Below are 144179 nucleotides of genomic sequence, written 5' to 3'. Positions count from 1 at the left end.
ACAGCCGGTGAAACTTGTACTCTCTTTATAGAGAGAGGCTTGTAAAATTTGTACTTTAAGAGGATCAGCTTCAGCCGTCTTCAGACAGAAAGAGTCTTTATTTCGTGTTAACTTGATCTTAAGGTCAATTCCGTTCAATATAAGATTCGGTTGATTAAATATCGCACCAAAAATCGGTCCTAAAAGATCAACAGGTCTAGAGTGAGCTACTGCGAGGGCTCTTTTATTGAATCCGGCATTTGTCCCATCCAGGGTTCGAACATTGTGATGGCCCGCAGTGTCTTTATAAAATAAGCCAGCAGTGAATTGGGACGATAATGTCTGCGAGTTGTAATTTAATAGTGTTTCAATGTAGGCTCTGTAGCTGTAGAGATTGTCAGACTGCGAGATGAGCCAGTCTCCCAGAGTAATATCAACCTGATTAAAAAGAGTCGCTAGAGGATAATTTATAAGCGCTACACGGGCTCCATCAGCAATCTTAGAATTATCTTGTTAGACGACACGACAATTAATGTAGAGCAGAGTGTTGTTCAAATCATAATAATATTCACCGCTCCCCAATATGAAAAATTCCAACGGTGCATTGTCCGACAGAGCTGCAATAGGTTGAACTTCTACAAAAAGAGATTTCTCGATACTTGTTTGGGTGGGGGTATGTCAAATATATCCAGTTCAGATTTTGCGCATTCTACAGAAGCATCATGTACGAAAGCCATGATTATTGCTTAGAAGATGTCTTCAACAGAGTGCCTTATTTGTTTCTGACGGGAGCGCCTTGCGGTTGTAATTTTATTCATAAGAATAGGCAGAGTACGCCTTTTTCTTTTTTCTGCTTCTTACCAATGTAAACAATGCCTTCACCTTCCTGACGAGATGTGTTTAATCTATTCATTACGGACATTGAGAGGGATGTAACGGCATCTTTAGCAATGTTTCTGACGGCCGTCTTCATGTGTGGTTTTACTAACTCTTGGCCTTTACTGAAAAGTGGTACGGCTCTTCTAAAAAGACCTCTAAAAATGCCTGCAAGGCCGGCACCATACATGTATTCATTACCGCGAAATTCCTCTAATCCATTGCCCGACTGAGCAATATAGTAACGGGCATAAATGGTTGGAATATCCTTTGAGACATCGTGTCATTCATGTCGTGGTCTAAAATGTAATCGCACAATTGTTTTCCCGTACTTGAATTTAACAGGGGTACCCTGATCTGACAAGATAGAGATGGTTACCGAATCAAAGTGTTGTTTGCATAGAGGTACATAATCTGGACTTGTGTACTGGAGGGTAACAATTTCAGAACTTTTTCCGCTGACTTGAGCCGTTCTCAGAAGTTGCACGTAGCTGTCTCCAACAAGTTGATGTTGAATTATATCTGTATACACATATAAAGTATAAAATCCTGCTTTTATATCGGCATACATCTTCTTTCTATCAAGCAGACTATTATCGTACCCCTCAATATGTATCGGTAAGACAAAAATATGCGACCATTTTTGATCTGGAGCAAACAGTATCGTGAGGGAATCCGACAGAGTAATGCTTCTCTTCACTTCATCGTAGCAAAGTTTAAAACCATTGCTGGCAACCTTCAAGGAGTCAATACACTCATTAATCGCTCTTATGAGATTCGTAATATTTGAATAATAGCCCGACTTTACAAAATCTTCCCTTCATACAACCCCTCGTTTACCAATAAAGAAATTACCTTCATTCTGTTCAAACGTATACCATGTATGGGGATATTGAATTTCTGTGAGAGCTACCTCGTATGGTCTGGTTAAATGTACGGGTTTTGCCAGCTTTGTCTTATAACAGGATATGGAATTTTCTGGAAAATATGTAGATGAAGCATTACTTGGCAAGGTAATAAAAAATGAACCGGATTCCATTCTTATATATCCGTCAGCTGGGAATCTTTTATCCAACTGTTAAATTTTTCCGGATATCCAACCCATTTAACGAGATAAAAATTTCTGCAATATTTCCTCATAGGAATTAAAAGCCATGAGATAATCAACCTTTGATATCGTTACAAGAAATTCAATTGAATAATGCTGTATTTATTCCAAATATTTCAGTCCTAGATAATATATTTCAGTCATTGATAAGTTATTTAATTTTAACCCAACAGCTGCGGCTCATTAGCGTAATCCTATACTGATTGGATGAAGTAATTGAAGAGGTGTAAATATGCAGAAATTGTGGGAGGTGTTTTCACTTTAAATACAGGACAGACATAACACTTGCTTCAGTCTTGACAAACACAATCTTAAAGACAGTTTTTTCTGGGAATCTGAACAGCTGCTCTACTCTTTCAAAAAGTAAGTGTTAACTCATTTAATTGAGACCTAATATTATCATTGTCTGTATACTAATATTTGTTATATAGTAATAAGCTGAATCTTTGCAATGCCTAGTTAGCTATATTTATCTTTTTTATTATAATTCATATATAGTATATATTTGTTATCTAGTTATAAACTGAATCTTTGCAATGCCTAGTTAGCTATATTTATCTTTTTTATTATAATTCATATATACAGTTAGGGCCAGAAATATTTGGACAGTGACACAATTTTCGCGAGTTGGGCTCTGCATGCCACCACATTGGATTTGAAATGAAACCTCTACAACAGAATTCAAGTGCAGATTGTAATGTTTAATTTGAAGGGTTGAACAAAAATATCTGATATAAAATGTAGGAATTGTACACATTTCTTTACAAACACTCCACATTTTAGGAGGTCAAAAGTAATTGGACAAATAAACATAACCCAAACAAAATATTTTTATTTTCAATATTTTGTTGCAAATCCTTTGGAGGCAATCACTGCCTTAAGTCTGGAACCCATGGACATCACCAAACGCTGGGTTTCCTCCTTCTTAATGCTTTGCCAGGCCTTTACAGCCGCAGCCTTCAGGTCTTGCTTGTTTGTGGGTCTTTCCGTCTTAAGTCTGGATTTGAGCAAGTGAAATGCATGCTCAATTGGGTTTAGATCTGGAGATTGACTTGGCCATTGCAGAATGTTCCACTTTTTGGCACTCATGAACTCCTGGGTAGCTTTGGCTGTATGCTTGGGGTCATTGTCCATCTGTACTATGAAGCGCCGTCCAATCAACTTTGCAGCATTTGGCTGAATCTGGGCTGAAAGTATATCCCGGTACACTTCAGAATTCATCCGGCTACTCTTGTCTGCTCTTATGTCATCAATAAACACAAGTGACCCAGTGCCATTGAAAGCCATGCATGCCCATGCCATCACGTTGCCTCCACCATGTTTTACAGAGGATGTGGTGTGCCTTGGATCATGTGCCGTTCCCTTTCTTCTCCAAACTTTTTTCTTCCCATCATTCTGGTACAGGTTGATCTTTGTCTCATCTGTCCATAGAATACTTTTCCAGAACTGAGCTGGCTTCTTGAGGTGTTTTTCTGCAAATTTAACTCTGGCCTGTCTATTTTTGGTATTGATGAATGGTTTGCATCTAGATGTGAACCCTTTGTATTTACTGTCATGGAGTCTTCTCTTTACTGTTGACTTAGAGACAGATACACCTACTTCACTGAGAGTGTTCTGGACTTCAGTTGATGTTGTGAACGGGTTCTTCTTCACCAAATTAAGTATGCGGCGATCATCCACCACTGTTGTCATCCGTGGACGCCCAGGCCTTTTTGAGTTCCCAAGCTCACCAGTCAATTCCTTTTTTCTCAGAATGTACCCAACTGTTGATTTTGCTACTCCAAGCATGTCTGCTATCTCTCTGATGGATTTTTTCTTTTTTTTCAGCCTCAGGATGTTCTGCTTCACCTCAATTGAGAGTTCCTTTGACCGCATGTTGTCTGCTCACAGCAACAGCTTCCAAATGCAAAACCACACACCTGGAATCCACCCCTGACCTTTTAACTACTTCATTGATTACAGGTTAACGAGGGAGACGCCTTCAGAGTTAATTGCAGCCCTTAGAGTCCATTGTCCAATTACTTTTGGTCCCTTGAAAAAGAGGACGCTATGCATTACAGAGCTATGATTCCTAAACCCTTTCTCCGATTTGGATGTGGAAACTATCATATTGCAGCTGGGAGTGTGCACTTTCAGCCCATATTATATATATAATTGTATTTCTGAACATGTTTTTGTAAACAGCTAAAATAACAAAACTTGTGTCACTGTCCAAATATTTCTGGCCCTAACTGTAGTATATATTTGTTATCAGGGGTGGATTAAGGGTAGCCAGGGCCCCGGGCTGTTCACACACTGTGGGCCCCCCCGGTCATGTGACGGGGGTCATGTGACGGGGGTCATGTGACGGGGGTCATGTGACGGGGTCATGTGACGGGGGTCATGAGACGGGGGTCATGATATACCCGAACCAGATTATTCCAGAAAAATGGCCGGGCCCTACTCTACTGTAACCTATTAAATAGTTGTTAAAATCTGCAATACAATTTAGGTATATCTTGACCAATAATATCACATACAAGGAACAAATACAACCGCACGGTGACCAGACCACAAATTACAACCACAGTGATCGAATAATATCACATACAAGGAACAAATATCACCGCACCATGACCAGACCACAAATTACAACCACAGTGATCGAATAATATCACATACAAGGAACAAATACCACTGCACCATGTCAAGACCACATATTACCACTTGGTGACCAAATAGCACATACAAGGGACAAATACCACAACACCATTTCCAGACCACATATTACCACCACATAGTGACTGAGTACCACAATACTGATCAGTAATAAAAAAAAAAAAACAAAAAAACAAACACAATACTATCACCATAAGTCTCAGTATTCACAGGAGATCTGTACTTAGTATGCAGTGTCTGTGTAGAGGTAATACAGTGATCACTGGTGACATTGTACACAGGACCGCTGTATATAGTATACAGTGTATAGTGTCAGTGTATAGGCAACACTGACTCACCAGTGACGTCTCTAGGAGAAGTCCTTCATCTTTCATCTAGCACAGACCGCCATCATTTCTTCCAGCCAGGACTCGTTTCTGCAGGAAATAACACAGTTATCTCGAGCTCCGCTTGCAGAACACATTACTTAATTTTTCACAACTTCTACATTACACCACATGAAGATAAAAAGGCGATATAGTGTCACTCTGCACAATAACAGGACCGCCCCCCCATTTAAAACAGTATACTCAAAAAATAAAATAAATACATCACTGCAGTAATAATATCCCTTAATTAGCCCCTATGATAATAATATTCCCCACCCTGGCTCCGTTTATCTCATTCCTGGCTCCAGCCATATGTTCTCCCATCCTGCACTCATGAGTATCCATTCTACACCATATGATCTCCCCATCCTGCCCCATCTGTCTCCATCGTATCCATCCTGCTCCATGATCCAATCCTGCCCCATGTCTCCAATCATGCCCCGTGTCTACATTCTGCCCATGCCTCCAGTCCTGCCCCCAGTGTGTCCAGCATATTACCCCCAGTGTGTCCAGCATATTACCCCCAGTGTGTCCAGCAATCTGCCCCAGTATGTCCAGCATATTGCCCCCAGACAGTGTGTCCAGCAATCTGCCCCAGTTTGTCTAGCATATTACCATCAGTGTGTCCAGCAATCTTGCCCAGTGTCTCCAGCATTGCCCCAGTGTGTCCAGCAATCATCTGCCCCAGTGTATCCAGCATTGCCCCAGTGTGTCCAGCAATCATCTGCCCCAGTGCCTCCAGCAATCATCTGCCCCAGTGTCTCCAGCAATCTGCCCCAGTGTCTCCAGCAATCTGCCCCAGTGTCTCCAGCAATCTGCCCCAGTGTCTCCAGCAATCTGCCCCCAGTGTCTCCAGCAATCTGCCCCCAGTGTGTCCTCCAGCAATCTGCCCCCAGTGTGTCCTCCAGCAATCTGCCCCAGTGTCTCCAGCAATCTGCCCCACTGTCTCCGGCAATCTGCCCCACTGTCTCCAGCAATCTGCCCCACTGTCTCCAGCAATCTGCCCCACTGTCTCCAGCAATCTGCCCCACTGTCTCCAGCAATCTTCCCCACTGTCTCCAGCAATCTGCCCCACTGTCTCCAGCAATCTGCCCCACTGTCTCCAGCAATCTGCCCCACTGTCTCCAGCATTGCCCCCCAGTGTGTCCTCCAGCATTGCCCCCCAGTGTGTCCTCCAGCAATCTGCTCCACTGTCTCCAGCATTGCACCACTGTCTCCAGCATTGCCCCCAGTGTGTCCTCCAATCTGCCCCACTGTCTCCAGCATTGCCCCCAGTGTGTCCTCCAATCTGCCCCAGTGTCTCCAGCATTGCCCCCCAGTGTGTCCTCCAATCTGCCCCACTGTCTCCAGCATTGCCCCCAGTGTGTCCTCCAATCTGCCCCAGTGTCTCCAGCATTGCCCCCCCAGTGTGTCCTCCAATCTGCCTCACTGTCTCCAGCATTCTGCCCCACTGTCTCCAGCAATCTGCCCCACTGTCTCCAGCAATCTGCCCCACTGTCTCCAGCAATCTGCCCCACTGTCTCCAGCAATCTGCCCCACTGTCTCCAGCATTGCCCCCAGTGTGTCCTCCAGCATTGCCCCCCAGTGTGTCCTCCAGCAATCTGCCCCACTGTCTCCAGCATTGCCCCCAGTGTGTCCTCCAATCTGCCCCAGTGTCTCCAGCATTGCCCCCCAGTGTGTCCTCCAATCTGCCCCACTGTCTCCAGCATTGCCCCAGTGTGTCCTCCAATCTGCCCCAGTGTCTCCAGCATTGCCCCCCCCAGTGTGTCCTCCAATCTGCCTTACTGTCTCCAGCATTCTGCCCACTGTCTCCAGCAATCTGCCCCACTGTCTCCAGCAATCTGCCCCACTGTCTCCAGCAATCTGCCCCACTGTCTCCAGCAATCTGCCCCACTGTCTCCAGCAATCTGCCCCACTGTCTCCAGCATTGCCCCCAGTGTGTCCTCCAGCATTGCCCCCCAGTGTGTCCTCCAGCAATCTGCCCCACTGTCTCCAGCATTGCCCCACTGTCTCCAGCATTGCCCCCAGTGTGTCCTCCAATCTGCCCCAGTGTCTCCAGCATTGCCCCCCAGTGTGTCCTCCAATCTGCCCCACTGTCTCCAGCATTGCCCCCAGTGTGTACTCCAATCTGCCCCAGTGTCTCCAGCATTGCCCCCCCCAGTGTGTCCTCCAATCTGCCTCACTGTCTCCAGCAATCTGCCCCACTGTCTCCAGCAATCTGCCCCACTGTCTCCAGCAATCTGCCCCACTGTCTCCAGCAATCTGCCCCACTGTCTCCAGCAATCTGCCCCACTGTGTCCTCCAGCATTGCCCCCCCAGTGTCCTCCAATCTGCCTCACTGTCTCCAGCATTGCCCCCAGTGTGTCCTCCAATCTGCCCCAGTGTCTCCAGTATTGCCCTTAGTGTGTCCTCCAATCTGCCCCAGTGTCTCCAGCATTGCCCCCCAGTGTGTCCTCCAATCTGCCCTACTGTCTCCAGCATCGCCCCCAGTGTGTCCTCCAATCTGCCCCAGTGTGTCCTCCAGCATTGCCCCCCAGTGTGTCCACCGATAACTGATCCAAAAAAAACAAAAAAAACAAGCAGTCTCCTCACCTGTCCGCGCTCCAGGCGGCGAGCTCCCTGCAACAGCGCACACTCACCGGCGACTGACAATGACGTCAGACGCCGGCCACGTGTGCGCTGCGGCCGACATCACCTGCCAGCCTCCAATTGGCTGGCGGCTGTTGTTGTTAACTATTGATGTGCGGGCGCGCGCCCGCACATCAATAGGAAACCGCCACAGCGCCGGAAGGGGCCCGGAGAGCAGATGAGAAGGGGCCCAATGCGGGCCCCCTCTCTCTGCCCACCGGGTCCGGGGGGCACATAAACATCGCCCGGCGGGCAGTCACAGAGGATTATTATCAGAGGGTTAATCTGCGGTAGCCCAGGGCCCCCCCAGACCACTGGGCCCTGGGCTACCGCCCATATTGACCCTCTGATAATCCGCCCCTGTTTGTTATATAGTTATAAGCTGAATCTTTGCAATGCCTAGTTATATTTATGCAAATTGCCTCTTCTGAGAAAAAGAGGACTTAAACTCTATAGTGCCACCTGTTGGAAGTAGCGATCCTACAAGTCACAATAAACCCTTTAACGAGTCATTTAATATGACTTAGGATAAAAGCCAAATCAGTATCTCAATTCACAGACACGGTGTTTTGGGCTGTGGGCCCTCGTCAGTGCGAAGCAGGAGAACTGATTTGGCTAGGTGAGAGGTTCTGGACTGGGGTTATAGTTATATATATAAATTAGTTATATTTATATTTTTTATTATAATTCATATATAGTATATATTTGTTATATAGTTATAAGCTGAATCTTTGCAATGTCTATTTATATTTATCTTTTTTATTATAATTCATATATAGTATACAGTTATATGAAAAAGTTTGGGCACCCCTATTAATCTTAAGCTTAATGTTTTATAAAAAATAGGTTTTTTTGCAACAGCTATTTCAGTTTCATATATCTAATAACTGTTGGACACAGTAATGTTTCTGCCTTGAAATGAGGTTTATTGTACTAACAGAAAATGTGCAATCTGCATTCAAACAAAATTTGACAGGTGCATAAGTATGGGCACCCCACCAGAAATGTGACATTAATATTTAGTAGATCCTCCTTTTGCAAAAATAACAGCCTCTATTTGCTTCCTGTAGCTTTTAATGAGTTCTGTTATGTTTGCTAATGACAGGTGTTATGAAGGCAATCCAGAAACACAGTGTGCTTAGCGATCAGAGCGCACACAGTGATCTGACAAATACCCAAAAATACAAGAACGAGCTCTGAGACGTGGAAACTCTGTAGACTGCACACCTGATCCTATCCTAAACACAACTAAAAGCGGCTGTGGATTGCGCCTAACAACTACCTAGGCAACTCGGCACAGCCTAAGAAACTAGCTAGCCTGAAGATAGAAAAATAGGCCTGACTTGCCCCAGAGAAATTCCCCAAAGGAAAAGGCAGCCCCCCACATATAATGACTGTGAGTAAGATGAAAAGACAAAACGTAGGGATGAAATAGATTCAGCAAAGTGGGGCCCGATATTCTAGGACAGAGCGAGGATAGTAAAGCGAACTTTGCAGTCTACAAAAAACCCTAAAGCAAAACCACGCAAAGGGGGCAAAAAAAACCCACCGTGCCGAACTAACGGCACGGCGGTACACCCTTTGCGTCTCAGAGCTTCCAGCAAAACAAAAGACAAGCTGGACAGAAAAAAAGCAACAAAAAAGCAAAAAGCACTTAGCTATACAGAGCAGCAGGTCACAGGAACAATCAGGAGAAGCTCAGATCCAACACTGAAACATTGACAAGGAGCAAGGATAGCAGCATCAGGCGGAGTTAAGTAATGAAGCAGTTAACGAGCTCACCAGAACACCTGAGGGAGGAAGCTCAGAAGCTGCAGTACCACTTGTGACCACAGGAGTGAATTCAGCCACAGAATTCACAACAGTACCCCCCCCTTGAGGAGGGGTCACCGAACCCTCACCAGAGCCCCCAGGCCGACCAGGATGAGCCGCATGAAAGGCACGAACAAGATCGGAAGCATGAACATCAGAGGCAAAAACCCAGGAATTATCTTCCTGAGCATAACCCTTCCATTTAACCAGATACTGGAGTTTCCGTCTAGAAACACGAGAATCCAAAATCTTCTCCACAATATACTCCAATTCCCCCTCCACCAAAACCGGGGCAGGAGGCTCAACAGATGGAACCATAGGTGCCACGTATCTCCGCAACAACGACCTATGGAATACATTATGTATGGAAAAGGAGTCTGGGAGGGTCAAACGAAAAGACACAGGATTGAGAACCTCAGAAATCCTATACGGACCAATAAAACGAGGTTTAAATTTAGGAGAGGAAACCTTCATAGGAATATGACGAGAAGATAACCAAACCAGATCCCCAACACGAAGTCGGGGACCCACACGGCGTCTGCGATTAGCGAAAAGTTGAGCTTTCTCCTGGGACAAGATCAAATTGTCCACTACCTGAGTCCAGATCTGCTGCAACCTATCCACCACAGAATCCACACCAGGACAGTCCGAAGACTCAACCTGTCCTGAAGAGAAACGAGGATGGAACCCAGAATTGCAAAAAAATGGAGAAACCAAGGTAGCCGAGCTGGCCCGATTATTAAGGGCGAACTCAGCCAACGGCAAAAAGGACACCCAATCATCCTGGTCTGCAGAAACAAAACATCTCAGATATGTTTCCAAGGTCTGATTGGTTCGTTCGGTCTGGCCATTAGTCTGAGCATGGAAAGCCGAGGAAAAGGATAGGTCAATGCCCATCCTACCACAAAAGGCTCGCCAGAACCTTGAAACAAACTGGGAACCTCTGTCAGAAACAATATTCTCAGGAATGCCATGCACCCGAACCACATGCTGAAAGAACAAAGGTACCAAATCAGAGGAGGAAGGCAATTTAGCCAAGGGCACCAGATGGACCATTTTAGAAAAGCGATCACAGACCACCCAAATGACTGACATCTTTTGAGAAACGGGAAGGTCAGAAATGAAATCCATCGAAATATGTGTCCAAGGCCTCTTTGGGACCGGCAAGGGCAAAAGCAACCCACTGGCACGAGAACAGCAGGGCTTAGCCCTAGCACAAATCCCACAGGACTGCACAAAAGTACGTACATCCCGTGACAGAGATGGCCACCAGAAGGATCTAGCCACTAACTCTCTGGTACCAAAGATTCCAGGATGAGCAGCCAACATCGAACAATGAAGTTCAGAGATAAGTTTATTAGTCCACCTATCAGGGACGAACAGTTTCTCTGCTGGACAACGATCAGGTTTATTCGCCTGAAATTTTTGCAGCACCCGCCGCAAATCAGGGGAGATGGCAGACACAATGACTCCTTCCTTGAGGATACCCGCTGGCTCAGATAAACCCGGAGAGTCGGGCACAAAACTCCTAGACAGAGCATCCGCCTTCACATTTTTAGAGCCCGGAAGGTACGAAATCACAAAGTCGAAGCGGGCAAAAAATAACGACCAACGGGCCTGTCTAGGATTCAAGCGCTTGGCAGACTCGAGATAAGTCAAGTTCTTATGATCAGTCAATACCACCACGCGATGCTTAGCTCCTTCAAGCCAATGACGCCGCTCCTCGAATGCCCACTTCATGGCCAGCAACTCTCGATTGCCCACATCATAATTACGCTCAGCGGGCGAAAACTTCCTGGAAAAGAAAGCACATGGTTTCATCACTGAGCAATCAGAACCTCTCTGTGACAAAACCGCCCCTGCTCCAATCTCAGAAGCATCAACCTCGACCTGGAACGGAAGAGAAACATCTGGCTGACACAACACAGGGGCAGAACAAAAACGACGCTTCAATTCCTGAAAAGCTTCCACAGCAGCAGAAGACCAATTAACCAAATCAGCACCCTTCTTGGTCAAATCGGTCAATGGTTTGGCAATGCTAGAAAAATTACAGATGAAGCGACGATAAAAATTAGCAAAGCCCAGGAACTTTTGCAGACTTTTCAGAGATGTCGGCTGAATCCAATCCTGGATGGCTTGGACCTTAACTGGATCCATCTCGATAGTAGAAGGGGTAAAGATGAACCCCAAAAATGAAACTTTCTGCACACCGAAGAGACACTTTGATCCCTTCACAAACAAAGAGTTAGCACGCAGGACCTGAAAAACCATTCTGACCTGCTTCACATGAGACTCCCAATCATCTGAGAAGATCAAAATGTCATCCAAGTAAACAATCAGGAATTTATCCAGATACTCACGGAAGATGTCATGCATTAAAGACTGAAACACAGATGGAGCATTGGCAAGTCCGAACGGTATCACTAGATACTCAAAATGACCCTCGGGCGTATTGAATGCAGTTTTCCATTCATCTCCTTGCCTGATTCTCACCAGATTATACGCACCACGAAGATCTATCTTAGTGAACCAACTAGCCCCCTTAATCCGAGCAAACAAGTCAGATAACAATGGCAAGGGATACTGAAATTTAACAGTGATCTTATTAAGAAGGCGGTAATCAATACACGGTCTCAGCGAACCATCCTTCTTGGCTACAAAGAAGAACCCTGCTCCCAGTGGTGATGACGATGGGCGAATATGTCCCTTCTCCAGGGATTCCTTCACATAACTGCGCATAGCGGCGTGTTCGGGCACGGATAAATTAAATAATCGACCTTTAGGGAATTTACTACCAGGAATCAAATTGATAGCACAATCACAATCCCTATGCGGAGGTAGAGCATCGGACTTGGGCTCTTCAAATACATCCTGATAATCAGACAAGAACTCTGGGACCTCAGAAGGGGTGGATGACGAAATCGACAAAAATGGAACATCACCATGTACCCCCTGACAACCCCAGCTGGATACCGACATGGAATTCCAATCCAATACTGGATTATGGGTTTGTAGCCATGGCAACCCCAACACGACCACATCATGCAGATTATGCAACACCAGAAAGCGAATAACTTCCTGATGTGCAGGAGCCATGCACATGGTCAGCTGGGCCCAGTATTGAGGTTTATTCTTGGCCAAAGGTGTAGCATCAATTCCTCTCAATGGAATAGGACACCGCAAAGGCTCCAAGAAAAACCCACAACGTTTAGCATAATCCAAATCCATCAGATTGAGGGCAGCGCCCGAATCCACAAACGCCATGACAGAAAACGATGACAAAGAGCATATCAAGGTAATGGACAGAAGGAATTTGGACTGTACAGTACCAATGACGGCAGACCTAGCGGACCGCTTAGTGCGCTTAGGACAATCAGAAATAGCATGAGTGGAATCAGCACAGTAGAAACACAGACCATTCAGACGTCTGTATTCCTGCCGTTCAACTCTAGTCATAGTCCTATCGCACTGCATAGGCTCAGGTTTAACCTCAGGCAGTACCGCCAAATGGTACACAGATTTACGCTCGCGCAAGCGTCGACCGATCTGAATGGCCAAAGACAAAGACTCATTCAAACCAGCAGGCATAGGAAATCCCACCATGACATCCTTAAGAGCCTCAGAGAGACCCTTTCTGAACAAAGCTGCCAGCGCAGATTCATTCCACTGAGTGAGTACTGACCATTTCCTAAATTTCTGACAATATACTTCTATATCATGCTGACCCTGGCACAAAGCCAGCAAATTTTTCTCAGCCTGATCCACTGAATTAGGCTCATCGTACAGCAATCCGAGCGCCAGGAAAAACGCATCGACACTACTCAATGCAGGGTCTCCTGGCGCAAGAGAAAATGCCCAGTCTTGAGGGTCGCCGCGCAAAAAAGAAATAATAATCAAAACCTGTTGAATAGGATTACCAGAAGAATGAGGTTTCAAGGCCAGAAATAGCTTACAATTATTTTTGAAACTTAGAAACTTAGTTCTATCTCCAAAAAACAAATCAGGAATAGGAATTCTTGGTTCTAACATAGATTTCTGATCAATAGTATCTTGAATCTTTTGTACATTTATAACGAGATTATCCATTGAAGAGCACAGACCCTGAATATCCATGTCCACACCTGTGTCCAGAATCACCCAAATGTCTAGGGGAAAAAAAAAAGTGAACACAGAGCAGAAAAAAAAAAAAAAAATATGATGTCAGAACTTTTTCTTTCCCTCTATTGAGAATCATTAGTTTGGCTCCTTGTACTGTTATGTTTGCTAATGACAGGTGTTATGAAGGCAATCCAGAAACACAGTGTGCTTAGCGATCAGAGCGCACACAGTGATCTGACAAATACCCAAAGATACAAGAACGAGCTCTGAGACGTGGAAACTCTGTAGACTGCACACCTGATCCTATCCTAAACACAACTAAAAGCGGCTGTGGATTGCGCCTAACAACTACCTAGGCAACTCGGCACAGCCTAAGAAACTAGCTAGCCTGAAGATAGAAAAATAGGCCTGACTTGCCCCAGAGAAATTCCCCAAAGGAAAAGGCAGCCCCCCACATATAATGACTGTGAGTAAGATGAAAAGACAAAACGTAGGGATGAAATAGATTCAGCAAAGTGGGGCCCGATATTCTAGGACAGAGCGAGGATAGTAAAGCGAACTTTGCAGTCTACAAAAAACCCTAAAGCAAAACCACGCAAAGGGGGCAAAAAAAACCCACCGTGCCGAACTAACGGCACGGCGGTACACCCTTTGCGTCTCAGAGCTTCCAGCAAAACAAAAGACAAGCTGGACAGAAAAAAAGCAACAAAAAAGCAAAAAGCACTTAGCTATACAGAGCAGCAGGTCACAGGAACAATCAGGAGAAGCTCAGATCCAACACTGAAACATTGACAAGGAGCAAGGATAGCAGCATCAGGCGGAGTTAAGTAATGAAGCAGTTAACGAGCTCACCAGAACACCTGAGGGAGGAAGCTCAGAAGCTGCAGTACCACTTGTGACCACAGGAGTGAATTCAGCCACAGAATTCACAACAGAGTTCCTGGATGAAGGTATTTTTGACCATTCCTCTTTACAAAACAATTCCAGTTCAGTTAAGTTTGATGGTCGCAGAGCATGGACAGCCCTCTTCAAATGATCCCACAGATGTTCAATGATATTCAGGTCTGGGGACTGGGATGGCCATTCCAGAACAGTGTTATTGTTCCTCTGCATGAATGCCTGAGTAGATTTGGAGCGGTGTTTTGGATCATTGTCTTGCTGAAAGATCCATCCCCTGCGTAACTTCAACTTTGTCACTGATTCATGAACATTATTGTCAAGAATCTGCTGATACTGAGAGGAATCCATGCGTCCCTCAACTTTAACAAGATTCCCAGTGCCGGCATTGGCCACACAGCCCCAAAGCATGATGGAACCTCCACCAAATTTTACTGTGGGTAGCAAGTGTTTTTCTTGGAATGCTGTATTTTTTATCCGCCATGCATAACGCCTTTTTGTATGACCAAACAACTCAATCTTGGTTTCATCAGTCCACAGGACCTTCTTCCAAAAAGAAATTGGCTTCTCCAAATGTACTTTTGCATATCTCAGCCGACTCTGTTTGTGGTGTGCTTGCAGAAACGGCTTCTTTCGCATCACTCTCCCATACAGCTTCTCCTTGTGCAAAGTGCGTTGTATAGTTGACCGATGCACAGTGACACCATCTGCAGCAAGTTGATGCTGCAGCTCTCTGGAGGTGGTCTGAGGATTGTCCTTGACTGATCTCACCATTCTTCTTCTCTGCCTTTCTGATGTTTTTCTTGGCCTGCCACTTCTGGCCTTAACAAGAACTGTACCTGTGTTCTTCCATTTCCTTACTATGTTCCTCACAGTGGAAATTGACAGGTTAAATCTCTGAGACAGCTTTTTGTATCCTTCCCCTGAACAACTAAGTTGAATAATCTTTGTTTTCAGATCATTAGACAGTTGTTTGGAGGAGAACATGATGACACTCTTCAGAGGAGATTCAAACAGGAGAACAACTTGCAAGTGGCCACTTTAAGTAGCTTTTCTCATGATTGCATACACCTGGCTATGAAGTTAAAAGCTCAATGAGGTTAGAAAAAAAAAGTGCCTTAGTAAGTCAGTAAAAAGTAGGTAGGAGTATTTAAAACAAGAAAATGATAAGGGTGCCCATACTTATGCACCTGTCAAATTTTGTTTGAATGCAGATTGCACATTTTCTGTTAGTACAATAAACCTCATTTCAAGGCAGAAACATTACTGTGTCCAACAGTTATTAGATATATGAAACTGAAATAGCTGTTGCAAAAAAAACAATTTTTATAAAACATTAAGCTTAAGATTAATAGTGATGCCCAAGCTTTTTCATATAACTGTATATTTGTTATATAGTTATAAACTGCATTTATCCACGGTATAGATATAGATAAAACTTTTCCCTTTTTTATTTAAGATGGAATCCCAATATTCCTGCGATCAATACAGTCCCCTTCTTCCAAGCTCACAATTAGGTATTATACCAAATATAATGTACAGAGTATTGTCTCATTCTGATTAAGTCAATGTTTTGTATATTAATTATATATTATTTCATTCTTTCTTATTTAAGATGAGTGTATGGCTCCTGAATATGGCAATAATTTCATCACTCAGAATTATGAAGGTTTTGAGTCCATAGCTGTGGAACCATTAGAGGATAAGTCTGCTCATCAGTTTATCACAGGTAAGAAACCTATATATATCAGTTGATTTAAACCTTTGTATGTAGACACGAACTAAATATAATTTCTCATACAGATGCTGAGATGCTTCAAGTGAGCGATCTGTCGGAAGACATGTATGCTCCTGAACCAAGTGAAAATCAGGATTCAGATGTCGAGATCATAGATGTCAAAAATCCTGTAATTCCTCCAGTACCCGATGCTCCTAAAAAACGTGGAAATTCGCTAAGCAGGAGTCTCAAGAATAGAAAAGGTAACGGGTCGATTGAAATACATACGATTCTCAGTTTTGTGTAGAAAATCAATTCTGGGGTAACTAATAGTTATATTTTATTTTACAGCTGCTAAACTAGTGGACAGAAAAATTCAATTTGAAAAAAGAGAATATTCCCATCCCACCGAGTTCGAACAATGAGATGCTCGCTAATCCAGGAGCTGCGGAAGTGCAATTCCCGGTTCGTACTTGTAAGTATATATTTAGTCTGTTCTATACTGGATTTATACAAACAATGTTACATGGTTTTCATGGATAACCGCCACAGATAACTTTTAAAATATTGTGCTGGATCATGGATAACTGAGGGCGTGCAGATTTTTGAATTTTACACAGGTTTCACAGATAATTGACACGTGTATCTATTCTTTTAGATACGTCGAATCTTCAGCCTCGAGTTTTGAAACAGTGTAATTACGGATCTGCACAGAATCCCCCTCAAAGAGCTAATGCGGCTGTGAGAACAATTCCTCTTTCGCCCATCTGTGGTGTGGATCGTGAGGAAAGCTACGCGACACCCAAACACCCCGGGAATCCAATCCCCAAGATTTCACAACAAAAATATGAGATTGTTTCAAGAGAGAGATTTGCATCGCAGAACAACGATAGCCCAATCATAACTCAGGAAGCCAATCGCTCAATCAGCATTCCACAAGTTACTTTTGAAATCTGAGAAATTGAACAGATCTCCGAGGGTAAGAAGAGTAATAAGCAGGGACAATATACGGGTGTGTCAAACTGTACAATCTGCAGAAATTACTCTTGCAGGATTGTCTAGCGATTTCGGCCTTGTATGACCTCTAAAGAAAAGATCAGTTGCATGTAGGGGGCAGTACTGTGGAAACATTAGAAAGTGGGGGGATGGCAGTCCTGTGGAAACATTATCCTGTGTCTGTGGGAAGCCACTATGGTGGGAACAAAATACTGTGTGTGGTGGGATGACTGTACTGTAGGAACATTATAAGGTGTGTGGGGGTATGGCGGCACTATGAGATTATACTGTGTGTGGTGAAATGGAATGGAATGTGGTGGTACAGTAGGAATATTATACTATGTGTGGGGGTATGGCGGTACTATGAGAATATTATACTGTGTGTGGGAGTATGGCGGTACTATGAGAACATTATACTGTGTGTTGGGATGATGGCACTGTAGGAACATTATACTGTGTGTGGGGGCATAGTGGTACTGTGAGAACATTGTATGGCAGTACTATGAGATTATACTGTGTGTGGTAGGATGGCGGTACTATGAGAACATTATACTGTGTGCGTGCGTGGGTATGGCGATAGTGTGAAAATACCCTTTTTTACGAGAGATGCCAGTACTGTGGAAACATACTGTGTGAGTGGCATCATATAAATTGCTTAAGGGGTGTAAAAAGGAGAGTCATAAAAAGACTCCTCAGGGCTGTGCTGCATCTGTACAAAAAGACTGCTATCTGCCGTCCAGACGGGACCATGTGACATCAATGGGAAGAGGGAGGGTTTCAGGAAGGAAGAGTCTAGATGGTGCACCTGGTTAGGAGACCTTGATGACGCAGTTTCCTGATATTATAAAGGCCATAGCCCCAAAGGCAGAACAGATTTGGCGCCAAACAAAGGAAAGGGGTGCAGGGAAGAATCTGAGGTACCAGCTCATGGTAAAGTGCCCGAGGCAGCTAGTTGTGGGGCAGAACCCTGCTTACAGGGGCATAATGGGGGCATTACACTGTGTGGGGCCAAGAAAGGGGCCCTGTACTAGGAGAACAATCCACTCCCTCACTTCCTGTCCTCCATAGTTGGGTCGTGTGACGAGGTTGAAGTTGGTTTCTTATTCGTTCAGTTTCTTATTCGGCAATTTTTTCCTTTCTGTTTCTTATAGGTTTAACAACAAAAAATAATCATCACAATAATAAAACACAATGCAGTGAGGAGCCCTGATGTGAATACGCTTAAAAAAGGCTAAAAAAACAATAAAACTGGCACAAAAATGGGCATCAAAGTGCGCTGAAGAAAGGGTTAAATGCCTTTGGGCCACTGATCTCACACTGCAGACATATAGAACAGGGTGCACCAAATCAAAACCTGTTATTTCCAGCCTGGCCCAAATGGGTTCTGGGCATCAGAACTGGCATCAAAGTGGGCAGACAGTCAATTTTGGCCATTTGAATAAGTAACTGATGTTTTTAAGGGGTTAAATGCCTTTGGGCCACTGATCTGACACTTAAAATACACAGAAAGTGATGCCCTGCATCAAACCCAGGTCCCTTCAGCCTGGCCCAAATGGGTTCTGGGCACCAGAACTGGCATGAAAGTGGGTAAACAGCCCATTTTCACAGATTTAAATAAGTAACTGATGTTTTTAAGGGGTTAAATACCTTTGGGCCACTGATACGACACTTAAAATTCACAGACAGTGACCCCCTGCATCAAACCCAGGTCCCTCCAGCCTGGCCCAAATGGGTTCTGAGCACCAGAACTGGCATCAAAGTGGGTAAACAGCCCATTTTCACAGATTTGAATAAGTAACTGATGTTTTTAAGGGGTTAAATGCCTTTGGGCCACTGATACGACACTAAAATACACAGAAAGTGATGCCCTGCATCAAACCCAGGTCCCTTCAGCCTGGCCCAAATGGGTTCTGGGCACCAGAACTGGCATCAAAGTGGGCAAACAGCCCATTTTTACAGATTTGAATAAGTAACTGATGTTTTTAAGGGGTTAAATGCCTTTGGGCCGCTGATCTGACACTTAAAATACACAGCTAGTGATGCCATGCATCAAAGCAAAGTCCCTTCAGCCTGGCCCAAATGGGTTCTGGGCACCAGAACTGACATCAAAGTGGACAAACAACCCATTTTCACAGATTTGAATAAGTAACTGATATTTTTAAGGGGTTAAATGCCTTTGGGCCACTGATACAACACTTAAAATTCACAGATATTTATGCCCTGCATCAAATCCAGGTCCCTCCAGCCTGGCCCAAATGGGTTCTGGGCACCAGAACTGGCATCAAAGTGGGCAAACAGCCCATTTTTACAGATTTGAATAAGTAACTGATATTTTTAAGGGGTCAAATGCCTGTGGGCCACTGATACGACACTTAAAAGTCACAGAAAGTGATGCCCTGCATCAAATCCAGGTCCCTCCAGCCTGGCCCAAATGGGTTCTGGGCACCAAACTGGCATCAAATTGGGCAAACAGCCCATTTTCACAGATTTGAATAAGTAACTGATATTTTTAAGGGGTTAAATGCCTTTGGGCCACTGATACGACACTTAAAATACACAGAAAGTGATGCCCTGCATCAAACCCAGGTTTATTCAGCCTGGCCCAAATCGGTTCTGGGCACCAGAACTGGCATCAAATTGGGCAAACAGCCTATTTTCGCAGATTTGTATTAGTAACTGATGTTTTTAAGGGGTTAAATGCCTTTGGGCCACTTTTAAGACACTTCAAATTCACAGACAGTGATGCCCTGCATCAAACCCATGTCCCTTCAGCCTGGCACAAATGGGTTCTGGGCACCAAAACTGGCATCAAAGTGGGCAAACAGCCCATTTTCTCAGATTTGAATAAGTAACTGATATTTTTATGGGGTTAAAAGCCTTTGGGCCACTATTACGACACTTAAAATTCACAGACAGTGATGCCCTGCATCAAACCCATGTCCCTGCAGCCTGGCCCAAATGGGTTCTGGGCACCAGAACTGGCATCAAAGTGGGCAAACAGCCCATTTTCACAGATTTGAATAAGTAACTGATGTTTTTAAGGGGTTAAATGCCTTTGGGCCACTGATACGACACTTAAAATACACATATAGTGATGCCATGCATCAAACCCAGGTCCCTCCAGCCTGGCCCAAATGGGTTCTGGGCAACAGAACTGGCATTAAAGTGGGCAAACAGCCTATTTTCGCAGATTTGAATTAGTAACTGATGTTTTTAAGGGGTTAAATGCCTTTGGGCCACTGATCTGACACATAAAATACACATATTTTGATACCCTGCATCAAATCCAGGTCTCTAAAGCCTGGCCTAAATGGGATCTGGGCACCAGAACTGGCATCAAAGTGGGCAAACAGCCCATGTTCTCAGATTTGAATTAGTAACTGATGTTTTTAAGGGGTTAAATGACTTTGGGCCACTGATGTCACTCCACGCTTACATCCCCCATAATGGTTTTGTGGTCCATCACCATTGTCATTATGTCACTTTTATTAGTGTTAAAATGTTGCAGCAATTTTTCATTATATTTAATGAAATTTGCAAAACCTTCTTTTTACAGACTTATACCATTTTTAACGGTCTTTGAAGGCTTGATATATTTTGAAACCTGTAGAATTATACCTTTTCAACTGCACCTGTCAGGAAACAGGAAGAAGTTCTGATTACTTCAATTACACATACAGTGTTCTCAGCTGCAGTTTCCTCTGCCTGCCAGCACAAGGGTGGAATTCAAAGCCTCTCTTCCTCCCTTCCCCCTGCTATATGGCTGTAATTGAAGACCAGTGTGCAAGCTCCACTGAGAAATTTTTATGGCTTTGTGCTGTGAAAGCCGTCCTCTCCCTAAACCCCTCATCCCCCCTCCCGCCTGATACTAGCTATAACTGGTACAGCCACTTTCAAACCGCATGGGACTCTTTTGTTCTTGAAAATTTATGTAGAAGGACACAGATCAGGGATTGGGATATAAGGGTTACGTATTCCGAATGTCCACCGAGAAATCTATAACTCACTGAAATCGCTAGTATCTACACCCAAAAAAATGCAAGGCAAGGATTTCTCCTTAAGCGGGTTATATATCTACGCCACGTTTATACTTAAAAGAACCCCCATGACATGGTGAGCAACATGATCATTGTGTCCTTCATCTCCGAGGTTCATACAGCGAGTTATGTATAGAAATGTCTTGTCATAACTCGAAGAAAGGGGAGTATTCAGCCTCTGAGTGAGATCACCACAGGGGCAGTGCCTTGGTTTTGGGCACGGAGATCAGTGAGTTAGACATCAGTCTTCACTAGTCTTTTGTCTAGGGTCCAACTGCGAGACCCATCTGTAATGCATCTTGATGTATGCCCATCCCCCACAGCACATGGTCTGCTAGGAGATGAAATTACATAACAAACTGTGTTTTTTCAACTTTAATCCCATTTTAGTTGTAATTGTACTGTACATACGACACTTGTCTATTTTTCGAATATCTTTTTACAATTCTGTTAACGCAGCCTACCTTTTTGTAGTAAAATATATAAAATTACTAGATTTGTTCCTCCTTGCTCTACAACGTACTGTCCTGTCCTCTGAAGAGAATTACTCTACTAATTTGGGTTGCCTCCTGACACATTATGAATTTAAAAAATCGGAGCTCGTGGCAGCAGATATGTCCTCTGCATTTGGGAGACCTTGTTACAATGGACGGCGTTGATAGTTATTGTTCCCGCCTGAGTGGGAGTAGTTATATCGCCCTCGCTGCAGCGTGCCAATTAGCCAGTACAAAGAAGGCAGACTTTCTGGCTACTAATTATCCTAGGTGCAGTACCCTTTCTGACCTGAGGGTAAGGGGGGTGCCATAGAGCTGCAAGTTCAAAACCGGAACTTTGAAGTGGGACAGAAATAATTCCCCTTCAGAAAGAAGTGAGCAACCTAACAACCCCGGTTCATGTCCTATTGGTGTTAGTGGTGGGGATCATAAAGTTATCCTCCCTGTCAGGAACATGAGGTATTTCATTGTGTATTATCGCGCACACCGAGCTCTGCTACAACCAAGAGCAGAGAAAATGGGTTAGTAACTGGCTTAGTGATAGAAAGCAGAGGGTGGTTATAAATGGTATAGTCTCTAACTGGGTCGCTGTGACCAGTGGGGTACCGCAAGGGTCAGTATTGGGACCTGTTCTCTTCAACATATTCATTAATGATCTGGTAGAAGGTTTACACAGTAAAATATCGATATTTGCAGATGATACAAAACTATGTAAAGCAGTTAATACAAGAGAAGATAGTATTCTGCTACAGATGGATCTGGATAAGTTGGAAACTTGGGCTGAAAGGTGGCAGATGAGGTTTAACAATGATAAATGTAAGGTTATACACATGGGAAGAAGGAATCAATATCACCATTACACACTGAATGGGAAACCACTGGGTAAATCTGACAGGGAGAAGGACTTGGGGATCCTAGTTAATGATAAACTTACCTGGAGCAGCCAGTGCCAGGCAGCAGCTGCCAAGGCAAACAGGATCATGGGGTGCATTAAAAGAGGTCTGGATACACATGATGAGAGCATTATACTGCCTCTGTACAAATCCCTAGTTAGACCGCACATGGAGTACTGTGTCCAGTTTTGGGCACCGGTGCTCAGGAAGGATATAATGGAACTAGAGAGAGTACAAAGGAGGGCAACAAAATTAATAAAGGGGATGGGAGAACTACAATACCCAGATAGATTAGCGAAATTAGGATTATTTAGTCTAGAAAAAAGACGACTGAGGGGCGATCTAATAACCATGTATAAGTATATAAGGGGACAATACAAATATCTCGCTGAGGATCTGTTTATACCAAGGAAGGTGACGGGCACAAGGGGGCATTCTTTGCGTCTGGAGGAGAGAAGGTTTTTCCACCAACATAGAAGAGGATTATTTACTGTTAGGGCAGTGAGAATCTGGAATTGCTTGCCTGAGGAGGTGGTGATGGCGAACTCAGTCGAGGGGTTCAAGAGAGGCCTGGATGTCTTCCTGGAGCAGAACAATATTGTATCATACAATTATTAGGTTCTGTAGAAGGACGTAGATCTGGGGATTTATTATGATGGAATATAGGCTGAACTGGATGGACAAATGTCTTTTTTCGGCCTTACTAACTATGTTACTATGTTACTATGTAACAGACGCTGTGGGCCATTCCGACCCCCCTCTTCTGCTTGCTGCTATGAGTGTAATTCAAAACCCTCACTAGAAGTTATGGCTGTAGCTGCCGTTAGCAGTCTCTGTGAAGGCTGCTCATTTCCCCCCTCCCACCAAAGACTAGTTTGAACTGGTGTAAAGCCCTGAGTTTCTTTGTTCTATTAAAGTTATAGCGCCACTGATTTCAGCTACAAAGATAAGAATTATATATTCCGGATATCCATCGATAGATCTATCACACACTGAAAGCGCTAGCAGCTAAACCCAACAAGGGCAAAGTGCAGATTTTTCCGTAAGCGGTTCAGGGAATCAATCCGTATTTACAATTAAAAGAATCGCCCCGACGTAGTGCACCGCTTGATCCTGGCGTATTTCATATACGAGGTTCATACAGTGAGATATGCAACTAAAATGGTTTTAATATTTTCAGTAAAGGGGAGGTTTCAGCCCCAGAGTGATGTCACTACAGGGGGAGTGCCTGGGTTTTTGGGCTAAGAATATTTTTGTGTTTCAGCATTCCAGCAGTCTTGGTGCAGGAAGCAAACTAACAACAGCTCGGTAAAGCTGTGCTCATGCATCTGGATATATGGAAGCCCTTTCTCCTCCTGAGCACAAGGCCGCCATGCTGATATGAAATGACCTGAACAACCTGTAATTGTTCTCTATTCAATGTTAATCTTTTTTTTTTTTTAATCTTCAATGTACATATGAGTTTCTCTTCTTTAGAACATCTTGTATAATTTGTAAACACTGCCTACCTTTTTTTATGGAGTAAAATATCTAATTTACTAGCTTGTCTCCCATGCTCTATAAACGAACTGTCGCTTCCTCTTAAAGGGCCACTGTCACCCCCCTCCAGCCGTTATAAACTAAAAGAGCCACCTTGTGCAGCAGTAATGCTGCATTCTAACAAGGTGGCTCTTTTAGTTTTTGGTTCATGTATTCCGAAAATAAAGCGTTTTGAAAGTTATCCAAAATACCTATCTTTGTCCATGGAGGCGGGTCCTCACTCCCCAGCTTGAACCGCTACTCTGCCGTCACTCAAATCTTCAGGGGCTTTCGGCGCCGCCCCCTCTGCGCTGAAGCTCTTTCGCTTCAAAACCGGAGCCTGCGCTGTCTACTACTGTGTTTGCAGGCGCAGTAAGCTCTGGCCATCTGACATCCCAGCCAGGCTTTCAGACTGCGCCTGTGCGGGCATTGCGGCCACCCACCTTGGGAATCCCTGCCCCGCACTGTGTTATGCATTATGCACAGTGCGGGGCAGGGATTCATAGGCAGGGCGGCCGCACACGCGCAGTCTGCAAGCCTGGCTGGGACGTCAGACGGCCAGAGCTTACTGCACCTGCCCTACACAGTAGTAGACAGCGCAGGCGCCGGTTTTGAAGCGAAAACAGGGTGGAGGGGGCGGCAACGAAAATGGGTTGTTTGCCCACTTTGATGCCAGTTCTGGTGCCCAGAACCGATTTTGGCCAGGCTGAAGGGACCTGGGTTTGATGCAGGGCATCACTTTCTGTGTATTTTAAGTGTCAGATCAGTGGCCCAAAGGCATTTAACCCCTTAAAAACATCAGTTACTTATTCAAATCTGTGAAAATGGGCTGTTTGCCCACTTTGATGCCAGTTTTGGTGCCCAGAACCGATTTGGGCCAGGCTGGAGGGACCTGGGTTTGATGCAGGGCATCACTGTATTTTACGTGTCAGATCAGTGGCCCAAAGGCATTTAACCCCTTAAAAACATCAGTTACTTATTCAAATCTGTGAAAATGGGCTGTTTGCCCAATTTCATGCCAGTTCTGGTGCCCAGAACCCATTTGGGCCAGGCTGCATGGACCTGCGTTGATGCTGGGCATCACTATCTGTGTATTTTAATTGTCGTATCAGTGGCTTAAAAGCATTTAACCCCTTAAAAACATCAGTTACTTATTCAAATCTGTGAAAATGGGCTGTTTGCCCACTTTGATGCCAGTTCTGGTGCCCAGAACCCATTTGGGCCAGGCTGAAGGGACCTGGATTTGATGCAGGGCATCGCTGTCTGTGTATTTTTTACATGTCAGATCAGTGGCCCAAAGGCATTTAACCCCTTAAAAACATCAGTTACTTATTAAAATGGCAAGAATTGACTGTCTGCCCACTTTGATGCCAGTTCTGGTGCCCAGAACCCATTTGGGCCAGGCTGGAAATAACTGGTTTGGATGCGGGGCACCCTGTTCTATATGTCTGCAGTGTTAGATCAGTGGCCCAAAGGCATTTAACCCTTTCTTCAGCGCTCTTTGGTGCCCACTTTGATGCCCATTTTTGTGCCAGTTTTATTATTTTTGTAGCTGTTTTTAAGCGTATTCACATTAGGGCTCCTCACTGCATTGTATGTTATCATTGTGATGCTTATTTTTAGTTGTTAAACCTATAAAAAACAGAAAAGAAAAAATTGCCGAATAAGAAACCAACTTCAGCCTCATGGTCGTGTGTATCTATTACAGGAAACAGAATAAAAACGTTATGATTCTTATAAAGTGGCAACAACACCAAAAGAGTCTCAGTGCAGAAGGGGTTAATGTCCCCCACGCTCAGTAATGGGGAATCTCCACCACCTACCTCCACCTGCAGAACCGCACTCCACATATATGGCTCTGGCTGCTCTGTGCGCACAGGACCTCTGATGAGGTCACAGGAGGGGAGGAGTCAGAGAACACATGATCAGGGACCTCAGGGAATGATATCCGCAGTGAAGACGCTACATGGAAACTTCTCCTCAGTCAGTGACATTTCCGCCATTATTCGCCCTCACTATTGGCACAATTACCCCGCGCCGCCTTTTCTACACAGTGTTATGTGTGGAATGTAACGTGTGATTTCTCTGGAGACAAAGAGACCCCACACATGAGGGAATTATCACCAGTTACCGGACGTCTACTATATGGCGGCATATGATTGTGCTATCGACTCCACACCAGGAGCTAAAATGCCGAAATCTCGCTTATTTAACCCCTTCCAGTGTCCGGCTAAGGCTCATATACGGCCATCCACCTCTCCAGTCACTGTGGGGGTTTTGGTAATAGGATGGAGGGCGGCGTCCATGCTTGGACTTCAGAGAGATTAATAAAATCACAGCTCACCTTCCCTATCCTTTACCCCTTATACCTGACCTGTTTAGCAAATTACCTGGAGATAAATGGTTTTACAAACTTAACGTGAGAGAGGCATATACCCTTATACATGTACGCCATGGTGACGAATGGAAGACCGCATTCAATACACCTGAGGGGCAGGTTGAACATTTGGTGATGCCATTCGGGTTAAGCAATGCTCCATCAGTCTTTGAAAATGTCATTAATTATATTTTTTCTCACTGATTGGTAGATTTGTGGTAATTTTCCTGGATGATATATTGAGTTCCTCATGTACTCTGGAGGAGCATGGTGAGCATGTCAGAAAGGTTCTCCAGGTTCTATGTGACAACTATTTATTTGCTAAACTGGAGAAATGGCAATTTGTGGTACAGCAGGTCCAGTTCTCAGGACATTTAGCTTCTGCATTGGGGTTTCAGATGGACCCCTTTAAGGTCCAAGCAGTCCTTGATTGCTTTTAACCAAGTAACCTGAAAGCGTTGCTGAGATTTCTTGTAGTCGAGATACTGAGGAACAAACAAGCAAAAAATAGGGTCTTATCTGATAACAACATATAATGAGAATAGAGGAGTATTACACTCACCTGATAGAGCGGCACCTCAGCAACATGTTCCATGCATAAATAAGCTGCTGCAGGACACGGGTCCAAAGACCGAGCAGAATTGCTGTTCCGGGTATAATGTGTCTGTACCTGCACTGCTGATGAAGACTATCAGATATGGAGATTTCCTTAAAAACGTTTATTCAGGCGCATGCGCGGACTTTGATGGGGCAGGACGTACTCTGCTGAGCTCCGCAGCCCGACGCCTGATTATACCCCCGCTGAGCACCGGAACCGGGAGGATTTCACTACGAGCAGACGCCCCTCTTACCTGTGAGTCCAGCGGCTTATAATGCCCAAGAAAGGGGGAGCTGGCCAGCCGGTGTGTCACCCGATATCAGAGCTCCTGGCGGGCAGCAGCGCTGGTAAAATGGCCGCCGCGTCCATTCTCACTCCCGCCCCGTCCTCACAGCTCAGTGCGGGAGCAGGAGAGGAAGATTCAGATAACGGAGGGGACGCTGTCATTTCCACCGCAGCGCTAACCAAAACCCTCCAGGAGACTTTCCGCACTGAGCTCACCACCGCTATGCAGACCATTACCACTCAGCTGCAGGACATTATCCAGCGCACGACATGTCTTGAAGAGAAGATGGATGCCACTGCAGAAGCTCTGGAGGAAGATCAGGAGACCCTCAAGCGCCATGAAGACCGCATAATGGACCTTGAGTTAAGGAGTGAGGACTTAGAGAACAGGTCACGCAGAGGAAATATCAGGGTACGTGGTCTGCCAGAGTCTTTTACAGCATTAAAAGAAACAATTTGTTAAATAACAAAAGATGCAGCACTCACCAGATTCTTGCTGAAGATAGTGTCCTTTATTCGCTTAAAGCGATGTGAGACATTATGCGGAGAGGCGGCAGGAAAGAGGATTGGGTGCGGGGGAGAGGAGAAGGACTACGGCCGTTTCACGCAAAATGCGCTTCCACGGGTCCAGGTGCACAATCAAGTGTGTCATTTCCTTTTTATAGGAGTCGACAGGTGAGTGAAGAAAGTGAGTAAGTGTAAAAACAACATATAATTACACATAACAATTAAAATCACTTTGTGCTGCGGAAATGCATAAACAATAACATTGGAATATACAATTATTACAATCACAAGATGCAATATTTGGAATGAATCATTATTGCAATCATAAAAATATTGACATGTCAAGTTTGTCATTTAGTCCTATTGGACCTTGAGCATTTGTCTTTATAATCCACCTTGCTTCATGTTGTAGGAGAATTTTATTTCGATCGCCACCTTGGGGTGGATTTTTAACCACCTCCAAGCCGGCGAAACGTAACACATTAGGATCTGCATTATGTTTTTCATGTATGTGCTTAATAAAACGTAAAGATCCCTTGCCTGTGGATATTGATCTGTAATGCTCTCTAAATCTTACTGTCATTGGGCGAATGGTTTTGCCTATATAATAAAATAAACATGGACAAAAGATGACATAGACCACATATTTGCTTTTGCATAAGATGAAATCATGCACTGTGTGTGTTATCGGACCTATTCGTATAGAGCTGCCAAGTACTCGAAGGTGACAGAAGTTACAACTACCACATCTATGATTGCCGCTCGGCAATGATTTCTCTAGCCAATTATTATTTTCTGGCAACATTCGATTGGGAACAAGTAAGTTACCCAAGTTTCTCGTGCGTTTGTAGGCAAAATGAGGCTGTTTAGGGACAATTTTAGATAAATCCCTGTCATTTTGTAAAACATGCCAATTCTTTCTTATTGCGGCATATACTTCGTTGTCCATAGGGCTATGTGTGAAGGTGAACGTAAACCTATGTGGTTCTTGTTGTTTTAATTTGTACTGTTTGTCTTTTTTACGTTTTTTTAATATGTCTTTCTGCGAGAGTTTAAGAGCTCTTGACTCAGCATTCGCTAATAATTGGGAAGAATAATTTCTGTTCAAAAAACATGTTTTAAGATCTTTTATTTGCTCCCTAAAAATATCTTCATTATTATTAATTTTTCTAAGGCGCACCATCTGGCTATATGGTATACTTCGTTTTGTATGCAACGGATGGGCACTGTTAAAATGAAGTAAATTATTAGTGGCCGTTGGCTTTTTATATACTTTTGTGACTAATTTATCTTCTAGTATTGATATTTGAACATCTAGAAATTAGAGAGTTTTGTTGTCAAAGCAGGATGTGAACCGCATTTTGTCCTCATTAACTTCATTTAAATGAGAGACAAAATTATCAAAATCACTTTTTGTGCCATCCCAGATGATAAAAATGTCATCTGCGAAACGCAAGTAAAGTCGCATATGCTTCAAATACGGATTTATTGCAGCCGTAATATATTTTTCTTCGAAGACTGCTAAAAATAAGTTGGCAAAAACACATGCAACGGGCGTACCCATTGCAGTACCAACACATTGTAGGAACCATTTATCTATGAATTTGAAGGCATTATGTGACAAAACAAATTCTAAACTCTCCACCACAAATGAAATAAAATCAGGATCTTTCTCAGTATTTAGCAAGATTTTTCGTATTGCTTCTATACCATTAGCCTGTGGGATTCTTGTGTATAAATTCACGATATCAATGGAGGCTAAAGAAAAACTAGGTTGCCAGTCAATCGATTGTAATGCAGATAAGAAGCTTCCTGTATCCTTGACAAATGAAGGGATCTTCTGCAGCAGTGGTTTAAGTAGCCAGTCGAGGAATTGGGACAGGGGTTCCGTTAAGGAATCGATCCCCGAAATTATGGGGCGTCCAGGGGGATGTGTTGCGTTCTTATGAATTTTGGGAATGCTATACCAGTGTGGAATTTTGGGGTGTTCTGGAAGAAGCTTTTCTGCTCTATTTTTTGTTAATACGCCTTTCACCACATATTTATTCAATAAAGATCTTAATTTATCTTTAAATTTAGATGTGGGATTGTTGTCCAACGGGATATATGTATCTCCATCATTTAATTGCGACAATGCTTCATTAATGTAATAATCTTTGTTGAGTATTACTAGATTCCCCCCCTTGTCCGCCTTTCTTATGACTACGTCTTTCCACTGCTGCATTTCCCTAAGGGCTCTGTCCTCATTTAACGTTAAATTTCTTAAAGGTTTTCGGTACAGCAATGCCTCTACATCTTTTAGGACCAAATCCTGAAATAAATCGATAGAATTCCCCGGGGCGATTGGTGGCATAAAGCAGGATCGCACTCCTCCCTTGAAAGGCTCCACAATCGGTTCAGTGATAGAACTGGCTCCTAAATGATCTACATTAGGAGTCTCTTCGCTTAAACTAGTTAAAAGCCACATAACTTCTATGTCTTTCTCATTATCCGGAGGAAACGCCATAAAGCCAAGATTACCTATGGAAGCCGGAACTTCCGTTGTTGGTTTTGCTGAGGTTTCATTGGTGTTTTTTTGAGATAGAAAATGTTTATGCAGATGCAATTTTCGTGTGCATTTAAACAGATCTACTTTAAACTCGGTCAGATCGAATTCTTCTGGCAAGCAGAAGTTTAAACCAAGCGACAATACTTGTCTTTGATCTGCAGATAGTATTTTATTAGACAAATTTATAATTTGAAGTTCATTATTAACTGGTGCTATTTCCTCCACGACACTTGCTTGCGTTTTTTCTGCATTCCTGTTTTTCCGGCCCCCTCGTCTGGTTTTCCTCCTAAAGGGATATTATCTCTCTGCGATGTTGTTGCCATGTTGATATTTTCCATCTGCTCCTCAACCCCACTGGAATCGGAATCGGTAATCCAACCGTCTCTCTGTGTTTTTTTCTTATTCTGAGTTCTTACTTGACGATTTCTCTGAAAAAAACTCTTTTTATTTTTGTTCCACGAGAAGACTTGCCCTGATTCGAAATCATTTTTATCTCTTAAGAATTTTTCTTTTTTCTTTTGTTTGGTGTCTAATTGAATCACTACCAATTTTTTCTCCAATTTTTTGAGGAAAAGATTATATTGCGTTTCCGTTATTCTTGACAACAGTTCTTTTTTGGCTTTCTCTAACTGCTCGCATAGAAAAATATATTACGGCTGCAATAAATCCGTATTTGAAGCATATGCGACTTTACTTGCGTTTCGCAGACGACATTTTTATCATCTGGGATGGCACAAAAAGTGATTTTGATAATTTTGTCTCCCATTTAAATGAAGTTAATGAGGACAACATGCGGTTCACATCCTGCTTTGACAACAAAACTCTCTAATTTCTAGATGTTCAAATATCAATACTAGAAGATAAATTAGTCACAAAAGTATATAAAAAGCCAACGGCCACTAATAATTTACTTCATTTTAACAGTGCCCATCCGTTGCATACAAAACGAAGTATACCATATAGCCAGATGGTGCGCCTTAGAAAAATTAATAATAATGAAGACATTTTTAGGGAGCAAATAAAAGATCTTAAAACATGTTTTTTGAACAGAAATTATCCTTCCCAATTATTAGCGAATGCTGAGTCAAGAGCTCTTAAACTCTCGCAGAAAGACATATTAAAAAACCGTAAAAAAGACAAACAGTACAAATTAAAACAACAAGAACCACATAGGTTTACGTTCACCTTCACACATAGCCCTGTGGACAACGAAGTATATGCCGCAATAAGAAAGAATTGGCATGTTTTACAAAATGACAGGGATTTATCTAAAATTGTCCCTAAACAGCCTCATTTTGCCTACAAACGCACGAGAAACTTGGGTAACTTACTTGTTCCCAATCGAATGTTGCCAGAAAATAATAATTGGCTAGAGAAATCATTGCCGAGCGGCAATCATAGATGTGGTAGTTGTAACTTCTGTCACCTTCGAGTACTTGGCAGCTCTATACGAATAGGTCCGATAACACACACAGTGCATGATTTCATCTTATGCAAAAGCAAATATGTGGTCTATGTCATCTTTTGTCCATGTTTATTTTATTATATAGGCAAAACCATTCGCCCAATGACAGTAAGATTTAGAGAGCATTACAGATCAATATCCACAGGCAAGGGATCTTTACGTTTTATTAAGCACATACATGAAAAACATAATGCAGATCCTAATGTGTTACGTTTCGCCGGCTTGGAGGTGGTTAAAAATCCACCCCAAGGTGGCGATCGAAATAAAATTCTCCTACAACATGAAGCAAGGTGGATTATAAAGACAAATGCTCAAGGTCCAATAGGACTAAATGACAAACTTGACATGTCAATATTTTTATGATTGCAATAATGATTCATTCCAAATATTGCATCTTGTGATTGTAATAATTGTATATTCCAATGTTATTGTTTATGCATTTCCGCAGCACAAAGTGATTTTAATTGTTATGTGTAATTATATGTTGTTTTTACACTTACTCACTTTCTTCACTCACCTGTCGACTCCTATAAAAAGGAAATGACACACTTGATTGTGCACCTGGACCCGTGGAAGCGCATTTTGCGTGAAACGGCCGTAGTCCTTCTCCTCTTCCCCGCACCCAATCCTCTTTCCTGCCGCCTCGCCGCATAATGTCTCACATCGCTTTAAGCTAATAAAGGACACTATCTTCAGCAAGAATCTGGTGAGTGCTGCATCTTTTGTTATTTAACAAGTTGGAAAGTCTGTCTGCTTTATATGCTAAGCACCACCCGGCATCTGCAAACACATAGACTGGTGGCTTGAAGTTTATGCCGAGACTTCTCCTACACTGTTACTGCCTGTGAAGATTAACACATCGAGTGCCGCTCAGTTCCTTTTCTGCGGGTCAGTGAAAAGAAACAATTACCACACTGTTCACGGCTCTATTACCAGCTGTGGACCCCTCTCTAATGCACATCACAAGGATCCATAGATCCTTAGGCAGGCCGAGATCCCCAGACATTCCCAGAGATGTAGTCCACAAAATGCAACACGAGGAGACCAGGGACCTCATCCTGATTGCTGCGAGGCCGCTATCCACACTACCTGGCCTACCAGAATCCACGCTGTTCCACAGGAGAGCCCTAAAGCCAGTCACTATAGCCCTGCAAACGGCACAAGTCAATACCGTTGGGGCTTTCCATTTTCTCTATCCTTCACACATGGAAATGAGCTACACATATGCCGTTCGTTGGAAGAAGGCAAAAAAGCCCTTGAACAAGCTGGATTACCATTCACTGACTCTCTGCCACCGCAACCGCAAAGAAAACCACGCCCGACCAGGGATTGGCAAACTGCTCCTATAACTAGGAGCCAATGCACACGAATTACATGACTGGTGCCTGATGGCTAACTGTGCACTTGATTTAGTTTGATGCCACACTGCAGCCTACTACTGGATTTGCCACGTGGCGTGGGTTCTACTGTTCTACATAGTAACAATATCGATTGTCCTTCCGGTTCCGTGTTTATTTAGACAGGCCTGAACATACCTAAACCCTTCCCACTTTATACCTCTCCCCCCCTTTTTTTTTTTCTTTTCTCTCTCTCCCCTCCCTATTTACACCCCCCCCCCACCTCCACCAACATAACTTAGAAGGGCCTTGTGTCACAACGGGTTAGGCCTTGGGTCTAGCACATGTTGCCTAATTTTGGTGTTTTCTGGTTTGCTTTCTATTATGGCTTTCCGGGTCACCATACATGTTGGGTCTAAAGCCCAAACTCACTCGTTCACATTGTTTTATATGTTTGTCCTCCCCTGTATTGTCTCCTTCCTATTGTTTCCCCTTAGATCTACTCATCGCTGTTGGTTATGTCACCCTCAACAGAGGCGACTTGTTATGAAAGGCAATTCAGTACTACAATGGACATAGCGGTCAGAGCACATACAGTGATCTGACAATAACCCAAAATCATAGAACGAGCTCTGAGACGTGGGAACTCTGCAGACCGCAATCCCTAATCCTCTCCAAACAACACTAGAGGCAGCCGTGGATTGCGCCTAACTCTGCCTAGGCAACTCGGCACAGCCTGAGAAACTAACTAGCCTGAAGATAGAAAATAAGCCTACCTTGCCTCAGAGAAATACCCCAAAGGAAAAGGCAGCCCCCCACATATAATGACTGTGAGTTAAGATGAAAAGACAAACGTAGAGATGAAATAGATTCAGCAAAGTGAGGCCCGACTTTCTTAACAGATCGAGGATAGAAAAGGTAACTTTGCGGTCTACACAAAACCCTAAAGAAAACCACGCAAAGGGGGCAAAAAGACCCTCCGTACCGAACTAACGGCACGGAGGTACACCCTTTGCGTCCCAGAGCTTCCAGCAAAAAATTAGACAAGCTGGACAGAAAAAATAGCAAACAAATAGCAAAGAAGAACTTAGCTATGCAGAGCAGCAGGCCACAGGAATGATCCAGGGAAAAGCAAGTCCAACACTGGAACATTGACAGGAAGCCAGGATCAAAGCAATAGGTGGAGTTAAGTAGAGAAGCACCTAACGACCTCACCAGATCACCTGAGGGAGGAAACTCAGAAGCCGCAGTACCACTTCCCTCCACCAACAGAAGCTCACAGAGAGAATCAGCCGAAGTACCACTTGTGACCACAGGAGGGAGCTCTGCCACAGAATTCACAACAGTACCCCCCCCTTGAGGAGGGGTCACCGAACCCTCACCAGAGCCCCCAGGCCGACCAGGATGAGCCACATGAAAGGCACGAACAAGATCGGGAGCATGGACATCAGAGGCAAAAACCCAGGAATTATCTTCCTGAGCATAACCCTTCCATTTAACCAGATACTGGAGTTTCCGTCTAGAAACACGAGAATCCAAAATCTTCTCCACAATATACTCCAATTCCCCCTCCACCAAAACCGGGGCAGGAGGATCAACAGATGGAACCATAGGTGCCACGTATCTCCGCAACAATGACCTATGGAATACGTTATGTATGGAAAAAGAATCTGGAAGGGTCAGACGAAAAGACACAGGATTAAGAACCTCAGAAATCCTATACGGACCAATGAAACGAGGTTTAAACTTAGGAGAGGAAACCTTCACAGGAATATGACGAGAAGATAACCAAACCAGATCCCCAACACGAAGTCGGGGACCCACACGGCGTCTGCGATTAGCGAAACGTTGAGCCTTCTCCTGGGACAAGGTCAAATTGTCCACTACATGAGTCCAAATCTGCTGCAACCTGTCCACCACAGTATCCACACCAGGACAGTCCGAAGACTCAACCTGTCCTGAAGAGAAACGAGGATGGAACCCAGAATTGCAGAAAAATGGCGAAACCAAGGTAGCCGAGCTGGCCCGATTATTAAGGGCGAACTCAGCCAAAGGCAAAAAGGACACCCAGTCATCCTGATCGGCAGAAACAAAGCATCTCAGATATGTTTCCAAGGTCTGATTGGTTCGTTCGGTCTGGCCATTAGTCTGAGGATGGAAAGCCGAGGAAAAAGACAAGTCAATGCCCATCCTACCACAAAAGACTCGCCAAAACCTTGAAACAAACTGGGAACCTCTGTCGGAAACGATATTCTCTGGAATGCCATGTAAACGAACCACATGCTGGAAGAACAATGGCACCAAATCAGAGGAGGAAGGCAATTTAGACAAGGGTACCAGATGGACCATCTTAGAATAGCGATCACAGACCACCCAAATGACTGACATCTTTTGAGAAACGGGAAGATCAGAAATAAAATCCATAGAGATATGTGTCCAAGGCCTCTTCGGAACCGGCAAGGGCAAAAGCAACCCACTGGCACGAGAACAGCAGGGCTTAGCCCGAGCACAAATTCCACAGGACTGCACAAAAACACGCACATCCCGCGACAGAGACGGCCACCAAAAGGATCTAGCCACCAACTCTCTGGTACCAAAGATTCCAGGATGACCAGCCAACACCGAACAATGAACCTCAGAGATAACTTTATTGGTCCACCTATCAAGGACAAACAGTCTCTCCGCTGGACAACGATCAGGTTTATTAGCCTGAAATTTTTGCAGCACCCGCCGCAAATCAGGGGAGATGGCAGACACAATTACTCCTTCCTTGAGGATACCCGCCGGCTCAGACAAACCCGGAGAGTCGGGCACAAAACTCCTAGACAGAGCATCCGCCTTCACATTTTTAGAGCCCGGAAGGTACGAAATCACAAAGTCAAAATGGGCAAAAAACAGCGACCAACGAGCCTGTCTAGGATTCAACCGCTTAGCAGACTCAAGATAAGTCAAGTTCTTATGATCAGTCAATACCACCACGCGATGCTTAGCTCCTTCAAGCCAATGACGCCACTCCTCGAATGCCCACTTCATGGCCAGCAACTCTCGGTTGCCCACATCATAATTTCGCTCAGCAGGCGAAAACTTCCTGGAAAAAAAGTGCATGGTTTCATCACTGAGCAATCAGAACCTCTCTGCGACAAAACAGCCCCTGCTCCAATCTCAGAAGCATCAACCTCGACCTGGAACGGAAGAGAAACATGTGGTTGACACAACACAGGGGCAGAAGAAAAACGACGCTTCAACTCTTGAAAAGCTTCCACAGCAGCAGAAGACCAATTGACCAAATCAGCACCCTTCTTGGTCAAATCGGTCAATGGTTTGGCAATACTAGAAAAATTGCAGATGAAGCGACGATAAAAATTAGCAAAGCCCAGGAACTTTTGCAGACTTTTCAGAGATGTCGGCTGAGTCCAATCATGGATGGCTTGGACCTTAACAGGATCCATCTCGATAGTAGAAGGGGAAAAGATGAAACCCAAAAATGAAACCTTCTGTACACCAAAGAGACACTTTGATACCTTCACAAACAAAGAATTAGCACGCAGGACCTGAAAAACTGTTCTGACCTGCTTCACATGAGACTCCCAATCATCCAAGAAGATCAAAATGTCATCCAAGTACACAATCAGGAATTTATCCAGGTACTCTCGGAAGATGTCATGCATAAAGGACTGAAACACTGATGGAGCATTGGCAAGTCCGAATGGCATCACTAGATACTCAAAATGACCCTCGGGCGTATTAAATGCAGTTTTCCATTCATCTCCTCGCCTGATTCGCACCAGATTATACGCACCACGAAGATCTACCTTGGTGAACCAACTAGCCCCCTTAATCCGAGCAAACAAATCAGATAACAATGGCAAGGGGTACTGAAATTTAACCGTGATCTTATTTAGAAGGCGGTAATCTATACAAGGTCTCAGCGAACCATCCTTCTTGGCTACAAAAAAGAACCCTGCTCCTAATGGTGACGATGACAGGCGAATATGCCCCTTCTCCAGGGATTCCTTCACATAACTGCGCATAGCGGTGTGCTCAGGCACGGATAAATTAAACAGTCGACCTTTTGGGAATTTACTACCAGGAATCAAATTGATAGCACAATCGCAATCCCTATGCGGAGGTAGGGCATCGGACTTGGGCTCATCAAATACATCCCGGTAATCAGACAAGAACTCTGGAACCTCAGAAGGGGTGGATGACGAAATTGACAGAAATGGAACATCACCATGTGCCCCCTGACAACCCCAGCTGGACACCGACATGGATTTCCAATCTAATACTGGATTATGGGCTTGTAGCCATGGCAACCCCAACACGACCACATCATGCAGATTATACAACACCAGAAAGCGAATAACCTCCTGATGTGCAGGAGCCATGCACATGGTCAGCTGGGTCCAGTATTGAGGCTTATTCTTGGCCAAAGGCGTGGCATCAATTCCTCTCAATGGAATAGGACACTGCAAGGGCTCTAAGAGAAACCCACAACGCTTAGCATACTCCAAGTCCATCAAATTCAGGGCAGCGCCTGAATCCACAAATGCCATGACAGAATACGATGACAAAGAGCAGATCAAGGTAACGGACAGAAGAAATTTTGACTGTACCGTACCAATGGTGGCAGACCTAGCGAACCGCTTAGTGCGCTTAGGACAATCAGAGATAGCATGAGTGGAATCACCACAGTAGAAACACAGCCCAATCAGACGTCTGTGTTCTTGCCGTTTAACTCTGGTCAAAGTCCTATCGCACTGCATAGGCTCAGGTTTAAGCTCAGGTAATACCGCCAAATGGTGCACAGATTTACGCTCACGCAAGCGTCGACCGATCTGAATGGCCAAAGACATAGATTCATTCAAACCAGCAGGCATAGGAAATCCCACCATGACATCCTTAAGGGCTTCAGAGAGACCCTTTCTGAACATAGCTGCCAGCGCAGATTCATTCCATTGAGTGAGCACGGACCACTTTCTAAATTTCTGACAATATACAGTGGGGCAAAAAAGTATTTAGTCAGTCAGCAATAGTGCAAGTTCCACCACTTAAAAAGATGAGAGGCGTCTGTAATTTACATCATAGGTAGACCTCAACTATGGGAGACAAACTGAGAAAAAAAAATCCAGAAAATCACATTGTCTGTTTTTTTAACAATTTATTTGCATATTATGGTGGAAAATAAGTATTTGGTCAGAAACAAACAATCAAGATTTCTGGCTCTCACAGACCTGTAACTTCTTCTTTAAGAGTCTCCTTTTTCCTCCACTCATTACCTGTAGTAATGGCACCTGTTTAAACTTGTTATCAGTATAAAAAGACACCTGTGCACACCCTCAAACAGTCTGACTCCAAACTCCACTATGGTAAAGACCAAAGAGCTGTCAAAGGACACCAGAAACAAAATTGTAGCCCTGCACCAGGCTGGGAAGACTGAATCTGCAATAGCCAACCAGCTTGGAGTGAAGAAATCAACAGTGGGAGCAATAATTAGAAAATGGAAGACATACAAGACCACTGATAATCTCCCTCGATCTGGGGCTCCACGCAAAATCCCACCCCGTGGGGTCAGAATGATCACAAGAACGGTGAGCAAAAATCCCAGAACCACGCGGGGGGACCTAGTGAATGAACTGCAGAGAGCTGGGACCAATGTAACAAGGCCTACCATAAGTAACACACTACGCCACCATGGACTCAGATCCTGCAGTGCCAGACGTGTCCCACTGCTTAAGCCAGTACATGTCCGGGCCCGTCTGAAGTTTGCTAGAGAGCATTTGGATGATCCAGAGGAGTTTTGGGAGAATGTCCTATGGTCTGATGAAACCAAACTGGAACTGTTTGGTAGAAACACAACTTGTCGTGTTTGGAGGAAAAAGAATACTGAGTTGCATCCATCAAACACCATACCTACTGTAAAGCATGGTGGTGGAAACATCATGCTTTGGGGCTGTTTCTCTGCAAAGGGGCCAGGACGACTGATCCGGGTACATGAAAGAATGAATGGGGCCATGTATTGTGAGATTTTGAGTGCAAACCTCCTTCCATCAGCAAGGGCATTGAAGATGAAACGTGGCTGGGCCTTTCAACATGACAATGATCCAAAGCACACCACCGGGGCAACGAAGGAGTGGCTTCGTAAGAAGCATTTCAAGGTCCTGGAGTGGCCTAGCCAGTCTCCAGATCTCAACCCTATAGAAAACCTTTGGAGGGAGTTGAAAGTCCGTGTTGCCAAGCGAAAAGCCAAAAACATCACTGCTCTAGAGGAGATCTGCATGGAGGAATGGGCCAACATACCAACAACAGTGTGTGGCAACCTTGTGAAGACTTACAGAAAACGTTTGACCTCTGTCATTGCCAACAAAGGATATATTACAAAGTATTGAGATGAAATTTTGTTTCTGACCAAATACTTATTTTCCACCATAATATGCAAATAAAATGTTAAAAAAACAGACAATGTGATTTTCTGGATTTTTTTTTCTCAGTTTGTCTCCCATAGTTGAGGTCTACCTATGATGTAAATTACAGACGCCTCTCATCTTTTTAAGTGGTGGAACTTGCACTATTGCTGACTGACTAAATACTTTTTTGCCCCACTGTACCTCTATCTCATCCCGACCCTGACAAAAAACCAGCAAATTTTTCTCTGCCTGATCCACTGAATTAGGTTCATCGTACAGCAATCCGAGCGCCAGGAAAAAACACATCGATATTACTCAATGCAGGATCTCCTGGCGCAAGAGAAAATGCCCAGTCCTGAGGGTCGCCGCGCAAAAAAGAAATAACAATCAAAACCTGTTGAACTGGATCACCAGAGGAGCGAGGTTTCAAGGCTAGAAATAATTTACAATTATTTTTGAAACTCAGAAACTTAGTTCTATCTCCAAAAAACAAATCAGGAATAGGAATTCTTGGTTCCAACATAGCTTTCTGATCAATAGTGTCTTGAATCTTTTGTACTCTTGCCGAGAGCTGATCCACAAATGAAGACAGACTTCTAATGTCCATCGCTACACCTGTGTACTGAACCACCCAAATGTCTAGGGGAAAAAAAAGGCAAAACACAGTGCAAAGAAAAAAAAATGGTCTCAGAACTTCTTTTTTCCCTCTATTGAGAATCATTAGTACTTTTGGCTTCCTGTACTGTTATGAAAGGCAATTCAGTACTACAATGGACATAGTGGTCAGAGCACATACAGTGATCTGACAATAACCCAAAATCATAGAATGAGCTCTGAGACGTGGGAACTCTGCAGACCGCAATCCCTAATCCTCTCCAAACAACACTAGAGGCAGCCGTGGATTGCGCCTAACTCTGCCTAAGCAACTCGGCACAGCCTGAGAAACTAACTAGCCTGAAGATAGAAAATAAGCCTACCTTGCCTCAGAGAAATACCCCAAAGGAAAAGGCAGCCCCCCACATATTATGACTGTGAGTTAAGATGAAAAGACAAACGTAGAGATGAAATAGATTCAGCAAAGTGAGGCCCGACTTTCTTAACAGATCGAGGATAGAAAAGGTAACTTTGCGGTCTACACAAACCCTAAAGAAAACCACGCAAAGGGGGCAAAAAGACCCTCCGTACCGAACTAACGGCACGGAGGTACACCCTTTGCGTCCCAGAGCTTCCAGCAAAAAATTAGACAAGCTGGACAGAAAAAATAGCAAACAAATAGCAAAGAAGAACTTAGCTATGCAAAGCAGCAGGCCACAGGAATGATCCAGGGAAAAGCAAGTCCAACACTGGAACATTGACAGGAAGCCAGGATCAAAGCATTAGGTGGAGTTAAGTAGAGAAGCACCTAACGACCTCACCAGATCACCTGAGGGAGGAAACTCAGAAGCCGCAGTACCACTTCCCTCCACCAACAGAAGCTCACAGAGAGAATCAGCCGAAGTACCACTTGTGACCACAGGAGGGAGCTTTGCCACAGAATTCACAACAGCGACTTCTCTGGCCGAGTTGATCCGGCGCCCGGCTCTACGGGTCTATAAATATATGTTTAACTATGTGTAGAGTTATCTCCCATAATGTGAGAGGGCTGAACTCACCTATTAAATGGAAAAAAAGCCTTTTTGGACTACCATAAACATAAACCTGATATTCTGTGCTTACAAGAAACCCATTTCTCCACTACTTCCTCACCCAAGTATTTTGATTCTAAATACTCTCGCTACTATTTAGCCTCCTGGGACCGTAAAACTAGGGGTGTAGCTATGTTCCTCAAAAACTCTTTTCCCTTTCATTTAACCGACTCATATTCAGACCCAGAGGGCAGGTTCATAATACTACAAGGGACTCTGCAAGGTAAAAACTTCTGTATTGTAAATAGTTATCTCCCCGCTACTACCCAACTGTCGGTATTTAAAATGATATTATCAAAACTATCCCTAATCTCATACCACTACTTAGTTTGGTGCGGAGACTTCAATTTGACCTTGAACCCGAGCATGGACAGCAGTTCGATACGCAGATCTGACATCTCCAAGACTGACAGGAAAAAAATTTTGCATATGATGAGTGAGAACAGATTGGTAGACATATGGAGGGAGGTAAATGGGCCTACGAGGGGTTACACGTTTTTCTCTCCAGTCCATAAATCATATTCACGAATCGATCTACAAATAACGACAGCTAATTCACTCACAACGGTCCTTTACTCGCGCCATGTCCCGTCGACCTGGTCGGATCATGACCTCGTCCTATCTGTTTTTAAATTTGACATCACTACCTCCAACCTTTTTAAATGGAGATTAAATGAATCCCTGATTATAGATCCCACAATATCTTCTCAGATAACTGAGGAATTAAAGCTATTTTTCCAAACTAATTCAAACAATGACTCCACACCCGGGAACATTTGGATGGCCTATAAAAAGTTCATCACTGGCTCTCTAATCAAAATAGCCTCCCACCGTAAAAAAAGCAGAACTGACCTCCAAAATAATCTAGAAACCAAACTATTTAAGCTGGAACAGGCAAACCAACTGTCTACCTCCCGTTACCTAATAAAGCAAATTCACGACGTTAAAAGGCAGTTGGATGCTATCCTCACTAATAGAACGGAAAAAGCCCTGTCATGGACCAGAGCCACCTTTTATAAGCAGGCAAACAAGCCCTCCAGAATGATGGCACGTCAACTGCGAGCGAGAGAATTTATAAATACCATTCCCTCCATCAAAGATAATTCAGGACATATCTCAGCACACCCCGAGACCATTTATAAAGTCTTTCAAGAATACTATCAGAAACTATACTCCTCCCCTCCAGCACCTCCCACAAACCTTTTAAACTCTTTCTTACATGACGTAAACCTCCCCAAAATTACAGAATCGGTGGCGCAGTAGCTTCAGTCAGAAATATTATCAGAAGAGATCAAATTGATAATTAAAAAACTAAAAGCAGGTAAAGCCCCTGGACCAGACTGCCTTTCAGCCCTATACTATAAAAAATTTGGAAACCTCCTCGCGCCCCACATCAAAAGTTTTTGTAATGCTCTCCTCACAGGTTCCCAAATGCCTCCCGAGTTCTATGTTGCGCATGTAACAGTTATACCCAAGCCAAAACGAGACCACTTATTAGTTAAAAACTACCGGCCCATTTCTTTATTAAACGTCGATCTAAAAATATTTACATCACTCATCACTGATAGACTCAATAAAATTCTCCCTTCACTAATTCATCAAGACCAAGTAGGCTTTATCCCCATGAGGCAGGGTCCTGATAATATACAAAGAAATCTTAACGTCATTCATTCAGCAAATAGTACCCATAAACCGCTTCTGGTCTTAGCTTTAGATATTGAAAAAGCGTTTGATACAGTCACATGGCCCTACCTCTTTACAGTACTGGCCAAATTCGGCTTCTCCCAAAAAATAATTTCTTGTCTCCAGCTAATATATGACAAGCCAACTGTTTACCTTAAACTCCCTACAACCAAACCTATCCCTATAGACATACAGCGAGGTACAAGGCAGGGATGCCCGTTATCTCCTGCTCTGTTCGCATTAGCCATGGCTGGCCGCGGCTATAAGAAATAATCCTAACATTTTAGGCCCCACAGGTCTGGGAGAACAATATAAGGTTAGTCTTTTCATGGACGACCTTCTCCTGACTCTAACTAACCCATATTCCACCCTACCGAACTTGTTCTCTCTCCTCCGCACATTTGAAAAAATATCGGGCCTAAAAATTAATGTGGATAAATCGGAGGTTTTATTTATCAATACTCCTAGAGGAGACCAGGATAATTTAGTTTCGCAATTTGGCTTCACAAAGAAGGAACACTTCCTGACTTACCTGGGAGTTAATCTAACATCCCATAAATCCTCTCTTTTTTAAATGGAACTACTCTCCCTTAATTAGAAATTTCCAAGCGGATATAACCAGGTGGTCACGTATGACACTATCTTGGTTAGGCCGGCTACATACAATAAAGATGATTTCCCTCCCAAGATTCTTATATTTGTTTAGATCACTTCCTGTTTCCATACCATCAAAAAGCCTCCGAGATATCCAGTCAACCATTTCCAGGTTCATCTGGAATGGTAAGAGACCCCGCATCAAGCAAAATGTATCTTCATAGAAAAATGGGTGGACTATCGCTACCCAATTTTGCACTTTACTTTAAGTCCGCCTAAATAGCCCAAATGGCCAAACTTAACTCTAATTACCATAGTCCCAGGTGGGTACAGCTAGAATCTCACTTCTTACGACCACATTCACTTTGCGGCCTTTTATGGTCTACTGAAAAACTCCCGCAAAATATCACAACTATAGCTCCTTTCTCAGCCCTCTCTCTGATCCTATGGAGGAAGGAGAGGTTTAAGTACGGATTGCAGTCCAGGTTTTCCCCCCTCATTTCCCTGTTCTACAACCCCATGTTTATGCTGGGACTTGAAACGGCACACTATTCCTGGTGGATTTTTGTAACAACTCTGCTGGCATCACGGCATGGCCTCACATCTCTCACACAATCTTAACCACTGCTCCAGGCCATGATGTGATTTCTGTTTCATGCCAGCTCCATGTTCTGTGTCTCTGCTCTGTGCATGCTTCATGGCTATGTGTATAGGGGGCCGGCGCCTGAACTCTCTGGTTCTTATAGGAATCAGGTGCATCTGTCTAATCAGTTCCTGACCAATTACCAAGAGGCCTCCTGTATATAGTGCAGCTCCACCCTGTGGTCTGGGCCTGTGCAATGTGTTTGCTCAGTTAGTGTTTAGCTTCTGAGTTTGCCAGGTCTTGCTCTGAGTTACTCCCTCCCTGGAGGCTTTTCTCTGTGCTATTGCCTTGATCTTGTTGTCCGCCCTCCAGGAGGCAGAATATCCTGGTCCCTGTGTCTTTGTCCCTGTGTCTTTGTCCTTGTGTCTTGTTCCTTTGCCTTGTCTGTACTTAGTCTTATCTCGGTCTCCTTGTCTGTGGCTTCCTTCCCTGCTGTGTCTTTCCTTGTGTTCTCAGTCTGCTTACACTCCGCGCTCTTGCAGCTCTGCCTGCTCTGTATCTTGGTGACTTTACCGCTGCTCCGCACTCCTGCGGTTCTGCTCCGTTCTACTCTGCTACGCTCCCGTTGCTGCAGAAACCTCTTTCTGCAGTTCCTCTCTGCAATTCTTGCGGTTCCACTCTGCTTAGCTTCTGCAGTATCTCTTGCTGCAGCTTCTCTCCACATTCTTTGTGGCTCTGCTCAGCTTTTGTTGCTACGCTATCTCTTGCTGCTTTTCCACTCCTATCTGCAGTCTTGCACTCCTCTCCTGTGTGAACAGGTCCCTACCTGTTTCTTCATACCTCATTCCTTTCTGCTTGTTTCCTTTCCTGCACCTCCTGTGTGAACAGGTCCCTACCTGTTCCTTCATATTTCATATCTGTTCCTGCACCTCCAGCGTGAACAGGTCCCTACCTGTTCCTCCAAACTATATATCTCTACCTGCACCTCCAGTGTGAACAGGTCCCTACCTGTTCCTCCAAACTACATATCTGTACCTGCACCTCCAGTGTGAACAGGTACCTACCTGTTCCTCCAAACTACATATCTGTTCCTGCACCTCCAGTGTGAACAGGTCCCTACCTGTTCCTCCAAACTACATATCTGTTCCTGCACCTCCAGTGTGAACAGGTCCCTACCTGTTCCTCCAAACTACATATCTGTACCTGCACCTCCAGTGTGAACAGGTCCCTACCTGTTCCTCCAAACTACATATCTGTACCTGCACCTCCAGTGTGAACAGGCCCCTACCTGTTCCTCCAAACTACATATCAGTACCTGCACCTCCAGTGTGAACAGGCCCCTACCTGTTCCTTCATATACCACATCAACCAATCCTGTGTTCCTGCCAGTCCTGCCGTTCCTGCCCTGCCTTCCAGTCCTGTGTTCTCTGCAGTGCCTCCCAATCCTGTGTTCCTGCCAGTCCTGCCATTCCTGCCCTGCCTTCCAGTCCTGTGTGTTGTGAGTTCTGTTTTTGGGCTCCCTCTGGTGGTTACTGATGGTACTGGGTGACTTGTCTTTCCTGGGTTTCTGGGTTCCACCTGTTCCATCAGCATATGGGAGTTTCCTATTTAACCTGGCTTTGCTGGCATTTCCTCGCCGGTTATCAATGTATCCAGTGTGTCTTGTTACCTCTGCTCCCTGCTCCTAGAACCTTCTGGACAAGCTAAGTTTGGATTTTCCTGTTTGGTGTTTTGCTTAATTTGGTTTTTAGTCCAGCCTGCAGATATGTGATTCTCTGCTGCTGGTTGCTCTAGTGGGCTGAAATTGCTTTTCATGTGCCATGAGTTGGCACATGAGTTCAAGTAATTTCAGGATGGTTTTTTGAAGGGTTTTTCGCTGACCGCGCAGTTCACTTTTGTATCCTCTGCTATCTAGCTTTAGCGGGCCTCATTTTGCTGAAACTGTTTTCATACTACGTATGTGCTTTCCTCTCATTTCACCGTCATTATATGTGGGGGGCTGCTATTTGCTGTGGGGTATTTCTCTGGAGGCAAGAGAGGTCTGTGTTTCTTCTGATAGGGGAAGTTAGATCTTCGGCTGGAGCGAGACGTCTAGGATCATCGTAGGCACGTTCCCCGGCTACTTTTATTTGTGTGTTAGGCTCAGGGTCTCGGTCAGCTCAGGTTCCATCGCCCTAGAGCTTGTTTGTATCTGTGCTTGTCCTTTTTGTGATCCCCTGCCATTGGGATCATGACAGTATAACCGGACCACAAAGTGTTAATTGTATTGGCTGAAGTAGGAGGATAAGTAGTCTGAGGAAGTTTTTTTTTTTTTTTTTTTTTCCTCTCAGAGTTTGCTGCCTAGCTTTATTGCAGTCTGGCTACTTCCTCCTCCTCTTAATCTTTGAATGGCTCTGATCTCAGCTGTTTATCATGGACATCCAGAGTTTGGCTTCCAGCCTGAATAATCTTGCCACTAAGGTTCAAAATATACAGGATTTTGTTGTACATGCTCCTATGTCTGAACCTAGAATTCCTGTCCCAGAGTTTTTTTCTGGAGATAGATCTCGTTTTCTGAATTTTAGGAACAATTGCAAGTTGTTTCTTTCTTTGAAATCTCGCTCCTCTGGAGACCCTGCTCAGCAAGTCAAGATAATTATATCTTTCCTGCGGGGTGACCCTCAGGATTGGGCATTTGCATTGGCACCAGGGGACCCTGCGTTGCTTAATGCAGATGCGTTTTTTCTGGCATTGGGTTTGCTCTATGAGGAACCTAACCAAGAGATTCAGGCTGAAAAAGCTTTGTTGGCCCTCTCTCAGGGGCAAGATGAAGCAGAAATTTATTGTCAAAAATTTTGGAAGTGGTCGGTACTTACTCAGTGGAATGAGTGCGCTCTGGCTGCAAAGTTTAGAGATGGCCTTTCTGAGGCCATTAAAGATGTTATGGTGGGGTTCCCTGCGCCTGCTGGTCTGAATGAGTCTATGACTATGGCTGTTCAGATTGATCGGCGTTTACGGGAGCGCAAACCTGTGCATCATTTGGCGGTGTCGTCTGAACCGTCACCTGAGATAATGCAATGTGATAGAATTCAGTCCAGAAGTGAACGGCAAAAGTATAGGCGGAAAAAAGGGTTGTGCTTTTATTGTGGTGATTCAGCTCATGCTATATCAGCATGCTCTAAACGCACAAAAAAGGTTGATAAGTCTGTTGCCATTAGTACTTTACAGTCTAAGTTCATTCTGTCTGTGACTCTGATTTGTTCATTATCATCCATTTCCGTCGATGCCTATGTGGATTCAGGCGCTGTCCTGAGTCTTATGGATTGGTCATTTGCCAATCGCTGTGGGTTTAGTCTGGAGCCTCTGGAAGTCCCTATTCCTTTGAAGGGAATTGACTCTACACCTTTGGCTATGAATAAACCTCAGTACTGGACACAAGTGACCATGCGTATGACTCCCGTTCATCAGGAGGTGATTCGCTTCCTGGTACTGTATAATTTGCATGATGTTCTAGTACTTGGTCTGCCATGGTTACAAACTCATAATCCAGTCCTTGACTGGAAATCAGTGTCTGTGTTAAGCTGGGGTTGTCAGGGGGTTCATGATGATGCACCTCCGATTTCTATCGCTTCATCTACTCCTTCTGAGATTCCTGTGTTTTTGTCTGACTATCGGGATGTTTTTGAGGAGCCTAAGCTCAGTTCGCTTCTTCCTCACAGGGATTGCGATTGTGCTATAAATTTAATTCCGGGCAGTAAATTTCCTAAAGGTCGTTTGTTCAATCTGTCAGTGCCAGAGCATACTGCTATGCGGGATTATGTTAAGGAGTCCTTGGAAAAGGGACATATCCGTCCATCTTTGTCCCCTTTGGGAGCAGGTTTTTTTTTCGTGGCCAAGAAAGATGGTTCCTTGAGGCCTTGTATAGATTATCGTCTTTTGAATAAGATTACCGTAAAATATCAGTATCCTTTGCCATTGTTGACTGATTTGTTTGCTCACATTAAGGGGGCTAAATGGTTCACTAAGATTGATCTTCGGGGTGCGTATAATCTTATACGAATAAAGCAAGGTGATGAGTGGAAAACCGCATTTAATACGCCTGAGGGCCATTTTGAGTATTTGGTAATGCCTTTTGGACTTTCTAATGCTCCTTCAGTCTTCCAGTCCTTTATGCACGATATTTTCCGTGAATATCTGGATAAATTTATGATTGTGTATTTGGATGATATTTTGGTTTTTTCTGATGACTGGGAGTCTCATGTTCAGCAGGTCAGGAAGGTGTTTCAGGTCCTGCGGGCCAATTCCTTGTTTGTAAAAGGCTCAAAGTGTTTCTTTGGAGTCCAGAAGATTTCTTTCTTGGGGTATATTTTTTCCCCTTCTACTATTGAGATGGATCCCGTCAAGGTTCAGGCTATTTGTGACTGGACGCAGCCTACATCTCTTAAGAGTCTACAGAAGTTCTTGGGCTTTGCTAATTTCTATCGTCGTTTTATAACTCATTTTTATAGTGTTGTTAAGCCTTTGACGGATTTGACTAAGAAGGGTGCTGATGTTGCTAATTGGTCTCCTGCGGCTGTGGAGGCCTTTCAGGAACTTAAGCACCGGTTTTCTTCTGCTCCTGTGTTGCGTCAGCCAGATGTTTCGCTCCCTTTTCAGGTTGAGGTTGATGCTTCCGAGATTGGAGCGGGGGCGGTTTTGTCACAGAGAAGCTCCGATGGCTCAGTGATGAAGCCATGCGCGTTTTTTTCTAGAAAGTTTTCGCCGGCTGAGCGGAATTATGATGTTGGTAATCGGGAACTTTTGGCCATGAAGTGGGCATTTGAGGAGTGGCGTCATTGGCTAGAGGGTGCTAGACATCGTGTGGTGGTCTTGACTGATCACAAAAATTTGATTTACCTTGAGTCTGCCAGGCGTCTGAATCCTAGACAGGCTCGTTGGTCACTGTTTTTCTCTCGTTTCAATTTTGTGGTTTCATACCTGCCAGGTTCAAAGAATGTGAAGGCGGATGCTCTTTCTAGGAGTTTTGTGCCTGACTCCCTTGGAAATTCTGAGCCCTCTGGTATCCTTAGGGATGGGGTGATTTTGTCTGCTGTCTCCCCAGACTTGCGACGTGCTTTGCAGGAGTTTCAGGTGGCTAAACCTGATCGTTGTCCGCCTGAGAGACTGTTTGTTCCGGATAATTGGACCAGTAGAGTCATCTCCGAGGTCCATTCTTCTGCGTTGGCAGGTCATCCTGGAATATTTGGTACTAGAGACTTGGTGGCCAGGTCTTTTTGGTGGCCTTCCTTGTCGAGGGATGTGCGTTCTTTTGTGCAGTCTTGTGAGGTTTGTGCTCGGGCTAAGCCTTGCTGTTCTCGGGCCAGTGGATTGTTGTCACCTTTGCCTATCCCGAAGAGGCCTTGGACGCACATTTCCATGGACTTTATTTCGGATCTCCCTGTCTCTCAAAAAATGTCCGTCATCTGGGTTGTGTGTGATCGCTTTTCTAAAATGGTTCATCTGGTACCCTTGCCTAAGTTGCCTTCCTCCTCTGAGTTGGTCCCTCTGTTTTTTCAGAATGTGGTTCGTTTGCATGGGATTCCTGAGAACATCGTTTCTGACAGGGGATCCCAGTTTGTGTCTAGATTTTGGCGGACTTTCTGTGCTAAGATGGGCATTGATTTGTCCTTTTCGTCTGCATTCCATCCTCAGACGAATGGCCAGACTGAACGAACTAATCAGACCTTGGAAACTTATTTAAGGTGTTTTGTTTCTGCTGATCAGGATGACTGGGTTACCTTTTTGCCGCTGGCCGAGTTTGCGCTTAATAATCGGGCTAGTTCTGCTACCTTGGTTTCTCCTTTCTTTTGTAATTCGGGGTTTCATCCTCGTTTTTCCTCTGGTCAGGTGGAACCTTCTGATTGTCCTGGAGTGGACATGGTGGTGGATAGGTTGCATCGGATTTGGAGTCATGTGGTGGACAATTTGAAGTTGTCCCAGGAGAAGGCTCAGCAGTTTGCTAATCGCCGTCGCCGCGTGGGTCCTCGACTTCTTGTTGGTGACTTGGTGTGGTTGTCTTCTCGTTTTGTTCCTATGAAGGTCTCTTCTCCTAAGTTCAAGCCTCGGTTCATCGGTCCCTATAGGATCTTGGAAATTCTTAACCCTGTGTCGTTTCGTTTGGATCTCCCGGCATCGTTTGCTATTCATAATGTGTTTCATCGGTCGTTGTTGCGGAAGTATGAGGTACCTGTTGTTCCTTCTCTTGAGCCTCCTGCTCCAGTGCTGGTGGAGGGAGAATTGGAGTATGTTGTGGAGAAGATCTTGGATTCTCGTGTTTCCAGACGGAAACTCCAGTATTTGGTCAAGTGGAAGGGTTATGGTCAGGAGGATAATTCTTGGGTGGTTGCCTCGGATGTTCATGCTGAGGATTTGGTTCGCGCTTTTCATAGGGCTCATCCTGGTCGCCCTGGTGGTTCTCGTGAGGGTTCGGTGACCCCTCCTCAAGGGGGGGGTACTGTTGTGAGTTCTGTTTTTGGGCTCCCTCTGGTGGTTACTGATGGTACTGGGTGACTTGTCTTTCCTGGGTTTCTGGGTTCCACCTGTTCCATCAGCATATGGGAGTTTCCTATTTAACCTGGCTTTGCTGGCATTTCCTCGCCGGTTATCAATGTATCCAGTGTGTCTTGTTACCTCTGCTCCCTGCTCCTAGAACCTTCTGGACAAGCTAAGTTTGGATTTTCCTGTTTGGTGTTTTGCTTAATTTGGTTTTTAGTCCAGCCTGCAGATATGTGATTCTCTGCTGCTGGTTGCTCTAGTGGGCTGAAATTGCTTTTCATGTGCCATGAGTTGGCACATGAGTTCAAGTAATTTCAGGATGGTTTTTTGAAGGGTTTTTCGCTGACCGCGCAGTTCACTTTTGTATCCTCTGCTATCTAGCTTTAGCGGGCCTCATTTTGCTGAAACTGTTTTCATACTACGTATGTGCTTTCCTCTCATTTCACCGTCATTATATGTGGGGGGCTGCTATTTGCTGTGGGGTATTTCTCTGGAGGCAAGAGAGGTCTGTGTTTCTTCTGATAGGGGAAGTTAGATCTTCGGCTGGAGCGAGACGTCTAGGATCATCGTAGGCACGTTCCCCGGCTACTTTTATTTGTGTGTTAGGTTCAGGGTCTCGGTCAGCTCAGGTTCCATCGCCCTAGAGCTTGTTTGTATCTGTGCTTGTCCTTTTTGTGATCCCCTGCCATTGGGATCATGACACCTGTGTTCCTGCTGTCCTAGCCAGTCCTGTGTTCTCTGCCGTGTCTCTGCCAGCCTACTCGTCTGAGTTCCAGCCGTGCTCTTCTGCCAGTCCTGCCTGATGCCCGCACCAATCCTGGTGTTCCTGTCTCCAAAGTGGGATCAGCAGCCACAGCCAGACACCACCCTGGAGTAGCACCTGGCAGCTGCCTGCTGCACAAGCCTGACCTCACCATCAGAGGCTCCAGTGAAAACCCAGGCAGCTGTCATAGTCACACCCCTTCCAGGGCAGTCTGGTTTGTGACCCAGTGGGGCCACAAACCCCCCGAGCTCACGCCCACCAGTCAGCGCGTGAGCATGACAATTTTAAAGGGGATCACCACACTGAGACATCTTTGTTCACCGTTTAATTTATTACTCACCAGACAAGAATTTGTACAATGATATGAGCCACCCCCCTAGAGAACTCCTACGCATAAATCAGGTCTTCCACTTCGCTAGGCAGAACTCACCCCACGGAACCCCGTTTTACCCAACAAGCTTTGAACAGAGGTGCATAAATAACCCAATGGGGAACGGGATGATATCCCTGCTATACTCCATGTTCAATACACCGCACACTACAGGGAAATTAAAATATATGTTACAGTGGGAGGAGGACCTGGGTCTTACCATGCCTGTGGAGACATGGCTTGCCTGCTGCGATACGCTATTAAAAGGCAGTCATCAGACATCGCTAACTGAAACATCACTTAAAGTACTACATAGAGCATATTATGTTCCTACAAAACTCCATGCCATGTTTCCTCATGTTTCAGAGAACTGCTTTAGAGGCTGTAATATACCAGGTGATATGCTACATATTTGGTGGAAGTGCCCAGTCGTTGAGGCTCTATGGCGTGAGGCCAAGTCGATTATTGAACAGATTTTTGGTAAATCGATCCCAATGGATCCCACAGTATTCTTGCTGGGTAAGAAATTTCCCGGGTTCTCAAAGAGTCTACATAAATTAGTAAACACTATATGTATGGCGACCAAGATTCACATAGCTACCAAATGGAGAACACCATCGTTATCCATCTCACTGGTTAAAGATAGGGTAAATGTTATCCTACTGTATGAACGAATTCAAGCCACCAGGAATGATAAATGGAATGCTTTTTTTAAGATCTGGAATCCCTGGCTGGACCTTGATTTTGGTGCTCATTTGGCTCAAGCCATTACACTATCTCCGTAAATAATTATAAGTGTTTGCGTCGTATGTCGGTCTTGGTTACATATGCAGTGAAATGAACTGTCAAAAGAACTGGGGGAACTTCCCTATTTGTTGAAAACCATTTGGCCATGTGTGCTTCTTCCCAATTAGAGTCTTGGTATCACATTATATCATTTCATTACCTCAGGTGTTATAGCTATAATTATGCTGACAGCAATGATGTTCCCAACCCTGTTGTTTCTTCCCTTTGTCCATGTCTATGATGTTTATACTGTGTCTTTTTGTTTGATTCAATTTGAGTTAATTTGACTCCACAGGTCAACATGTATTGTACGTACTAATAATCTGCATATTTCTCCTGCATGTAACAACATCTGTACACTGTTATGTTATGTTTTATGTTCATAAATTTGAATAAACACATTGAAACTAAAAATGTTTATTCAAATAGGTTTTCAAAGTCAACACGTTTCAAAGTCACGCAGGACCTCTTCCTCAGGACAAAACCTGATAGCGGATGAACATGTCAAGCTTCAAACAAAGCGCAATATGGCAAAGTTCATGAGAAAGTGCGTCACACAAAGATAAATTATGGTTCATGAAAAAAACAAAAAACATTTGCATACATTAATTATATTAAAAAGTACTTATGAATTAAGTGAGGTCACCTAAAAGAATGAATAAACATGTATGTGATATGAATGAGAAAGTTCTTGCCATTAAAAAAATCTACTATATAGTTGTCTAAGAGTCACTTCCGTCTGTCTGTCTGTCACGGATATTCATTGGTCGTGGCCTCTGTCTGTCATGGAAATCCAAGTCGCTGATTGGTCGTGGCAAAACAGCCACGACCAATCAGCGATGGGCACAGTCAGGAAGAAAATGGCGGCTCCTTACTCCCCGCAGTCAGTGCCCGGTGCCTGCATACTCCCCTCCAGTCACCGCTTACAGAGGGTTAATGCAGGCATGACCGCTAAGTCATCTGGGTAATTTTGCAATGCATCCTGGGAACGGAAGATGGTGGCAGCCGCACGCGTATCGCTGGAGCTTCGCTGGATCTACGCTGGATCACATAGTATATAGCACAGGCCATGTAGTATTTGTCTGCTATATACTACATGGCTCCTATGTACTACGTGGCCTGTGCTATATACTATGTGGCTGCTATATACATACATAAATACATATTCTAGAATACCCGATGCGTTAGAATCGGGCCACCATCTAGTCATTTATAAATGGTGTTATTTAGTTGTGTCAGTAGTTTCCTATATGAGATGTGAACTGGTGTTCTGTAAGTCTCTGAAGTCACAGGTATAGTGGTGTAAAGGTGTGTACCACTAGTGAACTTGATGGATCAGCATTTGACTGAAAAAATAGGATTATGGTAAAAGAATCCATTGAACCCGAAGACTAATACGTAACCCAATGGTTAATAAATAATAAGAATGACTGTCAGCCTGGGGTGTTACATAGTGAGAAATGTAACTGCTGACAAAACAAGAATGTGATTGAATCTTGTATGTGACGCTGTCTATTCGAAGAGTGCGTGTTGGTTCCCGATCGCGTCTGTTCTGGTAACAGGAGACATAATCCTAGAGAGCATGTATCGGGGTCAAGCTACTATGGAGGAAACTGATAGAACGTGTAGTGAATAGGAGTGAGGGAAAATGATGGAGGTGTTGATGAGGTGAATAATGCGATACAAGGAGCGTCGGCTGATCACTCAGGCTACAGAACGGAGGATCCATCGAAGGAGCGCTCTGGATGCCAGAGACAAAAAAAAAAAACACAGGGGGAACAAACTACATTAATGATGAGCGAGCATACTCGGTAGTGCTCGTTACTGGCCCCAGCATCGCTGTACTTGGCGAGCACCAAGCATTTCCGAGTTTGCTTAGCTGGAGTTTGGGTCCCCACCCTGCATATTCGGCGCTCTTTAGAGAGCCAATAAACATGCACGGATTGTCTACCACGCACTGTAATGCCATAGCTATGTTGGTTGTGGCATGATATTGATTGGCTGGCCGCACAGCATTATCAGGTGTATAAGAGACCTGGCGCCGCCCTGCTCATCGCATTCAGCTCTGGATTCAGACGGTGTAGGGAGAGCTTCTGCCGAGATAGGGTCAGATGTGGGGAGAATGTGTGGCAGAATGTGATTGTTTATGACACGATTTTTAAATCCCCCTCATTTAAGTCCAGTGTTATTTAATAATTATGGTAACATACAACACCATCTAATACAATGCTTTTTTATATATATCATTTACATGCTGGGAAGAAATTTAGTTTGATGACATACATGTAGTTGGTGCGTTGAGATTCCTATAATATGTTGCAGTCTCACTAGTTAATTGATCCCTTACTGCTTTGTGGTTCACGCAAGCGCACTGCGTGATAAGCGTACAGGAAACACGTGATCTATGCATCCTTTTATGCGTTCCACTGCCTTGCGTCTCATGGACCGGACGCGACCATACTCCTCAGGTGCGCTCTTTTTAACAGTCATGGCGCACGGCCCACGCTGAATGATGTGCCGTTCATGGACTCAATCCTCTGAGCTACCAATGAGGTTAGTTTGACTACTGGGCACCTGTTTGACGTGCAGATATGATTGGTTGCAGACAAACAGAAAGTTGATGTGCGGGCATTTTCTTTGATATGAGTTTTTTATTTAAGAGACGTTTTTGTGGAATCGTTCTTGTAAGAGGCTCCATATAGAGGCCAGCGATGGCGGAGCGCTCAATCATTTAGACTACCACTTGTCTGCTCTATCCCCTGATGAGACCCCCCGGGATGAAACGTGTAGGGAGGTGGTCTTATATAGAAATGGTTTGAGAAATCCTGTATCAAACTTACAGATTCCTGTTCAACTGTAATAGGAGGGTTCATTCTTTATGAGGCATCCCCATCGTTTGGTGAGATTGTTCCAATTATTCATGTACCCCCTATCTTTTCTTTGTTAACAGTATCTATATGATTATCAGTGGCACTGATTTTCCTAATGTGTAAAAATCTGGTTATGTTGACCAATGTTACTGGCAGTGGTACTATTACTCTTTTGGATCTATGTACAGTACCTTGTTTCTTTCCTCTGCTAAATGTCTTATCGGTTTTGTGACTGTTTCAAGTTAAGGGAGCAGGGAAGTCTGCCTATATTAACTAGTGGTCTCTAGACTTATAATCAGCTTCCTATCTGGTTAGCTTTTGCTAAATATATGTTTGATTTTTGTTGTGTCATGTCATTTTAATAGTCTTATTAAAGGGAACCTGTCACCCCGAAAATCGCGGGTGAGGTAAGCCCACCGGCATCAGGGGCTTATCTACAGCATTCCGTAATGCTGTAGATAAGCCCCCGATGTTACCTGAAAGAGGAGAAAAAGACGTTATATTATACTCACCCAGGGGCGGTCCCGTTGCTGGTCCGGTCAAACGGGTGTCTCTGGTCCGCTCCAGCGCCTCCCATCTTCATTACAAGACGTCCTCTTCTGATCTTCAGCCACGGCTCCGGCACAGGCGTACTTTGCTCTGCCCTGTTGAGGGCAGAGGATAGTACTGCAGTGCGCAGGCGCCGGAAAGTTCAGAGAGGCCCGGCGCCTGCGCACTACAGTACTTTACTCTGGGATGTGTGGTGATATATCCTTCAATTCATTAAGAAATGTCTCAGTGGGATTTGATGGAAGTACACGATAGCAATTCTTGTCACATAAAATACGCAAATACATTTGTTTACAATCAGAGGTGTCCATGACCACAACGTTACTGCCTTTATCTGAAGGCTTTATTATAACGCTGTGGTCCTTTTCAAGACAACACAGTGCAGAGATCTCCGGTCATGTTAAATTATAACGAACCTCAGAGGATGTTTTATCAAGATTTTCAATGTCCTTCGAAACTAAATTGAGGAAAATATAGTTAAATCCGCTTGAGGAGGAGGCATCTTTTTACTCTTTGATCTAAGGTCCTTAAAAGGACCTTTACCCTTGGTGTTAGGGTTTACATCAGACAGGTCATAGAGTAATCTAATGTCCTCCAACATTGAGTCAGGAACCCCCAGACTCTCACTCTTTTTTTATCCTCTTGGATGTAAAATTTCTTCCATTTAAGCTTACGGATAAAAAGGTGAAGATCCTTAATAGCTTCAAATGTGTTGAAATCGCTCGAAGGCACAAATGACAAACCTTTACTTAAATCACACATCTCATCAGCAGTTAAGGTTTTGATGATAGATTTAACACCTGGGGTTTTCCACTTGATTCGGTACACCCCCAGGTTCAGTCTGTTTTGTAAGGGGTAAATTTGATCTAAAAAAGGAGTCGGAGGATTGTGTCTGCGATCAGTACCTCTCCTGCGGCTACCCCCGCATCCCCTATATCTCCCTCTTTGCGTCTTTTGATGACCCTCAATATCTGAAACCTCAGAATCCGTGGATGTATAATCCACCTCAGGGCCTCTAGAATCTCTGTTGGGATAGAGATAGACTTTATTTTCCTTGAAGTTCTGCAGATCACGGATAAACTGTTTGTGTTTCCTGTCTTGTAAGTGAAATTGAAAACGTTCAATGTTGTTCTGTAAATTTAGCTCTTTAGCAGCAAATTCTGATTCAGATGAAAACTTTTTAGTTACCTCAATTTGTTCCCTCAAGACCTCATTTGATTTATTGAGGGTTGTACGCTCTTCTTGTAACAGGATCTGCATATACTTCAAAGAACTATTGGCCTCTCTCCCACTACTTTTGTGAGACTGGGATTGAAGGCAATGACAGGGCCCTATTATGGTTAAGATTCATTGATGACCTGTTCATTATCTGGAGAGGCACAGGTGACTCCTTCTCGGAATTTGTTGCTAAACTTCATTCTAATGATCTGGGACTTACCTTCAGATTTGAGTGGAACTCATTGAAACTCCCCTTCCTGGATGTACTGATTGAGAGGATGTCTGATGGCTCTTTGGGCAACTGTATTCAAAGGAAATCCACCGCCACAAACTCCCTGCTTAGATGGGAGAGTGGGCACCCTTTAGCATTGAAAAAAGGCATTCCTAAAGGGCAGTACATGAGTGTGCATAGGAACTGTTTGGATAACAGTAATTTTGTGAGACAGGCACATGACCTGCGGAATTGATTCAGTGAAAGGGGGTACCCTGATCTGGTTTTGAGGGGGCCTTTAACGAGGATAAAAAGAAGGAGAGAGCTGATTTATTGACTCCAGTTCCGGTGAAAAAAGATGAATATTCTGGCCTTCGTTACATAACCACGTTTAACAATGGTGCAAATGATTTGAGGCAAATTTTGAAGAAGCATTGGTCAATTTTAAAAATGGATCGTGATATTGGGGACCTTTTGCCAAGATTTCCCCAGATGACGTTTCAAAAAGGGAAGTCCATTAAAGATCGGTTGGTACGTAGTCACTTTTCCTGTTATGGTCTGGTGATTAAGGAGCGACATGTGACTAGCTCTGAGCAGGTGGTATCTATACTGACCGCAGTCCCTAAGCTCAACACAACACTAGAAATAGCTGTGGAATGCTCCTAACTCTGCCTAGGCATCTCGTCACAGCCTAAGAGCTAACTACCCCTAAAGATAGAAGCAGGAAAACTATCTTGCCTCAGAGAAAATCCCCAAAGGATAGATAGCCCCCCACATGTAATGACTGTGAGAGGAGAAGGAAATGACATACGTAGTAAGAAACAAGATTTAGCACAGGAGGCCACTTCTAGCTAGAAAGGAAAGTACAGGAAAGAGCACTGTGCGGTCAGTAATAAAACCTAGAAAAAGTCCACCGCAGAGAAATGCAAAAAACTCCACACCTAACTAAAGGTGTGGAGGGCAAACTCTGCTGCCCAGAGCTTCCAGCAAGCTGAATAGATCAATACTGATAAACTGGACAAGAGCAAAAACAAAGACAGTAAAGAACAACAAAGTCCACAATAAGTGAACTGCAAAGGACAAGCAAGGACTTAGCTTTGCAGAACTGGTCAGAGTGTCAGGAAAATCCAAAGAGCAATGACTCCAGGCTGGAACAAATGACAACTGGCATTGAATGAGGGCTAAGGCCAGACTAATATAGCCGAGCCCAAAAGACGATCAGTGAAAACAGCTGCAGAGGCTAAATCCAAGAAGCAGCCATACCACTCAAAACCACAGGAGGGAGCCCAAGAGCAGAACTCACAAAAATACTACTTACAACCACCGGAGGGAGCCCAAGAGCGGAATTCACAACAGTACCCCCCCCATGAGGAGGGGTCACCGAACCCTCACCAGAGCCCCCAGGCCGATCAGGACGAGCCAAATGAAAAGCACGAACCAAATCGGCGGCATGAACATCGGAGGCAACAACCCAAGAATTATCCTCCTGGCCATAACCCTTCCACTTGACAAGATACTGAAGCTTCCGCCTAGAAAAACGAGAATCCAAAATTTTCTCAACCACATATTCCAACTCCCCCTCAACCAACAACGGGGCAGGAGGATCAACAGATGGAACAACGGGCACCACATATCTCCGCAACAAAGATCTATGGAAAACATTGTGGATGGCAAAAGAAGCTGGAAGGGCCAAACAAAAAGACACAGGATTGATAATCTCAGAAATCTTATAAGGACCAATAAACCGAGGCTTGAACTTAGGGGAAGAAACCTTCATAGGGACATGACGAGAGGACAACCAGACCAAATCCCCCACACGAAGCCGAGGACAAACACACCGACGGCGGTTAGCAAAACGCTGAGCCCTCTCCTGGGACAACGTCAAATTGTCCACCACATGAGCCCAAATCCGCTGCAACCTGTCCACCACAGAATCCACACCAGGACAATCAGAAGGCTCAACCTGCCCTGAAGAAAAACGAGGATGGAAACCAAAATTACAAAAGAAAGGCGAAAACAAAGTAGCCGAACTGGCCCGATTATTAAGGGCAAACTCGGCCAACGGCAAAAAAGTCACCCAATCATCCTGATCAGCAGACACAAAGCATCTCAAATAGGTTTCCAAGGTTTGATTAGTTCGCTCAGTTTGGCCATTTGTCTGAGGATGGAACGCTGAAGAAAAAGACAAATCAATACCCATCCTAGCACAAAAGGCCCGCCAAAACCTGGAAACAAACTGGGAACCTCTATCAGACACAATATTCTCCGGAATGCCATGCAAACTAACCACATGTTAAAAAAACAATGGAACCAAATCAGAGGAGGAAGGCAATTTAGGCAAAGGTACCAAATGGACCATTTTAGAGAACCGGTCACAAACCACCCAGATAACAGACATCCTCTGGGACACAGGAAGATCCGAAATAAAATCCATGGAAATATGCGTCCAAGGCCTCTCCGGAATGGGCAAAGGCAAAAGCAACCCACTAGCACGGGAACAGCAAGGCTTAGCCCGGGCACAGGTCCCACAGGACTGCACAAAAGAACGCACATCCCGCGACAAGGAAGGCCACCAAAAGGACCTAGCAACCAAATCTCTGGTACCAAAAATCCCAGGATGACCGGCCAACACAGAACAATGGGCCTCAGAAATTATCTTACTCGTCCATCTATCAGGAACAAACAGCTTCCCTACAGGACAGCGGTCAGGCATATCAGCCTGAAATTCCTGAAGCGCCCGCCGCAAATCAGGGGAGATGGCAGATAGAATCACCCCTTCCCTAAGAATGCCAACCGGCTCAAGGACTCCAGGGGAATCAGGCAAAAAACTCCTAGAGAGGGCATCCGCCTTAACATTCTTAGATCCCGGAAGATATGAGACCACAAAATCAAAACGGGAGAAAAACAGGGACCACCGAGCCTGTCTAGGGTTCAGCCGCTTGGCTGACTCAAGGTAAATCAGATTCTTATGATCAGTCAAGACCACAATGCGGTGCTTGGCTCCCTCAAGCCAATGTCGCCACTCCTCAAATGCCCACTTCATAGCCAACAAATCCCAATTGCCGACATCATAATTGCGTTCCGCAGGCGAAAACTTTCGGGAAAAGAAGGCAAATGGCTTCATCAAGGAACCATCAGAATTCCTCTGTGACAAAGCGGCCACTGCCCCAATCTCAGAAGCGTCAACCTCAACCTGAAAAGGAAGAGACACATCCGGCTGACGCAAGACAGGGGCAGAAGTAAATCGGCGTTTAAGTTCCCGAAAGGCCTCAACAGCCTCAGAGGACCAATTTGTCACATCAGCGCCTTTCTTCATCAAATCGGTCAGGGGTTTAACCACACTAGAGAAGTTGGCAATGAAACGGCGATAAAAATTAGCAAAGCTCAAAAATTTCTGAAGGCTCTTCACAGATGTAGGTTGAATCCAGTCATGAATGGCTTGGACCTTAACAGGATCCATTTCTATAGACGAAGGAGAAAAAATAAACCCCAAAAAAGAGACCTTCTGAACTCCGAATAGGCACTTAGACCGCTTCACAAATAGAGCATTATCACGAAGGATCTGGAATACCATCCTGACCTGCTTCACATGAGACTCCCAATCATTGGAAAAAATCAAAATATCATCCAAATACACAAACAAGAATTTGTCAAGATAATTGCGGAAAATATCATGCATAAAGGACTGAAATACAGAAGGAGCATTAGAGAGCCCAAATGGCATCACAAGGTATTCAAAATGGCCTTCGGGCATATTAAATGCAGTTTTCCATTCGTCACTCTGTTTAATACGAACAAGATTATATGCCCCTCGGAGGTCAATCTTAGTAAACCAACTAGCCCCCTTAATCTGAGCAAACAAATCAGTAAGCAAAGGCAAGGGGTATTGGAATTTGACCGTGATCTTATTAAGAAGACGATAATCAATACAGGGTCTCAAGGAGCCATCCTTCTTAGCAACAATAAAGAAACCAGCTCCCAATGGTGACGAAGAGGGCCGAATATGCCCTTTCTCCAAAGATTCCACAGACAGATTGAAAAGTCGGCCCTTAGGGAACTTACAACCAGGAATCAAGTTAATAGCACAATCACAGTCCCTATGTGGAGGAAGGGAACTGGACTTGGGCTTATCAAATACATCCTGGAAATCCGACAAAAACTCAGGGACCTCAGAAGAGGGGGAAGAGGAAATTGACATCAAAGGAATGTCACTATGTACCCCTTGACAACCCCAACTAGTCACAGACATAGTTTTCCAATCCAGCACCGGATTATGTTCCTGTAACCATGGAAATCCCAGTACAACAACATCATGCAGGTTATGCAACACCAGAAAACGGCAATCTTCCTGATGTGCAGGAGCCATGTACATAGTCATCTGTGTCCAGTACTGGGGTTTATCCTTGGCCAAGGGTGTAGCATCAATGCCCCTCAAAGGAATAGGGCTCTGCAACGGCTGCAAGGAAAAACCACAGCGCCTGGCGAATTCTAAGTCCATTAAGTTCAGGGCAGCGTCTGAATCCACAAATGCCATGACAGAAAAGGACGACAATGAGCAAATCAGGGTCACAGATAAGAGAAATTTAGGCTGTATAGTACTAATGGTAACAGACCTAGCGACTCTCTTAGTACGCTTAGGGCAATCAGGGATAACATGAGCAGAATCACCACAGTAAAAAAACACAGCCTATTCTGACGTCTGAATTCCTGCCGTTCTACTCTAGTCAAAATCCTATCACATTGCATAGGTTCAGGACTTTGCTCAGAGGATACTGCCATATGGTGCACAACTTTGCGCTCGCGCAGACGCCGATCAATCTGAATGGCTAGAAACATAGATTCGCTCAAACCGGCAGGCGTAGGAAAGCCCACCATAACATCTTTAAGGGTTTCAGAAAGACCTTTTCTGAAAATAGCAGCCAGAGCCTCTTCATTCCATTTAGTGAGCACAGACCATTTTCTAAATTTCTGGCAGTATAACTCTGCCGCTTCCTGACCCTGACACAGGGCCAACAGTGTTTTCTCAGCATGCTCTACAGAGTTAGGTTCGTCATACAATAATCCGAGCGATTGAAAAAATGCATCTACATTAAGCAATGCCGGATTCCCTGACTCAAGAGAGAATGCCCAGTCCTGAGGATCGCCACGCAGCAGAGAAATAACTATCTTCACTTGCTGAATAGGATCACCAGAGGAACGGGGTTTCAGAGCAAAAAACAATTTGCAGTTATTTTTAAAGTTCAAAAACTTAGATCTCTCCCCGTAAAACAAATCCGGAGTGGGAATTCTAGGCCCCAAGGCCGGAGTCTGAACAACACAATCTTGAATACTCTGTACTCTTGCAGCAAGCTGATCCACACGAGAAAATAACCCCTGAACATCCATGCCTGCATCCAGAATCACCCAGAGATAAGAGGAAGAAAAAAAGACAAAACAAACCAAAGAAAAAAAAATGGCTCAGAACTCCTTTTCTTTTCCTTCTTTTGAGATGCATTCAGCTAATTTTCGGCCAGTTGTACTGTTATGGTCTGGTGATTAAGGAGCGACACGTGACTAGCTCTGAGCAGGTGGTATCTATACTGATGCAGTCCCTAAGCTCAACACAACACTAGAAATAGCCGTGGAATGCTCCTAACTCTGCCTAGGCATCTCGTCACAGCCTAAGAGCTAACTACCCCTAAAGATAGAAGCAGGAAAACTATCTTGCCTCAGAGAAAATCCCCAAAGGATAGATAGCCCCCCACATGTAATGACTGTGAGAGGAGAAGGAAATGACATACGTAGTAAGAAACAAGATTTAGCACAGGAGGCCACTTCTAGCTAGAAAGGAAAGTACAGGAAAGAGCACTGTGCGGTCAGTAATAAAACCTAGAAAAAGTCCACCGCAGAGAAATGCAAAAAACTCCACACCTAACTAAAGGTGTGGAGGGCAAACTCTGCTGCCCAGAGCTTCCAGCAAGCTGAATAGATCAATACTGATAAACTGGACAAGAGCAAAAACAAAGACAGTAAAGAACAACAAAGTCCACAATAAGTGAACTGCAAAGGACAAGCAAGGACTTAGCTTTGCAGAACTGGTCAGAGTGTCAGGAAAATCCAAAGAGCAATGACTCCAGGCTGGAACAAATGACAACTGGCATTGAATGAGGGCTAAGGCCAGACTAATATAGCCGAGCCCAAAAGACGATCAGTGAAAACAGCTGCAGAGGCTAAATCCAAGAAGCAGCCATACCACTCAAAACCACAGGAGGGAGCCCAAGAGCAGAACTCACAAAAATACTACTTACAACCACCGGAGGGAGCCCAAGAGCGGAATTCACAACATTTTCCCAATCACCACAGAAATCTTGGTTGACCTCTAATATCACTGGCTGCTATAAATGTAGTGGTTGGATAACCTGCAAAAACATATAAGTGGGTAAATTTTTTCTTTTTTACCAACAAGGTAGATAAGTTTGAGATCAGATCCTTCATTAATTGTAGAAGCAAAGGTATTGTTTATAGAGCAATTTGCAGTTGTGATCTTGCATATGTTGGCAAAATGTTTAGAGAGTTTAGGAGGAGAGTTGGAGAACATTTGAGAGACATTGTGAAAAAGAGGGACACCCCGTTAGCGAGACACGTTGTAATAAACTTAGTGCTAAGTGCAGTGGAGATCAGTATCATGGGTCAGAAAAGAGGCCGAGAGACAATAGGTTAAGAGTTCAAGAATATTTATAATGATATGCAGGTAAACAGTTATGACAGTGACAGCAGGTTAGTAGCAGACAGAGCTGGATAGGCAGTAAGCACGTGTACAGACCGTGGAAGTCCAAGTATGTCAGGTCCAGAGACCTAGAGACCAGACCAGGCCTCCTAGCAGGGAGCAGTCCAGCAGCAGAGACGAGTGCAGAGCAGATCCAGGGAAACAAGTCTTTGCAATGAAGAGATGTAGAACCGGAGACAGACGGGGTATCCCAAAGTAACAAAGAAACCAGCAAGATAACAGTTCTTCCAGCTTGATCACAAGTCAGGAACAAGATACTCAAGCAATGAGTATATATACAGAGCTCCCTTAAATACACCACAGACAGGAAGAAGGAAAATCTGACAGTAAAAAAGATGGTCCCCGTGAGGCCAATGACTCCATCTTAGGTAAGGGCAAAAGTAACTGAACTGAGGGCAAACAGCAAACAGAAACAGATATACAGTCCAAGTCCTTACACACGTGAACCTTGCCCATGGAGGTGATCTAACTGCTGTGAAATTTATGGGTATTGAGAAAGTCAATAGACCACTACGGGGTGGTGATTGGGATAGGTTGATACTGCCACATGAGACAAGATGGATTCACAGATTGGGCTCCATCTACCTAATAAGGTTAAATGAACTGTCCTTTGCCTCTTTTCTTTGAAGTGTAGGGCGTTTGTGGATCCACCAGTGAGGGTGGGGCACCACTGCACAGATCTATGGTGCCAACCTCCACTGTCAGGTAGGATGTATTTAGTATAAGGGAAGGTGGTAGGGTATTACGTAGGCTTTTTTACTCCCCTTTCCTTCTCCATATTACTAGCAGTGGTACTATTATTCTTTTGGATCTAAGTACCTTGTTTCTTTCCTCTGCTTGATTATAAATGTCTATCAGTTTAGTGACTGTTTCAAGTTCACATCCACTTCCGCATCCCTTGCCATACGCCTTGCCCATTTTAAATGGACTACAATATTTTCCATGTTCACTACAAATGGCTGAATTTGGAGCGAACTTATATGTGATCTGTGTGCGGGAAAACCACAGTTTAAAATATCTGCCCTGTAGGTAACTATTTTTTTTAGCAAACTGGTGTCAATAACTAGGGTAACACAGAGCAAAAACAGTTCAATGGAGGCCTCAAATGCCACAATTTGTAGCCCACAGATAGATGAGGCATGTCACAGAGATTCCACACTGTAAAATATGTGGCCTGTACTTTTTTTTTGTTTTGGCCAGGAAAATTGTGTCAAAAAGTTGCAATGGCAGAACAAAAAAAATTCTATGGAGCCCTGAAATCGCACAATTTTGAGCGCAATTTACCACATTTCCTATCCGCTTCCACCATTTATAAATGATTTATTTAATGGCAAGAACTTTCTCATTCACATCACTTACATGTTTATTCATTCTTTTAGGTGACCTCACTTAAGAGAAGGTTTTTCCACCAACATAGAAGAGGATTCTTTACTGTTAGGGCAGTGAGAATCTGGAATTGCTTGCCTGAGGAGGTGGTGATGGCGAACTCAGTCGAGGGGTTCAAGAGAGGCCTGGATGTCTTCCTGGAGCAGAACAATATTGTATCATACAATTATTAGGTTCTGTAGAAGGACGTAGATCTGGGGATTTATTATGATGGAATATAGGCTGAACTGGATGGACAAATGTCTTTTTTCGGCCTTACTAACTATGTTACTATGTTACTTAATTCATAAGTACTGTTTTATATAATTAATGTATGTACCGTATATACTTGAGTATAAGCCGACCCGAGTATAAGCCGAGACCCCTAATTTTGCCACAAAAAACTGGGAAAACTTAATGACTCGAGTATAAGCATAGGGTGGGAAATGCAGCAGCTACTGGTAAATTTCCAAAATAAAAATAGATACCAATAAAAGTAAAATTAATTGAGACAGCGGTAGGTTGTGTTTTTTTTAATATCCATATTTAATCAGGAGCCCTATATAATGCTCAATACAGTTCATGATGGCCTCATAAGATGCTCCATAATAAAATATGCCCCATATAATGCTGCACAAATGTTGATTATGACCCCAAAAGATGCTTCATAGAACATATGCCCCATACAATGCTGCATAGGTTGATTATGGCCCCATAAGATGCTCCACAGATAATGTGCCCTATACAATGCTGCATAGATTGATTATGGCCCCATAAGATGCTCCATAGAAAATATGCCCCATACAATGTTGCATACATTGATTATGGCCCCATAAGATGCTCCATAGATAATGTGCCCCATAGCCGGCTGCTGCGATAAAAAAAAAATCACATACTCACCTCTTATCGTGAGCAGGCCCCCGGCACTTGCGATATTCACCTCTCCTCGTTCCATCGCCGGGCGCCGCTGAGTCTTCCAAGTCCTAAGCAGTGACTGTTCAGGCAGAAGGCGTGCACACTAAACACATCATCGCGCCCTCTGACCTGAACGTCACAGGCAGAGGATGCAGAAGACACAGCGGTGCCCGGCAGTGCAACAGGGACAGGTGAATATCGGAATGCTCACCCTCCTCCGTCATACTCACCTGCTCTCGGCTCGGTCCCTGGCAGCTTCTCACTGACAGATGGTCTCCAGGTGCCGGAAGCTTCTTCCTGTGTTCAGCGATCACTGGTATCGCTCATTAAAGTAATGAATATGCGGCTCCACCCCTATTTGAGTGAAGTCGCATCCATATTCATTATTTTAACGAGCGGTACCATGTGACCGATGATCACAGGAAGAGCTGCGGGCGACGGAGAAGCAGGAACGTGCAGAGATGTGCCGGTAGCAGGTAAGCATGATTTGACAGCTGACACTCCCCCTCCCCCGCAACCCCCCTGGGACAACATCTCGAGTATAAGCACATTCAGCCCCAAAAAATGGGCTGAAAATCTCGGCTTATACTCGAGTATATACGATAAATGTTTTTTTTTTATGAACCATAATTTATCTTTGTTTGACGGACTTTCTCATGAACTTTGAAGAAGAGATCCGTTTTTAAGGAAATCTCCATATCTGATAGTCTTCATCAGCAGTGCAGGTACAGACACATTATACCCAGATCAACTATTCTGCTCCGTCTTTGGACCCGAGTCCTGCAGCAGCTTATTTATGCATTGAACATGTTGCTGAGGTGCCACTCTATCTATCACTCCTCTATTTTCACTATATCTTGATATCAGTTAAGACCCTATTTTTCGCTTGTTTGTTCCTCAGTATCTCGACTACAAGAAATCTCTGTAACGCTTTCAGGTTATTTGGGTAAAAGCAATCAAGGACTGCTTGGACCTTAACAGGGTCCATCTGAAACCCCAATGCAGAAGCCAAATGTCCTGAGAACTGGACCTGCTGTACTACAAACTGACATTTCTCCAGGTTAGCAAATAAATAGTTGTCACGTAGAACCTGGAGAACCTGTCTGACATGCTCACCATGCTCCTCCAGTACGTGAGGAACTCAATATATCATCCAGGAAAATTACCACAAATCTACCAATCAGTGAGAAAAAATATAATGCGGTTAGCCATCTTGTTTGTTTTGGACTTTTGGAACCTGGCTGACCTGCACCGCACCGCAATGGCGGAAGGATCTATGACTCCGGAGGTGGGTGAAACGGAGAATGCCACTACCTTTTCATATACCGATGATGATGCGGCCCGTATTTTGGCCGATGCTAGTACGGACATTGGATTTCTCAGCAAACCCACTACCGAAATGCTGAGGAGGAAATTGGAGAATGAGAGAAAGAGACTGATATCCTTTGAATTACATGTTATAACTCTGACTGAGTATTTTAAGGCACGGAGGATTCCACGGGGACTGCGGCCACACCTTAGACCTACGCTGTTACCAGATAATGCCCAATTCTGCATGAAATTTGAATCAATTACTAACAAATATGCCTTTGATGTTATGTTGCTGAATATTGAATTTCTGAAGGCGGAAATGATTACCGTGAAGAGGAACATCATGGAGTTGGAGGATCAGGTGAAGGCCCAGCTGACAACCCAGGATTGGAGTCCGCTTAAAATGAAGATGGAGGAGAATTTGATGAAATTCAGGAATGAGATCGAGATTACGAAGAGGACCAAGTGGTTCCGAGATGCGGATGATTATAAGGTGGGCCGTGTTTTTTCTTGGCAGATGGGTCCGAGACAGCATTCCAAAATCGGCAATAAGAGAACTAATGGAACCAGGAGGCGCAGAAGACCACAAGTAAGAAAAAATTCTAATTTCGGTTTCACTACAGCCGATTCGGAGTCAACAGATGACTCTAACGCTGGAGGGCCCAGACAGACACAACAGCACCAACATTTTTTAGGCCAAGAGAAGGGGGACAAAATCACCCCCGGAGACGTGGTCGGAGAGGGGGCCGCAAACATAAGAAATGGAGGGACATCCCGGGAGCAACGACCTGGATGGAATGTGACAATGAGAACAAGGAACAGGAAGGACAATTAAATGATAGTGAGGAGTTGGTTGTGAACATCTCGTCTACTGCCTTGTCGGATATGGAGATTAAGGTACTGTCAAAGGGGTTATCATTTTGCCCCACACATAACCCTGACTGGTTTACATTAGAGGCAGATCTGCAGGCTTTTTTCAGAAGACTAAGACTTTCTACCTTTTTTTCTGAAAAAATGGAGAGCCCTGAAACCCCCAATACCAGTATGTTGAATAATGAGAATGGCTACACTCTGAAAGGGGTGGGCCTGTATTGTAAAAGCAATTTTCAACCTCCCAGTAGAAACCATTTTGTGGAATCTTATGTTGAATTGGTATGCAGGGATATTGAAAGATTGAAGAAAGATTTTAAATCTGTCAGGGTTAACAACTTAACAACGGTCGAGAGGGACACGTTGAGGACTTTAGCTGATAACTCCTTAATAACGATTAAACCAGCTGATAAAGGTGGGGCGGTGGTGGTTATGGACAGTACTAAATACAAGTCAGAAATATTAAGACGATGGGGCTGTTTATGAGAAACTATCATGTAATCCGACATTCCGTTTTCAGAAGGAATTACAGCTTGTGGTCAGTGACTCCCTAGCTATGGGACTCATTGACCACAAGCTGGCTGATTTTTTGATCATTGAGTCTCCGGTGGTCCCAGTACTATATGTACTGCCTAAAATACATAAAGATCTGTATAATCCCCCGGGACGACCTATCGTCTCGGGTAGGGGCTCTCTCTTCAATAATGTTGCAATTTTTTTGGACCGCGTATTAAGGTCATATGCCACATCAGCAAAGTCATACAGCCGGGACACGGGAGACTTTTTGAACAAGATTGAAAACATCACCATTTCTGATTCTACCATCTTGGCTTCATTCGATGTGGTATCTTTATATACCTCCATCGAGCATGATAAAGGTCTTGAAGCGGTCTCATGTATGCTATCGGGCTCTGACGTGGCCCCCGAGTGTGCAAGACTCATCCTCACATTGCTTGAGTTCATCCTCAGGCGGAATTTTTTTCTGTTCGGGGATGAGTTTTTCTTGCAATTGAGGGGTACCGCCATGGGGTCCAATGTGGCCCCCACGTATGCCAACATCTACATGGCGGTACTTGAGGATGTGTTCGTGTACAGTTCCAACCTCTGGCGCCACGTCAGAGCCTGGTGGCGTTACATTGATAATATTTTTGTGATATGGGAGGGGTCCTCCCTTGAGCTGGAGGCCTTCCATGAGTTTTTGAACCAAATCTATCCTGAATTAAAATTTACTTTGACTCAGTCTACCATCCAGATACAATTCTTGGACACTTTGGTGTATAAGGCTGGTAATAAATTAGAGACCGACATTTTTATCAAAACAACGGATAGGAATGGATTATTAGCCTTTGATAGTAATCACCCGAGGAAAATGGTGGGTTCCCTTCCGTGGAGCCAACTTCTGAGGGTGCGACGCATTGTGTCTGATGAGGAACGTGTTGATTCGAGACTGAGTGAGATGTGCAACAAGTTCATCGCTAGGGGATATCCAGCAAGGGAGGTGATTAAATATAAGAACAAGGCTAATAGCTGCTCCCGTTCGAGTATTCGAAACAAGACTCGTGTCGAATCAACTACGGATAGAATTCCCTTTGTATCAACATATAACTCAGCTAGTAGTCGGGTTGGGAATATACTGAGACGACATTGGTCCCTATTACAGCGGGGTCTACCTCTTATCTCTAAGTTTGAGGCGCCCCCGATGATGTCATTTAGAAGGGGACGTAACCTCAGGGATAAACTTGTGAAGTCAGATATTGGGACCTCTAAAAGATCTACTCAAAGCACCCTGAGCACGGTCAAAAATGGCAACTTTCCGTGTCTGGGTTGTTCCTGTTGCAACAATATGTTAAAGGGGGAATTTTTCCATCACCCGCACACTGGTAAAAAGATTTTTCTCAAGGAGAGATACACGTGCACTTCTAGTTTTGTTGTGTACATGATTGTATGCCCATGTGGGCTTACTTATGTTGGTGAAACAACCATGGAGGTAAAAGCACGCATTACCAAACATAAGAGTACAGTGAGAACAGGACTCACGGAATTGCCAGTGCCTAAACACTTCGTTGATAATAAACATTCAGTGAATCAACTTAGGTTTAGGGTGATTGACAGTGTACCAGTGCTCAGGAGGGGAGGCAATAGACTGTAAATTCTCAAGGCTAAGGAACTTCGTTGGATCTATACACTGGGGTCACTACAACCTAAGGGCCTTAATATTGATTTCAACTTGCATGTATGTACTCGGTAGGAGGTCGGTCCCGTCATTGTTGGTATTTGTTTTTAATGTCTTTGCTGCCTAGATTTATAATGCGTTGTCAAAGGTGTGCTGTACCCCTTGATGTTTGGTATTTCAGATATACTTTGTCACAATTGACGGTGAATGAGAAGTGACAGGTCCAGTTTATGATATGAGACCGTATTGGGTTTCCTGGTCTGTGTCCCCCGTCGGCCACATATGGGTGATGGGGGTTTAATCGATTGTTGATATGTCCCCCTGGCTCCTTATTAACTTTTGCGATTCCCTTGAATATGGGTTCTCTATTAAATGATTGTTTTTTTCCCCTACAGGATATGTTCCCTTTCTGGGATTTTATAGATGTATAGAAGATGTTGCTGTAATTCCCCTATTTCAATATATTGTACCTGGTGCTGCACGTGTAATGCCTGGGCTGCGGTTGTCTTGACAATGTGGTGGCTTACCCGATGTGGTGTGCGAGGTGTGCACGCTGCGGACTCGTCCCTTGTGTGGTTCTCCCACTATCTGGTGGGGTTCTAGCTCGGGTGGGGATCCGTGGGTGCATCCTCGCCATCGCATCGTTAGTCTTAGCCGGTTGTTGAACACTGCGGCTTTGGTAGCGTTGCAGTTACTGTGGCAACGCTCCGGTCCAGCCCCGCTCTCTTCGGGGGGTGTGCGCATGACGCTCTCCGTTCTGGATAGGTTCCCGATGGGGGGCGTGTCTGGACGTTGTTGCGCCTGCGCTCTGCTTCCTGAGTGGGTGGTGGCTGGGGACGTTTTGAGCTGTATGCAGTGTCGTGTTAATTCTGTTACAGGTTCTTTTATTGGTGGAGAAGTGATTTCCGGACATGTGACTCTTCTGATTGCATCGTTTGGCTCTATGACGCTCAAGAGAGCCTGGAATCGATTGGCAGTGGATTGTTTACAACTCCATGTGGTGGTGCGATGATTGGTGGACTTTCTTTGAAGATCGCGCCTCCTGATTTTGACAGATGAAACGTCTTTGGATTGTGCTGTATTTCTATGTATTAGTGGGGTATATTTACATTTTATGCATGCAGTTGATATCTGGGTGGGGAGATTTTTATTGGGTATATGTCTGATGTTTGTTTTTAAGTTGTATATATTGCCGATCATATGGTGGGTGTGGCTTGTTGGTGATTGGTGCCCTGCGTGGCACTGGTGCTATTTATAGCCAGCCCTTTGCACTGTTAGACATGCTTGATAAAAACCCACAGGGTCAAAACGTTGCTGTCTGCTGTTTTATGGCTGAATAAAGTTTCGATTTTGGATTACACCCGGATGGAGCGCTGTCACTTTTTTATATTGGACTTTCTATGGCCCTAGCTGGTTCCCTGGACCTGGACGGGCGCTCCAGATTGTGAAGTGCGGTTAGCCATCTTGTTTGTTTTAAAAAAGATAATCAATGACATTTTCAAAGACTGCAGAAACATTGGTTAACCCGAATGGCATCACCAAATGTTCAACCTGCCCCTCAGGTGTATTGAAGGCGGTCTTCCATCTGTCACCATGGCGTATACGTATAAGGTTATATGCCCCTCTCACGTTAAGTTTGTAAAACCATTTATCTCCAGGTAATTGGCTAAACAGGTCAGGTATAAGGGGTAAAGGATAGGGAAGGTGAGCTGTGATTTTATTAATCTCTCTGAAATACAAGCATGGACGCAGCCCACCATCCTATTACCAAAACCCCCACAGTGACTGGAGAGGTGGATGGCCGTATATGAGCCTTAGCCGGACACTGGAAGGGGTTAAATAAGTGAGATTTCGGCATTTTAGCTCCTGGTGTGGAGTCGATAGCACAATCATATGCCGCCATAACTAGTAATAATTCCCTCATGTGTGGGGTCTATTTGTTTCCAGAGAAATCACACGTTACATTCCACACATAACACTGTGTAGAAAAGGCGGCGCGGGGTAATTGTGCCAGTAGTGAGGGGCGAATAATGGCGGAAATGTCACTGACTGAGGAGAAGTCTCCATGTAGCATCTTCACTGCGGATATCAATCCCTGAGGCCCCTGATCATGTGACCCCTGACTCCTCCCCTCCTGTGACCTCATCACAGGTCCTGTGTGCTCAGAGCAGCCAAAGCCATATATGTGGAGTGCGGCTCTGCGGGTGGAGGTAAGTGGAGATTCCCCATTACTGAGAACGGGGGACATTAACCCCTTCTGCACTGAGACTCTTTTGGTGTTGTTGTCGCCACTTTACAAGAATCGTAACATTTTTGTTCGGTTTCCTGTAATAGATACATACGACCCAACTATGGAAGACAGGAAGTGAGGGAACGGATTGTTCTCCTAGTACAGGGCCCCTTTCTTGGCCCCCACACAGTGTAATGCCCCCATTATGCCCCTGTAAGCAGGGTTCTGCCCCACACCCAGCTGCCTCGGGCACTTTAACATGAGCTGGTACCTGAGATTCTTTCCCGCACCCCTTTCCTTTGTTTGGCGCTAAATCTGTTCTGCCTTTGGGGGTCTGGTCTTTATAATATCAGTAAACTGCGTCATCAAGGTCTCCTGACCAGGTGTACCCTCTAGACCAGGGGTTTCCAACCTGTAGCTCGGGAGCCACATATGGATCGCGGTCCCATGAATTGTTGCTCGCAGCTATGTGCCAGCTTGGTGCATTAGCTCCAGGTCTCATAATGGTGAATTTTGTGAGTAGTCCTGCACAGAAGAGCAGATCTGGATGCACCTACACTGGACTTAGGGGTTTAGAGATAATTTGAGTATGGTAGGCTGGAGACAGGATGATACTACCTGTAAGAGGAGATGCTTGAAGCTGGATGCAACATTGTGTTGGGAGAAAATTGTGGGAACCCTTGGATCTTGGTATTTTGCTTTGGGATTATGTCAGTGGAAAAGCTTTGGTTATCATTGCACCCATAATGGGGGCTTTGATTGCCTCTGCTGTGAGGGGGGCAGTAGCTGGATGTGGCTCGCAACCCTCTCTCAGAGCTGAATGTGGCTCTTAAGGTCAGGAAGGTTGGGGACCACAGATCTAGACTCTTCCTTCCTGAAAACCTCCCTCTTCCCATTGATTTCACATGGTCCCGTCTGGATGGCAGATAGCAGTCTTTTTGTCCAAATGCAGCACAGCCCTGAGGATTCTTTTTTATGACTCTCCTTTTTACACCCCTTATGCAATATATATGATGCCACTCACACAGTATAATGTTCCTACAGTACTGGTATCTCTCATAAAAAAGGTATTATCACACTACCGCCATACCCCCACACACAGTATAATGTTAGAGTACCTCCATCCCACCACACACAGTATAATGTTCTCATAGTGCCGCCATACCCTTACACACAGTATAATGTTCCTACAGTACCTCCATCCCACCACACACAGTATAATGTTCTCATAGTACCGCCATATCCCCACACACAGTATAATGTTCCTACAGTACCTCCATCCCACCACACACAGTATAATGTTCTCATAGTACTGCCATACCCCCACACACAGTATGATCTCATAGTACCGCCATACCCTTACACACAGTATAATGTTCCTACAGTACCACTATATCCCCACTCACAGTATAATGTTCTCATAGTACTGCCATACCCCAACACACAGTGTAATGTTCCTACAGTACCTCCATCCCACCACACACAGTATAATGTTCTCATAGTACCGCCATACCCCCACACACAGTATAATGTTCCTACAGTACCTCCATCCCACCACACACAGTATAATGTTCTCATAGTACCGCCATACCCCCACACACAGTATGATCTCCTAGTACCGCCATACCCTTACACACAGTATAATGTTCCTACAGTACCACTATATCCCCACTCACAGTATAATGTTCTCATAGTACCGCCATACCCCAACACACAGTGTAATGTTCCTACAGTAACTCCATCCCACCACACGCAGTATTATCTTCTCATAGTGCCGCCATAACCTCACACAGTATAATGTTCTCACAGTACCGCTATACCCCCACACACAGTATAAAGTTTCTACACTACCATCCATCATCCCACCACACATAGTATTTTGTTCCCACAATAGTGGCTTCCCACAGACAAAGGATAATGTTTCCACAGGACTGACATTCCCCTCACACACAGTATAATGTCCCCACAGTACTGCCATCCCCCCACTTTCTAATGTTCCCACAGTACTGCCCTCTACATGCACAATATGGTACCACCCACCTCACCGAATACCTCCGACAATTAATAAAACACAGCCTCATTCTTGGTGCAAATACTAATGAACCCAGGTTCCATGAGATATTTACCATACGATAGTTGGATAGGCAGGAGTGTATCATCCAAAACAGTAGCCCACTCGGTTGCTATGATGGGCTCGCTGGGGTGTGGTATTGGTCACCCTCTCCTTCCCATCATCACAATATCAGTGATATCCACACTCCCATGACGGTGATACCATTGAATAGTGGATCTTGGAGTCAAAAGCTCCTGATCCACCATTCAGCCTTCTCTTCTGAGTCTGAGACTTCATGCACTGCAGGCACAATGATGTCACTTCATCACACCTGTAGTATGGAGCCTCAGTACTCACACCGCACAGACCAGAGCAGCACACCTCAGGAACCGGGTTGGCTGAGTAGTGTGTGTTTTTTTTTCTTCAAATATCAGGAATTATGGGGGCATCATATTAAGAGAAGCTGTTGGGACTCTCATACTGAATGTGTGGCTGGGATGGGCCAATATACTGGGGTTGTGGTGGACTGTAAATGCCTCCATACTGAGTGGGGTTTTTTATTTTGTGTAGCAGGTTGTGGTGGCCATAATTAGAGATGAGCGAATATGTTCGGAAAATGATCGCCAAACATAAATTCGGCATGAATATTGTACATTCAGTTTCATGATCGGTAACACGAGCATTTTTACTAAGATCGGAAAAAGTCAGTAACAGTCGGTAAAAGACATAATAGAAACCTGCAATACATGTGCCGCGTTTAGTAAAATCACAGCCACCAATGTGGGAGACTGGGGTTCAAACCCTGGCTCTGCTCTGTTGGACATAATATACCAGTAGTGGTCCATAACACTATGGTGCCTACCTCAATAAACATGAGAATGACATAATAATAATAATAATCTTTATTTTTATATAGCGCTAACATATTCCGCAGCGCTTTACATTTTGCACACATTATCATCACTGTCCCCGATGGGGCTCACAATCTAAATTCCCTATCAGTATGTCTTTGGAATGTGGGAGGAAACCGGAGTGCCCGGAGGAAACCCACGCAAACACGGAGAGAACATACAAACTCTTTGCAGATGTTGTCCTTGGTGGGGTTTGAACCCAGGACTCCAGCGCTGCAAGGCTGCTGTGCTAACCACTGCGCCACCGTGCTGCCCACGCATGTGTTCATGTCATGCCACAGCATGACATGAACAAAGAGAGTCATGCCAGCTCAGACGATAAGATACGATACACTTTATTGATCCCGAGGGAAATTTTGGTATTTAAGCAGCGTTACAAACAGCATTTCAAACATTACAACATTATTTCAAACATTACAAACAGCATGACATAAAGTAATTACTAGACACAGATCTTGCACATGACTAACCACATTACGTAAGAACAACATGTGCAACCCCCTGAAGATCGTGATCCAACCCTGCAACTAGAGAGCACTGCAGCTGGTCTGAAACAGAAGATATTAGATAAACTAAATACCATCAATACCAGAGATCGACTGCCAAGGCTCAGCAAAGAAAGACCACCAAACAGTATGCTAGAGGATGTCAATAAAGCTGCACTTGCATCAATACCTACCACCACCATAACTCAAACTAATAACCTGATCTATGCTACTGCCTCAGCAATCATGGAAATGCTTGGCTATACAACCAGCAAGAACAACAGAAGTACGTGCCCCCTTGGAAAAAAGACTGGAGAAAAAGATCAAGGTGTCACGAAGGGAGGTCAGCCAACTATCAGAAATACAGAAGTGTTTAAAGATCAAGAATAAGACCAAGCTGGACAAGTACAAAGGCCTGACCCCAACTGAAGAGACTGCTAAACAAAGGCTCTCAGCATTTGTGGCAAGACTAGGGAGATACATTAGAGGAGCTGAGGCCAAGAAGATAAATGCCCTGATCTCCAAAGAACCATCCAAAGTGTACTCACAACTACAGAGGAACAGTACAAAGGCAGTAACAACACCAATAGCAGAGACTGAACAATACTGGAGGAACATATGGGAGAAGGAAAAAACACACAGCTGTGCAATGTGGCTGCAATATTTGAGAATGAAACACAGCAACCACCTAGAGCAAGAACCAGTCACCATTACAGAAGCAGACATCTACGGTAACAGCGGGTCAAGAACATAAAGAGCTGGACAGCACCTGGCCCAGAAATGATCCTCACCTACTGGCTAAAGAAAATCAGAGCGGTACATGAACACATGGCAAAGCAGATGAACCAACTGCTAGAAGCAGGCCACCACCCAGCTTGGCTAACACAAGGAAGAACAGTGCTGATCATGAAAAATCCTCACAAAGTAACAGTTCTATCCAACTACCGCCCAATAACCTGCCTTACAACAACATGGAAACTTCTGTCAGGCATCATAGCCACCAAGTTACGGAACCATATGAAACAGTATATGAATCCAGGTCAGAAAGGCATTGGGACTGACACCAGAGGCTCTAAGCACCAGCTCCTAGTAGATAGAACAGTCTCTCAAGACTCAGTATCCAGACAGACCAATCTCAGCACAGCCTGGATTGACTACAGGAAAGCCTATGAATCAAAGCCACACACATGGATCTGTGAATGCTTGGTTCTGTACAATGTCAACAGGAAATTAAGAACCTTCCTCGGAAACTCACTGGGGCTATGGAGAATAACATTGGAAGTCAACTCAAGACAACTAGCACAAGTGACCATCAAATACAGCATATACCAAGGTGATGCACTGTCCCCATTGCTGTTCTGCGTAGGCTTGAACCCCCTCAATCAGATAATTACAGAGTCTGGCTATGGATACAAGTTCAAGAGTGGAAGCACCATCAGCCACCTCCTCTACATGGATGACATCAAGCTGTATGGTATACGAAAAATGAGCGAGACATCAATTACTGATCCACCTGACAAAGATCTACAGTGAAGACATCGGGATGTCCTTCGGACTGGAGAAGTGTGGCCGGTTGGTAGTCAAGACTGATGGAGTGGAATTGCTAGCAGGGCACATAGCAGATGTACAGACATGCAACAAGTACCTTGGCATTCCACAGGGATACGGTAACCATGATGAGGAGGCAAGGAAAGCAGCAACATCCAAATACCATCAAAGGGTGGTATGACAGGTCCTGAAGAGCCAGCTCAATGTGAAGAATAAAATCCTCGCCATCAATACATATGCCCTGCCAGTTATCAGATACCTTGCTGGTATAGTGAGCAGGCCAAAAGAAGAGATGGAAGCTGCAGATGTGAAAACGCGAAAGCTCCTCACAATGCATGGAGGTCTCTACCCTGTCTAACACCCACAGATTGTATACCAACAGAAAGGAGGGTGGTCGAGGCTTGATAAGCATCCAAGACACCATCACGGATGAAACAAGGAGTATCCAGGAATATATCAGAAAAATGGCACCAAAAGATGAGCTGCTGAGAGAAAGTCTAAGGCAGCAACAACAGATCTGGAAGGAAGAACAGGAACAGGAACCGCCATGACAAGACAAGCCGCTGCATGGGATGTACCATCGATAGATTATGGAGGTGGCTGACATGGACAAATCCTATCATTGGCTGGAGAAAGCTGGCACAAGAGCAAGCACTAAGTACCATATACAAAGAAGCAGGGATCTACCAGACAAGACCCAAGGTGCGGACTACGCAAAGAAACCTCTTTGACCCCTAAGTTGGAAGAATGGCTACAACAGATCCCAGGAGCAACATCTGAGGTCTCTGTCCAGAAAAGTGCAATGCTGGGAGCAACTAAGATCCTGCGCAAGAACCCTCAAACTCCCAGGCCTCTAGTAGAGGACCTGAGAATGAGACAGGACAACAAAGGTCACCCCCATTGGGGGTGGGTGAGAAGAAAGTTTTTTTTTATACATGTCAGTGACACAGTGTATATATATTACATAGATAGAAGAAAAGCCGGTAATTCAGCAGCCGTGGTAGAGTAAAATCACTGCAGGAGCCAACAGGATAGAAGACATGGATTACATACAGTAAATACAAAAAGAATAGGTAGATATATAGATGTCAGTGACAAATACAATTAGTACAGTGTGTGCAGCTTACTGTACATGTATTTAATTAATAAAAGATTTTTCTGAAAAAAATGGCGTGGGCTCTGTGAGATCCCCACGATGCAGAGGCGAGTTCACCGTGAAAATTTCACTGCGGTGAATTGCAACTCGTCTCACTGAGGTCACCGCAGTTCAGCCCGGCTGGGAACGCAGTCACAGTGACGTCACCGCTAGTGCAGTAGCGGCTGATGAATACACCCATCAGGCGCTCCGGCTCTCACTGTTATTAGCGGCTGTAGGTGTCGGATGATGCGAGAGGTAGTCCCATCAGCTGACACCAGCCCAGAACCCATATACACATCAAACATCCTCCATCCCATAGTTCCATGCCCATATACCCATCACACATTCTCCATACCATAGGCCAGTGGCCATATACCCATCATACATATCCTCCATCCCATAGTCCAGTGCCCGTATACCCAACGTACATATCCTCCATCCCATAGTCCCATGCCCATATACCCATCATATGTATCCTCCATACCAAAGTACAGTGTCCATTTACCGATCATACATATCCTCCATCCCAGAGTCCAGTGCCCATATATCCATGATACATATTCTCCATCCCATAGTCAAGTGCCAAAATACCCATCATACATCCTCCACATCCCATAGTCCAGTGCCCATATACCCATCATACATATCCTTCATCTCCTAGTCCAGTGCCCAATTACCCATCACACATCCTCCACCCCATAGTCCCATGCCCATATACCCATCATAGATATCCTCCATCCCATAGTCCTGTGCCCATATACCCATCATACATATCCTCCATCCCATGGTCCAGTACCCATATACCCATCACACATCATCCATCCCATGGTCCAGTGCCCATATACCATCATACACATCCTGCATCCCATAGTCTCATGCCCATATACCCATCACACATCCTCCATCCCATAGTCCAGTGCCCATATACCCATCACACATCCTCCATCCCATAGTCATGTGCCCATATACCCATCACACATCCTCCATCCCATAGTCCAGTGCCCATATACCCATCACACATATCCTCCATCCCATAGTCCTGTGCCCATATACCCATCACACATCCTCCATCCCATAGTCACGAGCTGGGTGGCGCTGAGCAGGGAGTTCCTGGAGATGTTTTGTTATGTAATCTCGCAGTGCGGCTCTGTGTGCGGCCGCTGATGATTCGATTTTCTACGCCGGTAACAATAGAGCGCGGCAGTAATGGAGGAGGGGGATTCATTTCTGTCATGTGCTCTCTGCTCCTTTCTGGGGGGCAGACAATGGCTGGAGCTTATGTTCCCAGGGATGCTAGATTTCTCCCACCCAGTCAGTGTCTTCTGAGGTGTTGTGGAGTGGGAAAACTGTTGTGCTCATAGCAACCAATCACAGCTCAGCTTCTTTTAAACAGCTATGTTGAAATGAAAGATGCTTAGTGATTAGTTGCTATGTGGTATGGGCTTGACTTGAGAGACACACACACACACACACACACACACACATATACATACATACATACACTCAGCTTTACATAGACAGATTTTTTTTTTTCTTTACGTTGGAAGGCCCAATTCCAGCTATTGCTGTCGGACCTGTGATTTCTATATACATCACAGTGTATAGGATAATAGAGTATAATAAAGTAGTTATGGACGAGACTTAACTAACATTGTGCAGTGACTCTGCTTTCCATATAGTGACAGATATTTCTTGTTGCTGAAACTATGATTTTTTTCACTTTAAAACTTTGTTAAACCCCTCTGATTAGTGCGATCATACAACATCCAAGCCTCTGATGGCTCATCCCTGCCTGTCAGTGTAATACTAACGGCCCCATACACATGAGATAAGTGTTGGCTGAACGGTCATTTGGCAGACGGACATCTCTCCCGACTCCCCCACACACACAAATATTCCAGCTTTCCTGTGGTCTGTATGAGAGAGTCGCCTCCAGACTCCTCTAGCGGAGGATTATCTACAGGAAGAACAAATGGATTATCCTCTGAAATTCAGGATGCCAGATCCTTCTCTGCCCTGATATCATCTGTCGGGAGGCCCCCAAATACATTATATAGTCGCCCAAATCCCCCGAAATCAGTGCTTTCATGTAACTTTAGTCTAATGTGTATGGGGGCGTTAAAATGTAACTTATTGGACGCTGCCTCTGGCCCGGCCTAATAGACCTTCATACATTGCAGCCCAGACTCCATTATTAGGCATGTAATTATCGTAATAACTAGGCCGCCCCATACTATCGAGTACTTGGGGGGGGGGGGGGGGGTCATTCAGTCAAACTCTGTCACACCTTAGATGCCATGTTTGCTTTTCACAGCAGCAAGTGGTTAAACTGCCAGGGTTTTTGTTGAAGCCTCATCTGTGCCGTCCCTGCGGTGCACATCTATGTTCTGGTGTACAAAAAGATTAATTTCTTTTTAATACATGTTTAACATGTTAAAAATTATAAAATGTGTCTTCTGCCTTTTCCATGTATTTTTTTCTTTTTACAAGAATTGTTGGAGCCAATTTTCTTTAGAAATATTTCATTATGGTTTTTTTTGGTGTTTTTCTTGTAATATAGGAAAGCCTAAGATCAGAAATAAACCCCATAAATCACTGTACATGGAGACTTTGGGATCAGACCATTTCTGTTCGTGTTGATTGTGGAAACAAAAAAGCTTTTCTAAAAGCCTCAAACTTCTGTGTGTGAATCAGACCTGAGATCTAACGTGATAGAAGATTACAGTGCGGGGAAGACGGGAAACCTTCATATAGACGGCCGGGGGTGATGGAGTCAGTGACCGACTCTGGGCAAATATGTCTCTAGAGCCGTAGTAGAAGATGAAGATATCGTCCTCATCATGTAGTGAGTCGCCCGCCAGGGCCGAGGGATACTCGGTACCGGGTCCGGTACTTCGCAGGGTCTGTGGCCCTGGGCTCCCATGTAAAAGGGAAAGGTCTTTTAAGGGATAAAGTTTATGTTCATGATGCCACCTGTGGTATTCGCAAATAGATCAATGGCTGCACTCAAAATTAATCTGTGCTAGAGCAAGGAAATGTGCGATACATGAAATGGGAATAGCATAATGGCTTGTGAAATATATGAAAAACACATGAGATTCTTAGCACAAGATTTGGCCAAAAGTTGTGAGCCCATCCACCAATCGTTAAGGTAATCTCAGAACAGATGCGTACCTGAGCTGACTGCCTAGTGTGAACACTTACCTATGGCTAACAACGTGGTAAAGCCTGCTTATATAGGAAACTCAGAACCAACTGTGTTAGGCCGGCCTCACACTTGCGAGTTTTACGGACGTAAGAGCGCAGAAACTACGTCCGTAAAACTCGCAAAAAATACGGCAAAATTATTCTCTATGCCCCTGCTCCTATCTGCCGTATTAAACTGATCAGTATTATACGGCTTTCTACGGCCGTAGAAAATCGCAGCATGCTGCGTTTGTCACCGTATTGCGCAAATAAAACGTCAATGAAAGTCTATGGAAGCCCCAAAAATACGGATTACACACGGACCAGCAGTGTGACTTGCGAGGAATACGCAGCGCTGTTAGAGAGAAAAGCCGGTAATTCAATTACCGGCTTTTGCTTTCTCCTTCCTAAACCCTGAGACCTGGTTTACATACAGTAAACCATGTCATATCACCATTTTTTTGCATATTCCACACTACTAATGTTAGTAGTGTGTATATACAAAATTTGGCTGTTCTATTAAAATAAAGGGTTAAATGGCGGAAAAAATTGGCGTGGGCTCCCGCACTATTTTCTCCGCCAGAGTAGTAAAGCCAGTGACTGAGGGCAGATATTAATAGCCTGGAGAGGGTCCATGGTTATTGCCCCCCCCCCCCCGGCTAAAAATATCTGCCCCCAGCCACCCCAGAAAAGGCACATCTGGAAGATGCGCCTATTCTGGCACTTGGCCACTCTCTTCCCATTCCCGTGTAGCGGTGGGATATGGGGTAATGAAGGGTTAATTATGACACCTATCCATTATTAATCCAATACTAGTAAAGGGTTAAAAAAAAACACACACACATTATTAAAAATTTAATTGGTTGTTGTATTCATTTATTCTACTCTCAATCCACTCACTGAAGACCCTCGATCTGTAAATTAAAAAAAATAATAAACCAACAATATACATACCTTCCGAGGATCTGTAAGGTCCAACGATGTAGATCCATCTGAAGGGGTTAAAACATTTTGCAAACACGAGCTCCGCTAATGCAGGCTGCTCATGTCTGCAAAACCCCGGCGAATGAAGGTAAAGTAGGTCAATGATCTATATTTAGCTTCATTTGCGGTGAGGCGCCCTCCCTCTACTGGCTGTTCCTAGATCGTGGGAACTTTCCTAGAAAGCTCCCAGGCTCGAGTTCATATGAGGACAACCAGCAGAGGGCACCCTCTTATGATCTCGAGCCAGGGACCGTATTTTCATACGCTGAGTGTGAGGCCGGCCTTAGGATGTAATTAAAATCACAGCATGGTGAAGGGCGGGGCGTTCAAGTCAGAAAAAATAGTACATAGTAAATATAGAAAAACTGACTGAACAGCAATCTAATCTGAACTGGTGCATAACCAAAAAAGTCATATAGCAAATAGATTAATGGCTGCACTCAAAATTAATCTGTGCCATAGGTAAGTGTTCACACTAGGAAGTCAGCTCAGGTACCCATCCGTTCTGAGATTACCTTGACGATTGGTGGATGGGCTCACAACTTTTGGCCAAATCTTGTGCTAAGAATCTCATGTGTTTTTCATATATTTCACAAGCCATTATGCTATTCCCATTTCATGTATCGCACATTTCCTTGCTCTAGCATAGATTAATTTTGAGTGCAGCCATTAATCTATTTGCTATATGACTTTTTTGGTTATGCACCTGTGGTATTCGGTCAGTAGGGACCGACGCTGCTTTAAGGGGTCCTCTAGGGTGATATTATGGCAGCTAGATGGCATACCTTCCCACAGGTGAGGTATATCCCCAGGGCTCCCGGTGTATAGATGGTAAATAGTGAGAAGTGCAGTAAAGAACGAGGACACAGTTTGCAGTGTCTTTACCTGGTTTACTGAAGACTTCAACAGCCACAGTCCAGGGCACCAGATCACAGGGCAGGCAGGGTCTGGCCGGTTTGGAGGCAATTCAGGAGTCCCCTTATCCAGGTGAAAATCAAAGCCTTCCTTTGCGCCGTGGTGTTGTAGTCCCTTACTGCCTATGGCTTCAGATAAGGTCCTCACAGATGTTATCTCTCTCTCTGTCCCCCGGATAGGATAGGACATAACCCGTATGACTGGTTGCTGGAGCCGGTTTATAGGAACTCTAGCATGCTCCAGGCTCTTAGGGGTGCCACCGTGCCTCCTGGGTATTGGTGCGGACAGGTAACTTGCAGTTCAGCTGTCCTTCCAGTCTCTGATGTAAGTCGTAGAGGTCCTTACAACCTCGGTGTTCCTGCTACCGGTCTCTGTGCCTCAGAAGGAGGCAGCCTGCTTGAAGCTGGTCCCCCTCTGATATCCTCTCCTGTGCTTCTCTCCTGCATGCTTACTGCAATATATTCGGCTTTCTGTCAGGAGCTGCAGACTCCCATGTCTGCTCAGCTATTCTCCTATCATACCAGCTCCGCCTACCTGATGTTCCTCGACAAGCTCCCTTCTGGTAATCTCTTCCCAGGAGCTGCAGCACTGCGGCTACACAGCTCTGTAAACCCTCTTCTGCCTCAGACTGCTCTAGTCTGCTGTCTGGCAAGTTCTGACTCACTTTCCCTCCAAACTACAAGATATATGGGGAGTCACCTAGTAAATAGGATCAAAAGCTCCCCCTTGTGGCCTGGAGTGTGAACATGTTGCATGCTTGTGGTTAACTGGTGACAGTTATCCTTTCTTGCCTCCAAACGTAACATCACTCTCCCTGTGAGGAAAGCGACATTACTGTGACGGCCAGGACCCTGGGGCACCACAGTAGTTATTTCTCCTTCGCCTCATTGGGGGACACAGGACTGTGGGTGTATGCTTCTGCCGCCAGGAGGCTGACACTAAGTAAACGTGAAAAAAAGTTAGCTCCTCCTCCATCGTATACACCCTGACACTGGCTACCAGAGACTCCAGTTTATGCTTACTGTCAAGGAGGCACACCTCTGAGTCCTGTTCCTTTGGACTCCATTTTTTCAACGCTATGAAATGAAGGGGCGACGGATCCTTTTGAGGGTCCGATCTCCCCAAACCATCAACGGGCAAGCACGTGTGATTCCATATCCACGTATCCTTTCCCGCTACGTGGGATTCTTCACCGGACTTGACCCTGACCACCCTAAGGTATTGAGACCCTGGGCTGTACAGGTGCCCCTAGACGTCCGTGTTTCCCCCCGGTTTTCTACACCCCGGCTCTGCTGCGGTGATAGATGGGGTGGTAGACGGTCCCTCTCCTTATCCTAGATAATGGAGATAGGGCTCCTGCACCGTCTTTTTTGCTTCCCCCCTCGCTCTGCTGGCATCTATCTGGGGGAGGGCTCCTGACAGGGCGCTATAGGTTGTTTTTTTCTTTACCTGACGCTGCTGGCTTCTTGCGATGGCAGGGGCTCTCCAGTGTTGGGGGGGGGGTCCGTCGCCTGCGCCGTGTCCAGTGGTTTTGCTGCGGCGCTGCAGCGCTGCTTTCCCGCTGACGTCGTGTTTTCTCTTTCGGGGCCGTCTGTGTGTGTGGTCTCTGTATGCGGCCGGCGCTGCGGTGCGGCCGGTGCTGCGTTGCGGCCGGCACCGCGGCGCTACGGTGCTGCCGGCGGCGCTATGGTGCGGCTGGTGCCGCACTATCATCTCCAGGTGCGGGCCAGGTCTCCAGAATGCATGGGACATCTTCGGGCAGCACAGGGCCCGGGCTTCCGCCCAGCAGACCGCGCCGTTAGGCTCCTCCCCTTCCGGCGCTTCCACTTCCGGTTCCGCCTTTCCCCTCTCAAGGGGAAAAAATTGAGGTCCCAGCTTTAGGCCTACTACAGGCCGCAGCGCCGTATGGTGGCCCGCCCCCTGATTTTGCTCAAGGGGCTCTGTAGATGATAAAGAGCTGCATCCTTTTGCTCCACAGCATGCGTCCGGATCCGTCGCCACAATCGTTGGGACACAGGACTGGGGTAGGTGCTTCTCCCTCCAGCTGGCTGAAGCAGTATTTTTTTGTCCCAGTCTCTGGCCCTGGGTATAGCATTTACGGAACTATGTCTAGAAGAGTTAAGTCTCACACGGTTCTGTTTACCGGTTGTGTAGATTGTCGTGCCCCATTCCCGCACGCCCAGAGTAATCGCCGCTGCGAGGCCTGTGACTCTGAACGCGCCCAGGAGCCCTCCCCTGCCAGCTCCCCAGCAAGCTCCCCAGCAATCCCTCCGGCCCCTGCCCCTCAGGATTCTGGGGCAGCGCCGCCGGAATGGGTCACGTCTTTGTCGGAATCTATGGCGTCCCTTACTGAAGCAATCAAATCCCTTCAGACCCCGGCAGTTAGGGCCAGCAGTCCATCTGTCTCGGAGAGGGCCTCGGGGTCTCAGGAGCCTTCGGCCTGCAGGGGCCGCGCTCGCACTAGACAGACGCGTGGAAAGCGGATTCGCACTGTGTCTCCCAGGCCCTCAGGTGCTTCCGCATCCTGGAGCTCTGTATCTCGTTCTCCTTCCCCTGCAGAGAGCGGGGAAGTTGAGACAGACTATGAGTCTGAAGGGTCCCTTAATTTTGAGAGTCCTGGATTTCAGGAGTCGGTAGATAGCCTCATTGAGGCTGTTAATCAGTCCCTGGGGATAGAGGACGAGCTCGCCTCATCCTCAGATCATAAGGTCTCGTTTAAGCGGGCAAAACGGGCCCATAGGGTATTTTCCTCTCATCCGGAATTTGAGGACCTGATTCGCCGTAACCGAGAGCACCCGGACAAATGCTTTTCAGGGCATAGGGCCCTGAAAGCTAGGTATCCCTTTGCTACTGAACTTTGTAGTAATTGGGCGGAAAATCCTGCTGTGGATCCTCCAGTGTCCCTTTTAGCTTCTAACACATTGCTATCTCTCCCTAATGGCTCGGCAATTAAGGATCCTACGGATCGTCTTATTGAGAGCTTGGCTCGCTCCGTGTTCGAGGCTTCAAGTTCAGCGCTTTTCCCTTCTTTCGCGGCAACCTGGGTTACTAAGGCTATGATTGTCATGATCCCAATGGCAGGGGATCACTAAAGGACAAGCACAGATACAAACAAGCTCTAGGGCGATGGAACCTGAGCTGACCGCGACCCTGAACCTAACACACAAATAAAAGTAGCCGGGGAACGTGCCTACGATGATCCTAGACGTCTCGCTCCAGCCGAAGATCTAACTTCCCCTATTAGAAGAAACACAGACCTCTCTTGCCTCCAGAGAAATCCCCCACAGAAATAGCAGCCCCCCACATATAATGACGGTGAAATGAGAGGAAAGCACATACGCAGTATGAAAACAGTTTCAGCAAAATGAGGCCCGCTAAAGCTAGATAGCAGAGGATACAAAAATGAACTGCGCGGTCAGCGAAAAACCCTTCAAAAAACCATCCTGAAATTACTTGAACTCATGTGCCAACTCATGGTACATGAGGAGCAATTTCAGCCCACTAGAGCAACCAGCAGCAAGAATCACATATCTGCAGGCTGGACTAAAAACCAAATAAAGCAAAACACCAAAACAGGAAAATCCAAACTTAGCTTGACCAGAAGGTTCTAGGAGCAGGGAGCAGAGGTAACAAGACACACTGGATACATTGATAACCGGCGAGGAAATGCCAGCAAAGCCAGGTTAAATAGGAAACTCCCATATCCTGATGGAACAGGTGGAACCCAGAGACCCAGGAAAGACAAGTCACCCAGTACCATCAGTAACCACCAGAGGGAGCCCAAAAACAGAATCCACAACAGTACCCCCCCCTTGAGGAGGGGTCACTGAACCCTCACGAGAACCACCAGGGCGACCAGGATGAGCCCTATGAAAAGCGCGAACCAAATCATCAGCATGAACATCCGAGGCAACCACCCAAGAATTATCCTCCTGACCATAACCCTTCCACTTGACCAAATACTGGAGTTTCCGTCTGGAAACACGAGAATCCAAGATCTTCTCCACAACATACTCCAATTCTCCCTCCACCAGCGCTGGAGCAGGAGGCTCAAGCGAAGGAACAACAGGTACCTCATACTTCCGCAACAACGACCGATGGAACACATTATGAATAGCAAACGATGCCGGGAGATCCAAACGAAACGACACAGGGTTAAGAATTTCCAAGATCCTATAGGGACCGATGAACCGAGGCTTGAACTTAGGAGAAGAGACCTTCATAGGAACAAAACGAGAAGACAACCACACCAAGTCACCAACAAGAAGTCGAGGACCCACGCGGCGACGGCGATTAGCAAACTGCTGAGCCTTCTCCTGGGACAACTTCAAATTGTCCACCACATGACTCCAAATCCGATGCAACCTATCCACCACCATGTCCACTCCAGGACAATCAGAAGGTTCCACCTGACCAGAGGAAAAACGAGGATGAAACCCCGAATTACAAAAGAAAGGAGAAACCAAGGTAGCAGAACTAGCCCGATTATTAAGGGCAAACTCGGCCAGCGGCAAAAAGGTAACCCAGTCATCCTGATCAGCAGAAACAAAACACCTTAAATAAGTTTCCAAGGTCTGATTAGTTCGTTCAGTCTGGCCATTCGTCTGAGGATGGAATGCAGACGAAAAGGACAAATCAATGCCCATCTTAGCACAGAACGTCCGCCAAAATCTAGACACAAACTGGGATCCCCTGTCAGAAACGATGTTCTCAGGAATCCCATGCAAACGAACCACATTCTGAAAAAACAGAGGGACCAACTCAGAGGAGGAAGGCAACTTAGGCAAGGGTACCAGATGAACCATTTTAGAAAAGCGATCACACACAACCCAGATGACGGACATTTTTTGAGAGACAGGGAGATCCGAAATAAAGTCCATGGAAATGTGCGTCCAAGGCCTCTTCGGGATAGGCAAAGGTGACAACAATCCACTGGCCCGAGAACAGCAAGGCTTAGCCCGAGCACAAACCTCACAAGACTGCACAAAAGAACGCACATCCCTCGACAAGGAAGGCCACCAAAAAGACCTGGTCACCAAGTCTCTAGTACCAAATATTCCAGGATGACCTGCCAACGCAGAAGAATAGACCTCGGAGATGACTCTACTGGTCCAATTATCCGGAACAAACAGTCTCTCAGGCGGACAACGATCAGGTTTACCCGCCTGAAACTCCTGCAAAGCACGTCGCAAGTCTGGGGAGACAGCAGACAAAATCACCCCATCCCTAAGGATACCAGAGGGCTCAGAATTTCCAAGGGAGTCAGGCACAAAACTCCTAGAAAGAGCATCCGCCTTCACATTCTTTGAACCTGGCAGGTATGAAACCACAAAATTGAAACGAGAGAAAAACAGTGACCAACGAGCCTGTCTAGGATTCAGACGCCTGGCAGACTCAAGGTAAATCAAATTTTTGTGATCAGTCAAGACCACCACACGATGTCTAGCACCCTCTAGCCAATGACGCCACTCCTCAAATGCCCACTTCATGGCCAAAAGTTCCCGATTACCAACATCATAATTCCGCTCAGCCGGCGAAAACTTTCTAGAAAAAAACGCGCATGGCTTCATCACTGAGCCATCGGAGCTTCTCTGTGACAAAACCGCCCCCGCTCCAATCTCGGAAGCATCAACCTCAACCTGAAAAGGGAGCGAAACATCTGGCTGACGCAACACAGGAGCAGAAGAAAACCGGTGCTTAAGTTCCTGAAAGGCCTCCACAGCCGCAGGAGACCAATTAGCAACATCAGCACCCTTCTTAGTCAAATCCGTCAAAGGCTTAACAACACTAGAAAAATTAGTTATAAAACGACGATAGAAATTAGCAAAGCCCAAGAACTTCTGTAGGCTCTTAAGAGATGTAGGCTGCGTCCAGTCACAAATAGCCTGAACCTTGACGGGATCCATCTCAATAGTAGAAGGGGAAAAAATATACCCCAAGAAAGAAATCTTCTGGACTCCAAAGAGACACTTTGAGCCTTTTACAAACAAGGAATTGGCCCGCAGGACCTGAAACACCTTCCTGACCTGCTGAACATGAGACTCCCAGTCATCAGAAAAAACCAAAATATCATCCAAATACACAATCATAAATTTATCCAGATATTCACGGAAAATATCGTGCATAAAGGACTGGAAGACTGAAGGAGCATTAGAAAGTCCGAAAGGCATTACCAAATACTCAAAATGGCCCTCAGGCGTATTAAATGCGGTTTTCCACTCATCACCTTGCTTTATTCGTATAAGATTATACGCACCCCGAAGATCAATCTTAGTGAACCATTTAGCCCCCTTAATGCGAGCAAACAAATCCGTCAACAATGGCAAAGGATACTGATATTTTACGGTAATCTTATTCAAAAGACGATAATCTATACAAGGCCTCAAGGAACCATCTTTTTTGGCCACGAAAAAAAAACCTGCTCCCAAAGGGGACAAAGATGGACGGATATGTCCCTTTTCCAAGGACTCCTTAACATAATCCCGCATAGCAGTATGCTCTGGCACTGACAGATTGAACAAACGACCTTTAGGAAATTTACTGCCTGGAATTAAATATATAGCACAATCGCAATCCCTGTGAGGAGGAAGCGAACTGAGCTTAGGCTCCTCAAAAACATCCCGATAGTCAGACAAAAACACAGGAATCTCAGAAGGAGTAGATGAAGCGATAGAAATCGGAGGTGCATCATCATGAACCCCCTGACAACCCCAGCTTAACACAGACATTGATTTCCAGTCAAGGACTGGATTATGAGTTTGTAACCATGGCAGACCAAGTACTAGAACATCATGCAAATTATACAGTACCAGGAAGCGAATCACCTCCTGATGAACGGGAGTCATACGCATGGTCACTTGTGTCCAGTACTGAGGTTTATTCATAGCCAAAGGTGTAGAGTCAATTCCCTTCAAAGGAATAGGGACTTCCAGAGGCTCCAGACTAAACCCACAGCGATTGGCAAATGACCAATCCATAAGACTCAGGGCAGCGCCTGAATCCACATAGGCATCGACGGAAATGGATGATAATGAACAAATCAGAGTCACAGACAGAATGAACTTAGACTGTAAAGTACTAATGGCAACAGACTTATCAACCTTTTTTGTGCGTTTAGAGCATGCTGATATAACATGAGCTGAATCACCACAATAAAAGCACAACCCTTTTTTCCGCCTATACTCTTGCCGTTCACTTCTGGACTGAATTCTATCACATTGCATTATCTCAGGTGACGGTTCAGACGACACCGCCAAATGATGCACAGGTTTACGCTCCCGTAAACGCCGATCAATCTGAACAGCCATAGTCATAGACTCATTCAGACCAGCAGGCGCAGGGAACCCCACCATAACATCTTTAATGGCCTCAGAAAGGCCATCTCTGAACTTTGCAGCCAGAGCGCACTCATTCCACTGAGTAAGCACCGACCACTTCCGAAATTTTTGACAATAAATTTCTGCTTCATCTTGCCCCTGAGAGAGGGCCAACAAAGCTTTTTCAGCCTGAATCTCTTGGTTAGGTTCCTCATAGAGCAAACCCAATGCCAGAAAAAACGCATCCGCATTAAGCAACGCAGGGTCCCCTGGTGCCAATGCAAATGCCCAATCCTGAGGGTCACCCCGCAGGAAAGATATAATTATCTTGACTTGCTGAGCAGGGTCTCCAGAGGAGCGAGATTTCAAAGAAAGAAACAACTTGCAATTGTTCCTAAAATTCAGAAAACGAGATCTATCTCCAGAAAAAAACTCTGGGACAGGAATTCTAGGTTCAGACATAGGAGCATGTACAACAAAATCCTGTATATTTTGAACCTTAGCGGCAAGATTATTCAGGCTGGAAGCCAAACTCTGGACGTCCATGATAAACAGCTGGGATCAGAGCCATTCAAAGATTAAGAGGAGGAGGAAGTAGCCAGGCTGCAATAAGGCTAAGCAGCAAACTCTGAGGGAAAGAGAAAGAGAAAAAAAAAAAAAAAACTTCCTCAGACTACTTATCCTCCTACTTCAGCCAATACAATTAACACTTTGTGGGCCGGTTATACTGTCATGATCCCAATGGCAGGGGATCACTAAAGGACAAGCACAGATACAAACAAGCTCTAGGGCGATGGAACCTGAGCTGACCGCGACCCTGAACCTAATACACAAATAAAAGTAGCCGGGGAACGTGCCTACGATGATCCTAGACGTCTCGCTCCAGCCGAAGATCTAACTTCCCCTATTAGAAGAAACACAGACCTCTCTTGCCTCCAGAGAAATCCCCCACAGAAATAGCAGCCCCCCACATATAATGACGGTGATATGAGAGGAAAGCACATACGCAGTATGAAAACAGTTTCAGCAAAATGAGGCCCGCTAAAGCTAGATAGCAGAGGATACAAAAATGAACTGCGCGGTCAGCGAAAAACCCTTCAAAAAACCATCCTGAAATTACTTGAACTCATGTGCCAACTCATGGTACATGAGGAGCAATTTCAGCCCACTAGAGCAACCAGCAGCAAGAATCACATATCTGCAGGCTGGACTAAAAACCAAATAAAGCAAAACACCAAAACAGGAAAATCCAAACTTAGCTTGACCAGAAGGTTCTAGGAGCAGGGAGCAGAGGTAACAAGACACACTGGATACATTGATAACCGGCGAGGAAATGCCAGCAAAGCCAGGTTAAATAGGAAACTCCCATATCCTGATGGAACAGGTGGAACCCAGAGACCCAGGAAAGACAAGTCACCCAGTACCATCAGTAACCACCAGAGGGAGCCCAAAAACAGAACTCACAACATATGATGTCTTGGTCTGAGTCTTTAACAAAGTCTCTTCAAGAAAGTGATTTGTCAGCAGAATTGGCGGAAATGTCATCTCAGATAGCTCTGGCTGGTAGTTATCTGATTAATGCATCTTTGGATGCTGCAGATTGTGCCTCTGCAGCGGCGGCTAATGCTATTGCTATTAGAAGGGCTCTCTGGCTAAGATCGTGGCGGGCTGACTCTACCTCTAAAAAATCGCTTACAACTCTTCCGTATCAGGGTGGTCGCTTGTTTGGTGAAAAACTGGACCAGCTGATTTCGGATTCCACAGGAGGGAAGAGTAAGTTTCTTCCTCAGCTGAGGATTAGACAGCCTTTTCGCCGCCAATTTCAAGCTCGTTTCAGACCCTTTGGCAATGCTAGATGGGCTCCAGCATCGAGTTCTGCTGCGCAGGGTCGACCCAATCAGGACCGAGACGTTCGGATCCCCTATTCGGCCAACCAGGGGGGTAGAATGCGTTCCCAGTCAACTAGATCCAGAGGATCTAGGGCTCAAAGGTTTTCGGCCAAGTGACTGGAGGCCTCCTCGGGGTTCCTCCAACAGAGTAGGCGGACGTCTACTTTTGTTTCACCAGGTCTGGCTTCAGGTAATCCACGACCGGTGGGTGGGGGAGCTCGTATCTTCAGGTTACAAGATAGAGCTGGTCCGTCTTCCTCCTCCCCGGTTCTTCCCATCCCGTCTTCCCAAGTCCGAGTCCCTCCGACAAGACCTGTACAACTCCATAGAGACCCTTCGTCTCAGCGGAGTAATTTCTCCTGTTCCAAGGGAAGAAAGGTTTCGGGGCTTTTATTCCAATCTTTTTGTAGTCCCCAAAAAGGACGGAACAGTAAGGCCTATTCTAGATCTAAAACTTTTAAACAGGTTTGTCCGCGTTCGTCACTTTCGGATGGAATCGCTCAGGTCTGTCATCGCCTCGCTAGAAAAGGGAGAGTTTTTGGCCTCAATAGACATTCAGGACGCCTATCTACATATCCCCATCTTTCCACCTCATCAAAGATTTCTCCGGTTTGCCTTAAACGATCTGCACTTCCAGTTCACGGCTTTACCCTTCGGGCTGGCCTCCGCCCCCAGGGTGTTCACAAAAGTTATGGCAACTGTATTGTCCATTCTACACTCCCGGGGCATAGTTGTCTTGCCTTATCTAGACGATCTACTGATCAAAGGGGCGACTTTTCAATCTTGCAGAGAAAATGTCGGCATCTCTCTGGACACCCTTTCTCGTCTAGGTTGGCTAATAAATTTAAGGAAGTCATCCCTTCAACCATCTCGGAGAATCTCATTTTTAGGCATGATCTTCGACACCTCTCAAGGCCTTTCAATTCTCCCCCAGGACAAGGTCCTCGCCCTTCGGCAGGAAGTGAGGAAGCTTCAACTACCGTACTCTCATACGATCCGGTCTTGCATGAGGGTGTTAGGAAAGATGGTTGCAAGTATAGAGGCAGTTCCTTTTGCGCAGCTCCATCTTCGTCCTCTCCAACAAGCGATCCTAGCAGTGTGGAACAGAAATCCTCTCTCCCTCAACTGCAGATTTCGGTTGTCTCTCCAGGTCAGGCAGTCCCTCTCTTGGTGGCTAAACAGCTCATCTCTACTCAGGGGGAAGCCCTTTCCCCCAACCAATTGGCTAGTGGTCTCAACAGATGCCAGTCTCCTGGGTTGGGGAGCAGTGTTCTTCCATCACACAGCTCAGGGGCTCTGGTCCCCTCAGGAATCGGCCCTCCCCATCAATCTCTTAGAGATCCGAGCAGTTCGGCTAGCCTTGCAACATTTCCACCATCTTCTGGCGGGTCGCCCTGTCCGAATTCAATCGGACAACGCCACAGCTGTGGCCTATATAAATCACCAGGGGGCACCCGCAGCAAGGCAGCCATGCGGGAAGTAAAACAGATTCTGGTCTGGGCAGAGAGAAATCACTCTGTGATTTCGGCAGTCCACCTTCCGGGCAAAGAGAACTGGGCGGCAGATTTCCTAAGCCGTCAGGGTCTAGCATCCGGGGAATGGTCTCTCCATCCCGAGGTATTTCTGCAGATATGCCATCGTTGGGGGACTCCAGACGTGGATCTTATGGCATCCAAGGGCAATGCCAAGGTACCCAGATTTGTCTCTCGGTACCGAGATCCTCAGGCTATCGCGGTAGATGCGCTAGTACTGTCTTGGAACCAATTTCACTTCCCTTATCTCTTCCCGCCTCTGGCTCTGCTCCCGAGAGTAATCAAGAAAATCAAGTCGGAGAGAGTTCCGGCTATTCTGATCGCTCCGGATTGGCCACGTCGGACTTGGTATGCAGACCTGGTGCAGCTTCTCGCCGGGGTTCCATGGCGGCTCCCCGATCGGCCAGATCTGCTTTCGCAAGGGCCGATCTACCACCAGAACTCAGGGGTCCTATGTTTGACGGCCTGGCCATTGAATCTTGGGTTTTAACTTGGGCAGGGTTCTCTCAAGAGGTAGCTAATACCATGATCAGTGCGCGTAAGACTGTTTCGGCCAGAATCTACCATCACACTTGGAAAGTTTTCCTTTCTTGGTGTAGAGAGCGCGGGCTGCCTCCTCTGCGTTTTTCCGTCCCTAACATTCTAACCTTTCTTCAAACAGGCCTGGATTCCGGGCTTGCGCCAAGTACTCTTAAACGGCAGATCTCGGCCTTATCTGTCTTTTTTCAGCGTAGGATTGCTACTCGTCATCAGGTCAAGACTTTTTTCCAGGGGGTTGCTCATAAGGTCCCTCCTTATAAGACTCCTTTGGATGCTTGGGACCTTAATTTGGTCTTAAGGGCTTTACAGGACGCTCCTTTTGAGCCTCTTCAGGATATTTCCTTGACTCTCCTGTCCTGGAAAGTTGTATTTTTAGTGGCCATAACCTCCATAAGGCGGGTTTCTGAGCTGGCAGCCCCCTCCTGTCGTTCTCCCTTTCTTCGTTTTCATCAGGACAAGGTAGTGCTCAGACCAGCACCGTCTTTTTTGCCGAAGGTTGTTTCCTCATTCCATATCAATGAGGATATTGTTCTGCCCTCTTTTTGTCCTGCGCCTACGCACCGTGTAGAAAAAGCTCTCCATACGTTGGATCTGGTGAGGGCACTGAGGAGGTACGTTTCCCGAACGGCTCCTTTTCGCCAGACAGATGCTCTGTTTGTCCTTCCGGAAGGTCGCAGGAAGGGTTGTGCGGCCTCAAAATCCACCCTGGCCAGGTGGATATGGGCGACCATTCAGGAGGCCTATCGCACCAAGCGCATGATGGTTCCGGCGGGAATCAAGGCTCATTCCACTAGAGCAGTGGGGGCTTCCTGGGCGATTCGGCACCAGGCCTCAGCAGAACAGGTTTGCAAAGCTGCAACCTGGTCTAGTCTGCATACTTTTGTCAAACATTATAATGTCCACTCCCAGATCTCTGCGGATGCAAGTCTGGGTAGAAGGATTCTTCAAGCGGCGGTGGCGCACTTATAGAGAATCATTATCCGAATATTTATCACTGGTTAGTTAATTTCCCTTCCTGGGACTGCTTTAGGACATCCCACAGTCCGGTGTCCCCCAATGAGGTGAAGGAGAAATAGGGATTTTTGTGTTACTCACCGTAAAATCCTTTTCTCCGAGACGCTCATTGGGGGACACATCTCCCTCCCTGGTAGCCTGTTGGCTGCTTTGGCTGTATCTGTTTTTGTTAGTCAGTAGGATCTTTTCTAGACATAAGTTTTCTGTATTTATGCTGTTATATCATTTTTTGTGTTTTGTTCTCCTACTGCTTTTGCACCAAACTGGAGTCTCTGGTAGCCAGTGTCAGGGTGTATACAATGGAGGAGGAGCTAACTTTTTGTCACGTTTACTTAGTGTCAGCCTCCTGGCGGCAGAAGCATACACCCTACAGTCCTGTGTCCCCCAATGAGCGTCTCGGAGAAAAGGATTTTACGGTGAGTAACACAAAAATCCCTATTTTTCATGTCACGTGTAATGAATATCTCCTGCAGTATTGCTAATGCCGATTCCAGGGTCGGTACATGAGATGAGAATTAGCGTTATGGAAGATGAGTCTATGAGAAACGTATTCAGCTGCCGACTCTGAGGGAGAAACTGCTTGTTGTCTGTGGCCTAAATATATAGGTTTTATTAGTAGATGTAAAGAAAGAAAACTAAATACGGTAAAATAATAAATCTCCTCATATGTTTCCCTTATTATCTCCAGTAATTGCATTACACCTTATTATTCTGAATCTGCACCGTACTATTGATCTGTCTGCACACCCTCCATGCACACGATAACTGCACTTGATGTTTGACTATTGCATTTAAACACACGGGCTGATGACCGGATCATGCAGCTTTATGTGAAAATCCCTATTTATTATAATTGCCAGACCTGAAATAACAAGCACTTTTCACCTATTGTGTCCCCCCATTTCCTTGAAGATTGTAAGCTTGCGAACAGGGACCTCACCCCTAATGTCACTGTTTAAATTGTCTTAACTTGTATTGAATTTATTGTCTGTACATGTCCCCGCTTAATTGTAATGTGCTTCGGAATATGTTGGCGCTATATAAATAAAAATTAATATTATAATATTATTATTACACAGGACTTTTATGATGTTACATCGGCTCATCTTCTTCTCATTCAGGTCTCTACAATATTGGATCCTCTCAGTGATGATCTTCTCTAAAAGAAAATGTTCCTGATTTACCCATCAAAGATGGATATGGACAAAGAAAAGATGGCAGAAAAAATATTACACCTCACCCTAGAGATCCTCTTCCGGCTTACTGGAGAGGTGAGAGATTCTGATGATGTCACATTACATCATTCTTATCTATGGCAATAACAGATGGACAGAACTGGAGAGGTGAGGACTCTGGAAATGTCTGTAATGAGATTTATTAATGTGTCTCTCCATTATCAGGATTACACAGTAGTGAAGAAGACCTCTAGTGAGCGCTGTCAGGACCCTGTGTCTGAGGGATGGGGAAGACCCCTGAGTCCAATCACGGGGCCTCCACCTCACCCCCTGATCCATGACGACATCAATGACCGGAAGATCCTAGAACTCACCTACAAGATGATTGAGCTGCTGACTGGAGAGGTGACACTGCTGGGAATGCTGGGACATTATACAGTAACACTATGATGGGATCGGGGGATGATGGTATCATTGTATGTGTCAGGTTCCTATAAGGTGTCAGGATGTCGCTGTCTATTTCTCCATGGAGGAGTGGGAGTATTTAGAAGGACACAGAGATCTATACAAGAATGTCATAATGGAGGTTCCCCAGCCCCTCACATCTCCAGGTAATAGGACTAAATACACACGGCCTATAATTATCTGTATGTAAAGAATGAATTCAGTCCCTGTATGTGTTTCCTCCAGATCTATCCAGTAAGAGGACAACACCAGAGAGATGTCCCAGTCCTCTTCTTCCACAGAACTGTAACCAAGAAGATCCCAGTGTTCCTCAGGATCATGAGGTAGATGGAGAGAAGGTGTCAGGAGTTCTCCTGTATGATGTGTAGACGCTGGTGAAGGTCTTGTGCTCAGTCTTGTGTTTTATCCACCAGTATTATATGCTTTATACAGCCCCCCTACCCTACCTAACCCCCCCCCCCCCCCGGTTAACCCCCCTTATTGAGAATTTGGTTAAAAAATTATTCCATTTGTTAGATCTTTGTTAGATCTGGTTTGATCAACCAAAACTAACGTTAGATCTCCCCTACAAAATGAGATATTTATGATCTTTTTCAGGGGGGCTAACCCCTAGCTAACCCCCCCTACTTTGAAATTTGCTGTTTTTTGGATGGATTCAGATAGATATTCGTTAGATCCGTTTGAGCAGTGGTTTTTGCTGATCAAACCGGATCTAACGAATATCTTTCAGAATCCATCCAAAAAATTACAAATTTCAAAGTAGGGGGGACTAACCCATAGCTAACCCCCCACCTGACACCCCCAATATCTCGGGAACGAAAGGAGATCTAACGTTAATTTTGCTGATCAAACCGGATCTAACAAATATCTATCAGAATCCATCTAAAAAACAGCAAATTTCAAAGTAGGGGGTTAGCTACGGGTTAGCCCCCGTGAAAAAGATCGTAAATATCTCATTTTGTAGGGGAGATCTAACGTTAGTTTTGGTTGATCAAACCGGATCTAACAAAGATCTAACAAATGGAATAATTTTTTACCCAAATTCTCAATAAGGGGGGGCTAACCCGGGGGTGGTGTTTTATACTTATGTAATGATAACGGTGGACATGGCAGGATTAGAGCTAATCTTAGATGTGACTTCTCCATCTTTCGGTGACTTTTATAATATTTGTTTCAGGGTGAAGATCTGACTCATATTGATACTACAGAGACCTATGTGAGGGGTGATGAGCGGTGTAAAGAGGAGATTCCTACATATGACTACCCAGGTGAGGAGTAACCACTAGATGCAGAGAAGTTACAGATTTTTCTCAGTCACCGGCTGTGGCTGCTTTATCGGAGGTGTAGTCCGGCCGTATTACTATGATCACCATTTTGCCTCTAGACCACAACATTCTCCTCCACCCAAAACTGTTCAAATGAACTATAGAACTTACAACCTGGAGGATCCACATACCCCTGGTATTAGTGTGAGGGTTATCCCTTAAAGCGAGATCTATATGATTGCTTGTACCTGACCCAATATAGGCCAAGTACATGCTTAAAGAGTCACACCGAACACAGAGTTAGATGTATATTCCTTTCTCAGCAAAGGCTTGCACACAACTGAAGTTTATTCTCAAGACAAAGAGACAGGAAAAGGGTGTCACACAATCTTCTGAGTAACCAGTGTCAGTCTATGATAGGTCCATTTCAACTTCACTTCCATATATGGTATCCAGTATCTTAGCTTCTGCATTCCAAGGATTCCTTCCAGGGTGTTGTCTGAACACACAGACGCCATCTTGGTACACCATATCTGAACTGACTTATATAAGGTTTAATAATTGATTTCATTAATCATTCTCTCCTTCACATTAGAATATGCAGATCGTTACCTGCCCAGATCTATAAACTATAAAGCCAAATGACAGAGTATATAGAATGTGCTGACAAGATAGAAAATCACTTGAAGAAAAATATTATGATGGGACTGTAAGAGAAAGCGGAGGGTAATGATGCTATTGGCTTCCTAAAACCCTGAGATCTTATTGGATGAATCTCCCTTCTCTCCCTTCTGTGCTGCTGAATGTGCTCATATGGTCCCTACATAACCAGGTCCAGTCTTTCTGGCCAAACTTCTCTTTTTTGATCGACAACATTAACCCCTTCATGACCTTGGGATTTTTTGTTTTTCCGTGTTCGTTTTTCGCTCCCCTCCTTTCCAGAGCCATAACTTTTTTATTTTTCCGTCAATTTGGCCATGTAAGGGCTTATTTTTTGCGGGACGAGTTGTACTTTTGAACGACATCATTGGTTTTAGCATGTCGTGTACTAGAAAACGGGAAAAAAATTCCAAGTGCGGTGAAATTGCAAAAAAAGTGCAGTCCCACACTTGTTTTTTGTTTGGCTTTTTTGCTAGGTTCACTAAATGCTAAAAATGACCTGACATTATGATTCTCCAGGTCAGTCCGAGTTCATAGACACCAAACATGACTAGGTTATTTTTTACCTAAGTTGTGAAAAAAATTCCAAACTTTGCTAAAAAAAAAAAAAAAATTGCGCCATTTTCCGATACTCGTAGCGTCTCCATTTTTCGTGATCTGGGGTCGGTTGAGGGCTTATTTTTGCGTGCCAAGATGACATTTTTAATGATAGCATTTCGGTGCAGATACGTTCTTTTGATCGCCCGTTATTGCATTTTAATGCAATGTCGCGGCGACCAAAAAAACGTAAGTCTGGCGTTTCAAATTTTTTTCCCGCTACGATGTTTAGCGATCAGGTTAATGCTTTTTTTTAATTGATAGATCGGGCGATTCTGAGTGCGGCGATACCAATTATGTGCAGATTTTATATTTTTTTTATTGATTTATTTTTATTGGGGCGAAAGGGGGGTGATTTAAACTTTTATATTTTTTTTATTTTTTTAACATTTTTTTCAACTTTTTTTTTTTTTACTTTTGCCATGCTTCAATAGCCTCCATGGGAGGCTAAAAGCAGGCACAACGTGATCGGCTCTGCTACATGGCAGCGATCTGCTGATCGCTGCTATGTAGCAGAAATGCAGGTGTGCTGTGAGCGCCGACCACAGGGTGGCGCTCACAGCTACCGGCGATCTGTAACCATAGAGGTCTCTAGGACCTCTATGGTTACAATGGAGACGCATCGCCGACCCCTGATCATGTGACGGGGGTCGGCGATGACGTCATTTCCGGCCGCCCGGCCGGAAGCGGTAGTTAAATGCCGCTGTCTGCGTTTGACAGCGGCATTTAACTAGTTAATAGGTGCGGGCAGATCGCGATTCTGCCCGCGCCTATTACGGGCACATGTCAGCTGTTCAAAACAGCTGACATGTCCCGACTTTGATGCGGGCTAACCACGGAGCCCTGCATCAAAGCAGGGGATCTGACCTCGGACGTACTATCATGTCCGAGGTCAGAAAAGGGTTAAATGTGCAGTGAGGCCAAGTGTGAATTTCTGTACAATAACAACAGTTTCCCTTTATCCTGACTTTTCAATTTGTATTAACCCCTTTATCCCATATGACGTACTATCCCGTCCAGGTGACCTGGGACTTAATTCCCAGTGACGGGATAGTACGTCATAGTGTTTAATGCGACATCGCGACTTAAGTCGCGGTGATCGCATTAAATTTCCGGCGCCATCTTACCTGGAGGAAGATGGCGCCGACATCCCCGGGCATGGCTTTGCCCCCCAGGCCTCTGGATCGCTGTGATTGGCTGTTCAATTCTGAACAGCCAATCACAGCGTTCCTCATTGTTTCAGCCAATCGGAGCGGCTGAAACAATGAGGTCGCAGGCTAGGATCGAGTACCGATGTACTCGATCCTAGGGCCGGTGCCTGGCAACGCCAGGCACCGGCAAAAACCCCCCGGATTGGCGCGATCGCCGATCGTATCGATCGCGCCAATCGCAGGGCACAGTGGCGGTATTACCGCCGCTGTGCCCTGCTGTACTGGCCTGGATCGGTGCTGCTCACCCCGCGCGCATCTAACCCGTGCTTTCCTTTTTTTTCCCCCACATCTCCGTGCGCTCACCCCGCCGCGTCTAACCCGTGCTTTCCTTTTTTTTTTTTTCCCACATCTCCGTGCGCTCACCCCGTGCGCATCTAACCCGTGCTTTCCTTTTTTTTTCCCCCACATCTCCGTGCGCTCACCCCACCGCGTCTAACCCGTGCTTTCCTTTTTTTTTTTTTGTCTCCCACATCTCCGTGCGCTCACCCCGCGCGCATCTAACCCGTGCTTTCCTTTTTTTTCCCCCACATCTCCGTGCGCTCAGCCCACCGCATCTAACCCGTGCTTTCCTTTTTTTTTTTTTTTCTCACATCCCTGTGCACGCACCCAGCAGCCGCTGAACTTTGGTAAATGACGCGGTTCATTTATCAGAGCTCTCGTGCCTGCGGGTTTTTTTTCACATCCCCGTTCACACACCCAGCAGCCGCCAAACTTTGGTAAGTGACGCGGTTCACTTATCAGAGCTAGGGCCTGCTGTTTTATACTTTTCTTTCACAGGTATTTTTTTTTCCTTTAGCTTTTTCTTTTCAGAGTAGTTTGCACCAAGCACTATCCCCCAACACTTACACATAGTTACCAATAAAGTACACTCAAGCACCACACTTACAAAAAAAATGTCCCGCTCGTCCCGTTCGTCCCAACAGCGCTATTCAGTGGAGGAGGCATATGCTTTCCTTGCCTCCGACACTGATAGCGAGGGAGAGGATCCCACTTTTCTTTATTTTTCTGATTCTTCCTCATCCTCTTCCCACTCCTCATCTTCCTCCTCCGGCCCTGCGGAACCGCCACGCAGACGCTGCAGGACAGAAGATGAGGCTAGGCCCACCATTGCTGAAGACGAACCAGCAAACCCCACTGCGGATCCCATATGGACCAGGCCCCCCGAAAATTACGAGCCACTGATTCCTGATTTTGTGGCAGAATCAGGAATCAAGTTTGACACCACCGGCCTCACAGAACTAGACTTTTTCAAAGTCTTTTTCTCTGAGGCTTTCGTCAACCTCATGGTGGTGCAAACTAATCTGTATGCTCGGCAATTTTTGGACCAAAACTCGGGTTCATCATATTCTAACTGGTCTCCTGTAGACGCAGTTGAAATGATGCAGTTTTGGGGCCTGGTCCTCCATATGGGGATTCTGAAAAAGCCTGAACTTCGGCAATATTGGAGTGTGGATATTTTATATAACACTCCAGTATTCAGAATGGTCATGACCCGGACGCGTTTTGAGGCCATCCATAAATTCCTGCATTATTCCGATAATGCACGGTGTCCCGCACGAGATGACCCCAACTTTGACCGTCTGTTCAAAGTTCGGCCGGTCATCGAACACTTCAACAAAAAGTTTGCAGAAGTGTACGTGCCTCAAAGGGACATCTGCGTGGATGAGTCCTTAATTCATTTTAAGGGGCGGCTCGGATTCCGTCAATACCTGCCCAGCAAGAGGGCCAGGTACGGAATCAAACTCTACAAGCTGTGTGAGAGTACCTCAGGGTACACCCACAGTTTTAGTCTACGAGGGGAAGGACAGCAGGATTGAACCGCCTGAGTGTCCCCCTGTCCTGGGAGTGAGTGGGAAAATAGTGTGGGATTTGGTGCACCCACTGCTGGATAAAGGTTATCACCTCTATACCGATAACTTTTATTCCAGCATCCCACTCTACAAATCTCTCTTTGCGCGAGGTACCGCAGCCTGCGGTACTGTCCGCAAAAATCAGAGAGGCCTCCCAAAGACGCTACTTGGGCAGATTCTCAGAAAAGGTGAGAGCAAAGCCCAATGTAGCGACCACCTGCTGGTTGTCAAGTACAAGGACAAAAGGGATGTCCTTCTCTTGACCACCATACACGGTGATGGCAGCGCCCTCAGCACTGTTCGGGGTACCTCTGCCCCGGTCTTCAAACCGGACTGTGTACTTGGGTACAACAAAAACATGGGGGGCGTTGATCTCTCCGATCAACTCCTCCAACCGTACAGTGCTTTGAGAAAGGCCAGGGTGTGGTACAAAAAGCTGTCCGTGCACATCGTACAAATGGCAATGCTCAACGCTTTCCTGCTGTCACGATGTGCACGCAACACCGATACGTCGTACCTTCATTTCCAAGAGGTAGTGGTTAAGGCCCTGATGTTTGGCACGAGGGAAGGAGCGGGCCCCAGTACTTCTGGAACTGAAGGTGCACGTATCGTACCAGGCCAGCATTTTCCTGGGGTGGTCCCGCCAACTGAAAAAAAAGGTAAGCCGCAAAAAAGGTGCCGAGTGTGCTACAAAAGAGGAATTCGAAGGGACACCATCTATCAATGCGACACCTGCCCCGACAAACCTGGCCTGTGTATGAAGGATTGCTTTAAATTGTACCACACCTCCATGCACTACTAATTTACTTTCCAGGAAATAGAATAATTCCAAAGTTGGCACATCTACGTAGGTTCTCTGGGGGTCTACTTTCCAAAATGTTGTCACTTGTGGGTTTTTTTCCTGTTTAGGCACATCAGGGGCTCTGCAAACGGAACATGACGCCCGCAGACGATTCCATCAAAGTCTGCTTTCAAAAACGTCAGTACTTCCCTTTTAGAGCCCCAACGTGTGCCCAAACAGTTTTTTCCCACATGTGGGGTACCAGCGTACTCAGGGCAAATTGGACAACAACTTTTGTGGTCCAATTTCTCCTGTTACCCTTGGGAAATTAAAAAATTGGGGACTAAAAGATCATTTTTGTGGGCAAAAAATAGGATTTTTTATTTTCACGCCCGGGCGTTATAAACTTTAGTGAAACACTTGGGGGTTCAAAGTTGTCACCACACATCTAGACAAGTTCCTTAGGGGGTCTAGTTTCCAAATTGGGGTCACTTGTGGGGGGTTTCCACTGTTTAGGCACATCAGGGGCTCGTCAAACGGAACGTGACGGCCGCAGACGATTCCATCAAAGCCTGCATTCCAAAACGTCACTACTTCCCTTCCGAGCCCTGACGTGTGCCCAAACAGTAGTTTTCTCCCACATATGGGGTACCAGCCTACTCAGGACAAATTGGACAACAACTTTTGTGGTCCAATTTCTCCTGTTACCCTTGGGAAATTAAAAAATTGGGGACTAAAAGATCATTTTTGTGGGCAAAAAATAGGATTTTTTATTTTCACGCCCGGGCGGTATAAACTTCTGTGAAGCACTTGGGGGATAAAAGTGCTCACCACACATCTAGATAAGTTCCTTAGGGGGTCTAGTTTCCAAAATGGGGTCACTTGTGGGGGGTTTCCACTGTTTAGGCACATCAGGGGCTCACCAAACGCGACGTGGCGTCCGATCTCAATTCCAGCTAATTTTAGCTTGAAAAAGTCTTATGGCGCTCCTTCCCTTCTGAGCCCTGCCATGCGCCCAAACAGTGGTTCCCCCCCACATATGGGGTATTGTCTTACTCAGGACAAATTGGACTACAACTTTTATGGTCCAATTTCTTCAGTTACCCTTGTGAAAATAAAAAATTGGGGACTAAACGATCATGTTTGTGGAAAAAATACGTTTTTTTATTTTTACGCACGGGCGGTATAAACTTCTGTGAAGCACTTGGGGGATAAAAGTGCTCACCACACATCTAGATAAGTTCCTTAGGGGGTCTAGTTTCCAAAATGGGGTCACTTGTGGGGGGTTTCCACTGTTTAGGCACATCAGGGGCTCACCAAACGCGACGTGGCGTCCGATCTCAATTCCAGCTAATTTTAGCTTGAAAAAGTCTTATGGCGCTCCTTCCCTTCTGAGCCCTGCCATGCGCCCAAACAGTGGTTCCCCCCACATATGGGGTATCAGCGTATTCAGGACAAATTGGACAACAACTTTTGCAGTCCAATTTCTCCTGTTACCTTTGGGAAAATAAAAAAATTGTTGCTAAAAGATCGTTTTCATGACTAAAAAGTTACATTTTCATTTTTTCTTTCAACATTGCTTTAGCTCTCATGAAGCACCAGAAGGGTTAATAAACTTCTTGAATGTGGTTTTGATCAGCTTGAGGGGTGCAGTTTTTAGAATGGTGTCACTTTTGGGTATTTTTTGCTATATAGACCCCTAAATGTGACTTCAAATGTGAGGTGGTCCCTAAAAAAAATGGTTTTGTAAATTTTGTTGTAAAAATGAGAAATTGCTGGTCAACTTTTAACCCTTATAACTCCCTAACAAAAAAAAATTTGTTTCCAAAATTGTGCTGATGTAAAGTAGACATGTGGGAAATGTTAATTATTAAGTTTTTTGCGTGACATATTTCTGTGATTTAAGGGCATAAAAATTCAAATTTGGAAAATTGCAAAATTTTCAAAATTTTCGCCAAATTTCCATTTTTTTTCACAAATAAACGCAGGTAATATCAAAGAAATTTTAGCACTATCATGAAGTACAATATGTCACGAGAAAACAATGTCAAAATCGCCAAGATCCGTTGAAGCGTTCCAGAGTTATAACCTCATAAAGGGACAGTGGTCAGAATTGTAAAAATTGGCCCGGTCATTAACGTGCAAACCACCCCCGGGGCTTAAGGGGTTAAAACCAACTAACTTCAGGAGGATTGTGATAAACTACATAAAACACATCAAACCTGTGCTATGTTATATCTCTGAGCTGTGTGTGGCTGATGGCTGTAATATACATTTATTCACACCTGCAGGAGATGTGTTGGCTTGAGCCCTGGTTTCATGGATTCACTCCACATCATAAATTACATTATGTTTTTGATCCTAAGAAATTCACATTACTGCACAATCTCTCCTGAAATGGGGAGCAATATTGTTTTCTCTAATCTTCTGCTCAGGATTCATATTAGCTCCAATGGTTCACCGTAAATGAATGCAATTCTGCTTTACTGTTGTTTAATCCGTATTTGTAGTTTTCAGTTAATGAGATTCTCGTGCTCTGGGGCGGGCTGTGGGCGGGGCTTTATGTGGTGCTGTGATTATATTCATCTGTGTTGGCTTATGACAGGTTGCTGATCCGTCACTGACCTGTCCCCTCATTTTTACATAATGAATATAATAGTGTTGATATTATTGTTGATAATGCCTATATTGTGGCTATTGGGAGGCTTAGAAAAAAAATTACATCCAGCAAAATGACACCAGCGGTGCCTGTCCAGTAGCATCTATCTCTTACATATAGATGCTACTGCTCAGGCGCCAACATCACCGGTGTCATTTTGCTGGATTTTATTTTTTTTCTAAGCTTAAGCTTAGCACTATCTTCTCTGCTTTCCATCTCACAAGGAATGCCTTTCTCATCTCCCTTTAACACCATTACATGGATCTGGACTTACACTGGGACCCCTAGGCTTGGACCATGGGGTTACCTGCTATTCTGTGGTATTACCGTATTTTTCTGACCATAAGACGCACTTTTTTCCTCCAAATTTGAGAGGAAAGTGTGGGTGCGTCTTATGGTAGGGATGTAACGTGGGGAGGGGGCAGCAGCGAGTGGGATTGCACTGGGAGGCAGGAGGCAGAAAAATGTCCCTGCCGGATTCAGGAATCAGCGCTGGGGAAACCACATGGTCCCGATCATTAAAGTGCAGTGGGGTAGATGGCAAGTAAAATAGTCAGGTAGCTGGGTCAGAACCAGAAGGACAGAATACAGAATCAGAAGACACAAGAGTAGTCAGTAATCGGGCCTCGGTCACAACAGTAAACAGATACACAAGCCGCAAGCTGAGCACAGAGGACTGAACCAGAGGAGAACAACGCTGTTTCTGGCAGATTCCGGCAATGTGCTTTGAGCTTTAGTAGGGTGTGGTACTTTACAATTGGCTGAAGTAGGGAGCAGATTACTCCAGCTGGACAGCAGGAACAGATCCCAGATGAGATTGGACACACCATATGCAGAAGCCCTAATATAATGAAATGGCAGAAAACCAGAATAGTCGAAATCCCCATAAAGTGATTCCATTTTATAAATTAATTCACTGAGGGTTATAATCTATACATATGTGGTCAAAATTGTTGGTACCCCTCGTTTAATAACAGAAAAACACACAATGGTGACCGAAACAATTTGAATCTGACAAAAGTAATACGAAATAAAAGATCTATGAAAATTATCAAATGAAAGTCAGACATTGCTTTTCAGCCATGCTGCCGCAGAATTTAAAAAAAAAAAATAAAACTCATGAAATAGGCGTGGACAGAAATGATGGTACCCCTGAAAATAATGTGACAACAGGGACATGTTAAATCACAGTGTGCCCACTAACTAGCATCACAGGTGTCTACAATCTTGAAATCAGTGAATCGCCTGTATATAGGGCTACAGATACTCACCGTGCTGTTTGGTGACATGGTGTGTATCACACTCAACATGGACCAGAGGAAGCGAAGGAAAGAGTTGTCTCAGGAGATTAGAAAGAAAATTGTAGACAAACCTGTTAAAGGTAAAAGTTATAAGGCCATCTCCAAGCAGCTTGATGTTCCTCTGACTACAGTTGCACATATTATTCAGAAATGTAAGATCCACGGGTCTGTAGCCAACCTCCCTGGATGTGGCCGCAGGAGGAAAAAAAGCCAGACTGGAATTTGCCTAACTACATGTTGACAAGCCACAAAGCTTCTGGGAGAATGTCCTATGGACAGATGAGACAAAAATAAAACTTTTGGACAAGGCACATCCGCTCTGTTCACAGATGGAAAAATGAAGCATATCAAGAAAAGAACACTGTCCCTACTGTGAAACATGGAGGAGGCTCTGTTATGTTCTGGGGCTACTTTGCTGCACCTGGCACACGATGTCTAGAATCTGTTCAGGGTACAATGGAATCCCCAGACTATCAAGGGATTCTAGAGAGAAATATGCTGCCCAGTGTCAGAAAGCTTGGTCTCAGGCTCAGGTCATGGGTCTTGCAACAGGATAATGACCCAAAACACACAGCTAAAAGCACCCAAGAATGGCTAAGAGGAAAACATTGGAGTATTCTGAAGTGGCCTTCTATGAGCCCTGACCTAAATCCTATTGACAAGCCTACAGCCTGCAGTGATCCTCAACCTACTGAACTCCCACACAACCAGCTCTACCCTCTCCTAGTGTATCATCACCCATCCCCTGCAGACTGTGAGCCCTCGCGGGCAGGGTCCTCCCTCCTTATGTACCTGTATGCCTTGTTTTTTGCTCATGTTTAATTGTATTTGTCTATATTTGCCCCTTTTCACGTGTAAAGCGCCATGGAATAAATGGCCCTATAAAAATGTATAATAATAATAATAATAATAAAATTGAGCATCTTTGGAAAGAGCTGAAACATGCCGTCTGGAAAAGGCAACCTTCAGACATGAGACAACTGGAGCAGTTTGCTCTTGAGGAGTGGCCAAAATACCTGTCGAGAGGTGCAGAAGTCTCATTGACAGTGTTAGGGCTAGCGGAACGCACCAAATAATAAGACAGATAGAGTATGGTGCGTTCGCAGCCCGGGGTCCACCGTGCAGAGATGGAACCTGCTGCCAAGTAATGACAGACTATATGGCGGTACAATGTGAATACACACACAGATTAACATCACCCTGTGTGAAGGAAGCGAACCCTGTTACGTCACAGGGCCGCGATACCGCACCAAGAGCGCAAGCAAGGAGTCTCAGAACTCAATCCCAAGACACAGGATTTGAGTACATAGACCTCATGCGCTCGACACCGCTACTGGGGTGTCAGAGTGACAGCAATAGAAGCATGAAAGTGCATGCAGTGCCGCACTGGTGAACGCCACTAACCACCCAGGCTTGGGTCAGGAAAGCGCTGTGAAAGCGCACGGCGCAGCACTGGCGGTCACAGCAATAAGACACTGTATTGTGTGTTTACGTGTTTACGTGATTTGCCCCCTTCTTGGTGAGGGCAACCAAGGAAGCTACCAAGGTTGAGAAGTGTGGAATGAACTGGCGATAATAATTAATGAACCCCATAAAGCGCTGCACCGCTTTAAGAGAATGGGGTTCCTGCCAGTCCATCACAGCCTGTAGTTTGGCAGGATCCATAGCCAATCCCTGGGCAGAGATGATATAGCCTAGGAAAGGTAAGGACTCCTGCTCGAACATATACTTCTCCAACTTGGCATAGAGGGAGTTTGCCCGTAGGAGGTCGAAAACTTTGCAAACATCTCTCCGGTGAGAGTCAATATCTGGAGAGTAGATGAGAATATCATCCAGATAGACTACGACCGAGGTGGAGAGCATATCCCGGAAGATGTCGTTCACAAAGTCTTGGAAAATGGCTGGGGAATTACAGAGCCCGAAGGGCATCACCAGATATTCATAGTGCTTATCCCTGGTGTTAAAAGCCGTCTTCCATTCGTCCCCCTCACGGATGCGAATCAGGTTGTAAGCACCCCGCAGATCTAATTTAGTAAATACCCTTGCTCCCCGAAGCCTATCGAAGAGCTCAGATATCAAGGGCAAAGAATACTTATTCTTAACGGTGATGACGTTAAGACCCCTGTAGTCTATGCATGGACGCAATTCCCCATTCTTCTTCTGCACGAAGAAGAACCCTGCCCCAGCAGGTGACACTGACTTCCTAATGAATCCTCTTGCCAGATTTTCCTGGATGTACTGTGACATTGCCTCCGTCTCCGGGAGAGATAACGGATAGACTCGACCCCGGGGAGGCTCAGCACCAGGCAAGAGATCAACGGAACAGTCATAGGGGCGATAGGGCGGAAGGGTCTCCGCCGCCTTTTTGGAGAACACGTCTGCATAAGACCAATACTGCTTGGGGAGAGAGGATAGATCTGCGGGTACCTCTGTAGTAGCACTCCCTCTGACACCTACACCCACAAGATTCACCCCATCCCAGAATTCTGCCTGAGGACCACTCGATATGAGGAGAGTGGTACCGTAGCCAAGGTATCCCCAACAGGACCTCATCAATTCCCTCAGGAATGACGAGCAGAGATATAATCTCCTGATGAGATGGCGACATGGACAGAGTAAAAGGGATGGTCTGGTGTGTTATCTGTGAGGGCAGTGTCGACCCATTCACCACTCATACCGTTACTGGTTGAGCTAGCATAACCAGGGGTATTGCGTGACGTTGGGCGAAGGCAGAAGACATAAAATTGCCCTCCACCCCAGAATCCACGCAGAGCTCTACCGAGTGGGAGAATGAGCCTATAATAATTGTCCCCTTAAAGGACAATTTGGAGGCAAACGTCGCCGTGTCTAGTGTACCTCCACCCACTACCACTAGACACTGACGTTTCCTCGACCACTGAGGCCATCTGGTGGTTAGATGTCCTGACTGCTGGCAAACATGACAGACCTTGAGTGCACAAGCGGTCCGGGACTTAGATCCCGCTCGTGACACTTCCATGGCCTCATGTGACTCAGGAACCAGGACCGGAGATTCCAGAGGTTTGGCGAAGGTAGGAGCCAGCCGAAACCTCTGCCTACACTGGGCTCGTTCTAACCTCCGCTCGTTAAAATGGAGGTCAATTCGAGTAGAGACAGCTATTAACTCCTCCAGTGTGGCAGGAATCTCCCTAGTGGCCAGTGCGTCCTTAACGTGATCAGCCAGGCTTTATCCGACCACTCCAGCTCAGAAGCTAAAGTGCGGAATTGTACGGCAAAATGACTGACCAAGGACTCACCCTGAGTTAATGCCAGCAGTTGGAGCGCAGTATCATGGGTGACTTGAGGTCCTAAAAAGACCTGTTTCAGAGTGCTCAGGAACAGCGGAGCACTCTGCACCACATAATCGCCACGCTCCCACAGCGGCGTAGCCCATTCCAACGCTCTGTCCGACAAGAGAGACACTATAAATCCCACCTTAGCCCGCTCTGTGGGAAAACATGCAGCCAGGAGCTCGAGGTGAATAGAGCACTGACTCACGAATCCCCTACAAAATTTGCTATCACCAGAAAATTTTTCTGGCAGCGGGAGGCGAGATAATGTCGGAACAGGGGTGGCAATGGACAAGGTTGCTGCAGCCACGCTTGCAGCCTGTACAGCAACTGCGGTAACATCCACAGCTGAGGTTGAGCTCTCGAGAGCCGCCAACCTACCCTCCTGCTGCTGGATATACTGCAAGGATTGCTGTTTGTCCATCATTACTAGCCAGACCCTGGCGCTAGTATAATGTTAGGGCTAGCGGAACGCACCAAATAATAAGACAGATAGAGTATGGTGCTTTCGCAGCCCGGGGTCCACCGTGCAGAGATGGAACCTGCTGCCAAGTAATGACGGACTATATGGCGGTACAATGTGAATACTCACACGGGTTAACCTCACCCTGTGTGCAGGAAGCGAACCCTGTTACGTCACAGGGCCGCGGTACCGCACCAAGAGCGCAAGCAAGGAGTCTCAGAACTCAATCCCAAGACACAGGATTTGAGTACATAGACCTCATGCGCTCGACACCGCTACTGGGGTGTCAGAGTGACAGCAATAGAAGCACGAGAGTGCATGCAGTGCCGCACTGGCGAACGCCACTAACCACCCAGGCTTGGGTCAGGAAAGCGCTGTGAAAGCGCACGGCGCCGCACTTGCGGTCACAGCAATAAGACGCTGTATTGTGTGTTTACGTGCTGATGGCTAAGTCGGGTGCTAGATAGCAATCCTTCATTCGCGACCAGTCAACAACACTAGGAATGGGAATGATTTAGGAGCTTTCATCCATCGACATACATCCACCAACACACACACATTATCAAGTCTATACTAGCGCATGGCCGTGCGGTCATGCGCAGCTTATATAGTTGCAGCACGTTCAGGACCTTCCAATAAAGGACCAATGGGAAGCTGCTACTGAAGTTTTGCCCTTTCAGGACCTTCCTGGAGGACCAATGGGATGTGCTGCAGTACCTGAGCATGTGACCCTCGATCTCCAACGGGAGATCTTGCCCTGGGCATGCTCAGAAAGAGAAAAGTAGGACTTAGTCCCAAAAGCATCTGCTCGCCGCTGCCCAACACTGACTTCAATGGCAGAAGCAGGAAAAGCGGCAGTAACTCTTTGTACAGAGTGAGACTGAACAAGACGCTGGGACCGACGTCTCCGCAGAGCAGACTCCATTGCGGCTGGAGAAGAATGGGGTACTGCAGCGGAGATGGCTCGAGATTCCCCTTGTGCAGAAGCGGGAACTCGACACCTAACAGACAGTTAAAGGAATCGTTTGATTGCAGTGATTGCCTCAAAAAGTTGTGCAGCAAAATATTACCCCTTTCATGCCAGATCCTGTTTTTGCCTTCGTGACAGGGCCAATTTTTTTAGTTCTGACCAGTCTCAATTTTTGAGGTGATAACTAAAACGCTTCACGAATCCTGGTGATACTGACATTGTTTTCTTGTGACATATTGTACTTTATGATAGTTGTAAAATTTCTTTGATATAATTTGCGTTTATTTGTTAAAAAAATGGAAATATGGCGACAATTTTCAAAATTTTTATGCTCTTAAATCAGAGAGTCATATCGCACAAAATAGTTAATAAATAACATTTCCCACATGTCTACTTTACATCAGCACAATTTTGGAGACACCTTTTTTTTGTTAGGAAAGTATAAGGGTTAAATGTTGACCAGCGATTTCTCATTTTTACAACAAAATTTACAAAACCATTTTTTTAGGGACCACCTCACATTTGAAGCGAGTTTGGGGGGTCAATATGACAGAAAATACCTAAAAGTGACACCCTTCTAAAAACTGCACCCCTCAAGGTGCGCAAAACCACATTCAAGAAGTTTATTAACTCTTCAGGTGCTTCACAGGAATGAATGGAAAGTGTAAGGAAAAAATAAACATTTACTTTTCTTTCACAAAAATTTTCCTTTAGACCTAATTTTTTTTACTTTTGCAAGGGTAACAGGAGAAAATGGACTATATATTTTGTTTTGCGATTTCTCCTGAGCATGCCGATACCACACATGTGGGGAAATCTACTGTTTAGGTGCACGGCAGGGCTTGGAAGGGAATGTGCGCCATTTGACTTTTTGAATGTAGAATATGCTGGAATAATTAGTAGTTGCCATGTCACGTTTGGAGAGCCCCTGATGTGCCTAAACAGTGGAAACCCCCCACAAGTGACACCATTTTGGAAACTAGACCCCCCCAAGGAACTTATCTAGATGTGTGGTGGGCACTTTGAACCCCCAAGTGCTTCACAGAAGTTAAAGGGAACCTGTCACCCCCGTTTTTTCAGATTGAGCTATAAATACTGTTAAATAGGGCCTGCGCTGTGCGTTACTATAGTGTATGTAGTGTACCCTGATTCGCCACCTATGCTGAGAAATACATTACCAAAGTCGCCGTTTTCGCCTGTCAATCAGGCTGGTCAGGTCGGGTGGGCGTGTTCACAGCGCTCTTTTCTTCCCCAGCTTTCCGTTGGTGGCGTAGTGGTGTGCGCATGTCCAAGTTCCGAATTCCCTGCGCGCACGTGAAGACACAGCGCTCGATCTGCGCTGTCATCCCTTTCATCGGTGGGGGCGGCCATCTTCCTGGGGCCACGCGTGCGCAGATGGAGTGCTCTGCTGCACGGGGCTTCAGGAAAATGGCCGCGGGATGCCGCGCGTGCGCAGAAGAGATCGCGGCGGCCATTTTCCCAAAGCCGAGATGCAAACTCGGCTTTGGGAAAATGGCCGCCGCGATCTCTTGTGCGCACGTGCGGCATCCCGCGGCCATTTTCCTGAAGCCCCGTGCAGCAGAGCACTCCATCTGCGCACGCGTGGCCCCAGGAAGATGGCCGCCCCCACCGATGAAAGGGATGACAGCGCAGATCGCGCTCTGTGTCTTCACGTGCGCGCAGGGAATTCGGAACTTGGACATGCGCACACCACTACGCCACCAACGGAAAGCTGGGGAAGAAAAGAGCGCTGTGAACACGCCCACTCGACCTGACCAGCCTGATTGACAGGCAAAAACGGCGACTTTGGTAATGTATTTCTCAGCATAGGTGGGGAATCAGGGTACACTACATACACTATAGTAACGCACAGCGCAGGCCCTATTTAACAGTATTTATAGCTCAATCTGAAAAAACGGGGTGACAGGTTCCCTTTAATTACGTAGAGCTGAGAAAAAAAAAATCATATTTTTCCACTAAAATGAACTTTTCGCCCTGAATTTTTTTTGTCAAAAGGGTAACAGGAGAAATTGGACCCCAAACGTTGTTGTGCAATTTGTCCTGAGTATGCTGACATCTCATATGTGGGGGTAAACCACTGTTTGGGCGCATGGCAGAGCTCAGAAGGGAAAGAGCGCTATATTGGAGAGCAGATTTTGCTGGAATTGTTTTTGGGTGACATGTCACATTGTCAGAGCCTCTGAAATGCCAGAACAGCATAAACCCCCAAAAGTGACTGCATTTTACAAAACAGCTGTTCCATAGAAAATTATACCATTGGGCATTGAAGAAATATTAATAACATTTTTACCACTAAAATATTGTTTTAACCCCAGATTTTACATTGGGAAATAGGTAGATAGGTAAATGGTCACTACACCCATAGATGAATTCACAGAGGGGTGTCATTTCCAAAATGGGGTCACTTCAGGGGGGATTCTGCTGTTATGGCACTTTGGAGAGCCTCTAAGTGCCAGAACAACAGAATCCCCTCTGAAGTGACCTCACTTTAGCAATGACACCCCTCTGGGAATTCATCTATGGATAAAGTGACCATTTTCACTACATGGCTGATTTCCAGAAACACGTGGTGGGAGTTTTAGAGCAAAAATTGCAAAAATGTCATTGTAGTGCTCAATATATTGTGCCCAGCTTGTGTCTCTAGAGACATCCCCCCACCAACCCCCGGAAATTGTTAAGTCAGCTCTACTCAAATGTGTCTGTCACTAAATAAACCAAATACTTGACTGTCAAACAGTTTAAAAACGTTCTGTGTGGAAGATTTTAAATCAGTCATGGAGGCATAAGGCTGGCAATGATGGGCATTGTGGACAATACTAGCTGGTATCATGCCTCATTCCTCTCTTGGAACATGCACGACATCTCTGGGGAATCTTTCTTGTTTCAGTTGCTGGAATGAGTGCAATAAAATGCCGCTCAGTGAGTCTTCTGACATCTTCAGATTCTAAAGGATTGGCGGGGACAACATTTTCAAAAACAAGATTTTCAATTACCTTTTCCTGATAATCAAGGAAAGTCTGCATTTCTGGCTTTTTTGAATAACACAAAATAATTATATGTGGCCACCTGAAACAAATAAATGACTAACTTTTTATACCAGGTGTATGATTTTCTTGATACCTGGTATGGCTGTAGAACCTGATCTGCAAGGTCCACACCTCCCATATATTTGTTGTAGTCAATGGCAGACACAGGTTTTGGAGTAGTGGATCCCTGTTGGTCTGCAGTGTCCCTCGTGGCATCTGTGTGGATCGAGCTCAGGATAAAAATATCTTTGTTATCCTTGTACTTAGGGGTAAGCAGCTCCTGACTGCCCCTTTCAGAACTTTTTGTTGACCAATGTTTGTGGAAACCCCTGACGGTTATTGCGAATGGTTCCACAAGCCCCTATGTTGTGTTCAACCAGACTTTTAAATGGGGGTATGCTGGTGTAGTACTTGCCAACATACAGATTGTAGCCATTTTGTAAAAGATGTCCCCAGATAAGTAGGGCATCCTGGTGGGTTTAGTTGGCTATCTTTCCCCTCATAAATACGAAAAGCTGATGTGTATCCGGTTGAACTCTTGCACATTTTATAGAATTTTATTCTGAACCTTGCCCTCTTAGAAAGAATAAATTGCTTGAGGTGCAGTCTTACTTTGAATTTTACAATGGACTCCTAAATGGGAATGTTTTCTGTTGGGGTGTAGAGCTTTAAGGAACTTTTCTGTCAAGTTTTTGATGATGGGTCTAATTTTGAATAGTTTGTCATGTTCTGGGGCATCTCTGGCACTCATTGACTATTGTCATTAAAATGCCGAAATCTCATGAGCATTTCATAACGGGTCCTAGGAAGAACAGCAGAAAATATATAGGTGGCTTGAACAGGGCGGTTGGACCAATAGGACCGAATGCTCGGTTTTTTAACAAGCCCCATAGCGAATGTACCGGTAAGTCCTAAAAAATTTTTTATTTCTAGGACATTAGTTGGTGTCCATAAATTTGACCTAGCATAATAGGATCGTGGATTCTGGCTGAATAATTGGGATGTGTAGAAATTTGTTTGTAGGACAATATTCTCTAGCAAGCGATCTGTAAGAAACAAATGTAAAAAATTAATTCTCCAAAATTTTCCACCTCCACATTTATATCAGGAATGGCATTAAAATTAGGGTTGACTGGAGTAGCTGAATCTGAAGCCTCCCATCTGGGAAATGCTACATCAAGAGGCAAAGCCCCTTGTACATTGGTGTGCGCCAATTCACGAGCACTAGGGACAGCGCTAGTACTGGGCATTGTTCCCTGAGTTGGAGACATTTCTCCAGAAGCGCTATTTGTCCTTCTTGTTGTACTGGCCCTTGTGTGTGAGGATGGACCAGAATCACTGCTCATTTCTGAGCTATCACTGTCTTTGCTACTAAAGCCCTTGAAATCCACATTGCCATTTGACACTGCACTTTCTTCACTGTCAGAAAATAAAAGTGCATAAGTCTCCTCTGCACTACAATACTGATGGGCCATTTTATTCGTTTTGTTTTTTTCTGGAAATAGAAAACTCTGACGTGACTGATGTGGCCCGGGGAGACAATTGAGAAAAGCCTAATTCTTTAGCCTAACCCTAACTTTATCCTGACAGCAACCCTAACTTTAGTCTAACAGTAACCCTAACTTTAGCCTAACAGCAACCCTAACTTCAATAGTAACCCTAACTGTAGCCTAACAGTAACCCTAACTTTAGCCCCAACACTAACCCTAACTATAGCACTAACCCTAATCTTTTTTTTTTACTTTATAACAAGATCGCTGACTGACACAGTTGTTGCCAGCAGCACTTGTAACACTGTTTCTCCTCTAATCTCTCACTGACAGGAGATCTGAGGAGAAACAGCGTTTTTATGAGGCAGATCACCCGGGAAAGTTCGTTGCTACAACAAATTTTCCTAGTGATTTGTCTCATTGGCTGGTGTGACGCTGACGTCATCAGGACCTGAACCAATCAGGTCTCGATGAGGTCGGGGTCACAGTAAGTGTTGTGCGCCAGAATCCCTTTGTTATAAAGTACGTGTGGGGTCCCGATGAGCACAAAACTGCCGACTGTAGACAAACGTCGGCGCTGCACAAAGCCCTGCTAGCGCCGACGTTTATCTACTGTTGGCGGTCACGAAATGGTTACGGGTACCATCATTTCTGTCCAGGCCTATTTCAGAAGTTTTATTTTTTTAAATTTTCTGCAGAAGCATGGTTGAAAGGCAATGTGTGACTTTCATTTGTTCATTTATAGATTTTTGATTACTTTTGTCAGATTCAAGTTATTTCTGGGATCATTGTGGTTTTTTCTGTCATTAAAAGAGGGGTACCACGTGTGCAACAGGAATTAATATTTTTACTCCCCAGCCACTTTTCGGAAATTCACACGCAGTGGATGTATGAGAGTGAAAATTACACATTTGCCATTTTATTACCGAGCACATTGTGCCCAGATTGTACTCTAGGAGACACACACCGCAAATTAAGTGGTTTCTTCTCACTATATAATATTGCCAAATACAGGGATCTTAAATGTTGTTTGATCATACTGCAAGACTCAGAAGTGAGAGCGTATTTTGCTGGATTGGTTTATAAGAAACTCTGTTGCTTTTCAACAGCCTATGAGCCACTAGTAGCGTGGGAACCTCTGTTTTTCCATTGACAGATGATGGACCTGAGTGGGGACTTGTTTTTTGTGAGATGAGAATTGGTATTATTTTCACCTACATAGTATTGATTGGTTTCTTTTTATTCGATATTTGTGAGGCAGAATGAACAAACAGTTGAACATCACGCACTACTGGTTCATCCAACAAGGTTTTCTATTATATACACCTATACACAAAAGGCTTAAGCAGTGGCGCTTCCCACAACAATACACAATCCAAACAGAAAAAAAGGGAGCAAATGCCAATAGTAAAATTTTTGATCACTTTATTAACAACAATTTAGTAAAAAAGTACAAATAAATTTAAAAATGAAGATACTAATGCACAATACAACCGCCCAACTGGGTAGTACACCCCTATATATCATGACGATGTCTCCATAAATTACCATCCATATAGCTAAACACCACATATAAACTTTTGGCTCATATACAACCCCTGGCAAAAATTATGGAATCACCGGCCTTGGAGGATGTTCATTCAGTTGTTTAATTTTGTTAAAAAAAAAAAGCAGATCACAGACATGACACAAACCTAACGCAATTTCAAATGGCAACTTTCTGGCTTTAAGAAACAGTAAAAAAATTACAAACATAAAATGTGGTAGTCAGTAATGGTTACTTTTTTTTAACCAAGCATAGGGGAAAATTATGGAATCATGAAAAACAAAATAAACAAAAAAACACTTCAAAACATCACTAGTATTTTGTTGCACCACCTCTGGCTTTTATAACAGCTTGCAGTCTCTGGGGTATAGATTTTATGAGTGTCAGACAGTACTCTTCATCAATCTGGCTCCAACTTTCTCTGATTGCTGTTGCCTGATCAGCTCTGCAGGTTGGAGCCTTGACATGGACCATTTTCTTCAATTTCCACCAAAGATTTTCAATCGGACTGAGATCCGGACTATTTGCAGGCCATGACATTGACCTTATATGTGTTTTTTCAAGGAATGTTTTCAGTTTTTGCTCTGACAGGATGCATTATCATCTTGAAAAATGATTTCATCATCCCCAAACATCCTTTCAATTGATGGGATAAGAAAAGTGTCCAAAATATCAACATGAACTTGTGCATTTATTGAAGATGTAATGACAGCCATCTCCCCAGTGACTTTACCTGTCATGCAGCCCCATATCATCAATAACTGTGGAAATTTGCATGTTCTCTTCAGGCAGTCATCTTTATAAATCTCATTGGAATGGCACCAAACAAAAGTTCCAGCATCATCACCTTGCCCAATGCACATTCGTGGTTCATCACTGAATATGACTTTCATCCAGTCATCCACAGTCCACGATTGCTTTTCAATAGCCCATTGTAACCTTGTTGTTTATTGTTTAGGTGTTAATGATGGCTTTCGTTTAGCTTTTCTGTATGTAAATCCTATTTCCCTTAGGCGATTTCTTACAGTTTGGTCACAGACGTTGACTCCAGTTTCCACCCATTCGTTCCTCGTGCATTTCCTGTTTTGGCGACATTTTGCTTTTGGTCTTGATGCTTTGATGTTTTCCTTGGTCTACCAGTATGTTTGCCTTTAACAATCTTCCCATGTTGTTTGTATTTGGTCCAGATTTTAGACACAGCTGACTATAAAAACAACAAACATATTTTGCAACATTGCGTGATGATTTACCCTCTTTTAAGAGTTTGATAATCCTTTACTCTGTTTCAATTGACATCTCTCGTGTTGGAGCCATGATTCATGTCAGTCCACTTGGTGCAACAGCTCTCCAAGGTGCGATCACTCCTTTTTAGATGCAGACTAATGAGCAGATCTAATTTGATTCAGGTGTTATTTTTGGGTATGAAAATTTACAGGGTGATTCCATATTTTTTTCCTCAGAATTGAGAGATTCCATAATTTTTCCCATATGCTTGGCTAAAAAAAGTAACCATTACTGACTACCACATTTTGTGTTCTTTATTTCTTTTAGTGTTTCTTAAAGCCAGAAAGTTGCTATTTGAAATTACGTTAGTTTTGTGCAATGTCTGTGATCTGCTTTTTTTCTACAAAATTAAACAACTGAATGATCATCCTCCAAGGCTGATGATTCCATAATTTTTGCCAGGGGTTGTAGATACACATAGTACCTCAACCACATGGAAATATATCAGTCCCTTTGTTCAAGGTGGCCTATCCCAGCTTACAACCCTCCTATAAACATGTTCCCAAAGGGATACTACAATATATAGGCTTTCAAAGAAAAAAGCTATATGTGATTCTTGTAATGCATATGGGTAACTATCTATTATAAGAAATGCAATTAAATATGGTCAAGCTGATACCATTAATAAAATAAAGTGCACAGTGCTTATTTAAGGTCTGCCAAGAGTCATATTGCACACATATTCAAGTTGACAGGGCAAACGCCTCCAATATAGTATTAATTGTAGCAAACACACATGGAAATAGACATTCAATCTAAAGTAAAATAAGCATGAAAGTTTGCTTCAAGATATATTACATGTATATTCAAGTAAATAGGGCAGGCACCTCCAGTATAGTGTTAATAGAAGCCACCACAGATGAAATTAGGAGATCAGTCTAAATTAACATAGGTATGAAAGGGTATACGACCTAGTCAGGCAGCATGGGTCCCAACACGCGTTTCGCGTTCCACTTCTTCCTGGGGGGTTTTCCGCCTTGAAAAAAAGGGACTGATATATTTCCATGTGGTTGAGGTACTATGTGTATCTATATGAGCCAAAAGTTTACATGTGGTGTTTAGCTATATGGATGGTAATTTATGGAGACATCATCATGATATATAGTGGTGTACTACCCAGTTGGTCGGTTGTATTGTGCATTAGTATCTTCATTTTGAAAATTTATTTGTATTTTTTACTAAATTGTTGTTAATAAAGTGATTGAAAATTTTACTATTGGCATTTGCTCCCTTTTTTAAAGGGAATCTGTCACCCCCAAAATCGATGGTGAGGTAAGTTCACCGTCATCAGGGGCTTATCTACAGCATTCTGTAATGCTGTAGATAAGCCCCTGATGTTACCTGAAAGAGTAGAAAAAGAGGCTAGATTATACTCACCCAGGGACGGTCCCGCTGCGGTCTGTGTCCGATGGGTGTCTCAGGTCCAGCCGGCGCCTCCTATCTTCATTCCATGACGTCCTCTTCTGGTCTTCACGCCGCGGCTCCGGCGCAGGTGTACTTTGTCTGCCCTGTTGAGGGCAGAACAAAGTACTACAGTGTGCAGGCGCCAGGAAAGGTCAGAGAGAACGTCATGGAATGAAGATGGGAGGCCCCGGCCGTACCTGAGACACCCATCGGAAGTGGACCGCAGCGGGGAACGCCCCTGGGTGAATATAATCTAACCTCTTTTTCTCCTCTTTCATATAACATCGGGGGCTTATCTACAGCATTACAGAATGCTGTAGATAATGCCCTGATGACACTGGGCTTACCTCACCATCGATTTTGGGGGTGACAGATTCCCTTTAAGGTTTTCTATTAGACTGTGAACTGTCATTGTCTTGGAAAATAAAGGATTTTTAAATAGCTTGCCATTTTTATGGACAGTTTAAAAAATTGTTTTTTATCTTAACAGATGACTGTACCAGGAGATCAGAGGGACAGCTGACATCTTCAATTTTTAAATCTGATGATCTTGAGATCCTACAAGATACAACTGAAGTGAATGCCATTACTCCAGATATATCATCATCCATTCACAGCAAAGATCTGTCATCTGATCCTATGAAACGGGTCCCATCTTCTGATTCATTACTGACTACTAAAGAAAATCAAAATCACAACAGAGGCATTAGAAAACAAACTGCTCCTAAAGCAAAGAAGTCATTTTCCTGTTCAGAATGTGGGAAATGTTTTAACCAGAAATCAGATTTGGTTAATCACCAAATACCTCACACCGGAGAGAAGCCTTTTTCATGTTCAGAATGTGGGAAGTGTTTTAGCCAGAAATCAGAGTTGGTTAGGCACCATAGTACTCACAGGGGGGAGAAGCCTTTTTCTTGTTCAGAATGTGGGAAATGTTTTAACTGTAAAGGGAATCTTGTTACACACCAAATAACTCACACCGGAGAGAAGCCTTTTTCATGTTCAGAATGTGGGAAGTGTTTTAGCCAGAAATCAGATTTGGTTAATCACCATAGAACCCACACAGGGGAGAAGCCTTTTTCATGTTCAGAATGTGGGAAATGTTTTAACCGTAAAGGGAATCTTGTTACACACCAAATAACTCACACAGGAGAGAAGCCTTTTTCCTGTTCAGAATGTGGGAAATGTTTTGTGAAGAAATCAAATCTTGTTAGTCACCAGAGAACTCACACAGGGGAGAAGCCTTTTTCATGTTCAGAATGTGGGAAATGTTTTAACCAGAAATCAGAGTTGGTTAGGCACCATAGTACTCACAGGGGGGAGAAGCCTTTTTCCTGTTCAGAATGTGGGAAATGTTTTAACCGTAAAGGTAATCTTGTTACACACCAAATAACTCACTCAGCAGAGAAGCCTTTTTCCTGTTCAGAATGTGGGAAATGTTTTAACCAGAAATCAGAGTTGGTTAGGCACCATAGTACTCACAGGGGGGAGAAGCATTTTTCCTGTTCAGAATGTGGGAAATGTTTTAACCGTAAAGGGAATCTTGTTACACACCAAATAACTCACACAGGAGAGAAGCCTTTTTCATGTTCAGAATGTGGAAAGTGTTTTAGCCAGAAATCAGATTTGGTTAATCACCATAGAACCCACACAGGGGAGAAGCCTTTTTCATGTTCAGAATGTGGGAAATGTTTTAACCGTAAAGGGAATCTTGTTACACACCAAATAACTCACACAGGAGAGAAGCCTTTTGCCTGTTCAGAATGTGGGAAATGTTTTGTGAAGAAATCAACTCTTGTTAGTCACCAGAGAACTCACACAGGGGAGAAGCCTTTTTCATGTTCAGAATGTGGGAAATGTTTTAACTTGAAAAGGAATCTTGTTAGTCACCAGAGAACTCACACAGGGGAGAAGCCTTTTTCATGTTCAGAATGTGGGAAATGTTTTAACCAGAAATCAGAGTTGGTTAGGCACCATAGTACTCACAGGGGGGAGAAGCATTTTTCCTGTTCAGAATGTGGGAAATGTTTTAACTGTAAAGGGAATCTTGTTACACACCAAATAACTCACTCAGGAGAGAAGCCTTTTTCATGTTCAGAATGTGGAAAGTGTTTTAGCCAAAAATCAGATTTGGTTAATCACCATAGAACCCACACAGGGGAGAAGCCTTTTTCATGTTCAGAATGTGGGAAATGTTTTAACCGTAAAGGGAATCTTGTTACACACCAAATAACCCACACAGGGGAGAAGCCTTTTTCATGTTCAGAATGTGGGAAATGTTTTAACTTGAAAAGGAATCTTGTTAGTCACCAGAGAACTCACACAGGGGAGAAGCCTTTTTCCTGTTCAGAATGTGGGAAATATTTTACTTGGAAATCAACTCTTAATAAACATCAGAGACGTCATCTAGGGGAGAAGCTTTTTTATGTTCATAATGTTGGAATAGTTTTAGCCAAAATTGAATCTTCTTAAAGGGGTTGTCTCTTGTCATTTCTCATGTTTGCTAACAAAAACGATAAAACTAAAATTTATTAATTCCAAATGTAAAATTATACCCATAATTTACCCCCTGAAGGTTAGTCAGTAGGTGACTAATAGAAAAAACATGTACCCCACAATTCAGTATATAGGGTGAGGTGACATATACACACTCACTCTCAAAGCCTCTCATGTCTACGGGTTTCATCGTCCTCACCAAAGGTGACTCATCAGGAGACTATTTAACCCCTTAACCTCCAAGGGTGGTTTGCACGTTAATGACCGGGCCAATTTTTACAATTATGACCACTGTCCCTTTATGAGGTTAAAACTCTGGAACGCTTCAACGGATCCTAATGATTCTGATGTTGTTTTCTTGTGACATATTGTACTTCATGATAGTGGTAAAATTTCTTTGATATTATCTGCGTTTATTTGTGAAAAAAATGGAAATTTGGCAAACATTTTTTAAATTTCGCAATTTTCCAAATTTGAATTTTTATGCCCTTAAATCACAGAGATATGTCACACAAAATACTTAATAAGTCACATTTCCCACATGTCTACTTTACATCAGCACAATCTTGGAACCAACATTTTTTTTTTGTTATGTAGTTATAAGGGTTAAAAGTTAACCAGCAATTTCTCATTTTTACCACATCATTTTTTTATTGACCACATCACATTTGAAGTCACTTTGAGGGGTCTATATAATAGAAAATACCTAAGTGTGACACCCCTCAAGGTGCTCAAAACCACATTCAAGAAGTTTAGTAACACTTCAGGTTTTTCACAGGAATTTTTGGAATGTTTAAAAAAAAAATTAACATTTAACTTTTTTTCAAAATTTTTTTATTTCAGATCCAATTTGTTTTATTTTACCAAGGGTAACAGGAGAAATTGGAACACAAAAGTTGTTGTACAATTTGTCATGAGTACGCTGATACCCCATATGTGGGGGTAAGCCACTGTTTGGGCGCATGGCAGAGCTCGGAAGGGATGGAGTTCCATTTGACTTTTCAATGCAAAATTGACTGGAATTGAGATGGGACACCATGTCGTGGTTTGGAGAGCCCCTGATGTGCCTAAACATTGAAACCCCAAGTGACACCATTTTGGAAAGTAGACCCCCCCTAAGGAACGTATCTAGATGTGTGTTGAGCACTTTGACCCACCAAGTACTTCACAGAAGTTTATAATGTAGAGCCGTAAAAATAAAAAATATTTTTTCACAAAAATGATATTTTCGCCCCCAATTTTTTTATTTTCCCAAGGGTAACAGAATAAATTGGACCCCAAAAGTTGTTGTGCAGATTGTCCTGAGTACGCTGATACCTCATATGTGGGGGTAAACCACTGTTTGTTCCCATGGCAGAGCTCGGAAGGGAAGGAGCGCCGTTTGGAATGCAGACTTAGATGGAATGGTCTGCAGGCGTCACTTTGCGTTTGCAGAGCCCCTGATGTAACTAAACAGTAGAAACCCCCCTCAAGTGACCCCATATTGGAAACTAGTCTCCCCAAGGAACTTATCTAGAAGTGTTGCAAGAACTTTGAACCCCAAAATGTTTCACTGCAGTTTACAACGTAGAGCCGTGAAAATAAAAAATCATTTTTCCACCACAAAAATGATTTTTCAGCCCCCAAATTTTTATTTTCCCAAGGGCAACAAGAGAATTTGGACCCCAAAAGTTGTTGTCCAATTTGTCCTGAGTACGCTGATACCCCATATGTTTGGGTAAACCCCTGTTGGGTGCACGGGAGAACTCGGAAGGGAAGGAGCACTGTTTTACTTTGTCAACGCAGAATTGGCTGGATTTGAGATCAGATGCCATGTCGCGTTTGGAGAGCCCTGATGTGCCTAAACAGTGGAAACCCCCCAATTCTAACTGAAACCCCAACCCAAACACACCTCTAACCACACCCCTAAAACAAGCACGCCCCTAATCCCAACCACACCCCTAATCCCAACCACACCCCTAACCCTGACACTCCTCTAATCCCAACCCTAATCCCAACTGTAAATGTAATCCATTTTATGTGTCTCACTGATACATATATACACATATATATATATATATATATATATATATACCGTATATACTCGAGTATAAGCCAACCCGAGTATAAGCCGACCCCCCTAATTTTGCCACAAAAAACTGGGAAAACTTATTGACTCGAGTATAAGCCTAGGGTAGAAAATGCAGCATTTACCGGTGAATTTCAAAAATAAAAATAGATGCTCCATACCGTTCATTATTGCCCCATAGATGCTCCATATACAACTGTGCTATATAGAATGCTCTGCACCGTTGATTATGGCCCCATAGATGCTCCTTATAATGCTGTGCCATATATGCTCTGCACCTTTGATTATGGCCCCATAGATGCTCCTTATAATGCTGTGCCATATATGCTCTGCACCTTTGATTATGGCCCCATAGATGCTCCTTATAATGCTGTGCCATATATGCTCTGCACCTTTGATTATGGCCCCATAGGTGCTCCTTATAATGCTGTGCCCCATATATGCTCTGCACCTTTATGGCCCCATAGGTGCTCCTTATAATGCTGTGCCCCATTTATGCTCTGCACCTTTATGGCCCCATAGGTGCTCCTTATAATTCTGTGCCCCATATATGCTCTGCACCTTTATGGCCCCATAGGTGCTCCTTATAATGCTGTGCCCCATATATGCTCTGCACCTTTATGGCCCCATAGGTGCTCCTTATAATGCTGTGCCCCTTATATGCTCTGCACCTTTATGGCCCCATAGGTGCTCCTTATAATGCTGTGCCCCATATATGCTCTGCACCTTTATGGCCCCATAGGTGCTCCTTATAATGCTGTGCCCCTTATATGCTCTGCACCTTTATGGCCCCATAGGTGCTCCTTATAATGCTGTGCCCCATTTATGCTCTGCACCTTTATGGCCCCATAGGTGCTCCTTATAATGCTGTGCCCCATATATGCTCTGCACCTTTATGGCCCCATAGGTGCTCCTTATAATGCTGTGCCCCATATATGCTCTGCACCTTTATGGCCCCATAGGTGCTCCATATAATGCTGTGCCCCTTATATGCTCTGCACCTTTATGGCCCCATAGGTGCTCCTTATAATGCTGTGCCCCATATATGCTCTGCACCTTTATGGCCCCATAGGTGCTCCTTATAATGCTGTGCCCCTTATATGCTCTGCACCTTTATGGCCCCATAGGTGCTCCTTATAATGCTTTGCCCCTTATATGCTCTGCACCTTTATGGCCCCATAGGTGCTCCTTATAATGCTGTGCCCCATATATGCTCTGCACCTTTATGGCCCCATAGGTGCTCCTTATAATGCTGTGCCCCTTATATGCTCTGCACCTTTATGGCCCCATAGGTGCTCCTTAGAATGCTGCTGGTGCTGCCATAAAAAAAAAAAAAAATCACATACTCACCTCTCTTCTCAGGACGCCGGCGCTTTCAATAATTACCTGCTCCTCTGCGGCTCCGTCTCCAGCACTGACGCTCAGCAGAGGGCGCGCACTGACTACGTCACAGCGCCCTCTAACCTGAGCGTCATTGCTAGAGGACGCTGCAGACGGAGCCGGAGCGAGGAGCAGGTAATTATAGCGCTGCGCTCCCCTTACCTGCTGCGGCGCGGTCCCTGCAGTCCCTGGCTTCTCCGGCGCTGCGGCTTCTTCCTGTAATTGAGCGGTCACATGGCACCGATCATTTACAGCAATGAATATGCGGCTCCTCCCCTATGGGGGTGGAGCTGCCTATTCATTTCTGTAATGAGCGGTGCCATGTGACCGCTCAGTGCAGGAAGAATCTGCAGCGCCGGAGAAGCCAGGGACTGCAGGGACCGCGCTGGGAGCAGGTAAGTATGATTACACAGCCCCCGCTCCCCCTCCCCTGCTGACACCCGGGTATATGACTCGAGTATAAGCCGAGAGGGGGACTTTCAGCCCAAAAAAATGGGCTGAAAATCTCGGCTTATACTCGAGTATATACGGTATATACGGTATATATATATATATGCTGCGGCCGTTCCCAATTCAGATCAGATATGTTGAACGCTCAAGAAAGAATGACTCTGACACGAAAGTGACAGTAGAACATTCCATCCAGATCTCTGGTTTATTCTTCGATACATAGTTTTATAGATGCGTATAAAAAGGGGGGTGGTTAGTAAATTAACATACAATTTAGCTATTATTTCATTGGCTGACTGAGTACATAATGTATTTAACTGAGTACATGGCATATTCTGACTAGAGTCTACCTAGCAACAAGCTGATTTAGCACTCTTGGAAATAGCTGTCACCCTTATCCTGCTATTCAGCAATATTCTTAGGCTACGTTCACGTTCTCCGACGCAACATCGCACAACGCAAACAAAAACGCAACAAAACGCACGCTAAAACGCAGCATTTTGCGATGCATGCGTCCTTTTTTGCCGAATTTTGGACGCAAAAAAAATGCAACTTGCTGCGGCCTCTGCGCCCTACGCTTGCGGCAAAAAAACCCGCATGCGTTGCAAAACGCAGCACAACGCATGTCCATGCGCCCCCCATGTTAAATATAAGGGCGCATGACGCATGCGTCACCGCGGTTGCGCCCAACGCAACGCAAATGTGAACGTAGCCTTAGACATTAGTTCAGAACATCTGAACATCTGGCCTAACTTCCTGTTTTTAGGTGTCTGGAACAAACTGAAAAGTACCAAGAACCATCTGGCCTAGCTCATGTGGTTAAGTTGAGCAATTGATTATAAACTAGCTGAGTATACAGATGTGTTTGGGGGGTGTGGCGGTACTGTGAGAACAATATACTGTGTGTGGGGGTATGGCGGTAGTGAGAACATTATACTGCGTGTTTGGGGGGTGTGGCGGTACTGTGAGAACAATATACTGTGTGTGGGGGTATGGCGGTAGTGAGAACATTATACTGTGTGTTTGTGGGTATGGCGGTACTATGAGAAGATTATACTGTGTGTGGGTGTATGGCGGTACTATGAGAAGATTATACTGTGTGTGGTCGGATGGAGATACTGTAGGAACATCATACTGTGTGTGGTGGGATGGCGATAGTGTGAAAATACCTTTTTAACAAGAGAGATACCAGTTCTGTGGAAACATTATACTGTGTGAACGGCATCATATATATTGCATAAGGGGTGTAAAAAGGAGAGTCATAGAAAAGAATCCTCAGGGCTGTGCTGCATTTGTACAAAAAGACTGCTATCTGCCGTCCAGACGGGACCACGTGACATCAATGGGAAGAGGGAGGGTGTCAGGAGGGAGGAGTCTAGATGGTAAACCAGGTCAGGAGACCTTGATGACGCAGTTACTGATATTATAAAGGCCATAGCCCCAAAGACAGAACAGATTTGGCGCCAAACAAAGGAAAGGGGTGCGGGGAAGAATCTGAGGTACCAGCTCATGGTAAAGTGCCCGAGGCAGCTGGGTGTGGGGCAGAACCCTGCTTACAGGGGCATAATGGGGGCATTACACTGTGTGGGGGCCAAGAAAGGGGCCCTGTACTAGGAGAACAATCCGTTCCCTCACTTCCTGTCTTCCATAGTTGGGTCGTATGTATCTGTTACAGGAAACAGAACAAAAATGTTATGATTCTTATAAAGTGGCAACAAAAACACCAAAAGAGTCTAAGAAGGGGTTAATGTCCCGGCGCTCAGTAATGGAGCCTCCAGCACCGACCTCCACCCGCAGGGTAGAGGCTAAATCCAAGCCGGCTAAGGGACCTCTGCTGACGTCGTGCCCATGTGACCGGAAGGGGCGGCGCTTCTTCCTCCACAGAGCAGACATGAGGAAGCTGTGGATGTCATGGCGGGATTTTGTGCAGGATTTGGATTTTGAGTGTTTTGTGCAGGATTTGCCTCTTCCTCCATAGAGCAGAGCAGACAGGAGGGAGCTGTGGATGTTGTGGCGGGATTTCGTGCAGGATTTGGATTTTGAGTGTTTTGTGCACAATTTGCCTCTTCCTCCATAGAGCAGAGCAGACAGGAGGAAACTGTGGATGTCATGGCGGATTTCGAGGATTTTGTACAAGATTTGGAGTGTTTTGGGTCGTTCTCCATAGTCACAGATCAGGTAAGTGGGAGTCTGCCTGGGGAGAAAAAGGTGATGTTGCTTGCATGGGGCTGCATGTGCATGCTGGACGGGGGTCTGCCTGGGGAGAAAGGGGTGATGCTTGCATGGGGCTGCATGTGCATGCTGAACGGGGGTCTGCCTGAAGAGAAGGGGGTGATGCTTGCGTGGGGCTGCATGTGCACGCTGGAGGGGGGGATCTGCCTGGGGAGAAGGGGTGGCGATGCTTGCATGGGGCTGCATGTGCATGCTGGAGGGGGTCTGTCTAAGGAGGAGGGGGTGATGTTTGCATGGGGCTGCATGTGCATGCTGGACGGGGGGTCTGCCTGGGGAGAAAGGGGTGATGTTGCATGGGGCTGCATGTGCGTGGGACTGCATGTGCATGCTGGACGGGGGTCTGCCTGGGGAGAAGGGGGTAATGTTGCTTGCATGGTGCTGCATGTGTATAGTGGAGGGGGGGGTCTGCCTGGAGAGAAGGGGGTGATACTTGCATGGGGCTGCATGTGCACGCTGGAGGGGGGTCTGCCTGGGGAGAAGGGGTGGTGATGCTTGCATGGGGCTGCATGTGTATAGTGGAGGGGGGGTCTGCCTGGAGAGAAGGGGGTGATACTTGCATGGGGCTGCATGTGCACGCTGGAGGGGGGTCTGCCTGGGGAGAAGGGGTGGTGATGCTTGCATGGGGCTGCATGTGCATGCTGGAGGGGGCTTGCATGGGGCTGCATGCACATGCTGGAGGGGGGCTTGCATGGGGCTGCATGTGCATGCTGGAGGGGGTCTGTCTGGGGAGGAGGGGGTGATGTTTGCATGGGTCTGCATGTGCATGCTGGAAGGGGGGGGTCTGCCAGGGGAGATGGTGCTTGCATGGGACTGTGTGCTGGTGGTCTGCCTGGGGAAGCTGGTGATGCTTGCATGGCACTGCGTGCTGATGGTCTGCCTGGAGAAGGGGGTACATAGCTTGCGTGGGACTGCGTGCTGGGGGCGCTACTTAGGGAAGGTGGTGACATTGCTTGCGTGGGACTGCGTGCTGGGGGTCTGCCTGGGGAAGGGGGTGATGCTTGCGTGAGACTGCGTGCTGGGGGTCTGCCTGAGGAAAGGGGTGATGCTTGCGTGGGACTGCATGCTGGGGGTCTGCCTGGGGAAGGGGGTGATGCTTGCGTGAGACTGCGTGCTGGGGTGATGCTTGCGTGAGACTGCGTGCTGGGGGTCTGCCTGGGGAAGGGGGTGATGCTTGCGTGAGACTGCGTGCTGGGGGTCTGCCTGGGGAAAGGGGTGATGCTTGTGTGGGACTGCACGCTGGAGGGGCCTGCCTAGGGACGGCGGTGATGCTTGCATGGGACTGCACGCTGGAGGGGCCTGCCTGGGGAAGGGGGTGACGTTGCTTGCCTGGGACTGCGTGCTGGAGGGGCCTGCCTGGGGAAGGGTGACTGCATGCTGGGGGTCTCTGTTGGAAGGGGGTCATGTTCCTTGCGAGCGGGGCTGTGTGTCTGTTGGGAAGGGGGGCTGCGTGCTGGGGGTCTCTGGGGAAGAGAGGCTGTGTGCTGGAGTCTCTTGGGAAGGGGGTCATGTTGCATGCGTGGGGGATCTGTTTGCAGGGGGGTCTACCTGCAGAGTGGGGCTGATGTTATTTGCATGGGTCTGCATGGTGTGGGGGGCTGTTGTCACGTACTGTGCAGGTCAGTGTGTGATGTCACTTGCGGTGGGGGGTGTGTAGGGAAGTATAGTGCTACCTGTGAGGGGCGAACAGGGGAGGGGATGAATGATGATGGAGATCTGAGGGATTGATATTACTTAACATGAGAATCTCTGCCTGATGGTGAGTCGGTCCTGTTGTGTGTTTTGTTTTTTACATAAAACTTTCTTATTAATATTGGGCGCACATGACGTCAGGTTGATGACTGACCTATGACCTCTGGGAGCAAAACTGCGTGATAATGTCTCCAGATCCCGGGCTTTATTCTCTCCTCGCACGCTATTCTGTTCAGTATTAGCCTGGTGGCCACTGGTGTCAGCCACTACTTGAGTTTTCTGCATGATTTTTTCTGTTTTATTCTAGGTATTGTGGCTTTTCCCCATCCTGTGTCCCTCAGAGCAGTGACCTCCCTACAGATGTCATTTCATCACTGGACTTCTCTTCACCAAGTGGAATGCTTGTGCCTCACAATCCATGTGAGGACCCAAAGTGATGACACTGTGGGTGTCTGATAATGTCGGGTCCCTCCGCCTCCCCGGCCCCGTCGGGTCCCTCCGCCTCCCCGGCCCCGTCGGGTCCCTCCGCCTCCCCGGCCCCGTCGGGTCCCTCCGCCTCCCCGGCCCCGTCGGGTCCCTCCGCCTCCCCGGCCCCGTCGGGTCCCTCCGCCTCCCCGGCCCCGTCGGGTCCCTCCGCCTCCCCGGCCCCGTCGGGTCCCTCCGCCTCCCCGGCCCCGTCGGGTCCCTCCGCCTCCCCGGCCCCGTCGGGTCCCTCCGCCTCCCCGGCCCCGTCGGGTCCCTCCGCCTCCCCGGCCCCGTCGGGTCCCTCCGCCTCCCCGGCCCCGTCACAATACAATTTTTGCAGCTAAAGCACAGGGGCTTTTGGTACAAAATGTGTTTTGCTTTTTTGTCATTAATCTGTCTTTAATGTTTAATTTATTGTTTTGATTTCTTAATCTCTTTATTATTCATTTGTATGTATGCATATATTTATATATCTCTTCTTTATTTCTAACTATTTGACTTGTAATAAACTTGTTTGACAGCTATGAGTTGAGTTTTCATTTCTATAATTCTTAAGCGCTGGGTGGTATTAGTGGAGGGTAACGCAGTTGGATCTGTACCAGGCTGAGTTACACATTGCAGGTTATTGGGGAAACGATCTGTAGGGACGTCCTCACCAGTAGACCAGACCCGCACTTCCATGTAGCCCATACAGCCGGACTAGCTGTATGGTTTTTTTTTTTGTTTTTTTTTTAAGTCCATAATTGTTTTTTCTTTAAAATACATAAGCTGGTTTTCTATGAGGGTTTCACTGCTGCTGGTACTGATGGGACTGGCTGTGACATTTTCCAGAGGAATAATGTATCTCTGGAATGTTAGGCAATATTCACATTTTAATTTTTTTGTACTAATGGTTTACAAAATTCTGACGACCTGTGACACAGCTGGAATGAATATGTCCAATGTATTTGTCTTGCTCTATCAATTAAGGAATGTTTCCCTTAGACCTCCTGGAGACTTCCTGCATCACTTGTCTTATTTATGGCCAGTTCTGTATAATATGTGACTCTTCACATTTTATCTCGCTTTTGTTAGCATAAAAATCTGATGAGGGCAATCCTGTAAATGTCGGCCCTGCCCTCGGAGCAATGTTCTTCTATCAGGCCGGGCAGATCTGTATTCAGCTGGGATGTGACTGAGATCAGATGGGTGTGAGCAGAAAACATTGGACGCCGTACCGCCCATCAGTGCGACATTTATAAAGATACAATTCTGTAATATGGAAAACTGGAAATGGTCCTGTAAGATTAATAAAAACTGGGCTAATACACCAATGAGAAGTGGGAACAAATCGTGGATCCGTTCTGGATGAGAGTGGGAGCGCTTTCTGTATCCACTGCTGTAAGCCTCCTCCTATACTGAGCCAGATAAAGACCGGAGGAGACTCCCAAGACGCTGGCTGCAATCATTGTTACACTTCTCCTTTAAAAGGGTATCAACCACTAATGATTCTCAAATTTTAAAATTTATTTATTTTTTTTAATAGAAAAATTTAGACAATTACCATATACTGTTTATTTACCACCCTTGTGCAGCATGCTGTAATAACCTGATGCATGCTGCCAGTAATGAAGAATGGTTCAGAGTGCCCTAATTCAGCCTCTTCTCTACTGGGAATTATTGTTGGGGGAGTGACATGAGGAGAGCATCAAATGAAGGTTGTGGTGGAGGTGACATAGTTGATCTGGCCCGTTACGTGTCTACATGAAACACGTTCCTCTGGTGCATGCAGTCCACGGGATGTTGTGCACCATATCCTAGGCATGAGCACCGCTGGATGGATTGTGAGGCAAGAACATGTGCAGACGGTGTTTGGATGGCTGAGAGCGCCTCTAGTTCCTTCCAATGGGTCCACTGCTGAAAGCGCAGTTTTCACCTGAGGACCGTGGGCATCTTTCTACCACCTCACCCCCTTGCAAATCGGCCAAGCAGTATCAGCCCAAAGTCATGAAGCAGTCTCTTCTGATTTTTTTTTTTTTTTTAGCATTTTCTTAACCTGAGCACCACCTGCATCTGAGTTCTAAGTACGAGCTGCAGTAGAGTAGACACCTTAAAAAACATGACAGATGTGAGCTTTCCTCCTGCTCCCTCTTCTGCTGCGGTCTTGACCTCTTCATCCAGCTCACGAACAACAGCCTACCCGCAAAGACAGGATGTGACAGCACCACCACCAGCAGTGTCACCAAGCATCTCCACCCTGTCCCATGGAAGTGTTCATCTCTCCATCACCCAAACCCCATAAAGAGGAAATACCCCACTACCCGCCCACAGGCCCTGGTCCTGAATAACAGCATTTACCAATTCCTGGACTTTGAAACACTGCCATTCCAGCTGATGGAGAAAAACCATTTAAAAAAAAGATGGTGGTGGCTGTTGCGAAGTACGTGGCTCTCATCCACCACTAATGTTTCAAGTTGGCCATCCCTGCCCAGCACACACATGTTGCAACCAAAATCAGGTGTGCACTGTGCAACGCCATCAGTGGCACGGTCCAGATAACTACCGATACGTGGACCAGTAAGTATTGGCAGGGACGTTACATCTCCCTATCTGCACACTGGGTAAATGTGGCAGCTGGGACAGAGGAGGAAGGCGTCCAAGCGCATGTCCTACATCTATTGTTGGACATTGCTCTGCCCATGTGGCCTACTCCACTTACTCCATCACCTAGCAGTAAGACTAGCACCTGCAACTTCAACACAGCCAGGGGGGAAAGACAGTAGGCTGTTCTCAAACTCATCATTTTGGGGGACAAGTTCCATACTGCGCAAGAGCTGTGGACAAGGAATAAACGAGACTGATGAGTGGTTGGTGCCGCTGGACCTAAATCCAGACCTGGTGGTGTGCAATAACGGGCGGAATCTGGTAACAGCTCTAGGCCTAGCTGGTTTGACCACATCCCTTGCCTGGCACACGTGTCAAGTTTGGTGGTGCAAATCTTTCTTAAAAATTACCATATGTGAGAGGTCGTCTGTGCACGATTATGGCGTTCACACCCTGCAGCTGCTCGACGGTCTGCGCTGCAGCTTCACTTCTACCTTCTCGATCAGCGCCTCATATGTGACATCAACAAGGTGGAACTCAAAAGGTGAATACGCTGTAGAGACTGTGCGAGCAGAAGCAATACTGGAGTTTCAGCTGCAGCACGCACGGGCGAGTAGCTCTGTGGAACAACACTTCACCATGTCGTGAACACAACAGGGTGGCACTCAAAGTAGCTCACGGGCATCACTGGAGCATGGCAGGGAGGACATAGACCATACACCTCCCACAGAGGACAGTTTGTCTTTGCCTCTGGGCAGCCTGGCATGAATTATTATTATTTATATAGCATAATTAATTCCATGGTGCTGTACATGAGAAAGGGGTTACATACAGGGTTATAGATATCATTTACAGTGAACAAATTTACAATGACAGACGGGTACAGAGGGGAGAGGACCCTGTCCTTGCGGATTTATGTTCTATGGGATAATGGGGAAGAGACAGAAGGTCGGGGGTGCAGCAGCTCTGGTGGTGGGGAGGCGGCAGAATGGTTATTGCAGGCTGTAGGCTTTCCTGAAGAGATGGGTTTTCAGGTTCTGTCTGAAGGATCCGAGGGTGGTGGCACTGGTGGCTAATCAGACGTGTTGAGGTGTTGAATTCCAGAGGATGGGGGATATTGGGGAGAAATCTTGGAGGCGGTTGTGTGAGGAATGAATAAGTGTGGAGGAGAGTAGGAGGTCTTGGGAGGATCGAAGATTACGTGAGGGAAGATATTGGGAGAATAGTTCAGAGATATAGGGAGGGGACAGGTTGTGGATGGCTTTGTAGGTGAGTGTTAGTAGTTTGAATTGGATTCGTTGGGGGAATTGGGAGCCAGTGGAGGGATTTGCAGAGGGGAGGAGAGAGGTGGATTAGCCGGGCAGCAGAGTTGAGGACAGACTGGAGTGGTGCAAGAGAGTTAGCAGGGAGGCCACAGAGGAGGGTGTTGCAGTAGTCGAGGCGAGAGATGATGAGGGCATGCACAAGCGTTTTAGTAGATTGAGGGCAGAGGAAGGGAAGGATTCTGGCAATATGTTTGAGTTGGAGGCGACAGGAGGTGGCAAGAGTTTGAACATGCGGTTTGATGGACAGGGCAGAGTCGAGAGTTAGGCCGGCGTCACACTAGCGAGTTTTACGGATGTATGAGAGGTGTAGAAAATACGGATTGCACACGGTACAATGATTCTCTATGGCCCAGCTCCTATCTGCCGTATTTTATAGATCCGTATTATACGGTCTTTTACGGCCGTAGAAAATCGCAGCATGCTGCGTTTGTCAGCGTATTGGGCAAAAAAAAATCGACAATGAAAGTCTATGGGGGCGAGAAAAATACGGATTACACACGGACCAACAGTGTGACTTGCGAGAAATACGCAGCGGTGTTCTATAGAAAAGCCGGCAATTCAGTGCGGTGTACAGTTAAATCTCACTGACAGGTTAGAATAGAATAGCTAAAATAAATGTCTATACATAGTATAGGGATATATATATATATATATATATGTCAGTGAGACACACACACACATATATATATATATTAATATTCCATGCAGCGCTAGATAGCAGAAAAGCCGGTAATTCAATTGCCGGATTTTCCTATCTCCTTCCCCAACCCGACATGATATGAGACATGGTTACATACAGTAAACCATCTCATATCTCTTCTTTTATTACATATTCCTCTTTAGTAATGTAAGAAGTGTCTTGGTGTAAAATTTGGGGGCTCTATCTATTAAATTAAAGGGTAAAATCGCGGAAAACATTGTCAAGGGCTCCCACGCAATTTTCTCCGCCAGAGTGGGAAAGCCAGTGACTGAGGGCAGATATTAATAGCCTGGAGAGGGACCATGGTTATTGCCACCCCCCCCCCCCCCTCCAAGCTTAAAACATCTGCCCCCAGCCACCCCAGAAAAGGTACATCTGGAAGATGCGCCTATTCTGGCATGTAGCCTCTCTCTTCCCACTCCCGTGTAGCGGTGGGATATGGGGTAATGAAGGGTTAATGTCACCTTGCTATTGTAAGGTGACATTAAGCCAGATTAATAATGGAGAGGCTTCAATTATGACACCTATCCATTATTAATCCAATTGTATGAAATGGTTAATAAAACACACACATTATTGCAAAGAATTTTAATGAAATAAAGACACAGGTTGTTTTAGTATTTTATTATACTCTTAATCCACCTGAAGACACTTGTCACCTGAAACAAAGTTAAACAAAACAAACAACAATATTCCATACCTTCCGTCGTTCAGTTTTGTCCCACGCTTTAAATCCATCTGAAGGGGTTAAATCATTTTACACCCAGTAGCTCTGCTAATGCAGCTGTGCTCGTGGCTGTAAAAACCCGGGGAATTAATGGAATGTAGGGGAATGACCTGTAGTTACCTCAAGTCGCGGTGATGCGCCCTCTGCTGGATGTCCTCATATGAACTCGAGCCTGGGAACTTTTCAGAATATTTTCCCATCCGCGAGGCAGCGGATTTCAGGTGTGGGAGAGAGCGTGATGCCGCTTACCATAATAGATAGATCAAGTAGGGGGGATACGCGAGATGGAGGAAAGATGATGAGTTCGATATTGTCTACATTGAGTTTTAGGAAGCGAGAGGTGAAGAAGGAGGATATGGTTGATAGACACTTCTGCTGGTTGTCCTCATATGATCTCGAGCATGGAAACTTTTCAGAATATTTTCCCAGCCTCGAGGTCTTATGAGGACAACCAGCAGAGGGCGCATCACCGCGAATGGAGAAACTACAGGTCATTGACCTACTTTCCATTCATTCGCTGGGGTTTTACAGGCAGGAGCACAGCTGCATTATAGCAGAGCTCCTGCCTGTAAAATATTTTAACCCCTTCAGATGGATTTACATCGTGGGACGTGACAGATCATCAGAAGGTATGAGATATTGTTTTTTTTATTTTTCCTTTGTTACAGAGCGAGGGTCTTCAGGTGGATTACCAGGATAATAAAATATTCCAACAACCTGTGTTTGTATTTCATTAAAAGACTTTGTAATAATGTGTGTGTGTGTGTGTTTTTTAACCATTTCATACAATTGGATTAATAAGGATAGGTGTTATAATTGAAGCCTCTCCATTATTAATCTGGCTTAATGTCACCTTACAATAGCAAGGTGACATTAACCCTTCATTACCCCATATCCCACTGCTACACGGGAGTGGGAAGAGAGTGGCCAAGTGCCAGAATAGGCGCATCTTCCAGATGTGCCTTTTCTGGGGGCAGATGTTTTTAGCCAGGGGGGCCAATACCCATGGACCCTCTCCAGGCTATTAATATCTGCCCTCAGTCACTGGCTTTACTACTCTGGCGGAGAAAATTGCACGGGAGCCCACGCCAATTTTTTCCGCCATTTAACCCTTTAATTTAATAGCTAGAGCGCCCAAATTTTGCACATACACACTACTAGCATTAGTAGTGTGGAATATGCAAAAAAATGGGGATATGCGATGGTTTACTGTATGTAAACCATGTCTCATATCATGTCGGGTTTAGGAAGGAGATAGCTTTAAAGCCGGTAATTCAATTGCCGGCTTTTGCTATCTCGCGCTGGATGAAATATTAATATATATACATATATGTGTCTACTGACATATATATATATATATATATATATATACATATACTAGCTATTGAACCCGTTCTACGCCCGGGTGGCGAGCATTTATATTGGTATATGGTCTCCATCCTGGTATGTGCTGCTCCATCCTGCGCCCCCATCCTGTCATGTGCTGCTCCCATCCTGCGTCTCCATCCTGTCATGTGCTGCTCCATCCTGCGTCCCCATCCTGTCATGCGCTGCTCCATCCTGCGCCCCCATTCTGACATGGGCTGCTCCCATCCTGCCACACTCAGCTCTGCTACATCTGCCACACTCAGCTCTGCTACATCTGCCACATTCTGCTCTGCTACGTTTGCCACACTCTGCTCTGCTACATCTGCCACACCCTGCCTGCTACATCTGCCACACTCTGCTCTGACCCGCTCGGCCCGCTGCCTCTGACCCGCTCGGCCCCGCTGCCTCTGACCCGCTCGGCCCTGCTGCCTCTGACCCGCTCGGCGCCGAGTGCTGGGGGGCCTGAGCAGGCGGGGACACCGGCGCGCTGTGGGGGTCAGGTGCCGGTATCGCCGCCAGCTCAGGCCCCCCAGCACTTACTATATTCACCTGTCCTCCGTTCCACCGCTGCGTGCCGCCATCTTCCCGGTCCTCTGGCTGTGACTGTTCAGTCAGAGGGTGGCGCCGGCGCGCATTAAGCGCGTCATCGCGCCCTCTGAACTGAAGGTCACAGGCCGAGGACCAGGAAGATGGCGGCGTGCAGCGGTGGAACGGGACAGGTGAATATAGCCGATAATCACCCTCCTGGCGGTCCCTGACTCTCCGGTGGAGATCGCGGGGTGCGTTCAGTGTTAACGCATACCGCGATCTCCCGGGAGCGTCACTCTGTGAGGCCCAGACTGCGCCGGCGCTTGCGCAGTCTATAAAGGCTTCGGACAGAGTGACGCTCCCAGCGTTATATTATAGATATCTATATATATAATTGCCTAAGGGTTTTTCCGTCTGTCTGTCTGTCTGTCTGTCCTGGAAATCCCGCGTCTCTGATTGGTCAAGGCCGCCAGGCCTCGACCAATCATCAACGGGCACAGCGACGATGATGTCCTAATGGTTGCCATGGCGACGATGATGTCATAAAGGTTGCCTCGACCAATCAGCGACGGGCACAGTCTGCCGCGAATTCTGGAATCAACATTGTCCATGTACTACGGGGGCATGCATATTCTAGAATACCCGATGCGTTAGAATCGGGCCACAATCTAGTATATATATATATATATATATATATATATATATATATATATATATAGACAGTATATATGTTGTTACGATTTTTTGAGCACATAGATCCATTGTATGTCCATATGTCGGTTTTGCAAGCCTGCGAGAAAATCTTGCAGTATGGATGCCATACGGATTACATACGGAGGATGCCATGCGCAAAATACGCTGACACATCCTGCCTACGGAGGAGATACGGACCACTATTTTGGGGACTTTTCTGCGTATTACGGCCGTAAATTACGGACCGTATTGTCTTACGCCGAGTGTGACGCCGGCCTAAGTGTGGCATGGAAGCCACCACCTGTGAGGTCACTGGAGATTACAGTTTGCGGTTATCACAGAACCCTCTGAGCTGTCAACTGTCACTTGAGGTGAACTCAAGGAGCACAGTGACCGGCAATACGCATAACCTGGCGGAAACATTGTAGTAGGTTGGATTGCCGGACTGCCCCATGCGTGACACAGGGGCACTACAGTACGGAAGTCCGACAGTGAACCAGTGGAATCATTACAGTGCATCAGATGGTGAATCACTGTTGGACTGCGTTGCCCACTAGAATTTGTTACATACAGCAAGCTAAATCTAAGTGGGCAGAAGGACCTGGTGTTTTAGCTTACTAAGGCTAGGGTCACATTGCGTTAGGGCAGTCCGTTTAGCGCATAGCGCTATGGACTGCGCTAACGCAACGTCCCAAAAGGGATCGCATTAGCCGATCCCGCTAGCGCAGATCCCCGATCTGCGCTAGCGAGGAACGGACCGCGAACGCTGCAAGCAGTGTTCGCGGTCCGTCACTCAAATCGCTAGCGCACGCCCAATATACAATACAACATAACGCAATGTGACCCTAGCCTAAGTCTGGTATTAATCCACTTCAAGGGACCTGGTCCTTTATCCCACTTGGATTTAGCTTTCTCACAGTGAGCAGGCTAAATTCAAGTTGGCAGAAGGACCTGGTCTTTTAGCCTGCTAGATCTAGTAGATCATCTTTCGTCGCAATGCGTCGGGCCGACGTACCGACGGACGTTGTGAAAGTTTTGCACGACGTGGGCAGCGGATGCAGTTTTTTGACACATCCGCTGACCATTCTGCAGTCTGGGGAGGAGGGGGCGGAGTTTCGGACGCGCATGCGCGGTCGAAAATGGCGGACGCGACGTACAAAAACACGTTACATTGAACATTTTTTTTTGACGACGGTCCGCCAAAACACGACGGATCCGTAGCATGACGGACGCGACGTGTGGTAAAAAAACGCATCCTGCGAGCACATTTGCAGGATCCGTTTTTGCCCAAAATGACGGATTGCGACGGATTGCAAGAAAAGGAAGTGTGAAAGAGGCCTTAGCCAAATGGGATTTAGCTTTCTCACAGAGAGCAGGCTAAATCCAAGTTGGCAGAAGGATCTGGTCCTTTAGCTTGCTAGGTCTAGTATTAAAACACTCACAGGGACCTGGTCCTTTAGCCAACTGGGATTTAGTTTTCTCACAGAGACCAGGATAAATCCAAGTTGAAAGAAGGACCTGGTCCTTTAGCCTGCTAGATCTATTATTAAAACACTCACAGGGACCTGGTCCTTTAGCCTGCTAGATCTATTATTAAAACACTCACAGGGACCTGGTCCTTTAGCCGACCGGGATTTAGCTTTCTCACAGAGGGCAGGCTAAATCCAAGTTGGCAGAAGGACCTGGTCCATTTGGTCAATAATTATAGTATTAACCCCTTCACAACGCATGATGCAGTTACATCATATATCATAGAAATATGAGAAAAAAATATATTGCTTTTGCTCAATTAAAAAAATACACAAATTTGGAATTTAAGTGTTCAGAAAGGTCTGACCAATCAAAATGTAAAATAATCTGATCAGTAAACGGCATAACGAGAAAAAAACTCGAAACACCATAATGACTTTTTTTGGGTCGCCGCAACATTGCAATAAAATGAAATAAGAGGTGATCAAAACATGGTATCCGCGCCAAAATGGCATCAATAAGAACGTCCCGCCAAAATAAAAAAAATTCCCATGTGCGATGTGGATGGAAAAATAAATAAGTTATGGGAAGGAAAAATTTTTTCTAATAAAAGGAAATTCACCCGAGGGTTAAAACACTCCTAGGTGCATGCATGTAAAAAAAATTGTGGTTGTGTGATCTACAAAAATGATCACCAGTAAATAAAACGGGACGCAGATGAGATTGGCGCAGAATATTGTACACACTGGGATTAAGGGGAAAATTCTTGCGTATAATTGTCGCATATAAATAAATGTGTGATCAGATGTCATATTTAGTCTGCGGCTCAATATTACTGCAAAAAAAAAGACATGACAGGATTCATATATATCTATCTATATACAATAAGGGTCCTTCTATCTACTGGGATTTAGCATTCTTATATAGAGCAGGCTAAAACCAAGTCGGCTAAAGGACCTGGTCCCTCTGCCGACTTGGAAATAGCCGACTCTGTGTGAGAAAGCTAAATCCCAGTGCACAGAAGGACCTGGTCCTTTACCAGGGGTCCCCAACTCCAGTCCTCAAGGCCCACCAACATGTCATGTTTTCAGGATTTCCTTAGTCTTGCCCAGGTAATAATTGCATCACCTGTGCAATGCAAAGGAAATCCTGAAAACATGACCTGTTGGTGGGCCTTGAGGACTGGAGTTGGGGACCTCTGCTTTAGCCGACCGTGATTTAGCTTTCTCACAGAGAGCCGGCTAAATCCAAGTCGGCAGAAGGACCTGGTCCATTTGGCCAATAGTTATAGAATTGACCCCTTCACAACGCATGATGTAGTTACGTCATATATCATAAAAATATATAAAAAAATATCACTTTTGCTCCATTTAAAAAAAAAAAAAAATTGGAAATTGGGACTTGTCGTGTTCAGAAAGGTCTGACCAATCAAAATGTAAAATAATCTGATCAGTAAACGGCATAACGAGAAAAAAACTCGAAACACCATAATGACTTTTTTTTGGTCGCCGCAACATTGCAATAAAATGAAATAAGAGGTGATCAAAACATGGTATCCGCGCCAAAATGGCATCAATAAGAACGTCCCGCCAAAATAAAAAAAAATCCCAAAGGCGATGTGGATGGAAAAATAAGTTATGGGCAGGAAAAAAAAAATATTAAAAAAATGAAAATCGCCGGAGAGTTAAATCACTCCTGTGGTTGTGTGATCTACAAATTACGTCATATATCATAAAAATATAAGAAAAAAAAATATCGCTTTTGCTCCATTAAAAAAAATAAATTGGGAATTGATGTGTTCAGAAATGTCTGACCAATGAAAATATAAAATAATCTGATTGGTAAACGGCATAACGAGAAGTAAACTCGAAACGCCATAATTACGTTTTTTTTGTCACTGCAACATTGCAATAAAATGAAATAAGAGGTGATCAAAACATGGTATCCGCGCCAAAATGGT

The 144179-nt window shown here is 45.2% G+C and overlaps 1 protein-coding gene and 1 long non-coding RNA gene across 3 annotated transcripts; both read left to right on the top strand.

Annotated features, from left to right (window-relative positions):
• Positions 1–72969: 72969 nt before the first annotated feature.
• Positions 72970–125765, top strand: LOC138663206 (zinc finger protein 84-like). Of its 2 annotated transcripts, XM_069749366.1 has the most exons (8): positions 72985–73038; positions 81754–82038; positions 97691–97840; positions 97970–98149; positions 98232–98355; positions 98435–98532; positions 99387–99477; positions 122536–125765. In XM_069749366.1, the coding sequence occupies exons 3-8, from the start codon at positions 97739–97741 to the stop codon at positions 124515–124517; spliced, it is 2577 nt and encodes an 858-aa protein (XP_069605467.1). In that variant the 5' UTR covers positions 72985–73038; positions 81754–82038; positions 97691–97738; the 3' UTR covers positions 124518–125765. The 2 variants fall into 2 exon arrangements, with proteins under 2 accessions (XP_069605466.1, XP_069605467.1); XM_069749365.1 differs by lacking the exon at positions 81754–82038 and having other exon boundaries at positions 72970–73038.
• Positions 125766–130317: 4552 nt separating this feature from the next.
• LOC138663207 (uncharacterized) lies at positions 130318–133349 on the top strand. Its single transcript, XR_011318128.1, has 2 exons — positions 130318–130617; positions 132668–133349. It is a non-coding gene; the product is annotated as an uncharacterized lncRNA (long non-coding RNA).
• The last annotated feature ends 10830 nt before the right edge of the window (positions 133350–144179 follow it).

This window comes from Ranitomeya imitator, chromosome 2, assembly GCF_032444005.1.
Source record: "Ranitomeya imitator isolate aRanImi1 chromosome 2, aRanImi1.pri, whole genome shotgun sequence".
Lineage (NCBI taxonomy): Eukaryota > Metazoa > Chordata > Amphibia > Anura > Dendrobatidae > Ranitomeya > Ranitomeya imitator.
This window is presented reverse-complemented; position numbering and strand designations above follow the sequence as displayed.

What these genes read in the sequence shown, in the direction of transcription:
- LOC138663206 (XM_069749365.1), top strand. Translation starts at nt 97,739, where the DNA reads ATGTTCCTGATTTACCCATCAAAGATGGATATGGACAAAGAAAAGATG. An exon ending in TCTTCCGGCTTACTGGAGAG is followed by an intron (nt 97,841 to 97,969) that starts GTGAGAGATTCT and finishes CTCCATTATCAG; the next exon opens with GATTACACAGTAGTGAAGAA. An exon ending in TTGAGCTGCTGACTGGAGAG is followed by an intron (nt 98,150 to 98,231) that starts GTGACACTGCTG and finishes TGTATGTGTCAG; the next exon opens with GTTCCTATAAGGTGTCAGGA.